Raw genomic sequence first — 114886 nt, forward strand, 5'->3', positions numbered from 1 at the left:
GCTAGGATTACAGTTGAGCCACTGCCCAACTCAAATGTAACCTACACACACATATACATGTATATTTAAAAACAGGTATTTCTTGAAGGAAAGTGCATACAGTATGGAACGTATCTCTCATTTGGTCTCATTTTAAATGATTCTGGGAAATACTGGTATAATTCTAGAATGGCAATAACTATGACCTTTGTGGACTGGATTCTTGTAAATAGTAGGGATTGACTTACTAATGAATAAAGTGTTTTTTTCAACTTTTTTTTTTTACCTTTGAGTAAGAGTCTTGATTTTATCTCATAACCCTTTTTTGATTACATAATCATGTATACTCGTTGTGGAATATTTGGGAAATACAAGAACACAAAAGAAGACCACGTTCGCTCATCACTCCATTCTGGTGTGTGTGTGCCTGTTATTTCACTCTGCACCTGTCCCAGAGCCTCCCCACACCCTTGCAGGGAGCTGAGCCTCCACGTGACCCAGTTGTGCCTCCACTATACTCCATTACTACTAACGTCTTCCACCCACGTCTCAGCCGCCCCCCGACAACCATCTCCAGTCATTCCCTTCTGCTAGGACGCTCCCTGCAGATACCCATGCTGGGGCCTCCAGTTGGCTGATTGCCCCATCTACCCTCTTTCCAGCATCAACCCCACCCCTCTCGCCCTCCTTACCAGGCTTAGGCATCATTCAGCTCACTCTTCTTCAGCACTGCCCTCAACACCTGGGCCTTTTCCTCAGTCCTACACGGGTGACAGAATCCCAACTCCATCCATCCATCCAACATGTCCAGCTACTCCGAGTTTGTACTGGAACTCCTAGATGTGGCTGCTGTGAAAACAGTGTCTGGCCACACACTCCAGTAGGCTCTCAGTGCTTTTGGCGCTGCTGGGAGGTTTCCCTAGCTGTGTCACCCTTTTACTCTCTCAGACTGGTTCACACCTTTGTCTCCTCAGACCTCTAATGCTGCCCGTGCTTCTTGGATGGTCTTGTTCTTTTCACTAAGGGGAGTGATCAGAAGACATTTCCACCTGCCACTGCCGAGCCTGTCGTCTTTCCTCTGTCTGGACCTTCCTTGCTGCTTTTTCTCTGTGAGTGAGCCTGCCCCACTCTCAAAAGCCAAGTGCTCCTCTTAGGTAGGGGCCACCCGTGTCACTTACTCAAAGGCATCCCTCCTGCAGCACCCTTTTTTTCCGGCTTTCTCAATATTCCTCTCCCTCCCAGACCTTTCCCCCTGGCGCATAAAATGTGCTACAGCTTTTCTCTTAAAAACAAGACAAAAACAAAAAAGGGGTTTTCTGAGCACCCCAAATGCCTATTTTCCATGGGGTGCTCAGAAACAGACCCTGAGAGGAGGATTCAGGTGCAGGTGATTTGTTCAGGACAGGGAAGGGGGCAAGGTCCTGTACCTGTTTTCTGAGTGGGCCTGGCCAGAGGCCCATGGAGCTAAAATTACATCCGTCTGGGCTGGGTGCCTGTGGCTCAAGCAGGTAAGGCACCAGCCACATACACCTGAGCTGGCGGGTTTGAATCAGCCAGGGCCTGCCAAACAACAAAGATGGCTGCAACCAAAAAACAGTCAGGCGTTGTGGCGGGCGCCTGTAGTCCCAGCTACTTGGAAGGCAGAGGCAGGAGAATCGCTTCAGCCCAGGAGTTAGAGGTTGCTGTGAGCTGTGATGGCACAGCACTGTACCCAGGGCGATAGCTTGAGGCTCTGTCTCAAAAAAATATATAAAAATAAAAACAAAGGGTGGTGCCTGTGGCTCAAGGAGTAGGGCGCCGGCCCCATATACTGGAGGTGGCGGGTTCAAACCCAGACCTGGCCAAAAACTGCAAAAAAGAAAAAATGAATAACAATAATAATTATAATAAATAAAAGGAAGTTTCTTAAAAAAAAATAAAATAAAATAAAATAAAATGACATCCATCTGGCTCAACTAGAGGCAAAGGAGCTGGGAATTCCTGCTTCCTCACCCCTCTGCCCTTGATCACAACTGCCCAGTGGGGCACCGCCAGGCCCTTCTGTGGCCTGTGGGCAGCACCCCACATATCCTCCCGCACACAAATGTAAGATTAGCTTTCCAAAGCAAAAACTTCCACAGGGGGTGGGGGGATGGAAAGAGGAGGAGGAGGGGAGGTTTGGCGGCAGCCCTGTGTCCCTCTGGACCCCACAGCACATCTCATCTTCTCACTCACACCTATCCCCAGGCCCCTCCCAACATTTGCTGGGTCTCAGGCAAGAGTAAAACTGGAGCCCTGGAAACCATTCATACAAATGTAAATATCCGATAAACGGGTAAATAGATATGGTAATACGTCCTACTCTTCTACTACCTCTTTGGAATATGTGACCAGCCAGAAGAGGAGAATTTATAATTTTTGTGGTGCGCAGAGTGTTTGCCCCTGGTCACAACCTGTTCCTTCTTCTTCCCACCCCTAGCTCCTTCTAGATTACCTGGAGTCCTAAGGAATGCATAAGAACATGGGAAATGTCACGCTTAGTCTCATCAGAGTGTCCTTAAGCCCACAAATTTGTGGAAGGATTCTCTTATGTTCTCCACATAAAAATTTAGAGATATTTCCTGCAATATCCCACCTGTTTCCTTAATAACCCCCTATGGATCTATTATTTGTGAATTTATTTAAGCAGAAACACTCTCTCAATTATTATTTTATTTTTATTTTTTAAAATTTTTTCTTCTTGATTATTTTATTTTTGTGGTTTGTTTTTTTTCTTTGGCCGGGGCTGGGTTTGAACCCGCCACCTCCGGCATATGGGACCTGCGCCCTACTCCTTGAGCCACAGGAGCCACCCATCTTGATTATTTTAAAACTTCAAAAATGAGGCTGGGTGTGGTGGCTCATGTCTGTAATCCTAGCATTCTGGGAGGCCCAGGTGGGTAGACTGCTTAAGCTTAGGACTTGGAGGCTAGCCTGAGCAACAGGAAGACCCCATCTCTACTCAAAATAGAAAAATTAAGATCAGGCTCGGTGACTCATGCCTGTAATCCTAGCACTGTGGGAGGCCGAGGTGGATGGATTGCCTGAACTCATGAGTTTGAGATCAGAGTGAGCCAGACCAAGACCCCATCCCTAAAAATAGCTGAGCATTGTGGTGGGTGCCTGTAGTCACAGCTACTTGGGAGGCTGAGGCAAGAGGATTGCTTGAACCCAAGAGTTTGAGGTTGCTGTAAGCTGTGATGCCACAGCACTCTACCAAGGGTGACAAAGGGAGACTCTGTCTCAAAAAAAGAAAATAATAATAATAATTAAAAAACAGAAAAATTAGCCAGGCATTGTGGCTGGTGGCTGTAGTCCCAGTTACTCAGGAGGCTGAGACAAGAGGATCACTTGATCCCAGGAGTTTGAGGTTGCTGTAACCTAGGTTGATGACACAGCACTGTAGCCCGGGCAACAGATTGAGGCACTGTCTCAAAACAAACAAAACATCAAAGGGCGGCACCTGTGGCTCAGTGATCAGGGTGCCGGCCCCATATACCGAGGGTGGCGGGTTCAAACCCAGACCCGGCCAAACTGCAACAAAAAAATAGCCGGGCGTTGTGGTGGGCGCCTGTAATCCCAGCTGCTCGGGAGGCTGAGGCAGGAGAATGGCCTAAGCCCAGGAGTTGGAGGTTGCTGTGAGCTGTGTGACGCCATGGCACTCTACCGAGGGCCATAAAGTGAAACTCTGTCTCTACAAAAAAAAAAAAACATCAAAAATGACATTAAAAAAACTGGCAATGAGCCACAAACTGGCAAACAGTATTTATCTGAAGCATTATGTAACTAACAAAGGATATGTATACATATATATATATAAAAGGAAATACAAAGACTATATATAAAATCTCCCACAAATCCATAAAAATTAAGCAATCCAGCTAAATGAACGAAATATATGAACAAGGAATTAAAAGGAAAGGAAATATGAATGAGCAATAAACATATAAAAACATAATCTCCTTGGTAATCAGAGAATTGAAAGAACAAAGCTACAATGAGATATCATTTCATACTCATCATATTAACAACATTTAAAAATCTGTTAGCACTGGGCAGCACCTGCGGCTCAAAGGAGTAGGGTGCCAGCCCCATATGCTGGAGGTGGCGGGTTCAAACCCAGCCCCAGCCAAAAACAAAATCTGTTAGTACTAAGTATGGGTGACGATATGGAAACAAGAAATTCTATTACACTGTTTGGAGAGATGTAAACTGAGACAATCTCTTTAAAGAACAATTTACAATATCTATCAATGTTGGACCCTTGCACGCAGTATGATCTAGCAATTGCAAATCCATTTTGGATCTATGTCTCAAAAGAAACTCTTGAACATGTGCAGGAGATGTGCAGGAGAGTTTTTAGAGTGGGTTGGGTGGGGGGAGCAATCTTTTTTTTCTGCAAAAAGCTTTATTTCCAGGCCAACTATAGTGGCTCACGCCTGTAATCCTAGCACTTTGGGAGCTGAGGGTGTGGATTGCTTGAGCTCAGGAGTTTGAGACCAGCCTAAGCAAGAGCGAGACCTTTGTCTCTATTGAAAATAGAAAAACTGGGGCGGCGCCTGTGGCTCAGTGAGTAGGGCGCCGGCCCCATATGCCGAGGGTGGCGGGTTCAAACCCAGCCCCGGCCAAACTGCAACAAAAAAATAGCCGGGCGTTGTGGCGGGCGCCTGTAGTCCCAGCTGCTCGGGAGGCTGAGGCAAGAGAATCGCGTAAGCCCAGGAGTTAGAGGTTGCTGTGAGCCGTGTGACGCCATGGCACTCTACCCGAGGGCGGTACAGTGAGACTCTGTCTCTACAAAAAAAAAGAAAAAAAAAAAAAAGAAAATAGAAAAACTGGCTCAGCGCCTATGGCTCAAGTGGCTAAGGCGCCAGCCACATACACCTGAGCTGTCAGGTTCAAATCCAGCCCGGGCCCGCCAAACAACAATGATGGCTGCAACCAAAAAATAGCTGGGCATTGTGGCGGGTGCCTGTAGTCCCAGCTACTTGGGATGCAGAGGCAGGAGAATCCCTTGAGCCCAGGAGTTGGAGGTTGCTGTGAGCTGTGATGCCACAGCACCCTACCCAGGGCAACAGCTTGAGTCTCTGTCTCAAAAAAAAAGAAAATAGAAAAACTAGCCAGCCATTGTGGCTGGCACCTCTCGTGCCAGCTACTTGGGTGGCTGAGGCAAGAGGATCACTTGCACCCAAGAGATTGAGGTTGCTGTGAGCTATGACACCACAGCGTTCTACTGAGAGTAACAAAATGAGACTGTGTCTCAAAAAAATGAAAAAAATAAAAAAGCTTTATTTCCATTTGGTCCAAGGCTTGGGAGAGGACTCCAGGGTGATTAAAAAGCTGCCTAATGGTTGTAGGGAGAGGCTGAGGCAGAAGTCTTGATAGTTTGAGCCAGGCTCCTTAGAGGTGGCTGGGCTTGGCAGGCTCCTGGCTGTGCTTGAGAGTGAGCCTTTTGAAGAGATACTTGCCCAGCCAGCCTGTGGAGGTTGCAGGTGGTTGTCCCATCTTGAATTTCACTTTTGATTCTCAGGAAGCCACAGGGATGGGGGTGTCTGTGTAGGCAGACCCCAGGGCATGAAGATCCAAAAGAGCCTGGTTCAGGTTCTTTTCTGGGCCATGGCAGTGTCCCTCGCATCCAGGGTTGGACCCCATTCATCTTGAATGGTTTCTGTATATTCTGGAAGACAGTATAGCTGCCACACTGGTTCTCCTCAACCAATTTGTGGAAGAAGTGGTCCTTGCTTTTCAGAGCCACATCATCATGTGGCAACAGCAGCTCAGGAGGCCCGCAGATGTAAACTGAGCAGGTGGTCGATGGCTGCCTCCACCTTGGTGCAATAATTCTGACCAATCTGGGAACTCATGGTTGGTCAGCAATAAGGAGCTAACTACAAAAAATGGTGTTAGCTGGTTCCAGAAATATAAGATGTCTATGAAGATGGTCCTGGAGATTGCAAGTGGAGAGAGGTCAGAGAGCTGTCGGGGGCTGGAAGAAAGCAAGTTCCTGGGTCTGTTCCATTCAAATTCTTGGGGTTGAAGGAAGACACAGATCTATGGGACCACCAATGCCCTGAAACAACCTAAACAACTAAATACCTGTATTCAGCAAAGGGAGCTTAGATAAATGGTAGGATAGTCATATAAAGTAAGACTACCAAATAGTGAAACAAAAGCAACTAGAATTAGTAAGTTGATGCATATGAAATTGCCACTCTTCTAGACCTGAAAATAACCAGATTATCAGCAATTTCATATGGTTCAAATACATGTATCAGAAACATAAGGCTGAGCAAACAAAATAGTACATATAATATGACATGATTTAATTTATACAGTGTTAACAACCCATGTGAGTCCTATATCTTGCTTATGAATTCATATGCGTATTGTACAAATATAAAGATCCATGACAGTGATAAACAGGGAGCTTAGTGTAGTGGTGGCCTGGAATGGAGTTGGGGTTTGGGGACAGAGGGACGAAAAGAGGAGGAAGTACTGGGGCTTCAGATGCATCAGTCATATCTTACTCTTTTTTTTCTTTTTTGAGATAGAGCCTCAAGTTGTCGGCCTGGGTAGAGTGCTGTGGCATCACAGCTCACAGCAACCTCCAACTCCTGAGCTCAAGTGATTCTCCTGCCTCCACCTCCCAAGTAGCTGGGACTACAGGCGCCCGCCACAACGCCTGGCTATTTTTTGTTGCAGCCGTCATTGTTTGGTGGACCTGGGCTGGATTCAAACCTGCTAGCTCAGGTGTATGTGGCTGGCACCTTAGCCGCTTGAGCCACAGGCGCCGAGCCCATATCTTATTTCCTCAGCCGAGTGCTGAATGTGTGAGTATTCTCTTTCTTCTTCTTCTTCTTTTTTTTTTAATTAAGTCAAATACACATAGTTCATGAATACATTTATGCATATGTGGGGTACAATGTATTGATTTTTTTTTACACACAATCTGACGTGGTTAGAGCAAACCAGTCAACATAGCTTTCACCTCATTTACTTGATTATTGTGCTAAGACATTTATGTTCTACACTTGACTGATTTGACCTGTACCCTTGTTATATGCTCCATACCCTCCCTCTATCAAACCTCCCCCTTCTCCTCCACTCCATTTCTCTCCTTCGTATTGGGCTATAGTTGTGTTCTATCTTTCATAAGAAAGTGTGAGTAAATGTGAGTAGGTTTCACAGCAGTACTGAGTACATTGAAGACTTTTTCCTCCATTCTTGAGATGCTTTACTCAGGAGAATATGTTGCAGATCCCTCCATGTAAACATAAAACAGGTAAAGGCTCCATATATATACATATTTTTTTTTGTAGAGACAGAGTCTCACTTTATGGCCCTCGGTAGAGTGCCGTGGCCTCACACAGCTCACAGCAATCTCCAACTCCTGGGCTTAAGCGATTCTCTTGCCTCAGCCTCCCAAGTAGCTGGGACTACAGGCGCCCGCCACAACGCCTGGCTATTTTTTGGTTGCAGTTTGGCCGGGGCTGGGTTTGAACCCGCCACCCTCGATATATGGGGCCAGTGCCCTACCGACTGAGCCACAGGCGCCGCCGGCTCCATATTTTTTTAAGGCTGCATAGTGTTCCATGGTATACAAACATCACAATTCATTATTCCATTCATGGGTCAATGTGTCGTGCGTGGTGCCGTTCCGCAGAGATTAAGACCTGACCCCAAGTCATGGGGGTGCTTCCTTTGTCCGAGGCAGCAGGGATCGTCTTTCCTTCCGTGTTGCTGCCAGTTTTAGTCCATTTAAGCAGGACATCATTTGTTTCTCCAAGTTCTGGGTGTGTGTCCGAGGGGCCATGTTGGAGTTTCAAGTTTTTATCTGGAACCCAAAGTTTAGTATTTCCTGTAGAAATATAAGCATAGCCTCTTAATTGTCTTAAGTGCTGTCTTCCTTTTAATATTATAAAGGCCATTTTTTTTGTATGTAGGTTTCCATCCTTTTGGATGCTTTATTAGGTAAAAAGCACCATTCAACAAAGGCTGTCTCTTGCAGAATCAGTCCTTAAACTGACAACTGCTCGAACAGAGAATCGATCCCAAGGAAGTGGGCCCATGCTGCTCTCGCGAAGCTCATCCTGATTGCTGCACCAAAGTGTTGTGCAAACGTTGCGTGGTGCAGTGCCGCAGAGATTAAGACCTGCAATGAAATTGTATGGTGAATAAGGAAGGCTGTAGCTCTCCCATGGCATGCAGCCTCTCTTTCTTCTTAAATCTTTTTTTTTTTTTTTTGTAGTTTTTGGCTGGAGCTGGGTTTGAACCCACCACCTCCAGCATATGGGGCTGGCACCCTACTCCTTTGAGCCACAGGCACTGCCCCTTAAATCTTTTTTTTCTGAGGGCAGGTGTGGTGGCTCAGTCCCGTAGTCTTAGCACTCTGGGAGACAGAAGCAGGTGGATTGCCTGAGCTCAGGAGTTCAAGACCAGCCTAAGCAAGAGCAAAACTTCTGTCTCTACTAAAAATAAAAATTAGCTGGGTGTTGTGGCAGGTGCCTGCAGTCCCAGATGCTCAGGAGGCTAAGGCAAGAGGATCATTGAGTCCTGGAGTTTGAGGTTGCTGTGAGCTATGACACGACGGCACTCTACCCAGGGCCACAGAGTGAGAAAAAAAAGGAAGACTCTATCTCAAAAAAAAAAAGAAATATTTTTTCTGTGTTGATGCCAGTTAATGTAATTTGGCCGCCAGATTGGATGATTTCTTGGCTTGTTGCATTGTTGACTACCTGGCTTGGTAGGGTATAGAGGGTGGTTTTGCCCTCTTATTTGAGACAGGGTATGTTTATCCAACCCAGTACCTATATATATTTTTGGTGGTGGTTATTTCTATAGTAGAAATATAAATAGTACTGCCAAGGGGAAATGACAATTCCTGAGCCATTCTTTTTTTTCGAGATAGTCTAAGTCACTGTGAGGTTGAATGCCATGGTGTCATAGCTCACAGCAACCTCAAAATCTTGGGCTCAAGCGATCCTCTTGCCTAAGCCTCCTGAGTAGTTGGGACTACAGGCACGCATCATGACCCCTGGCTAGTTCTTCTATTTTTAGTAGAGACAGGGGTCTCTCTTTGCTCATGCTGGTCTCCAACTCCTGAGCTCAATCTGCCTGCCTTGGCGTCCAGAGTGCTGGGATTACAAGTGTGAGCCACTGCGCCAGCCCCTGAGCCGTTCTTGTTACAATAATCGTTCCAGACATCCGGGAGCAGGAAGTAAGCCTGGAAACAGGAAACTCCCTTGTGGTGCTTCTGAGGGGGTGAGTCAAGCAGACTCAGCTATCTCATCTGTGACAGTCCCCTAACTACTACCGACTTTCTCAGCTCACCTCAGAAGCTCAGTGCTCTGTCAGAGTAGGCCGCTATTTCACCATTTGAAAAACCTTCAAGAAGATGCTTAAAAAACTCCAAAACGATCCTTCCACGAGGGCTAGGGGAATATCTGAGTAAGAATCCTCACCCCCAACCCATGCCTTCCTGAGTCCACAGTGTGGCCAAACTGGGAGGAACGGGAGCCGGTTGTGGCTTGGGGCTTCTTGCTTCTGCCAAGTCGGAACCTGAGTCCTGTTGCTGCTGCTGAATACGAGGACCCCACGAGAGTGACAGAGAGGTGTTACTGTTCCCATTTTACAAATCAGAAAATCAAGACTCAGAGCAGCTAAGTAATAAACAAGGTCGCACTGCTAGAAAGTGGGAGGAACGAGATGCAAACTCTCTCTCCGTCCAGCTGCCTGCCCTTCCTATCTGCACTGTATTACTGTTTTGAAAAAAAAAATTTCCTGAGGGATAGAGGCCGGCCTATGCAGCTTAATTCATACCGCAGCCCAGTCCTGGAGACATGAAGGATGAGCCAGCGACAGTTTCAGGCCTGTAAGAAATGGGCATGGCTAGGCTGAAGATTGTGAACAAAGATAAAACTAGACGGTTCCATTACTGACAACAAAGGTGAGTCATTCTGCCAGTAAAGGAGTACAGTTGTACTATCCAGAAGCTAGGCCAATGTCCACACTGCCTGGGCCCCTGGCACTGATTCCCTGAATCCAGGGTCCCTGCGTGTGACTCACTCAGCCAAGTTCCCCCTTTATTGTTCTTTGTATACAGTAGGAGGTGAAGTTTCTGGAAAGGATAATGAAACTAAATCAGGGTTAGAAGAGAGCAGTGTGGGGCACTGAGCAGACTCAGATCTCTCAGTTACTTCCCTTCCCATGGCCACTTCTGCAGACACCTCGCCCCCCAAGCAGAGGTGGTGCAGTGTTTTCTAGTCCTTTCCAGAAGGCGAGTCCTCTGCCTACTCACCAGCTGCAATGCCCTGAAGCAATACCGAAACTGGCCCCTCTAGGGCACCACCTTCCTGTCTTGGGGCCGCAGAATTGAGACACCTGAACTTGGTACTCTTCTGCTCTCTTAACTATCCACACCTTTGTTTCATGCGTATTCATGTATCTCTCTCTCTCTCTCTCACTACATGGTAAATATGTTCCTGGAATTCTCATCTTCTTTATTTAGAAATACAATATAAGCAGGTGGTTAAACAATTCAAACAGTACAAAAGATTGCACAGGAAAAAGTGAATTTCACCTTATCCCCTAAACCTCCAGTTCCTTCTGTGGAGGTAAATATTACTTCCAATATTTTGAATACACTTTCAGAGATATTTTATTCCTATATAAGTGCAATGTCTTCCCCCCACTTCACGTGCTGCCAATGCTACCAGACTGTTCTGCACAGGGGTTATCTAACTGAATGTATCTTGGAGACTGTTCCATAGCATAGCATACAGACCTCCTTGATCTGTAAGTTTTCACCACTGCTAGAAGACCATTGTATCCATGAATCATCCATGAATCACCCATCCCCTACTGATGGGCACTGAGGTCTTGCAAACTTCGTAAGGGTAGAAACAATATCACACCCAGCTTTTGTTTCCTACACTATAACCCAAGACAGTGATTTGCAGAAAGGGATGAGCCAGACTATTTAAAAATTAAAACACAAACACAAAGCACAAACACAATTCTTGAACTGGGGGTGGCGCTTAGTCATTCTGAGTTCTGACATCTGCTGCTTTGTAGCACTAAAGATGTGCTAGTTCCTGTTAAGCTTCCTACTGGTCACACCACCAACCAACGCATACTAAGCTCCGCTGTGTATCAGGTATGCAGGGATGTAAGACATTTTTCTCTCTTCTAGGAAATGAGAGGAGCTGTCCTTCTTTGGCAAAGGTGACATAACAAAATAACCAAGAAAAAATGGATTAAAAGAAAAAGTTTAGGGCGGCGCCTGTGGCTCAAGGTAGTAGGGCACTGGCCCCATATACCAGAGGTGCCAGGTTCAAACCCGGCCCTGGCCAAAAACTGCGGGAAAAAAAAGAAAAAGAAAAAAGAAAAAGTTTAGGGCAATTGGCTTTCCACCTGCAAGAAAGTAAAGTTAGAGGCCTTCATCGGGCCATGCACACAAACACAAAATTCCAAATGGTTTAAAGATATAAATGTTAAAAGTAGAAAGGTATTAAGAGAAAATACAGAAAATAAAGAACCAGCAAAACTATCCCTAAGCAAGACCTATAACCCAGAAATCATAAAGGAAAAAGTTGATAAATCTGACTACACAAAAATGTAAAACTTCTGTATAATCTAAGACACAAAAAAATGCATCAGAAGACATATGGTGAAGTTTTAAAATATAAACAAGTTTTGGAGAAGGATGGTGGTGGTGGTTGTACAACTAAAAATATTAATGTGATTGGTGACACTGAACTATACACTTAAAAATTGTGAAAATGGTAGATTTTACTGTATGGATATTTTATCACAATAAAGAAGACACGCAATGAATCAGGAGAGAATATTTGCTACATAAGTATCTAAAGATGAAGGCCCCTAATAAATTGTAAAACTAAACATACTTTTAGGAATGAACCAACAAGGAACCAACAAGGAATTTCCATGACTCAGAAAAAAAATATGACAACAAAGTCCAACTAAAAAATGAATTAAGGATATGAACAAGTGTTTCCCTGAAGAGAGAAAAATGGACAATGAAGTTATGAAATGATGTTCAATCTCCTTAGTAATTGCACAAAAGATATTACCGCTAAGATTTGTAATGTTAAAGAAGAAAAAATTGGCAAGGCTGTGGGAAGTGGGCACTTTTATGTACCGTTGTTGGAAATACAAATTGGTGCAGCCTTACAGAAGAGCAATTTCACAGGATTTTTCCGAAAATTTAATTGCACAACTCTATGATAGCACATCATTCTTCCAGAAATTCTTTTGTCAGAAATAGTGAGGTGGATAAAAACACATGCTCTCTACGCACAGTGTATAATAGTCTCAAACTGGAGACTACACACATCCCTTTATACAGGGGAATGGCTAAATAAATTTTATAAGCTATTCCTAAAACTAGGAATGAATTAAAAGAATGGACTGGGACTATATATGTTTCAGTTAGGGTCCAGTTAGGGATGGAACCACACCAGGAATTTGAAAATTTATTGGCTTTATTAACTTGTAAAAGAAGGCTTAAAGGTCCAAGGGCATGCTAAGGAATACAGGAGCAGCGAACGTGGCCAAGCAGCTGCTCTAACACCTCCAGGGCTGAGGCGGGGTTCGCAGGGAAGGAACAGGCTGGAAAGACACCACCCACCCACCCCCGGCTGAGAATCAGAACACGTCGGCAGTCAGCAAGTGGGGGCTGGTGAGCAGGAAGCTGCCCACTGCGCGGGGCGAAGCGGGGAGGCGGTGCTGCCACGATTCCCTGACCGGGAACAACACGCAGCTTTCGGGTCTTCCAAAAGCTGCCGGCCGCCCAGCGGTAGGAGTGGGAAGTAAAGCAGCAGGCCCAGGAAGAGAAACCCGTCTCTGCCAGTCCCGCACTGTCCCTCCAACGCCCCCTACTGACGAATCCTGAGACCGCGCCAGTGGCAAAGATCTTTCTGTAGGATGTCATCAAGGCCCACAAAGATGAGAGAGGATTGCAGCTCAGAGGCACTGCCATGGTTGCTGTTGGCGCTATGTGATTACACCTGATATGTGTGTACATACATTATAACAATATTTGTTCACATTTATTATGTATTCACTCTACATGCCAGGAGCTGTTGTATTTGGCATGTGTTAACCATTTGATTATTACAATAACCCTCAAATGCAGGAATTATTATTATCTCTGCTTTTTGAATGAGGAATCAGAAGCACTGAGATGTAGATCTGCCCCAGGTCACACAGGCTAGTAAGTGGCTTATAGGCCTAGAAAAAAGCCTGAAAAAAATCAAAAGGCTAACAGTGGTGACCTCAAGGAAGCATTGAAGAGGCCATGGGAGAGGTTTTTCACTTTTTAATCAGTTCTTCAAATAAATAAATAAATAGAGTAACACAACTACTGCTTTTTAATATTATTTCTGTATGTATGGGTTTTTTTTTTTTTTTTACATTTTTCAAAGAAGAAATTAAAATAATTTATGAACGACAACTCACAGGGCCAGGCAGTAAGAAACAAGTCTCTGAGAAATGAGAGACTTTCGGGTGTGTCCAGCAGTGACTAAAGGGCACTCCCCACAGGCAGTGGTGTGGCCAGAGCAAAGGTTGGAGGGCTGCTGATTTCGGTGGCCAGGTGTTTCTGAAGACTAGTTACTTTACTGAGCTCCGGCCTGCCCCCCACTCCAACGGCTTCAGGAAGGAGGTGGCCCATAGCTGCCTGGGGAATAGCAGGCAAGGGCATTAGCTGGTATGGAGCACCCGCTGCCTGTGAGATAATTCATGTAAGCACTGGATGTATTGCTTTTCTCAATCCTGGAAGCAGGCTTATTAAGTATTCATTTTCCACATGAAGAGGCAGAGGCTCAGTGAAGCAAAAGAAGGTAGCAGATTCCTCAGCAAGTGAGAAGTAGAGCTAGAATTCAAATCCAGATCTGTCTGATCCTAAACTCCCAAGCTGGCCACACCATGCTGCTTTCCAGATAGTGAAAGCCTGGTGTTGCCTTTCCCCAACTGGCTGCTTCTGGAAGGCTGCCCCTGCTGGCTGATAGCAACTTTAGTTGCTGTGGGCTGTGTGTGGGCTGCTGGTCAAGACATCCATAAAGGGACGGCCCAGCTCAAGGTGCTGACATTGGCTTCTGCTGATCATCATTCCTCTTCTTTCCAGGAACAGTGCCAGGCCATGTGGCCTGGGTGTCAGCAGCCCGAACACCCAGGTCTTGGGAATTTCCAGAGGTCTGGTGGAAGAGAAGTGGTTCCCACCACTCCCGTGCTCTGTCTGGATACCAGTGGGCTGACTGGTGCAGATGGCAGTTGGGACTTACCAGCCCCCACACCCCCCGTGGTTATTATTAGTCCATTATTGCTGCCTGCAGGCTGAGTATGTGTGGACGGAGGCAGTATTTAGCCAAGTGCTGTGCTGTGACGGAATGCATCATTCTGCGAGCTAATGCATCGTGCTGTGGTGTGGGAACCACAGCAAGTATTGGGTACTCACAGCAACCTCAAACTCTTGGGCTTAAACTCTTGTCTCAGCCTCCCGAGAAGTTCGGACTACAGATGCCCACCACAACACCTGGCTATTTTTAGAGATGGGGTCTTGTTCTTGCTCAGACTGGTCTTAAACCTGTGAGCTCAAGCAATCCACCCACCTCGGCCTCCCAGAGCATCCAGTTTCTTGTATGTGCTCTAATTTCATGAACCGAAAAACAGATATACTGAAGAAAGGAGCGATAGTTTTCCATCCTTAACCATAGGTGCTATTTTTTTTTTTTAGCTTAGATTTTCATGTATAAAGTCATTAAATTATTGTATTACCACAACTAAAATGCAACATAGTATACAATTAAATCCACTGATAATCCCATTAGTAAGAAAACAAACCCTTTTTTTTGTATTACCCACCAGGAGTTATTCTCTGGTAATCAGTGGACTCTGATTTTTTTTTTTTTGTATAAACCTTGTATGTATCAGAATTTATACTGAACAGTGACTTTTTGCAAAAGAAGATGTATTTTTTGGAGTTGTTTGTAAGTCTTTGTCTACAAGATAAAAAGAAACACAAATGCTGTCTAATTGTTTTCAGAGGAGGGAAAGTTTTAAAGGAGGCCAGTTTTAAAGGAGGGAAAGATTTGGTTTTCTTAGTCTATTTTTTAAAATAAAAAAATTTTTTTTCTAAAGAAAAAACCTAAACAAAACAGAACCAGAAGAAACAGAGGGAATCCTATTCTTTGCTTAATGACTGTCTAGACCTATCAGGAGGCGGAGAATGAATAACAAGTCCTGTCCTTCACTTCCTCATTCTTTGGAAAGAAAGAAACCAATTCTCAAACCATTAAGTGCATTTACCAGGAACTTTATTTCCCCACAGCCTCCTCTATAGCCACCAAGAGATTGTGAAGAGGTGGTAAAAGCAAAAGCTCTGCCACCACCATGACCTCTGCCACCATGGAAACCAAGACCTCCTCTGCCAGGGCCACAGTTTAGATGAAGTGAGATTCCAAATGATATGGCATTTAATATATTTTTTTCTTTTTGAGACAGAGTCTCACTTTATCATCGTCTGTAGAGTGCTGTAGTGTCATAGATCACAGAAACCTCAGACTTTTGGGCTCAAGCGACCCTCTTGCTTCAGCCTCCTGAGTAGCTGGGACTACAAGTGCCCACCACAATGCCCAGCTAATTTCTCTATTTTTAGTAGAGATGGGGGGCTCAGACTGATATGGAACTCCTGAGCTCAGGTGATCCACCCGCCTTGGCCTCCCAGAGTGCTGGGATTGCAGGCACGAGCCAATGTACCCAGCTGGCATTTAATCTTCTTTCTTCAGCCTAGGTTGGTCTTCGTTCTCTATTATCATCACAAGAAATATTGTCCAAGTAGGGTTTAGTTTCATCATACCAGCAATTAGGTCCAATTAGTAGGCTTTGTATATCCCAATAACAGCCAAGATGAGAGGCTAATTAAGGACACAACTCCCTTCACCATAGCATCAAAGAAAATGAAATACCTAAGAATAAACCTAACAAAAGAGATGAAGAATCTCTATATAGAAAATTATGAAACCCTAAGAAAAGGAATAGCACAGGATATTAACAAATGAGGAACATACCATGCTTACGGCTGGGAAGAAGCCACATTGTTAAAAAGTCTATACTTCCCAAAGCAATCTACAGATTCAATGCCGTCCCCATTAAAATATCAACATACTTTCAGACTTGGAAAGTAATAATTCTTCATTTGGTATGGAAACAGAAAAAACCCCGTATAGCTAAGCTAAGGCGGTTCTTAATAATAGAAACAAAGCCATGGGCATCAGCATACCAGATTTTAAGCTGTACTACAAGGCCATAGTGGTCAAAACAGCATGGTACTGGCATAAAAATAGAGACACAGACATTTGGAATCAAATAGAAAACCAGGAAACGAAACTAACATCTTACAGACACCTAATCTTTGATAAACCAAAGAAGAACATACACTGGGGGAAAGAATCCCTATTCAATAAATGGTGCTGGGAGAACTGGACATCCACATGTAACTGGATCTGCTCTTTCTCCACTCACCAAAATTGATTCAAGATGGATAAAAGACCTAAAGTTAAGGCAAGAAATGATAAAAATCCTCAAAGAAAGCATAGGAAAAACACTTGACAATATCAGCCTGGGGAAAGACTTCATGAAGAAGACTGCCATGGCAATTGCAACAACAACAAAAATAAACAAATGGGATGTAATTAAACTGAAAAGCTGTAATTAAACAGAAAAGCTTCTGTATAGGTAAGGAGACAACAACCAAAGCAAAGAGACACCCTACACACCGGGAAAGGATATTTGCATATTTTCAATCAGACAAAAGCTTGATAACTAGGATCTATAGAGGACTCAAATTAATCCACATGAAAAAAAGCCAACAATTCCATGTATCAATGGGCAAGAGAGATGAATAGAACCTTCTCTAAAGAAGACAGACGAATGGCAAGCAAACATATGACAAAATGCTCATCGTCCCTAATTATTAGACAATTATAAATCAAAACCACCCTGAGATATCATCTAACCCCAGTGTGAATGGCCCACATCACAAAAATCTCAAAACTGTAGATGCTGGTGTAGATGTGGAGAGAAGGGAACACTTTTACGTTGCTGGTGGGACTGCAAACTAGTACAACCTTTTTGGAAGGACGTATGGTGAACCCTCAAAGAACTCAAGCTAGACCTCCCCTTTGATCCTGCAATTCCATTACTGGGCATTTACCCAGAAAGAAAAAAATCCTTTTACTATAAAGACATTTGCACTAGACTAAATTGACTAGGCAGCTCAATTTACAATCGCCAAAATGTGGAAATAGCCTCAATGCCCACCAATCCAGGAATGGATTAACAAGCTGTGGTATATGTATACCATGGACTATTCAGCCATTAAAAAAGACGGAGACTTTACATCCTTTGTATTAACCTGGATGGAAATGGAGCACATTATTCTTAGTAAAGCATCACAAGAATGACAAAGCAGGGCAGCGCCTGTGGCTCAAGGAGTAGGGCGCCAGTCCCATATGCCAGAGGTGGCAGGTTCAAACCTAGCCCCTGCCAAAAACCAAAAAAACAAAAAAACGAAGAATGGTGAAGCATGAATTCTATGTACTCAATTTTGATATGAGGACAATTAATGACCTAGTACACAGTGGAGGGTGGGGGAAGGGGAGAGGAGAGAGAGGGAAGAAGGGAGGGAGTGGGGGTCTTGGTGTGTGACACATCTTTTGGGGACAAGACACAATAATAAGAGGGACTTTTCCTAACAAATGCAATCAGTGTAAGTTGGTTTCTTGTACCTCAATGAATCCCCAACAATAAAAAAAAAAAATTAGTTAATGCGAAGCACCACATGAACAGAATAAAGGATACAAAAATCACATGCTCACCTCAATAGATGCAAAGAAAGCACTTAACAAAATTCAACATCCTTTCATGATAAAAACTTTTAACAAATTAGGAATAGAAGGAAAGTACCTCCACAAAATAAAAGCCATATATGAAACTCTTTTCACTGTTGTATATTATGTTAACTGTGGGCTTTTCATATATGGTCTTCATTATGTTTCAAAATATATTACAAACCTATAGTCATCAAAATAGTATACTAGCCTAAAGACAAACACGTAGACCTTTGGAACAAAATAGAAAGCCCAGGAATAAATTGAAGCATATATAATGTTTTAGTCCATTTAAACTGCTAAAACAGAACTCCATAGACTGGGTAGATAACAGAGATTTACTTTCCCAGTCTGGAAGCTGGAGAGTCTAAGATCAAGGCTCCAGCAGATTTGGTGTCTATAGATGGGCATCTTCTCAATGGGTCCTCATATGGTAGAAGGGTGATGGAGCTGTCTGGGGTCTCTTTCATAAGGCACTAATCCTATTCATGGTGGGGGGGGCGGATCCATCGTCATAACCTAATCACCACCCAAATGTCCCACCTCCAAATACCATCACACTGGGGATTAGATTTCACCATACAAACAGCACAAACCTTCAGTCTCTTGCATATACTACCTAAAACAATGCATAGATTTAATGCAATCTCTATTAAAACCTCAAAGGCATTTCTTTAACAGAAAAGACTGTTCTAAAATTTATGAGTAACTACTAAAGACTATAAATAGCTCAATCAGTCTTGAGGAAGAATAAAAGTGGAGGCATCATACTTCCTGATTTCTAAATATGGCACATGCTCATGTTCATAGCAACACTTCCACAGTAGCTGCAATGTGCAAACAACCTCAAATGTCCATAAATAGAGAAAGGGATAAAGACAACATGGCATATACCTATAATAGAATATTATTCAGCCCTATGAAAGAAGGAAATTCTGTAATATGTGATGACATGGATGCATCTTAAAGACATTATGCTAAGTGAAATAAGCCAGTCCCAGAAAGAACAAATACTATGTGATTCCACTTATTATTATTATTATTTTGAGACAGAGTCTCACTTTTGTCGCCCTTGGTAGAGTGCCGTGGCATCACAGCTCATACCCTGTTTTCCCAAAAATAAGACATCCTCCAAAAATAAGACCTACTAACAGGAAAGATAAGACGTCCCCTGAAAATAAGACCTAGCGCATCTTTGTGAGCACACCTTAAAATAAGACACTGTCTTGTTTTCGGGGAAACAGGGTAGCAACCTCAAACTTTTGGGCTTAAGCGATTCTCTTGCCTCAGCCTCCCAAGTAGCTAGGACTACAGGTGTCCACCATAATGCCTGGCTATTTTTTGGTTGTAGTTGTCATTGTTGTTTGGCAGGCCTGGGCTGGGTTTGAACCTGCCAGCTCCATGTGTGTGGCTGGTACCCTAGCCACTGAGCTACAGGCGCCGAGCCCATGATTCCACTTATATGTGGTTTCTAAAATAGTCAAACTTACAGAATGAAAGAGCAGAATGGTGGTTGTTAGGGGCTGGGAGTAGGAAGAAAAAGAGAACTACCAATCAACAAGCATAAAGTTTCAGTTAAGCAAGAGAAGTTAGTCCTAGAGGTCTGCGGTACAAGTCAACAATATTGTATCGACACAGTGGGGATAGGGGAAAAGGAAACTTCCTCGTAAGGTTCGCTGAATGATCAACTCACAATAAGGCAGATCAATAAGAGAAAGAGACTACAAATTTATTTATGGTATGTACAGGGAGAATAGCAGAGTGATTACCCAGTATCCCCAATGGGACCCAGAAGCTTATACATTCTCCTTTTAGAGGTGAGAGGGAGATGAGGAATAGAGGTGATTCTGTTGAGGAACAATAAATAGTTACTAAGGAGGGCGACTAGATAGTTGGAAGAATGAATGGATGGATGGCAGGGGACAGATTGACTTGTAAATGGTTCTCTTTAGAGATTAAATTAATGTGACAGTGGCTCGGCACCCATAGCACAGTGGTTATAGCGCCAGCCACATACACCAAGGGTGGCAGGTTCGAACCCGACCCTGGCCAACTAAACAGAAATGACAACTATAACAAAAAATAGCCGGGCGTTGTGGCGGGCACCTGTAGTCCCAGCTGTTTGGGAGGCTGAGGCAAGAGAATCACTTAAGCCCTAGAATTGGAGGTTGCTATGAGCTTTGATGCCGTGGCACTCTACCGAGGGCCACATAGTGAGACACTATCTCAAAAAAAAAGTTAATGTGACAGTTACCCTCTCATCATCCGCAGTCCCCACCTCCTCATTGTAGACTCAGGGGACCACCAGGGTAACCTGCCCCTGATCTGGGTTTGGAGTGAGGAGCAGGTCCCAGTGGGCCAGCTGCCTAGGTGCCAATCACCAGGTTTCTGCTTGGCCACCCCTTTCCTGGTCCTTGGACAGAGAGAGCAGGCTTTGCTCTTTTTGTTGTTTTTGTTATTTGTTCTTTTGACTCTAGGCCTGTTGTCGGTTGTAGGGTGCAGGCCTCTTTACTTTTCAGTCTGGCGTATGTGGGAATAAAAGGACAACCCAGGGCACAAAAATAGGATGTTGTTCCTGTCTCCAGGTCCCTAGCTTGCCTGCCTTCCACTCTCCACCTCTGCAATTGTTTTTTTTTTTAAAGCCAGAAATTAAATCCTCTGCTTTAATTCAAGCTTTAAAAAAATTAGGTGTTAACCTAGTGAGCTAGGTGTTCCGATTTTTCATAACTTCTAAGATGTTAACAAGATTGATTGCCACTGAGTTGGAGGGCATCTGACAGCTCTGCTCCCATTTGAAAGCCTCATCAACCCTGGGCATTGGGGGTCCACAATCTTTTGGCTTCTCCAGTGACATTGTAAGAGTTGTCTTAGGCCACACATTAAATACGCAAATACTAACTTAAGATGATGGGCCAAAAGTTCATGCACAATTTTTATGTTATCCACCACCGCAGAGCAAAAGTTCTCATATAATCTGCATGGGGCCCGTGGGCTAGACAGCTCTGCTGGTGGGTGCACAAGGCTATCAAAGCTTGCTCATAAAAACCGTCATGCGCAGCTTTGATAGGCTTTCTCCTAAAAAATGTTAGTGAACTTGGGCTGAAGAAAGCACAGACATCAGAGGGGACTCCAAACTATTTTCAGTCTGCCCTTCACCACACAACAAAGTCTGTTTTTAGCAACGTTCATTGACACACTGCAAACTGAAATATAAAAGATTAAGTTTCTAGTCCCATAAAGCCAAGTGGTCAGTCTGTCTAGTATACACTCACGTGAAACACCTGACTTTTCATGTCATGTAGTTTTCTGTGATAAGACTGCTACCCCCAGAAGAACCAGACCTTTCACCCAGCTGTTACATAGTTAAGCTCACAGTCTTCCATTTGCCTAATAACCTTTCCACGTGGGTTTCCTGAAACTCACCATTTTGCCATTCCCTCTGCAAGGGCTAGTTTCCCTTGACAATCTCATGAAGGTTAATGACTGCATCTGCGCTTACAAGTTTACACGTTGTCACTATGTCAAAAGGAGGTGCATGTTTTCCATTTTGCCTAATATATATGACCCTCCAGTATGCATTTTAACATAATTAAAAAAAAAGAAAAGAAAGTCACACAGCAGCTAGGTAGAAACCAAACTGAGCCCACTCCCAACTACTGACAACCTTCTGCAGATCCTTAGTCTCTGCTCCCTTTTAACTCTAAAAGGCACTAATGGAGAGCCCTTAGTTTTACCTTCCTCCATATATAAGTTGCACATTCCAACAGTGCATTTAATATTACACCACTATATAAATGCTTCATGACTCATTATTCTTTCCTGTTCTTATCTAAGTCAATGTAAAAGTATCTCCCTTTTGCTTCCTGACATTTGATCCCCAATATCCAAAAGTTGTCCTGACAGATTTGTCTATGTCTGACCCCACAGACCACCAAAGAAAACAAGTAGTGCTACACAGTAGTTTAAGTGACATCTTAATTCTTTCTTTCTTTTTTTTTTTTTTTTGTGGTTTTTGGCCGAGGCTGGGTTTGAACCCGCCACCTCTGGCATATGGGACCGGCACCCTACTCCTTTAGCCACAGACGCCACCCAAACATCTTAATTATTTCTTTGCCCAGATTCTAGATTGTTATTTTGGTTCAAAGTCTCAGAAACAGCTATAGAACTGTCGCAAATTACAGTTAACCCTGAGATACACAAAGATCTTAAGGATTCTATTTGTAAGCAAGCATTGGTCATGAAACCCAATACCAGTTTCCAGCCTTCAGGATTTCCCAATTTTCTCTGAGATATATTTCAGACTAGAAAGAAAACTTATTCATGAGTCTATCTTTGAGCATTAAGATTCTGATGCACAGGGACCTATGAATTTCATGACAACTGCTTTCTGGAATTTAGCCCACTTTTAACATATATGGAAACTTTGTTCCTTTTGAGCCATATGGAATAGTGGTGTTCTCCCACTTACTGTAAAATTCAAAGTGCAACACAAATGGTCTTTTAAATAGATACTTTAATTGTCAATAGGTATCATTCTCACGTTTGTCTCTAAGCCTTGGTTCTATTTTTACTATGCACTTTGAGGGTAGTCAGCAGGAACCTATGTCCTCATACCCTTAGACAACCCATTAAGTGGACTCCTAATATGCAGGTAAGGCAGAGATACCAAAGAACCTATACTCAGATCATAAGGAAATAGCATTTAATGAACCTCCCCTCCATGTGGCTTCAAGCCACCAGGACACAAGCCCCTCCAACACCCTTAATCTTCTCTTCAGCTCTTCAGCTGAAGAATTTGGCCTTCACAATGACGGGCTGCTTTGGGAGTTTCCCTTACCCAGAACGTTGTAGTAGCCCGATCATACCACATCAATGATGGGAGCAGCTCCAGTCTTGTTTTTTGGCAGCATTTACCTGGGTCTGCTCACTGACCAATGTCCACAATTTATCAAGGTTGACAGTTGGGCAATAGCTCTGGTTCCTCTTTAAGTGGTAATGCCTCATACCAACTCTCCCAAAGTAACCTGGGTGATATTTGTTGAAGTTGACCATGTGATGATGCATGCCACCAGCATTACCTCAGCCTCCTGGGGGCTTCCTGTGCTTGCCGATACGACCATGGCCGTGGCTCACGTGGTCCCAAAGCTTCTGGGTCTTCCTCAGTCCGGATGGCATGTCGGCGGCCAAAACGAAAGAAGAGTTGTGCAATTGTTGAATTATTCTCAGGATGTGTAAGTGTACTTAGAGGGGAGAAGGAAAGTGAATCTATGCCACTGTGTCTCAGAACTAGACATGTCCTTTTCATTTTAATATAAGGAAAAATCAAACTGAATCACATCATGAAGGTTAGAGCTTTTTCAGTTTCCTTCACTTCTTTATGCTAGAATAAAACCAACAACCATATATGTGTGTGTGTATAAATATATAAAATGAATGAATATCCTAATTATCATTTTAGCCGGCCCAGGCCAGGTTTGAATCCGCTACCCTTGGTGTATGAGGCTTGCGCCCTAACCACTGGGCTATGGGAACCAAGCCCTGATTATAATTTTAGAGACTCTAACTGGAAAAAAAGATTGAGCAAATCGTCATGCAATTATCAGGGTTTGGACTGAAAGTGTTCTTAGAGATTGTCTAGTCTACTTTCCACACTTTGGAATGTGGAAACTGGGCTGCCGGCTGCATGAACAGCCTCACCCTAGTTCAGCTGCCTGACTTTCCAGACTGTGTTCTCTCCATTCTATACCAGGGCCTGTCATGCAGCCATGGGAGAAGTGAGCCGCATTTCCTGTTCAGATCCCAACCATTTCATGTTGGTTTGCTAGGAGACTCTTCTGCCGGCAGAAATTACAGAAGTTGTAAGTTGTGTTGATAGGAGCCCTAGCAAAATGTCCTTCATTTGACTTTGTTTCTGGAACTGTTTATTTGATAAGAATGATGGCTTGTGAAAATAAAAAGCCACAGGGTGCCCAGCAAGAGAATTTATAGAATTGATCTTTAACTGTTATTAGCAAATTATAGGATCAGGTGTTTTCCTGTTAATTTTTATAATTTTTGCAAGGCTGCTCCTTTCAGAACACATCCCCAAAAAGAAGGAGCTGTAATTGCCCTTTGGTAAGATTTGTGAAAATTAAGGAAGGACTCAGTCTGATTCTAGAGTTGCCTAGGCTGTTGGAGTGTGTCTGGTGGCCACTGGGACATTAAGGTGATTCTTTTTCTTTTCTTTCTTTCTTTTTTATTTTTGCTTTCAATTTCAGCTGGCTTTCACTCTTTTTAGTTTGAAGATTTTTTCTTATTTTCTTTCTTTCTTTCTTTTTTTCTGTTCTTCCTTTAGGAATTCTCTTGCCCTTTGCCTCCCAAGTAGCTGGGATTACAGGCGCCCGCCACAACGTCCGGCTTTTTTTTTGGTAGAGACGGGGTTTCACTCTGGCTCACTCCTGCTCATACTGGTCTCGAATCTCCAAGCTCAGGAAATCCACCGTCTTGGCCTCCCACAGTGCTGGGACTACAGGCGTGAGCCACCATGCCCAGCCTCTTTTCTTTTCCTTTCCTTTCTTTTCTTTTTTTGAGACAGAGTCTCAATCTGTGCCCTGGGTAGAGTGCCATGATGTCACAGCTCACAGCAACCTCAAACTCTTGGGCTCCAGTTACTCTCTTGCTTTAGCCTCCCAGTTAGGACTACAGGTGCCCACCACAATGCCTAGCTAGTTTTCTCTATTTTTTTTTTTTTTGTAGAGACAGAGTCTCACTTTATGGCCCTCGGTAGAGTGCTGTGGCATCACAGCTCACAGCAACCTCCAACTCTTGGGCTTAGGTGATTCTCCTGCCTCAGCCTCCCGAGTAGCTGGGACTACAGGCGCCCGCCACAACGCCCAGCTATTTTTTTGTTGCAGTTTGGCTGGGGCTGGGTTTGAACCCGCCACCCTCGGCATATGGGGCCGGCACCCTGCTCACTGAGCCATAGGCGCCGCCGAGTTTTCTCTATTTTTATTAGAGACAGGGTCTTGCTCTTGCTCAGGCTGCTCTCGAATTCTTGAGCTCAAGCAATCCATCCTCCTCGGCCTCCCAGAATGCCAGGATTACAGGTTTGAGCCACCGAGCCCAGCCTCCGTGATAACTTTTCTTTTACCTGAATGCATACAAATCACAAGTCACTTTTGGAATCCACGGAGAGCCCATTGAGTCCCTGTACGTTGCACGGCTGGAAGCTCCTTTCTCCTGGCTATGTCCTATCTTCAGCACCATCTCTGCCCCAATCCTATTGCTGAATTTCCCTGAAGAATCCCCATTAACACAGTCTGTTACTGACATGACAGCCTCGACTTCTGAGGCTAAACATTCCACTTCTTTAGTCATAGTGATTAAATCTCTCTTTCTCTATGATCTCAATAATGAATGGCTGGTGCCTGTGGCTCAAGGAGTAGGGCACTGGTCCCATATATCGGAGGTGGCGGGTTCAAACCTGCCCTGGCCCAAAACTGCAACAACAACAATAAAAAAAAAAAGAAAGAAAGAAAAAGAAAAATATCCAGAACAAAATGGGAGGAAATGCAGGGTAAGAGGAACTGCACGACAGGGCTGAGCCAGTGCAGGGGTCACTTTGCACCGCCTTGGGGAGGGTTGTGAGAAGGCCTGGCAGAGGGAACCCTGTGAGGGACTCTCCGAGCCTGAGTGAGACTCTCAGTAACAATATCAAAGCGGCTAGAATGCAGAGGACACACCATTATGTAATTTCTCCTGTAATTTCTGCCCATATCCGGTCACTACCCTGTTGCCACCATTCTGCAACTTCCCTTTCACTTACCGACACCTCTTGGAGGTGGCTCGTGCATCAGGCATTTCTTCCATCAGCTAGCCTGCCTTCTGGCATTTTTCTGAAAAGAAGCTCTTAATGCTAAAATGGGCCTGCTGATGAGTTTTCCCTCAGCACTTTTTGTGTCGTGTTGAAGAGCCTTTGGCTTTGGTGTCCCAGCGGCCACTATGCAGACATGGTGGCTGTGTGGTTCCAGCTGAGTCACTTCGCTTCTAAGCTTTCGTTTCTGTCGGGGCTTCCTCTTCACACAATTTGTCTACTCCAATATCACAAAGATAGTCTATTAGGGCTGTTCCTAAAAGTTTTCTTGCCTTCACTCTCCTATTTAGGTTTATGATGCATCTGAATTTAAATTTTGTGGAGGTAGGAAATGGAGGTTCACTTTATTTTTATATGGCTATCCAATGGGTGTGTCATTATTTAGTAAAAAGACCATCCTTTCTTCATTTCACTGCATTGTCATCTTTATCCATTTAAATTGATAGACTTTAATTTAGGAAACATTTTTTTTTTTTTTTTTTGTAGAGACAGGGTCTCACTTTATGGCCCTTGGTAGAGTGCCATGGCATCACACAGCTCACAGCAACCTCCAACTCCTGGGCTTAAGCGATTCTCTTGCCTCAGCCTCCTGTGTAGCTGGGACTACAGGCGCCCGCCACAACGCCCGGCTATTTTTTTTTTTTTTTTTTTGGTTGCAGTTTGGCCGGGGCCGGGTTTGAACCCGCCACCCTCGGTATATGGGGCCGGCGCCTTACTGACTGAGCCACAGGCACTGCCCCTAGGAAACATTTTTAAGTGTACAGAAGAATTGAGCAGAAAGTACACAGAGTACCTATATTCCTCCTCCCCAGTCTCCCCTCCACCTATTTCTTGTGTGTTTTTTTTTGCAGTTTTTGGCAGGGGCTGGGTTTGAACCTGCCACCGCCAGCATAAAGGGCCGGCGCCCTACTCCTTTGAGCCACGGGCATTGCCATTTTCTTATTTTTTATTTTTATTTTTGAGACAGAGTCACATTCTGTTGCCCAGGCTAGAGAGCCATGGCATAGCTCACAGCACCCTCAAACTCTTGGGTTCAAGCCATTCTCCTGCCTCAGCTTCCTGAGTAGCTAGGACTCCAGGTGCCTGCTATCACACCCAGCTAATTTTTCTATTTTTAGTAGAGTAGCTGGGACTCCAGATACCTGCTATGAAACTGAGCTAATTTTCTGTTTTTAGAGAGAGAGATTGCTCTTGTTCAGGGTGGCTTTGAGCTCCCGAGCTCAGGTGATCCTCCTTCCCTGGCCTCCCAAGGTGCTAGGATGACAGGCATGAGCCACTGCACCCAGCCATATGTTTCCCTGTTATTAACATCCTGCATTAGTGTAGATAAAGCGTTTGTACAAAAGGATGAACCAGTATTGATACTGTAGGGGAAGGCAAATATATTTTCCTTTTATGACAAAAGACAGAGTAACAAGTGAAAAGTATGCACATTTATTTCATATAGTTTTATGTAACATGGAAGCCTTCATTAGGAAGTGAAGACCCCAAGAAACAAAGTTTGGCATAGATTTGATAGAGAATAGACAGGCCTGGAGGCACAGAGCAGGGTTGGAAGTTCTTATGGGGCGAGATGAGGACAGTGACTCAAATTAGAAGTTCAAAAGGAGACTAAGTGAGAGCATTGAGGGGTGCGAAGCTGGGGTTTTACTAGTCTGAAAGTTGTCAATTAGAAGCAAAAAGAAAATTGGCAAAAGAAGCAAAAAGCAAGCGCGGGGTCACGAGGACCCGTTTTACAGAAGTGAACCTTGCAATTTTAGTGGATTGGCAGATAGGTAACATAAAGGTCACATAAAGCAGATCTGGCAATGAGCGAATAAGTAAAACGATTTGTCACAGCACTTAGCTTGTTAACCCTCATGGTGACAAGTACTTGGCTCATTAGTTCTTATCTTGTTCCGTTCTGGCCTGATCGGGACCCATCTATGAGTGATGGTACTTGGCATCATTTCATTTACCTCCTTTTCCCCTTTGGTGTGAGGCCGTCGTGAGACCGCAGTGTCCATCTTATGGGGGTGATGGGGCAGCTGGCACCACGAGGCTGCTGGCACCCATCTCAAAGTAAGTGTGGTACTTGGGGGAGGCTTAGCAAGGCCTGTTTGTCTAGATTTCTCTCTCCCGTGAGGGGTTTATGCTGTGCTTTGGGTGAAGATCAGAAAATCCTTCCTGCACATGCTATTTTTGAAAATTCCTTTAGCTTGGGCGGCGCCTGTGGCTCAGTCGGTGAGGCGCCGGCCCCATATACCGAGGGTGGCGGGTTCAAACCCGGCCCCGGCCAAACTGCAACCAAAAAATAGCCGGGCGTTGTGGCGGGCGCCTGTAGTCCCAGCTACTCGGGAGGCTGAGGCAAGAGAATCGCTTAAGCCCAAGAGCTGGAGGTTGCTGGGAGCTGTGTGAGGCCACGGCACTCTGCTGAGGGCCATAAAGTGAGACTCTGTCTCTACAAAAAAAAAAAAAAGAAAATTCCTTTAGCTTAAAATATGCCAATGTGCCCTATTTTGATGGTAGTGGATCAAGAACCCTCTCAATGAATTATTACTAATCAAAGTCTCAGAGTTTCCATTAGGAAATTATTTTGGTGTTGCACATTCTATTGGGTTTTCCAAATGCATGTTATGTAGCCACCATTATGCTACCATATAGAACAATTTCACTGCTGTAAAAATCCCCTGTGCTCTGCCTACTCATCTTTTCTGTACTGAGTCCCTGTTAACCACTGATCTTTTTACTGTCTCAACAGTTTTTTCAGAATGTCAGATAGTTGGAATTATGCAGCCTGTAGCCTTTTCAGGCCACCCTTTCTCATTTAGTGATATGCATTTAAGGTTCCTCCATGTCTTTTTTTTTTTTTTTGTAGAGACAGAGTCTCACTTTATGGCCCTCGGTAGAGTGCCGTAGCCTCACACAGCTCACAGCAACCTCCAACTCCTGGGCTTAAGCGATTTTCTTGCCTCAGCCTCCCGAGCAGCTGGGACTACAGGCGCCGGCCACAACGCCCGGCTATCCTCCATGTCTTTTTATGGCTTGATAGCTCATTTCTTTTTATGGCTGAATAATATTCCATGGTATGGATGCGCTACAGTTTATCCATCCATTTATTTATTTTTCTTCCTTTTTTTAATTTTTTTATTGTTGGGGATTCATTGAGGGTACAATAAGCCAGGTTACACTGATTGCATTTGTTAGGTAAAATCCCTCTTGCAATCATGTCTTGCCCCCAGAAGGTGTGGCACACACCAAGGCCCCACCCCCCTCCCTCCTTCCCTCTCTCTGCTTTTCCTCCCTCCCCCACATGCCCTTAATTGTCATTAATTGTCCTCATATCAAAATTGAGTACATAGGATTCATGCTTCTCCATTCTTGTGATGCTTTACTAAGAATAACGTCTTCCACTTCCATCCAGGTTAATATGAAGGATGTAAAGTCTCCATTTTTTTTAATAGCTGATTAGTATTACATTACCACAGCTTGTTAATCCATTCCTGGGTTGGTGGGCATTTAGGCTGTTTCCACATTTTGGCGATTGTAAATTGAGCTGCAATAAACAGTCTAGTACAAGTGTCCTTATGATAAAAGGATTTTTTCCTTTTGGGTAGATGCCGAGTAATGGGATTGCAGGATCAAATGGGAGGTCTAGCTTGAGTGCTTTGAGGTTTCTCCATACTTCCTTCCAGAAAGGTTGTACTAGTTTGCAGTCCCACCAGCAGTGTGAAAGTTTTCCCTTCTTTCCACACACCAGCATCTGCAGTTTTGAGATTTTGTGATGTGGGCCATTCTCACTGGGGTTAGAAGGTATCTCAGGGTGGTTTTGATTTGCACTTCTCTAATAGATAGGGATGATGAACATTTTTTCATATGTTTGTTAGCCATTCGTCTGTCTCCTTTAGAGAAGGTTCTATTCATGTCTCTTGCCCATTGATATATGGGATTGTTGGCTTTTTTCATGTGGATTAATTTGAGTTCTCTATAGATCCTAGTTATCAAGCTTTTGTCTGATTGAAAATATGCAAATATCCTTTCCCATTGTGTAGGTTGTCTCTTTGCTTTGGTTATTGTCTCCTTGGCTGTACAGAAGCTTTTCAGTTTAATGAAGTCCCATTTGTTTATTTTTGTTGTTGTTATAATTGCCATGGCAGTCTTCTTCGTGAAGTCTTTCCCCAGGCCAATATCTTCCAGTGTTTTTCCTATGCTTTCTTTGAGGATTTTTATTGTTTCATGCCTTAAATTTAAGTCCTTTATCCATCTTGAATCAATTTTTGTGAGTGGGGAAAGGTGTGGGTCCAGTTTCAGTCTTTTACATGTGGATATCCAGTTCTCCCAACACCATTTATTGAATAGGGAGTCTTTCCCCCAAGGCATGTTCTTGTTTGGTTTATCGAAGATTAGGTGGTTGTAAGATGTTAGTTTCATTTCTTGGTTTTGTATTCGATTCCAAGTGTCTATGTCTCCATTTTTGTGCCAGTACCATGCTGTCTTGACCACTATGGCTTTGTAGTATAGACTAAAATCTGGTATGCTGATGCCCCCAGCTTTATTTTTATTACTAAGAACTGCCTTACCTATACGGGTTTTTTTTCTGGTTCCATACAAAACGCAGAATCATTTTTTCCAAATCTTGAAAGTACGATGTTGGTATTTTGATAGGAATGGCATTGAATAGGTAGATTGCTTTGGGAAGTATAGACATTTTAACAATGTTGATTCTACCCATCCATGAGCATGGTGTGTTCTTCCATTTGTTAAAATCTTCTGCTATTTCCTTTCTGAGGATTTCATAATTTTCTTTATAGAGATCCTTCACCTCTTTCGTTAGGTATATTCCTAGGTATTTCATTTCCTTTGAAACTATGGTGAAGAGAGCTTTGTCCTTAATTAGCTTCTCATCTTGACTGTTATTGGCGTATACAAAGGCTACTGACTTGTGGACATTGATTTTATATCCTGAAACATTACTGTATTTTTTGATGACTTCTAGGAGTCTTGTGGTGGAGTCATGTTGTCAGCAAAGAGGGAGAGTTTGACCTCCTCTGCTCCCATTTGGATTCCCTTTATTTCCTTGTCTTGCCTAATTGTATTGGTTAGAACTTCCAGCACTATGTTGAATAGTAAAGGTGACAGAGGACAACCTTGTCTGGTTCCAGTTTTAAGAGGAAAAGCTTTCAGTTTTACTCCATTTAGTAAAATATTAGCTGTGGGTTTGTCATAGATAGCTTCAATCAGTTTTAGAAATGTGCTGCCTATGCCTATATTCTGCAGTGTTCTAGTTAGAAAAGGATGCTGGATTTTATCAAATGCTTTTTCTGCATCTATTGAGAGGATCATATGATCTTTATTTTTGCCTCTGTTAATATGGTAGATAATGTTTATGGACTTGCGTATGTTAAACCAGCCTTGCATCCCTGGGATGAAGCCTACTTGATCATGATGAATGACTTTTTTGATGATAAGCTGTAATCTATTGGCTAGGATTTTGTTGAGAATTTTTGCATCTATATTCATGAGTGAGATTGGTCTGAAATTCTCCTTTTTGGTTGTATCTTTTCCTGGTTTTGGTATTAGGGTGATGTTTGCTTCATAGAATGTGTTGGGGAAGATTCCTTCTTCCTCGATTTTTTGGAATAATTTCTGCAATACAGCTCTTCCTTGAAGGTTTGATAGACCAAAAAAAAAAATAATAAAAAAATAAAAAACAACCAAAAACAAAGCAGTATATATCTTGTTGAATATTGTCTGGGCAACAGGTGGTCTTCTAGGGTCTGAGATGTTAATCACAATGCTGATACGACTGGAGGCCTCCGCTGATTTCTCAAACTCCACAGGGTAGCCACCCTAAGTCTCTCTTCAGCCCTCTTAAAAGGCACTTTAAGCTTCTAAATTTGCTAAGCAGAAGCTTTCCCAGGAAAGTGTTTGTCGCTGGAATCACTGCTGAAGTGGCTATCCACTTACCCAGTTTGCCAAAACCAGTCTTACTCTGCCCCTGAGGGTTGGGGCTGTAAGGCGGCTCAGACCCTGCCTTTAGGCTGCTCAGTCACTAGGTTACTAGGTCCCACCCGATCCTTGCTCTGCAGCCCCTAGGGCGAACCTTGTTGGGGCAGTTCTCTCACAATGGCTCCCTGGAACCCTCAGCCAAACACTATTAGCTCCTTCCGTCTGGCTCAGCGGCTCAGTCTGGGGCCCAGACGACGCCCAAAGTTCTCCGCACTCCCCCTCAAGCTCTCCCCAAGGCAGTTCAACTGAGTGCCAAGTCCAAAAACACCGAAACAGATCACAGGTAAGGCCTTTCCGGTTTGCAGTCTCACTGCTGCTGCACTTACAGTTCTCGCAGGATTAGACCCATCGAACACACGAGATTACTTGCCAGTTTTCCACTGTTTTTGTCCTCCTCTTGGGGTCCAGAAGTCTCTCGCTGACTCCCTGTATCCTCAAAGGGATGATTAAAGGAAGATCCCACCAGCCAGAGATGCCTGGAGTCTTATCTCCCCAGGCTCACGGTGCCCAGATGCAAGGAAGCTGTTACTTGGCCACCATCTTGCTCTCCACCTCTATCCATTCATTTATTGAAGGACACGTTGGTTGCTTCCAGATTTTTTTTTTTTTTTTTTTTGGCAATGGGGTCTCACTACATAGCCAGTGCTAGAGCGCAGTGACTTCATCATGGTTCACTATGTAACCTGAAACTCCTGGGCTCAAGTCATCCTCCTGCCTCAGCATCTCAAATAGCTGGGACTACAGGTGTGTGCCAACACAGCCGGCTAATTTTTCTTATTTTCTTGTAGAGACAAGGATCTCCCTATGTTGCTCAGGCTGGTCTTGAACTTTTGGCCTTAAGTGATCCTCCCAGCTTGGCCTCCTAGCGTGCTGGGATTACAGGCATGAGCCATTACACTTGGCCTTGCTTCAAGCTTTTGGCAGTTATGAATTATGAATAGAGCTGCTAAAAATATTCATGTGCAGGTGTTTGTGTGAACATACATTTTCAACTAATTTGGATAAATACTTAGAAATGCGATTTCTGGATTGTGCAGTTAGAATATGTATTTCGCTTTGGCTGCCAGACTGTTTTCCGGAGTGGCTGTGCCATTTTTTTTTTATTCCACCTGCAGTGATGAGAGTTCCTGATGCCCCACATCCTCACAAACATCTGGTATTGTCAGTGTTCTGGATTTTAGCAATCCTGGAAGATGTGGTATGATATCTCATTGTTGTTTTAATTTGGGGTTCTCTAGTGACATGTGATGGTGAATATCTTTTCATATGTTTATTTTCCATCTATATATCTTTTTGGTGAAGCGTATGTTCAAATCTCTTGCCTGCTTTACACTTGAGGTTTTTATTTTATCTTTTCCAGGAATACCAACGGTGACTTTTGAAGAGCGCTACTGGGTGAATTTCTGGTCCCATACAGGATGTTATGTCAGGTGAGGGATGACTCATTTCCTCAGAACCAGTTTAGTCCGGAGGTGGTGGCTCATGCCTGTAATGCTAGCACTCTGGTAGGCCGAGGCTGGTGGATAGCTTAAGCCCACGAGTTCCAGCAAAAGTGAGAACTTGCCTCTACTAAAAATAGTAAAACTGAGGCCAGAGATTCACTTGAGCCTCATAGTTGGAGGTTGCTGTGAGCTATGCAATCACAGAACCACAGCACTCTACCCAAGGCGACAGCTTGAGACTGTCTCAAGAAAACAAACAAACGAAAAAAACAGAAAAAAAACCCAGTATGTGTTAGTGTTGTAAACCACAAAAACTTAATTTCGTAACCTTGCTTATACATCTACTAAGATGTGTGTTATACTCACTAACAGCTTTGAAGGAAAAAAAAATCATCGCCCTTTCTTTTCAATGAATGTGTTTTAATTGTTACTACCACAGATATTCTTGAAATCCTCTTTTTATGGAGGAAAAGATGAATTTCCTTTGCAAAAAGTGAGGACTGAATTGTCTTAAAGTGGAGAAAAAACTTATTTCAGGGAATAATCTTCCTATCTTTTGGGTTTGTTTTTTTTTAAGAAAGAGTTGCCAGTGCTTTGTGTAGCTACAGTAGCTCCACAGTCCCAGCTGAGTCGCTTCACTTTCTGAGCTTTTCTCTCCAGTCTTCTTCTTCATATGACACATACCCTTCTACTCTTTTTTTGTAGAGACAGAGTCTCACTTTATGGCCCTCAGTAGAGTGCCGTGGCCTCACACAGCTCACAGCAACCTCCAACTCCTGGGCTTAAGCAATTCTCCTGCCCCAGCCTCCCAAGTAGCTGGGACTACAGGCACCCACCACAACGCCCGGCTATTTTTTGGTTGCAGTTTGGCCGGGGCCGGGTTCGAACCCGCCACCCTCGGTATATGGGGCTGGCGCCTCACCGACTGAGCCACAGGCGCTGCCCACACTTCTACTCTTTAAACAAAAATGTTTTAGGCTGGATGAGGTGCTAATCCCAGCACTCTGGGAGGCCAAGGTGGGAGGATCAAGAGTGAAACCCCAGGCGGTGCCTGTGGCTCAAGGAGTAGGGCGCCGGTCCCATATGCCGGAGGTGGCGAGTTCAAACCCAGCCCCGGCCAAAAACCACAAAAAAAAAAAAAAAAAAGAGTGAAACCCCATCTCTACTAAAAATAGAAAAACTAGCCAGGCTTTGTGGCAGGCGCCTGTAGTCCCAGCTACTCGGCAGACTGAGGCAGGAGGATCCCTTGAGCCCAAGACTTTGAGGTTGCTTTGAGCTAGGCTAATACAGCACTCAAGCTGGGGCAACAGAGTAAGAAAGAAACAAAAAATTTTTTTACCATTAAGGATCAAATGAGATACAGTAAAGAAAATGCTTGAAAATTGTACAGCGCTTAATGAGTGCACAGTTATTATCTTACTAGAAGTGATTCCTGAGTGGTGACGATGGTTGCACAACAAAGTACACTGAACCATGCCCTTAAAAATTGCTGTAATGGCAGATTTTATGGTACATATATTTTACTACAATGAAAAAACAAATTAAAAAAGCAACTCGTCACTTATCTTTAGGGTTTGAGGTGCCCCGTTTCTTGGGTATGGGCACATAGTAAAGCAAAAACATCGAGGACCCTTGTCTCTTCCATGCTCAGACCTTCAAGAAAATTCTGGCAAAGCCAGGTCAGTGACACGAATATGGGAATCAAAGCCTGACCATGATCTCTTTCTTCCTTTCTAGACCAGTGGTATGATTTCTTGTCTGCAGTAGTTTCTTTTGAGAAAGCAGAGGAGAGGGTGTTGGCAATCTGCAAAAATCCCCAGCGTACACATCTTGAGGTTAGTGGCTGGAAACCCCTCTCTCTGTACATATGCCCATGATTGTCTAATCATTTTAGTACTGAAACAAAAAACAAATACTCGGTACCAAATACTTAGTAACTTGAAATAACAGCTCTGAAAGCTTTATGTAAGACAACTCTTTTTTTTTTTGAGACAGCAACCTCAAACTCCTGGGCTCAAGTGATCTTCTTGTTTCAGCCTCTCATGTGATAGACAATTCTTTGGGCCTCTCCTGACAAGGCTCAGCAGAAGAAACAGGTAGATTTGCATGTGATCGTGCAATCTCTTTCTCTTTCTTTCCCCATGGTCTGGAGGAAGAGTTTTAGGCGGTTCCGAGGCCAGCTGCCAGACAGTCAAAGACTGGAGAGGAGGGGCCCAAGCACATCTCATGGGCTAGTTATATACAACTTGACAAGAAAGCGAAGAACAAAAGCACAAGCACATTCAGGATGTTTCTCTTTCACTGGCAGTACTTATCTTTGAATGGTGTCCGGTAATTCAAATCCAGATGAATGGGAAGGGGTGAGTTTAGGTGTAGCCTTTCTTGGGTTTCTTAGTTTGCTTTTAGCCTCTGAGTAGACATTCCAGCAGCCACAGTAGTCTCTGGAACAGGCTTTCAGGTGGGAGCGGAGGCTCGAGAGGGTGGAAACTGCCTGGAGAATGAGTCATCCCAGGCTGTCCTCACCCTGCCAGCTACGGCAACACCTCTGCTCTTCCAGCCTCCCTGGGTAAAGACCATGTACATTAATAATTTTGATGTAAATAATTGGACAGATGTATCTCAAGTCGAGATATGAGAAACTGGTTAGAGCAAATGAAGTAATAATGACCATTGTAGGTCACAATAGGAATTTAACCAACCTGAGGTTCATGATTCGTTTATTAATAATTCATATTCCTTTTGTAAAAGATTTAAGACTGGGAAAATGTAATGTCAGTGCCTTACATTACAAATGGCAAGCCCTGAGACAGCCCTACCCCCCATCCTCAGCACTGCCTTCTCTCCAGCAACTGACCATTTCTGCCACCTGGGGTTGACAGTGAGATGTGCACCAGGGCCAGGAGGGGAGAGTCAGGAGACAGTCCTGAGTTCATGCCTGGGCCTGCCTTTTGTCAGCGAACTTGTGAACTTATTTCCTGCATCTGTACACAGGCTTACCTTACAAAGGCCCAGGCACTACTATAAGTGCTTCACCTGTTTCATCCACCACAATTTTGCTCAGATAGGAGTTTTGAAGCTGGAACTTGAGGACTGGTATTTTTTGTAACTCCATAGTTAATTCCAAGACCAGTAAGGTAGAGATTCAGGGTTGTGTGTAAACGTTCACAAAGTTATTAACCATGCACGATCTTAGAGACAAACTGACCTCATTTTGTCCCTCTTAGCTGAGTGAGCTCGGTCAAGCCTTTTACCTGTTTTACCTCAGTGTCTTCATTCATAAAAGCGGAGCATCCACTTCTGAGAATTGTTTAGAAGTTGAAATGAGCCGGTTTTGGCGATTGTGTCTGGGATACACAACTGATTTGATAAGTGTTAGTTTGTGTCTTTAATTAGATCACCTCCTTTTTGCTAGGTAACTGAGAATCCAAGGACCTTCGGATGGTTGTGCATAGGTCACTCTGTCTTAGTTTAAATTTGTTGCTCTTTCCACATGGTTCATTTCAAATCCTTACTGTTGGTGAAAGGGAGTCAGTGTGTTATAGTAGGAAAATCCCTGTCTTTGGCCCAACAGCACTGAATGAATCCATGTGACTGAGCCTTAATTTCCTCATCTATAACATGGGAGTACAATACCCTCTGCATTCATGTGAGAAATGAGATAGTTCATGAAAAGGATGCAACATGTAGCTATTATATTATATTGTTGGTGCTTTGGTTATAAAATGTACAAGATGTGAAAACAAAAGGGCAGAAAATCCTTAAAAAATTTAAACAGGAAGCAGAGGCAGAGACTGGGGAGGGGATGACAGGTGGAGAAAAGCAGGAGATACCTGTGTGGGGGACAGCCTAGGGGACAGCCTAGGGGCAGCCTCAGTGTCACCACCACTCCAGGCTCAGCGCGCAGACACTGGGTGCTAATAAACCCAGGAGCAGGGCCAGGGATGGGGGCTCAAGTGTCCTTGACCCTACTCAGGGTTGGGCCAGAACCCTGCCTCCCTTTTGTGAACAATCTCCCACAATTCAGCTGCAGGCTGACCACAAAGAGCCCCTGAGATATGAAGGGGGGCTGGGGCTGTCCATGCCTTCAGTGCTGAGATTGGACTGAAACAGAGGAAAAAATTCCCCTCCCCAGACTCCTTTCAGGGAAGAACAGGATATCACCTGCCACAGACAGGGGTGTGTGTGTTGGGGGTGGGGGTGGGAGTTGGGGATAGAGTGGGGTGGGGGGCTGTTATTAGAATAAAGTATAGTAAGTGTAAATGCTTCTCAGTACGCATGTCCAGCTCCCCAGGTTTTAGATGGCACATTAGCAGATTGCCTGCAATATCCCTCTTCGGAATAGTTGGAAATTGGGTGTTGGTTCCTTTAAATATCAAACATTTCTCGTTAGAGCGAGTGAGTCACCCAGGGCTGTTTCCTGGTTTAGGAAAAAAATTTACTCTTTAGTTCTTTCTGTTGGGAATTTTTCTTTCTCTCTTGCTGAAGACCAGATTCTGTCCAGGTGCACAGGTTTACTTCTTTCTTGTGATTTTTTAAAAGTTCTGCTGAATTCTCAGGTTAATTCAACAGGAAGTTAATCTGCCAAGGCAGGCAGGGGCTGGTGGAGTGAGCTGGGAGTGACCTGAAAGTAAAAGAAAGCTCCTTCCTGGAGTAATTTCCTTCTCCCCTCCCCCCTTGTTTCTGGAAGTGTTCTTGGTGTGGGCTGCTTTTGAGCATGGAATGAGGCAATTTAGGGGACAACAGTGGCTGTGATGGTGCCGAGAAAAGGGAGCAGGTGAGTATCTGGTGCCAAGGTGGCTTCTTCAACAGGAAACTGAAAGGACACCACGCTATTTCTTCGTGTCTTTACTAGCTCACTTGGGGCCCCTGGACCTGCTCAGTGGGGACATCTGGGCCCCTGCCTGGCCCACCTCTCCTGTAGGCTTCCTCTCCCAGCCACAGCCACTGGTCACAGTTCCTTTGCTAACTTTCTGTCCTCAGACAGCTGTCTCCCTCCTTTGCACCAGTTTGGAAATTCCAGAAAACCTTTTCATGTTTGCTTTCCTTTTCTCTTGGCCCTGGGCTGATAAGTGAAACATCTGTTGGCTCAGATGCCCCTGAGACCCACAGTCTTCTCCCCTTTCATATTTCAGGAGCTTCCTTCCTCCTGAGTCCCCACCTCCATCCTCACTTGCTCCCCAAAGACAGCTCTCATGCTTTTGGTAAGGATGCCTGAGTTTATCTGTACCTTCACAAAAATCTCTTTTTGCTTTGTGTTTATATGCAATTTTTTAACTATGTGACCTTGGATAAGTAAGTAATTCTTCTGGGCCTCTGTTTCCTCAACATTTAATGGGATTAATAATAATACCATGTGAGGTGATTGTGAAGCTTGAAGGAGATGATCCCTCTAAACCACTTAGGACAGTGACTGGCCAACTAAGTACCAGTACGCTTTAGCGCTTATTATCGCATATTAATACCCTTTGCATTTTGTTCATTCTGTTTCTCACTCTATTTATTTACTTGTAATTGCAACAGGGTGTCACTCTGTCACTAAGGCTGGGGTGCAGTGGCAGGATCATAGTTCACTACAGACTTGAACTGGACTCAAGTAATCCTCCCTCTGGAGCCTCCCAAAGTGCTGGGATTACAGGAATGAGCCACCGCGCCAGCCTTATGTCTTTTTTTTTTTTTTTAAGTAAGCATTCTGCTCTTCAAGTTCTCTGTACTTGGACACACCCTAATTTCTAACTTCTATATGGTGTTACCTACATAAGCCTCCACAGATCCTACCCAAGGGCAACAGAAAAACTCAGCTGCTTCGTGGACACTGGGAGTTGCTGGCTGTGGGGTACGTGCCTGCTTGATCAGACCCTGCCAGGCCCACTTGCCTCCATGAGGATTCCCTTGCCCTTGCTGCCCGCCAATCTGTAGCTGACCTTACTTGCAAACCTTTGCCAATCCAGTAGGGATCAAGTGGGTATCCCATGGCTTTACTTTGCATTGTGCAGGGAGTGAGCACCCTCCTTACACTTTAGCGCTTTCAGTACCCCATTAGGGAGCTCCGTGTACTTGCCCGTTGCCCTTCTAAGGAGTGTTTCTTCCTTGTCAATTTGCAGGCTATCTTTATATGCTCTAGACATTGCTGCTCCTGTGGCAGGTCCTGGGGACATTGACATGAAAGATGCAGTCCCTGACCCCAGGAGGCTCTCAGTCTAGGACAGGAGATAGTCACAAAACAGAGGACAAAAGCTGGAGGGGTGCTGTGGGTGCAGGGTGTACTTTCTGGTACTGGATTTAGCCACTCACAGGATTTCATTCTGTTGCCATGTGATTGGTGACACTTACCTGGGGTGAATCAAGTGTCAGCTAAGGGCATGGAGATTGTGAGGTCACCTCTTCCTAGCCCTCTAGGGTGAACAGGCACTTTCAGGTACTTCATTCAGTCTTCTCAGCTATAAGACGGGTCCTTGCTCTCTGCAAACAATATTCCATAAGCCTGATCCTCCTTGTGGGGACTGGTGGGAAGGCGGGGGCAATGAAAGCCTTGTGAAGCTTATAGACTAGAGGCAGATTCAAAGAAGAGAGCGTTCTTATTTATCTTCCAGTCTGACTGCCTCATTTTGGAATGTAGAAATGAGGCCCCAAGTATAAAATGGCCCATCAGCCGTCACGCAGGCAGAAGCAAAGCTCAGGTGGCCAGGCTCTTCACCCACACCCTGCCCCCTGTGCTACCCACCTCCGAGTCCCAGCCACAGAGACTAATTAATATTCATACTCTGGTCTACTTCCTCCCTAAGCTGTTTGTAGCAGGAACAGGAAGTACAGGGGCTGCCTCCGCCCCACCCTGGTCCTCCTTAGGCTTCCGATCCTGTTTTGGATGTGCAGACTGGAGGTGAAGAGGTCTCTGGTGCTGCTACTGTGAGTGCTTCTTTGGTAAGGATTTGGCTCTTCAGTGAGGCCAGCTGGGCCTTTTGGGAGGAAGGCCTTTGATTCTAGAATTTTCTAGAATTTTCTCTGCTGCTGAGGGTGGGATCTGGTTGCCTGGGGACCGTGGAGGTGATCCTTATTGCATCATAGATGGGGAGACCGTGAGCGTTACCCAAGGGAGGTAGCAGTCCTCTTAGCACCTTGCCTGTGGGAGGCCCTGCTATGGCCAAATCTGAAGGCCTTTCCAGTTTAGACTAATGCAGTCCTGGAGAAATGCTCCAAAGGCTTCATCCTTATCCTGGCCAAAGTTGTCAACGAGTAAGAAGCCAAAATGTAAATCTCAACTGACTTTGTTGCTACAGCTATTCCCCCCATCAACACGCATACACACTAACACACACATTGACTGACACACACACAGGCGTGGGCACCAGCTCCTTGCACAGTCCTAGTAATCTAATTTTGTTTTTTGAGAATTTGAAAGTCATAGAATAGTCCAAAAAGTAATAAGACACAAAAATAGACAAAATCAGAGACTGCTACCCTTGGGATTAAGCATTTATAGGTGAAGTTATACATTGCATTCTTTTTGAAAATTATGGGATTATATGTTTTGTTGAGGTTTGAACACCTTTACAGGGTTGAACACTCTGGTTGCAGGGCCTTGCTGTGGACAGTGTTTGTGTGCAATGGGGACATCTGTCAGGTTTCGGGGGAGCCCACAGCCTTGAGCAGCCAGCCTGGACAGCAGGGTGTGGGAATTCTGTCAGGCTGTCAGAGTGTGGGCCTGATAGTGAGTGACTTTCAGATACTCTTGAGCTTTGGATGAGATGCAGATTTTGTCTTTAGAAGGTTAATGCAAGTTTTGCTTTCCCTTTCCCCTTTGGGGTAGTTACCTGTATCACTGAAGAAGGCAGATGCTGCTGAAGCAGTGCTAGAATAACTATTTGTGATTAGATGGGATTTATGTTCAGTGGAATTGTGGCATCTGAGATAGTAGTAGTGTTTTCCAACCTTTTTTATCTCACTGCACTTGAACCTGTAACTTCTGTGGCACACTTACATTATGTTGATTAAAAAAAAGAGTAAACAAAATAATATACTTAATGTTCTTTGAACGTCTTTCAAAAATAATTTAACTAGTGATCTTTAAAAACTTTCCAGGCATGGGTGGCGCCTGTGGCTCAGTCGGTAAGGTGCCGGCCCCATATACCGAGGGTGACGGGTTCAAACCCAGCCCCGGCCAAACTGCAACCGAAAAATAGCCGGGTGTTGTGGCGGGCACCTGTAGTCCCAGCTACTCGGGAGGCTGAGGCAAGAGTATCGCTTAAGCCCAGGAGTTGGAGGTTGCTGTGAGCTGTGTGAGGCCACGGCACTCTACCGAGGGCAATAAAGTGAGACTCTGTCTCTACAAAAAAAAAAAAAAAAAACTTTCCAGGCATATCAGTTGAAAATAACTGCAGTAGTAGAATGAGGTTCCAGGATGAGCTGTGGAATTTTAAATCCTGACTTCAGGCCTTCCTTTGTCCGTTAATACTATAGAAATATGTTGTCTGCTCTGGCCCTGGCTCTAGGATAGTGGATTTCTTGAGAACTCTTGTTTTTGTGGTTTTGCTGGCTTTTTTCCCCTCTCTTTAAAAAATCTTAATCTCTAAACATATTATGATTTTATGTCTTTCTTCATTAAATTCCTTCACTGCCTTCCACCTGCAAGTAGAATAAAATCTAAATCTTGACAGGGTCTGTTACTGTAGCCTGTGAGATACTTCAAATAGGGCCCTATGTTCTACCTTAGTAGCTTATTTCTAAGTAGTGATTTTTCATAGTGATTAAATGAGGATGATCATAGCAATTTCTTCAGAGGCCTAGACTAAAATGAGGTAATAAAAAATACTTTTATGTTTATATGACTAGGTTATAAACATTTATATTTCATGATACAAACATTTATTTATTTTTATCTAGCTACTTTGGGGGCATAAATATGTTAAATAAAATATTAAATATATGATACAAATATATTTTTATGAAGTTATTCCTTAATATATATTATATCAAATATATGCCTTATATGGCAAAATATTCAAAAATTTTAATATACATTTATATACATGAATAAAATTGGAGAAAAGCCACAAAATGTGACCAAAGAATTATTTCTATATGGCAAATTTTCAAGTCATTTTTATTTTCTTTTTATACTTTTCTGCACTTTTTCTATGGAACAAGTGTTCCTATACTGTAATAAGAACTTGAAAAAAGTTTATTTTTTTGACCCAGTAATACTACTCTTAGGAAATCATTCTACGTAAGAAAATAATCAGAGGTGAACTTGCAGGTTTGCATTTTAAGTTCATCCTAAATGAAATCAGGGACTGGTTATGTAAAATTACGGTTGTATGATTAAATGCTTCTCAGATATTAAAGCCCATATTGTAGAAGAAAAAATAAAGACATCAAGATATACTTACAGTTCAAAATGTATTTATCAGTGAAAAAAGTCCATTAGTACTATGGAAATTTGTTGTCTGCAAATATGAGGGAAAATATATTTGCATAAAATTTTAATCCAATTCTGTGCAGTTTATTCTCAAGTCATTGCAGTATTTGTTCAACCAGTTTCACACACAGTTTACAGTAACAGTAAACATTGGGAAGCACACATATATTCCCATTCTGAAAAAAGATAGGTTATATATGCAGGAAAAAATGCAGCGAATATTAAGGTATGCCAAGTAATCTTTTGACAGCTCAGATGTGACATAAAATAATGTCCATAGGCTTATAAAATAATTGAGATAAGTATCGGGAAATCCTGACAGTCACAAGTACATGTCCTGTGCTACTGAATAAGGATAGTTCTCTAAAAACTCCCATACAAGACAGCTCGTATTTTGCCACCAGGAAATGTATCAAATTGCCAATACCAAAATATGCTTTCATGAAAATTTAGTGTAGAAGTTGTACCAAAGAAAACAGCATTAGGCTCTTGAATACTGCAAAGTATCTGTTTAAAATTTCTTAGGTGTGTTCATGAAAAAAGAACTTTCCAACATGGCTTTATTTTTTTTTTATTTATTTATTTTTTTTTTGTAGAGACAGAGTCTCACTGTACCGCCCTCTGGTAGAGTGCCGTGGCGTCACACGGCTCACAGCAACCTCTAACTCTTGGGCTTACGTGATTCTCTTGCCTCAGCCTCCCGAGCAGCTGAGACTACAGGCGCCCGCCACAACGCCCGGCTATTTTTTTGTTGCAGTTTGGCCGGGGCTGGGTTTGAACCTGCCACCCTCGGCATATGGGGCCGGCGCCCTACTCACTGAGCCACAGGCGCCGCCCCCAACATGGCTTTATTAACAGAAAAAGTGATAACTACTTAAATCTTTTTCGTGCTATCATTTTAAAATGTAGCTACAAAAGAGACAAAATCTAAATATAAGTTGAAAAAAATAACAGCTTATGAAAAAAAGTTGACTGGTGTATCCTTTAGGCATGTAGATTTTAAACTGATAACATGTAGTTCTAAATAATGTATCTTTTTTTTTTTGCCGGGGCTGGGTTTGAACCTGCCACCTCCGGCATATGGGGCGAGCGCCCTACTCCCTTGGGCCACAGGCACCACCTAAATAATGTATCTTAAGCTCTGGACCCCACTGTAGTAGGAAATCTCTCTCTTTCTTTCTCTGTCTCAGATAAGAAGTCACCTTAGAAAATGAAAAGGAGGCCGGTGCAGTGGCTCGCACTGGTAATCCCAGCACTCTGGGAGGCCAAGGCAGGTGGATTGACGGAGCTCACAGGTTTAAGACCAGCCTGAGTAAGAGCGAGACCCCATCTCTAAAAATAGCTGGTTGTTGTGGTGGGCGCCTATAGTCCCAGCTACTTGGGAGGCTGAGGCAAGAGAATCGCTTGAGCTCAAGAGTTTTAAGTTGCTATGAGCTGTGAAGCCACAGCACTCTACCGAGAGCGATGAAGTGAGACTCTGTCTTAAAAAAAAAAAAAAAAAGAAAAGAGAAAGGTGATATGTATGAATTCAAAACAAAATAGTACTGTAGAATGGCAAAATACAAAAATAGCAGCATGTGAAATTTAAGACTAGTTTGTTAAAAGAAATGTTTAGCACTGAACTGCAAAAACAGTATGTGCTCAAACTGGTCTATAAATCAATACCTGAAACTGAGGCTTCTTTAGAGAGCTGCTTATATTTATGATCTCCCATGATTAAATGTACACTTTTTGTACATTGTAATTGTAAAAAATTAGCAGAGTCTGCTAATTACTCTGCCCCTCTTTTTGTACAAAATGTAATTGCTTTTAAAAAATATATATTACACAGGTAGTAGAATGCCAGCCTTCTTGTATTTCTAACAAAAATACTATCTTATTTAACACATTAAACTATGCTACTGAAAACTAATTTTATCCCAATGTTTACTACCAATCATGTAGGACTTTGAAGCACATTAATCTCACAACATTCCTAAACAAGATGAAAAAACATCTAGGCTAGAATATAGATTATTAGTGACAAAAAGTAGAGGCACAGCAATTTCATGACTAAGGGCAATTATGTCTTTACACTTAAACTTGAGGTCTTTCATTGATCCAAATATAAAAATAAGGCTGGACATGGTGGCTCATGACTGTAATCTTAGCACTTTGGGAGGCTGAGGTGGGTATTGTTTGAGCTTTGGAGACCAGCCTGAGCAAGAGCAAGACCCCATGTCTACTAAAAATAGAAAAACTTTCCGGGCATTGTGGCAGGCACTTGTAGCCCTACCTATTTGGGAGACTGAGGCAGGAAAATCGCTTGAGCCCAAGCATTTGAGGTTTGAGTGCTATGACATCATAACACTCCACCCAGGATGACAGAGTGAGACTGTCTCAAAACAAAAACAAATATAAGAATTATTTAGAAAAGTTTGATAAGAAAATCAGATCGCCCTAAAATTTCCTACCAAATTTTCACTGATAAAAGCACTGACAAGAGGCCAGGCGAAGTGGCTGTCCCCTAAAATCCTAGCATGCTGGGAGACTGAGGCGGGTGGATTGCTTGAGCTCAGGAGTTCAAGACCAGCAAGAACGAGACCCTGTCTCTACTAAAAACTTAGAAAAACTAGCTGGGCGTAGTGGCACATGCCTGTAGTCCCAGCTAGGTAAGAGACTGAGGATTGCTCAAGCCCAAGAGTTTGAGGCAGACTGTGAGCTACAATGATACCACGGCACTCAACCCAGTGAGACAGAGTGAGACTCTGCCAAAAAAAACAAAACAAAACAACTCACTGACCCCTCTAAGTCAGGATTAAAGTTTTTCAAATCAATGTTGAAGACACAGTTGTTTGAATTCTAATTTTCCCCTTTTCTCTATGCCCATGCAACCCACAGCCCTTGCTGATAACATCCTCTATATAAGCATACAATATCTGGTAGAAGAGACAGGAGAGTATTATCATGTGTGGACCTTTGGATGGCGGAATTACAAGTGATTTTTATTTTCCTTTTTATCTTTTCTGTATTTTCTAAACTGAATACGCTATGGATTGTTATTCTCAGGAGAAAATAATTGTGGGGAAGAAAAAGCAGGTCCTGCTTTCATTTGATTCCTCGGTTGATTTTATTCTGTAAGATGAGATTGTAACAGAGGTCGCAACTGGTTTAAAATTCTAAAAACAGTTGGCCTGGTGGTACTAAACAAGGCAGAACCAGCATTTGAATGAAAATGGGTCCTTAAACAGAGATTTTATTTTAGGTGTCGGTACATTTAGAGTAAGTAAAGTACCACATGCACATGGTAAAAATTCAGATTGGAGGGAGCTGTACAAAAGGAGGTGAGGTATAAATCCCAATGTCACGGCCACTCCTAGGGCTCCCCACACACAGACCAGCTCCGCTGTTCCTCTCTCCCGAAGTGGTGTCTGTGAAAACACAAATACACACAGTAATCCATACGTTATGTAGGTCACACATACTCAACCACATTGCTCTTTTCATTCTAATAGCAGGATAGAGTTCTAGGAAATATGATTAATGGCTTACCTAACTCTACTGATCAATAATCATTTCTACTGTTTTGTAATTTCAAGCAATGCTTCCATACATAGAGGGTGCCAAAAAAGGTATACACATTTTAAGCCAGGAAAAACTGTATTAAATTGTAATACTCAGTAGATACCAATGACATTTGTTATCTTGTATATTGTATCTCCTGTAATATCAGAAGTCAAATGTGACTTGAATATGACAACTGTAATGCAGTTTTTTTCCTTCTTTTTTTGGGGGGACAGTCTCAAGCTGTTGCCCTGGGTAGAGTGCCGTGGCACCATAGTTCACAGCAACCTCCAATTCTTGGGCTCAACGTATCCTCTTGCCTCAGTTTTTCTCTTTTTAGTAGAGACAGGGTCTTGCTTTTGCTCGGGCTGGTCCAGACCTGGTGAGCTCAAGCTATCCACCCGCCTCGGCCTCCCAGAGTGCTAGGATTACTGGCGTGAGCCACCATGCCCGGCCTCCTTTCTTTTCTTTTTTTTTTGTTTTTTGAGACAGTCTCACTATGTCACCCTCAGTAGAGTGCTGTGACATCACAACTCATAGCAGCCTCAAACTCTTGGGCTTAAGCAATTCTCTTGCCTCAGCCTCCTAGTGGCTTGGGACTACAGGCACCCGCCACAACATCTGGCTGTTTTTGGTTGTTGTTGTTATTGTTGTTTAGCAGGCCCTGGTGGGGTTCAAATCCACCAGCCCCAGTGCATGTGGCTGGCCCCCTAACGACTGAACTACAGGTGCCAGGCCTGTTTTTTTCCTTTCTTAAAACATGTATACATTTTTTTGTACCCTTTGTATTTAGTCTTCCTTATATTTAATCTCTTAGATTTTTTTTTTTTTTTTTTGTAGAGACAGAGTCTCACTTTATGGCCCTCGGTAGAGTGCCGTGGCGTCACACAGCTCACAGCAACCTCCAACTCCTGGGCTTAGGCGATTCTCCTGCCTCAGCCTCCTGAGTAGCTGGGACTACAGGCGCCCGCCACAACGCCCGGCTGTTTTTTTTTTGTTGCAGTTTGGCCGGGGCCGGGTTTGAACCCGCCACCCTCGGTATATGGGGCCGGCGCCCTACTCACTGAGCCACAGGCGCCGCCTATCTCTTAGATTTTTTTAGTTTCTGAGAGACGTGCAAAATTTCTATTTTTTAGGAAAACGAGTTCTTAGTTTTATGTCTTTTTTAACGTTTAGATTTTAATGCTTTGTTTCCTTTTAAGAGTACAAGTGTACCAGTGTATGCCGCAGCCTGGCTTTCTTGTGTGCAGAGCGGTGGCAGCAGGGAACTGTGTTGCCTTCCTTGGCCCTCCCCCAGCTCTCATTTCCTGCCAAGAACACCCACGCTACCGTTTTAACAGTAATTTCATTTTCGCAGATAATAGCTGCAGACATTCACTTAATACATTATATAAAAAGGTGAACCCTTTTGCTCCCTCCTTTACCCTCCAAGCCTTGGTTTTCTTCACCATTCCCCAGGGGGAACAACATTATGAGTTTGATGTGTCTCCTTCCAGAATCTCCCTTCCTTTTATTTCTTCCTTTTATTTTTTATTTTTTTTGTAGTTTGTGGCCGGGGCTGGGTTTGAACCCGCCACCTCTGGCGTATGGGGCTGGCGCCTACTCCTCTGAGCCACAGGCGCCGCCTATTTCTTACTTTTACATATATGGCTGTAGTCTCTGAAAATCTATTGTATTGCTTTGGTATTTAAAAAAAATGGCTGGTATGATTTTTTGTTGTAGTGCAACTTGCTTCATTTCTATTTTGGAAGATGGAGTGCCTTATTCTCGACTGCTGCTTACTATCCCGGAGTAAGACTGCGGCTTCCGTTGTCTCCCATTCCTTTACTGAAGGACACTGTCTGTCTGTTCAGGATCCTGCATGGTGCTGCCGTGAAACTCCATGGATGTGCCCTGTTGAGCACATATGTGTTGTTTCAAGGAATGGGCTTACTACTTTGTTCTCCTGTATGTCTAGCAGTTTTTATTCGTTGTCCTTTGAACATGGGTTGTTAGGTGCTGGCCACGTATTCAAGATATCTTTCTTAAATACGAATATTTTTATGATAGTTGACTGCTTTTACAGTAAGAGATTTAGGCTCATGCCGTGTGTACCCTTCTGAGTCATTGTCTCTCTCACTTCCCTGACTTACAAATTGCCTAAACAATGATGTAACCTCTAGATCACAGTGGGGGAAAGAGGTTTTCCTCATTATTCTAACAATTTATTCTAAGAGAATAATCTGGGATGTGTGCAAGATGAATGAAAAAGCCCCTCAATGCAGTATTAGTTTTAATAGTAAAGAAATGGAAGATTGCTTACAATAAACTTTGATATATCCACATGCTAAAAATAAAAAACATTAAAAATATACCAGAGAAGAATATTTTAATAGTAGGTGGTAAATTTTCATCATTAAAATTAAGGGAAAAACAGCAACAACAGATGCATACACCCGCCTTTGGCCCTTTATTTCAGTTTTTACATCAGTGCATGTGTGTTGGGGTGTATAATGATGGGACCACCTCATGATTCATGTATTTTAAATTTTTACAAACAAAATCACAGCTATAGAGGGCGGGCTCCACGGCTCAGGCCTATGATCCTAGCACTCTAGGAGGCCTAGAGGGGTGGATTGCCTGAGCAGGAGTGAGACCCCATCTCTAAAAATAGCCGGGCGTTGTGATGCCTGTAGTCCCAGATACTGGGAGGCTGAGGCAAGAGGATTGAACTCAAGAGTTTGAGGTTGCTGTGAGCTACAGGACAGGGGATGCTGCCACTCTACAGAGGGGAACAAAATGAGACTCTGTCTCAAAAAACAAACAAAACAGCAAAGCAAAACCCAGATGTATAGTAATCAGGAGGGGAAAGGTGTTTTTCAAAGGAGAGCTAAAAGTTTTCAAAGTCTTTTGGACCACTTATAAAAAAATATGAAAATTTAGTCGACTGTCCAACTCCACAGTATTTTTATTTGAGCCTATAAAAGATGTAGAAATAGATGTAGAAAGTGCACGGGGCGGTTCGCTCCATCACGGCCGCTACGGGTTGGGGCCGCGAGTGTTGGAGAATGCCAGAGACTGAGAGCGCGGGAACCCCGGAACCCCTCTGCTCTGCCGCAGAGGAAACAGGGCTGAATAGCTTAAGGTTATTCGAGGGTGAGGAAGTGTCCAGGGAAGGTTTTCACGCGGCAGCCGTCCAGGGCCACCTCACCAGGAAGGGAGCTCCTGCTAAGGCTTCGCTGATCCCAGTGCAATTTCCACCTTTCAGCTGAGCAGACGGGAAAGCTGCGAGGGAGAAGCGCCCAGGGTCCTGCGACCATGGGGCCAGCGCCGCACGAGCGGAGCTTTTTCCTTTTTGCAGGTTAACTTTTGTTTGGCCTTCTGTGGTTGCTGGGCTTTATTCTAAATGCACACGAGATGTTATCTCCGTAGTCAGAACGACTTTAGGAGATGTTTACGGAGGAGGAAACGCACGCCCTGGGGAAGTGAGCTGCCCATCCCAGGCGCAGGTGTCACAGTCGGTCTGATCCAAGGTTCAGCCCCTGCTCTTCGACAACGACCGCTGCCTCCCCGGCAGTAGGAGCCTGTCTGGATCTAGTTCTTAGGAAGGGTCAGGCGTCAACGCAGCTCCCGGGCTCCTTGCACCGCAGAGCAGGAAGGGTGGGGGAGAAACTGTTCAGGGTGGTTGAGCTTTGGGGCTCAAGAGAAACCCGGACCGTGGACCCCTGGTATGAAAACTGGAGTTTCCTTTAAAAACATGTTTACAAGTGAAAAGGCCACAAACCCTGATTTAGACACCGACTCTGAAGTTAAAAGGGCTGTCAGGGTTGACTGGTTCAGTTTCCAGGCTGAGGTTCCTGAGCAGGTGATGATACCGGAATTGCGTCTTCAGTAGGTCCTTGGTCTGGGTGATTTGACAAATGAATCCAGGACCACAGATCAGTAGTAAGACAGGATTTATTTACCGAAAAGAAAAGAATACAGAAACACCAAAGCTCCTGGCAGAGAGAAACAAACCAAGTCGGGGGTGGGGGGGTGGAGGGGGTGGGCTCTCTCCGGCTCTCTGTCTCTCTCGAGGCTCTTGGTCCAGGGTATATACAGTCGCGAGGGGTCCTCTGTAGTTACATTTAGCTGGGAACTCAGTAGTTACAATTAGCTGGGACTTGGTAGGAAATGAATGGCTACAATCCCTTGCATTCAGAGGCCTAGGGAATGTGCACAAAATTGACCAGGCCTAGGAAATGGGGAGGGGGGTCCCTGAAGAGGGAGACTGAAAGTGCTGGTGTCTCCCCAGCAGTTGGTCTGGAGCCTCCTACAGGCCCCCCTGCCTACCCTCAGATGCTGGTACCTGTCCGCCCCTCAGCTCTACCAAGCTGGCTGGGGAGCCACCTGTCCCGTATCAGTGAGGGGACGATGTTGCTCCAGGCCTTCCTACTGTCATTATTTCAGGCAGATCCCGTTGCTCCCGCCCTCCCCTGCCTAACCGCTGCCTCCTCCTAATAGGTCCTTGTAGGTCCCCTGCTTCCAAGTCTTCCAATCTGTCCTCGGAGCTATAGTTGTTAATCCCAAATTAGATGATGTCATTCCCATTTTTCCAATCCCTTCTAAATTCCCCAGCTCCTCCAGGACAAAGCCTACCCCTGCCCTCCAGGTGAGGCCTCTGTGGTTTAGTTCCTGACCACAGCTCCATCCCTTTGTCTCATCACTCTTCATCCCAGAACCTTTCTGGTTACTTTATTGAAGTCCTTTGAGCCTGCCTGACCTGACTAGAAAGTTCTACCCTCAACTTCTGCATAAATTCTTTCTTGCCAGAATTGTGCTTCCTGGCTTCCTCCCCAAAGGTCTCTTCCTTAGAGTAAGCCCTTTCCCCAGCCTGAGTTGGCTGCTGCACCCTGGTCACAACTCTGGGACAACTGGCTTGTTTACCTACCTTCCTAAATGGTATGCGGGAACATGTCCTGTGCGGTTTTTGTTTCCCCTTCCCTATATCCACAGCACAATGTCTGGCATAAAGTAGATGCCGTGGCATTTGATGAAGGGACAAACCGGCATGTGGTACTTTTCTTGCTCATCTGAATGTAACTTTGTATTTTAACCAGGTCACTACATTGTCCTACCTTTTCATGGCTATGGAATTCAGTGAATGCCTCTATCGCATTGCGGAAGAAATAGGCAGTGATGAGCTGGCCTCCCTCAAATTCCTAAGTCTGGATTACATCCCACAAAAGAAGCAGGAACCCATCGAGGATGCCCTGATATTATTCCAGACACTTCGGGAAAAGAGAATGTTGGAGGAAGGCAATCTGTCCTTCCTGAAGGAGCTGCTGTTCAGAATTGACAGGCTGGATCTGCTGGTTAAATACCTGGACACCAGCAAGGAGAAGATGGTGAGAGAACTAACACAGGGCACAGCTCAAATTTCTGCCTACAGGTGGGTAGAAAATCCGCAGCAGCGTGGGGGCTGAATAGAAAACCTTTGTGGGCAGGGCTGATTGGAGCTAGTTTGGGGAGAATCCAGGGAGAGTATGGAAAAAGCATTCCCCCCAACTGAGAGGAACTGAGAGACTAAAACGAAAAGTCCAGCTTGGGGAGTGAAGTGAGTTTATCAGAAGTTACTCCGTAGGGCACTTGCTCATCGGTGGCACAGGCATCTCTATCGCAGGAGCCTTTTGTTAGCAAATCCACATCCGCCCACCCTGTGCTGTGGCTTTCAATCTCTTCCTACCCCAATGCCTAATGCAAAGTTTTTACATTATATCTTTGCTTGTTTGCAGGTGAAGTAAATCTGGCTGGCACAGTACTGTCATGATCAGCTGTCATGCAAGCCATGTTAGGGGTTGCAGGGATTTTAGTAGGACAGCCAGCTGCTGTGAAGCAGCCAGGGCTGATTTTGTGCCCCTGTCTCAAGGCAAGAAAGTGCTGAGGCTCCTCGGAAGAGCTGGACACTTTCCCTGGGCGGCATTGTTATCATGATGCCTGCCTAGTCTACTTTGTAACAATTTTGCTCAGTGCTCCAGGCTGGCACAGTGTTTCTGTTATGTGGGGAGGAACTTGCATTCTCCCCTCAGGGCCTTGTATGTGAGAGGTCATTTGGGAGGCTCTGAGATGTCCCACCTTGGCCAGATTAAGAAATTGAGAGGTCCATATATAATTCAGGATACAAATATGCTAAAACCCTAAGACACAAATTTATTTTTTCAAAGTGAAACTTAAGGTATGATGAAATTAAAATAGAATTTTCCTCCATGTTTTAACTTCTCTCTCGCTCTCTCCTGCATCTGGCTGCCTCTGCCTTGCTGGCGCCCCCACCATATGCTCACTTTGCCTATTCATGAGAAAAGCATCGCTGCTTCGCACCTGCTTGGGGACGCCTGTGGAAATGTTCACTGGGGTAAAAGGCTTTTCTTCTGCACTTAAAGACTCACATGACAGCGTTCTCTGAGGAGGTGTGTGCTACCAGGCCTGGCCCTGCAGACACTGCTCAGCTCCTGTGAGCGAGGCTGTGCTGTGATTCTGAGGCTCCACAGGACGACAGCTGTGCCTTACACAGTCCTGCCACAGGCTGTGAAACGCAGCTTCTCTCACCCTCAGGAGAGTGGGTGACCACAGGTGTGATAGATAACAAGACACATTCAGTTACAACTTCATGATTTTGTGACAAGACATTAAAAAGAAAAACACTTTCACTCTTTCAACATCTCGTTATTGGACACTCCTTAAAGGATGTTTCAGCTTTCCTTTCAGAAAACGTCTACTTAAGCCTTAGTTCTGCCCCTTAAATTGTCAACTGGGGCAGGTGAGAGAGAAAGACTTATGGCCAGCGCTGACAGGCACTGTCCTCTGATAGCCCAACCTATTAATGTTGCTTTTATTTTCAGAAACCTGTGGTTCTGGCGTGTTCCTTGTCATATGTCTCCCTACTTGAGGCTTGACCATTTTTATTTTAAATGACAGGGGATATGTTGGTTGTATTAGTTTCCGGGGCTGCTGTAATGAAGTGCTATAATACAAACTGGGTGGCTTTAAAAAGTAGAGAATTTGGCCGGGCGCAGTGGCTCATGCCTGTAATCCCAGCACTCTGGGAGGTCAAGGCAGGTGGATTGCCCTGAGCTCACAGGTTTGAGACCAGCCTGAGCAAGAGTGAGACCCTGTCTCTAAAAATAGCTGGGTGTTGTGGCGGGCACCTGCAGTCCTAGCTATTCAGGAGGCTGAGGCAAGAGAATCGCTTGTGCCCAAGAGTTGAAGGTTGCTGTGAGCTATGATTCTACAGAGGGCAACAATGTGAGACTCTGTCTAAATAGTAATAATAATAACAATAATGATAAAAAGTAGAAAAATTTATTTTTCATAATTCTGGAGATTCAAAGTTGGAAATCAAGATGTCAGTACATTGGTTCCTTTTTGGAGGCTCTGAGAAAGAATCTGTTTCAAGGCTGGGTGTGGTGACCCATGCCAGTAATTCTGGCATTCTGGGAGACCCATGTGGTTGGATTGCTTGAGCTCAGCAGTTCAAGACCAGCCTGAGCAAGAGTGAGACTCCATCTCTACTCAAAATAGAAAAATCAGATGGGTGTGGTGGTGTATACCTGTAGTCCCAGCTACTTGGAAGGCTGAGGCAAGAGGATAGCTTGAGCTCAGGAGTTTGAGTTTGCTGTGAGCTATGATGCCATGGCACTCTACCCAGGGCACAGAGTGAGACTCTGTCTCAAGAAAAAAAAAGTTTCAGATTTTAGAGCATTTCAGATCTCAAATTTTCAGAATAGGGATGCTCAGCTTGTATTTAAGAAAAAAGATTGATTACAAAAAAAAAAAAAGGTAAAAAGGAAGAATCCGTTCCCTGCCTTTCTTCTAGTTTCCGGAGGTTGTGGTAGTCCTTATTGTTCCTTGTCCTGCAGACACAACCCTCCAATCCGCGTCCAGTTCTCTTGTCTGTGTCTGTTTGTTCTCCTTAATCCAATTACAGCCTCATCTTAAGGACATTTTATCTGCAAAGATCCTATGTCCACAGAAGGTCAGAATTTCATGTTCTTGGGAGACATGAAATTTTGGCAAGAGGGGAAGACACTATTCAACCCAGTACACTGGATAGCTTTGGTTTACTAGAATTGTGAAGTCTTTACAAGAGATTTATTCATTAAGGCTCTAGTAAATCCTAAGAAACCACAGCCCCAAAGTAGAAAAGCTTGGGATTTCACCTTGTGTCTACTGTCTTGGCCCTCAGAAGGTTCTGATTCTGCCCTGTGAGCTAGGCTGAGGCAAATTGCCAATGCCAGACAGTCTGTACCTTTCAGGCAGAGGGCTGAGAGTTGCCTAACAAGGGAAGGGCCTGTCTGTTAAAATCACATTGGCTTGGGGTCAAAAGGGTTAGCATAATCATGACCTATTACTTGCTAGTCATCATTGACTATTAACCAAAAGGTAAAAAATACCCTAGTGCAGTCACTTAAAATGATAAGAATGCACCAGCATTTCATTTTCAAATTATAATTGCTACCTATAAAATAAGTATCTTATAAACTATCCAGGTTTATTACTAGATAATGATGCCACCAGAAAACCTATAAATTTCAATAATGAAAAACAAGACAAAGTGCCCTGTAATAAAGTTAAAACCGTTAGAGTTGGGCAGCGCCTGTGGCTCAAGGAGTAGGGCGCCGGTCCCATATGCCGGAGGTGGTGGGTTCAAACCTAGCCCCGGCCAAAAAAAAAAAAAGGCACTTTGAAAACCGTTAGAGTAGCTTTCGATTGGATCCGATCTTGGCCAGACTAAAAGTTTTAGAGAAATACTTCTATGGTAGAGATTCCATAAAAAGAAGGATGAGACAGATAATACTGATAATTTCTATTTATATACTATTTTTATTTTCAGAATTGAAATTTTCTGATTTTATCTTGAAGTCAACATGTTTTATGTTACATTCACTTTTTCTTACACCATAATATTGAAAGGTTTGCTGCTGATTTATGAAATATTCCTTTGTTCACCTAACCTATTCAATAAGCATATTCAAAGAGTTTAATTAACTATGCCAGGTGTAGATTAGAAAATAATAGTGTCTACGTGTTATTGAGCACTGGGTTAAGTACTTCATGTGGACGCATTCCTTCAGTGCTTCACACCAGCCTATGATGTTAGATGTACATTTGTCTTCTATCTACACACATGAGGAAAAAATGTGTAACATGTCTGAAGTCACCCAGCTCAAAGATTGTGGAATCAAGGTTCTGATACCAATGGGCTGGGCGCCCCGTACTTAAACACTGTACCTCACAGCCCTCTGGGTTTATGAAAATAATTTTTAATTTTTTGAGATGGTGTCTCACTTTGTCACCCTTGGTAGGGTGTCGTGGCATCATAGCTCACAGCAACCTCAAACTCTTGGGCTCGAGTGATTCTTTTGCCTCAGCCTCTTGAGTAGCTGGGACTACAGGCGCTGGCCACAATGGCCACTATGTTTAGAAATGGGGTCTTGCGGGCGGTGCCTGTGGCTCAGTGAGCAGGGCGCTGGCCCCATATACCGAGGGTGGTGGTTCAAACCCAGCCCCGGCCAAACTGCAACAAAAAAAATAGCCGGGTGTTGTGGCGGGCGCCTGTAGTCCCAGCTACTCGGGAGGCTGAGGCAGGAGAATTGCCTAAGCCTAGGAGTTGGAGGTTGCTGTGAGCTGTGTGACGCCACAGCACTCTACCGAGGGCAATAAAGTGAAACTCTGTCTCTACAAAAAAAAGAAAAGAAAAAAAAAAAAAAGAAATGGGGTCTTGCTCTTGCTCAGGCTGGTCTTGAACTCCTGAGCTCAGGCAATCCACCCACCTCAGCCTCCCACAGTGCTGGGATTACAGGCATGAGCCACCTTGCCTGGCCTGGGTTTATGAAAATAAAAAGGGGCTCATGCCTATAATCCAAGCACTTTGAGAGGCACAGGTGGGAATTTGAGACCAGCCTGGGCAATGTGGGGAGACCCCATCTCTTAAAAAGACAAATTAGCCAGGCATCGGGGCCCACATTTGTATTCTTAGCTACTAGGGAGACTGAGACAAGAGGATCACTTGAGCCCAGGAGTTTGAGGCTGAGGTGAGCTATGATCCCCACCACTTCATTCCAGTCTGGACACCAATAGAGAAAGACACCTGTCCCCCCACCAAACAAAATTAAAAGTTAAAAAAAAGTAAATAAAAAGGGCAGAGACCCAAGCTATCAGGGAACTCGGGCACTTTCATAAACAGAGAATTATAATACGCATGCTATCCTTCCAGTGATACTCAAGCACAGTAGAGTGAATGTGGCCCTGGGGACACTGAGGCAGGGCCTAGGCTGTGCGTGGGTGAGCGGGTATCTGCAGAAAGGGTGTGGGGATTCAGCATAAAGGGGTGAGAGGGCAGGGCCTCTGGGTGTGTCTGGGCCTCTGGCCCTTTAGTGCTGGTGGTTGCAAGGGCTGTGGTGAACCTGTGTTTGTGGTCTTTCTATTCCTGAGCCTAATGTCTGGCCTTCCTGAAGGTAATGACTGACTAGTTTTCCTTAGGGATGTGATGATCCAATCTGCATTTTGAAAAGCATAATTTCCAAAAGGCAAAGCTTTTTTTTTTTTTTTGTAGAGACAGAGTCTCACTGTACCGCCCTCCGGTAGAGTGCCGTGGCCTCACACGGCTCACAGCAACCTCTAACTCCTGGGCTTACACGATTCTCTTGCCTCAGCCTCCCGAGCAGCTGGGACTACAGGCGCCCGCCACAACGCCCGGCTATTTTTTGGTTGCAGTTTGGCTGGGGCTGGATTTGAACCCGCCACCCTCGGCATATGGGGCCAGCGCCCTACTCACTGAGCCACAGGCACCGCCCAGCTTTTTGTTTTTTAAATTGCAACAAGGTCTTGATTTAATAGTGAAAGACAAAGGAAAAACAAGATTCATTTAACTGAAATAACTGAAAGAAAAAGTTGATAAACCTTTTAAATTGTTAGGGTGGGCATGACAAATTGATAATAGTTTGGCGTGAGTCAGCAGACTTCTGTGTCACTCTACCAGCCTCTTTCCAAGGGCTCAACTCACAAATCATGTCATTAACTGGTTTTATTTTGAAGGGGGGTGGGGACCACTGGAGTCAAGTCCACTGTGACTCCATTTATCAAATGGGAAATTATTTAAGAAAACATTTCTGAAGTGTCTTTATTCCCCATCACAGGGTCATGCTTTTTAATATAGCAGAAGATATAGACAAACTGGAATTGAGATCTTTTAAGTTTTTTTTGAAAAAGGAGATTCCCAAATGTAAACTGGAAGATGACATGGTAAGACCTGGCGTCTTGTCAAGATTTAGTCCTAAGAATTCATCAGCAAGGGGGGATAGCTGAGACCAAAGAGAGGGCTTATTCTGGCAAGAGCAACCTGGATTCTCACTTTTTAACCAGAAAGAAGAAAATCGTAGGCGCGATTCCTTTATACTGTGAAGTGCTGCTCACATTAATTCCTGGGAGCGAGGCAGGCCAGCAGCCAGGAGGAGGAGGCTGGTTGCACAGGCACAGCCCAGGCGGGACCCGCAGAGCCTAGAAGGGTCGGGGTGGGCGTAACACGTTTTCCCCACTTCTGCAGCCCGGAAGCAACCTAGAGCCTGGGACTGTGTGTGTCTGTGTCTTGGAGTGTTGTGTGTGTACTGTACGCGTGTCCCCATTTATGTGTCTCTCCCTGTGTGTGGGGGGCGCGGTCTAATACCATGGGTCTGTATTTATGCCTCTGCATTTGTGTGTGTCCCTGTGTGTGTGTCAAATGTGTCTCTGTGTGTCTCTCCATGCCTGTGCGTGTTATGTGTGCCTGTATGCACATCTTCACGTTTGTAAGAGTTTGTCTGTGTGTGTTCTGTGTGTGGTGTGTGTCTGTGTGTGGTGTGGTGGTATGTGTCTGTGTGTGGTGTGTGTCTGTGTGTGGTGTGTGTCTGTGTGTCTCTGTGTGGTGTGTGGTGTATGTCTGTGTGTGTCTGTGTGTGGTGTGTGGTGTGTGTCTCTGTGTCTCTGTGTGGTGTGTGGTGTGTGTCTGTGTGCGTCTGTGTGTGGTGTGTGTCTGTGTGCGTCTGTGTGTGGTGTGTGTCTCTGGTGTGTGTCTGTGTGCGTCTGTGTGTGGTGTGTGTCTATGTGTGTCTCTGTGTGGTGTGTGTCTGTGTGTGGTGTGTATCTGTGTGTGTTTCTGTGTGGTGTGTGTCTGTGTGTGTCTGTGTGTGGTGTGTGTCTGTGTGTGGTGTGTGGTGTGTGTCTCTGTGTGGTGTGTGTCTCTGTGTGGTGTGTGTCTGTGTGCGTCTGTGTGGTGTGTGGTGTGTGTCTGTGTGTCTCTGTGTGGTGTGTGGTGTGTGTCTCTGTGGTGTGTGGTGTGGGTCTGTGTGTGGTGTGTGGTGTGTGTCGCTGTGTGGTGTGTGTCTGTGTGCGTCTGTGTGTGGTGTGTGTCTATGTGTGTCTCTGTGTGGTGTGTGTCTGTGTGTGGTGTGTGGTGTGTATCTGTGTTTCTGTGTGGTGTGTGTCTGTGTGTGTCTGTGTGTGGTGTGTGGTGTGTGTCTGTGTGTGGTGTGTGGTGTGTGTCTCTGTGTGGTGTGTGTCTGTGTGCGTCTGTGTGTGGTGTGTGTCTGTGTGGTGTGTGGTGTGTGTCTCTGTGTGGTGTGTGTCTGTGTGCGTCTGTGTGTGGTGTGTGTCTCTGTGTGGTGTGTGTCTGTGTGTCTCTGTGTGGTGTGTGGTGTGTGTCTCTGTGTGGTGTGTGTCTGTGTGCGTCTGTGTGTGGTGTGTGTCTGTGTGTGGTGTGTGGTGTGTGTCTATGTGTGTCTCTGTGTAGTGTGTGTCTGTGTGCATCTGTGTGTGGTGTGTGTCTGTGTGTGTTTCTGTGTGGTGTGTGTCTGTGTGCGTCTGTGTGTGGTGTGTGTCTATGTGTGTCTCTGTGTGGTGTGTGTCTTTCTGTGAGTGCTGTGTGTATGTGTCTTTTTGTCTGTGTGACTGTATGTTGTGTGTGTCTGTGTGTGGTGTGTGGTGTGTGTCTGTGTGTGTCTGTGAATGCAGGTCTGGAGGGGAGCAGGTGCCAGATGCAGTGGTGAAGAGGTCCCCAGGCTGTCACCATGGTGACTGGGTGCTGTGTCTCAGCCAGGCATCTTCACTGCCGGCCTCCATTGGCAGTTTGAGCCCAGGGCTTGGGGACAGACACTGGCTTCTCCTCTGTCCTCTCACCTCTGTTGTTCTGGGCCAGGAAAAAGAACCACCTGCCAGTAGTCTGCCTGCTACGTGAACTCTCAGGGAGTTGGCTTGGGAAGTGAGGGCCGGCCCTTGATTTAGAGAAAGTAGAAGTAAAAAAAAAAAAAAAAAAGGATCTAATCTAAAAACTAATGTGGCTCAATCCACTCTTCCAACTTCCTCTTCCTCCTAGACCTTGCTTGATATTTTTGTAGAAATGGAGAAGAGGGTCATCCTGGGGGAAGGAAACTTGGACACTCTGAAAAGAATCTGTAGCCAAATCAACAAGAGCCTGCTGAAGAAAATCACTGATTATGAGGAATTAAGCAGAGGTACGAACACCCTGCCAGCGGCGAGTCAGCCATGTGTATTCCGATTTTGAAAAATCCTCCCGTGTCACAACTGCTTCTAATCAAATATCTTGTGGGGGTTGTTCTCTTTCAATTCAGAGAGAAGACTGAGCTTTGAAAGAAGTACAGATGAATTTTCAAACGGTACTGTTTGGAGAAATGTTTTTAAGACCCGCTTCATTGGCTTGGCACCTGTGGTTCAAGTGGCTAAGGTGCTAGCCACATACACCTGAGCTGGTGGGTTCGAATCCAGCCTGGGCCCACCAAACAACAATGATGGCTGCAACCAAAAAATACCTGGGTGTTGTGGCAGGCGCCTGTAGTCACAGCTACTTGGGAGGCGGAGGCAGGAGACTCTCTTGAGCCCAGGAGTTAGAGGTTGCTGTGAGCTGTGATGCCACAGTACTCTACCCAGGGCAACAGCTGGAGGCTCTGTTTAAAAAAAAAAAGACCCATTTCATTAATTTACTACTCCTGTCCTCATTTCTCCCCACAACCTCCCAGCTGCATCCAGATCTTGCTGGACCTGCTCTCCTAATATCAGCAGGACCGTTTGCAGTGGGGACTCAGGGTTACCTTCTCTACACTTTGAAAGATGTAGAAGGAGTTGTCAAAAGGCATGGACTCTGCAGCCCCAGGCTGCAAAGTTTGAAATTGGTGCAGAACTAGTAAGAAATAATCAATTTTTTTCTGTGTGGGATTTTTGTCCTTTCTCCTGTGCTGCCTGTATTGTGCACTGAGGAGCTGGATTCAAATTATTTTTCAAAACTTCCTTGAAGTTACTTCCTCTTTCAACGGTTTCAACACTCAGGCACTCCTTTCAATTTCCCTTCCTCTTTTTCTACCTAAGTAAGCTAGGCTGAACTGGGAGAAGGAACTCCCAAGGATCTCCTTCAAAATTGTGATTAATCAAATATTCTGTCTTATTATAAAAAGTACATGTACTCACTGAGGATGATTTTAAATTCAATGTTCCTTTTTTTTTTTTTTTTTACCCTGGCTCTTTGTGGGTCACGTTCCTTTAATGATTAAATCTGAGTGATGTCCATGAAGCCAGTCTTTCCCTGTTCCCATGCCTGCTTGAGCCCAAGACTTTAAGGAGTAAAGTGTTTTTTTTTTTTTTTTTTAAATTTCAGCTTGATATGAGAGTACAAATATTTCAGTTCCATAGTTTTCATTTCTAAGGTAACGTTCCAGTTGTAGTTGAGCCGTCAGCCAGGGGGTGCTGAACACCCTCACATTGTGCACATTAGTTGAGATCTCAACAATCCCCCTTCCTTCTCCCAAGGAGTAAAGTATTTTTCAATCAGTAATTCATCCTGACCTAGGGGCTTTATTAATAAATATCTCACAAATACTACGAAATTCAACCTGGCCATGTGGAGGAGTACAGAATGAAAAGCACTACTTGGTATGTTTTTCCTTTTGGCAATGAGACAATTCGATCTCATGTTTGAGAAGGGTGTCAATTGCCTTGCCTGCAGAATTGCTGTGGACCGAAAGGGATGATGTCCAGGCAGTCTATAAATTTTCATTTTAAAAGGGACCTCACGTTTTCCTAGATGCTAAGTATTTCTTTAGCAAGATACCTTTCCCGCTGTGTCTCATTCCAGATGTGTGTCTCCATTGTTTATAGAGGAAGAGTCGCTCAGAATGCTGGCAATCTCGGACTGTCCAAGAGAACAAGACAGTGCGTCACAGGTACGTGAAACCTCCGAATCCGCTTTCCCTTTACGTTGCAGATTCTAGTTATTGTACTTGTTAGCTTCTTTTTGTTTGTTTCCCAAGCTGCCAGAGAAACCATTAAGGGGCAGAAACTTCTTGAAAGTTTCGAGAACTGTAGAAAAAACTTACAAAAAGATTAAGTTTAAAAAGTGACAGTTTCTAAAATGTGGCCTTTGCAGTTTCCTATACATTAATTTTTTTATTATTATTTTAAAACCAAAGCAAAAGGCTGGGCACAGTGGCTCACGCCTGTAATCCCAGCACTCTGGGAGGCCAAGGTGGGTGGATGGCCTGAGCCATAGGTTGGAGACTGGCCTGAGCCAAAGTTTGGAGACCAGCCTGAGCCAGAGCGAGACCCTGTTTCTAAAAATAGCAGGACAATGTGGCTGGTGCCTGTAGTCCCAGCTACTTGGGAGGCTGAGGCAAGAGAATTTCATGAGCCCAAGAGTTTGAAGTTGCTGGGAGCTATGATGCCGTGATAAACTGAGGGTGATAAACTGAGATGCTGTCTCAAAAAATAAATAACAAACAAACAAACAAATAACTAAAGCAAAGGTGTTGGGATAGTACCAGTTATTCTAGGTGCTGGGAGCAGAGGGGTCGATGCCTCCTCCCAAATCTAGTGGCTGTATCAGACTCAGTAGGGGAGGAGTTTAGCAGGATTGGAAAAGCAAAGCCTTTCTTGTAGCTTGACATTTCAAAAATCTTTCCCTTTGGGAATGTAAGCAGTATACTCTCATAATCTAGTTGTCTCTGTGTTACCATCTCCATGAGCTACCAGAAAAATTTCCTTTCTGGACAAAATGCCTTCTATTTATACAACCTTCAATAGTCTGCTAAATATATATTAGCTCATTCATTTCCCTCCCCTCTCCCCTGTCCCTATGGCAGAAAGCAGAGGCAACCCTGAATGTGTGAATTAGGCTTGAGAGCAGCTGTTCCCTGCTGTTGACTTCTGGGAAAATTACCAGACCTCTCTCAGTCCGAAAATCAAGAACTAACCAAAGTAATGTGGCTCTTTGTAAGCAGTGCATGTTGCCCCCTTTGAATACCTAGAGATACCAAGTTTCAATATCTTGGTGAATTTTAGTATTTCAACTTAGTAAATAACACACTTAATATACTTGGCAAGTACTTAGCATACATAATTAAACAGTAAATCCTTACTATACTTAGTAAGTACTTAACAAAATACACAATATTCTAGTACTATGATCCTAGATTACTTGCTGAAAGTGTTAAGGTTATGAAGTAGCAGAGCCAGGAATTTGGCTTCCTAGCCTGGCGCTTTTCTCTCTCCCTCAAGGGGCTGTCAGACTTCCACTTAAATGCTGGGTGTCCCAGCACTGAAACAGCCCTAGGAAATAAGCAGGACACAGGGCCACCTGGGGACTGGAGCCATCAGCTACTGCAGTCTGGACATTGTAACCTACAGCGGAGCGAAGACCTGCCCAGCAGCCACTGTGTCTGAGAGCTGGATTATAACATTAGATTTAAAAATCTTGCAACTATGTCATGCATGAAGGGCAGGCCCTGAGCTATTGGCCGAGATGCACAGATGAGTTGAGTGGATAGTCAGGAGACTCACAAGGCCCTGGAGAGCCAACCCAAAGACATTCACCCATTCAGGAACAAGCTCTCACAGGTTAGTGCGTCCTAGTGCCTGGCACGGATGTTATCTGCCTCCAGGAGTCTTCTTTATGGTAAGGGAAGCAGAAACGAGAACAAATGATAATAACACAGTATTATGATAATGTTAATATATGTGCAAAGTGCTCAGGGGTCCCAAATATTGGGACAGTGACTTTACAGATAACTATAGGGTGTAGGTCTGAGGGATCCCGTGTGAGTGGAACGGGGGGCAACACTCCTTCAGGGAATGACCCCATGGTGGGGTGGGGCAGGGCCGGCCTTCTTGCTTCCTTCTCTGGCTTAGGCCTAACCTTTCACTGGGGATCTGTTTGTCCACATCTCAAGTATGTGAACCATAGAGTCAGCTCCTGGGTCGGCTTTCTGTTTTTCAGACATATGACAAAGTTTATCCAATGAAAAGCAAACCTCGCGGATACTGTTTGATCTTCAACAATTATGATTTTAGCACAGCACGAAGAACAGTGGCAAAACTTCAGAGAATGAGAGATCGAAATGGAACACACCTGGATGCAGGTACAGTAGAATCCAGAAGAGAGAAGTGAAATACTTTTTATACCTTATGTATTTATCTACTTATTTATTTACTTTATTTTAAATTTTTATTTATTTATTTTCTTGAGACAGAGTCTCCCTTTGTCATACTCGGCAGAGTGCTGTGGCATCACAGCTCACAGCAACCTCAAACTCTTGGGCTTAAGTGATTCTCTTGCCTCAGTCTCCCTAGCAGCTGGGACTATAGGCACCTGCCCCAATGCCTATTTTTAGAGATGAGGTCTCGCTCTGGCTTAGGTTGGTCTTGAACTCGTGAGCTCAGGCAATCCACTCTCCTCAGCCTCCCAGAGTGCTAGGATTACAGGTGTGAGCCACTGCGCTCAGCCATTAATTTTAATTTTTATTTTTTTTGAGTCAGAGTCTAACTCTGTTGCCCGGGCTAGCATGCCATGGAGTCAGCCTAACTCACAGCAATCTGAAACTCCTGGGTTCAAGCAATCCTCCTGCCTCCACTCGAGTAGCTAAGACTACAGGCACCCACCATAATGCTCTCCTAATTTTTCTATTTATTTTTTTTTTAGTAGAGACAAGGTCTTACTCTTGCTCAGGCTGGTCTTGAACTCCCAAGCTCGAGTGATCCTTCTGCCTCTGCCTCCCAAGTAGTTGGGACTACAGGTGCCCGCCACAATGCCTGGCTTTTTTTTGGTTGAGCCGTCATTGTTGTTTGGCAGGCCTGGGCTGGATTGGAACCCGCCAGCTCAGGTGTATGTGTCTGGTGCCTTAGCTGCTTGAGCTACAGGCGCCAAACTGCAAGGTTTGCTTTTAATGTAGAAAAATTAATAGTGCTTCTGTGGAATGCATGAGGGGAAAAAATTGACTTGGCCTCAAGACTCTTATAGAGGCTACATTTTTTTTTTTTTTTTTTGTAGAGACAGAGTCTCACTGTACCGCCCTCGGGTAGAGTGCTGTGGCGTCACACGGCTCACAGCAACCTCTAACTCTTGGGCTTCCGCGATTCTCTTACCTCAGCCTCCCGAGCAGCTGGGACTACAGGCGCCCGCCACAACACCCGGCTATTTTTTTGTTGCAGTTTGGCCGGGGCCGGGTTTGAACCCGCCACCCTTGGCATATGGAGCCGGCGCCCTACCCACTGAGCCACAGGCGCCGCCCCAGAGGCTACATTTATAGAAGTTGGGCAATTGCAACAGAAATTGTGGATTCTTTTTTTTTTTTTTAAATTAAATCATAGCTGTGTACATTAATGCAATTATGGGGTATAATGTGCTGGTTTTATATACCATTTGAAATATTTTCATCAAACTGGTTAACATAGCCTTCACTACATTTTCTTAGTTATTATGTTAAGACATTTATACTCTACACTTAGTAAATTTAACATGTACCCTTGTAAAATGCACCATAGGTGTGGTCCCACCAATTACCCTCCCTTCACCCATCCCCCCTTCTCTCCCCTCCCTCTCCTCTTTCTCCTTCTTCTTGGGCTATAGTTGGGTTATAGCTTTCATATGAGAGCTATAAATTGGTTTCATAGTAGGGCTGAGTACACTGGATACTTTTTCTTCCATTCTTGAGATACTTTTCTAAGAAGAATATGTTCCAGCTCCATCCATGTAAACATGAAAGAGGTAAAGTCTCCGTCTTTTTTTAAGGCTGCATAATATTCCATGATGTACATATATCACAATTTATTGATCCATTCATGTGTTGATGGGTACTGGGGCTTCTTCCATGACTTAGCAATTATGAATTGGGCTGCAATAAACATTCTGGTGCAAATATCTTTGTTATAAAATGATTTTTGGCCTTTTGGATATATACCTAGTAGAGGAACTGAAGGATCAAATGGCAGGTCTATTTTTAGATCTGTAAGTGTTCTCCAAACTTCTTTCCAAAAGGAACATATTAGTCTGCATTCCCATCAGCAGTACAGAAGTGTTCCCTTTTCTTCACATCCACACCAACATCTCTGGTTTTGGGATTTTGTGATGTGGGCTAATCGTACTGGGGTTAGATGGTATCTCAAAGTGGTTTTGATTTGCATTTCTCTGATGATTAAGGATGATGAACATTTTTTCATGTGTCTGTAGACCTTGCACCTATCTTCTTCAGAGAAGTTTCTCTTCAAGTCCCTTGACCACCCTGAGATGGGATCACTTGTTCTTTTCTTGCTAATACGTTTGAGTTCTCTGTGGATTCTAGTTATTAAGCCTTTGTTGGAGACATAATCTGCAAATATCTTCTCCCATTCTGAGTGCTGTCTGCTTGCTTTACTTATGGTGTTTTTGGCCGTGCGGAAGGTTTTTTGTTTGATCAGATCCCAGTAAAGTATTTTTGGTGTTGCTTCAATTGCTTGGGGGGTCCTCCTCATAAAATATTCTCCCAGGCTGATTTCTTCAAGTGTTTTCCCTGCACTCTCTTCTAGTATTTTTATAGTTTCATGTCTTAAGTTTAAATCTTTTATCCAGTGAGAGTCTATCTTAGGTAATGGTGAAAGGTGTGGGTCCAGTTTCGGTCTTCTACAGGTTGCCAGCCAGTTCACCCAGCACCATTGTTAAACAGGGAATCTTTTCCCCACTAGATGTTTTTAATTGGCTTGTCAAAACTCAAATAACCAGCAGTGTAGAAGTGTGCCCTTTTCTCCACATCCATGCCAACATCTCTGGTTTTGGGATTTTGTTATGTGGGCTACTCTTACTGCGGTTAGGTGATATCCCAAAGTAGTTTTGATTTGCATTTCTCTGATGATTAAGGATGTTGAGCTTTTTTTCATGTGTTTGTAGATCATGCGTCTGTCTTCTTTAGAGAAGTTTCTCTAAAGAAACTTAGGGGTCACGTGTTCTTTTCTTGCTAATATGTTTGAGTTCTCTGTGGATTCTGGTTATTAGACCTTTATTGGAGGTATAACCTGCAAGTATTTTCTCCCATTCTGAGGGCTGTCTGCTTGCTTTACTTACTATGTTCTTGGCTGCGCAGAAGCTTTTTAGTTTGATCAGGTCCCAGTAGTATATTTTTGATACTGCTTCAATTGCCTGGGGAGTCCTCCTCATAAAATACTCACCCAGGCCGTTTCCTTCAAGAGTTTTCCCTACACTTTCTTCAAGTATTTTTATAGTTTCATGTCTTAAGTTTAAATATTTTATCTAGTGAGAGTCTATCTCAGTTAACAGTGAAAGGTGTGGGTCCAGTTTCAGTCTTCTACAGGTTGCCAGCCAGTTCACCCAGCACCATTTGTTAAACAGGGAATCTTTTCCCCACTGGATGTTTTTAATTGGCTTGTCAAAGCTCAAATATTGGTAAGTAGCTGGTTTCATCTCTTGGTTCTCTATTCTGTTCCATACATCTACCTCTCTGTTTTTGTGCCAGTACCATGTTGTTTTGATCACTATGGATTTATAGTACAGTCTCAGGTCTGGTAGCATGATTCCTCCTGCTTTGTTTTTATTGCTGAGTAATGTCTTGGCTATTCGAGGTTATTTCTGATTCCATATGAAACGAAGTATTATTTTTTCGGGGCGGCGCCTGTGGCTCAGTGAGTAGGGCGCCGGCCTCATATGCCGAGGGTGGCGGGTTCAAACCCAGCCCTGGCCGAACTGCAACAACAACAAAAAAAAATAGCCGGGCGTTGTGGCGGGCGCCTGTAGTCCCAGCTGCTCGGGAGGCTGAGGCAAGAGAATCGCGTAAGCCCAAGAGTTAGAGGTTGCTGTGAGCCGTGTGATGCCGCGGCTCTCTACCGGAGGGCGGTACAGTGAGATTCTGTCTCTACAAAAAAAAAACAAAACAAAAAAAAGACGAAGTATTATTTTTTCAAGAACTTTAAAATATGACAATGGAGCTTTAATAGGAATTGCATTAAAATTATATATTGCTTTGAGTAGTATAGACATTTTAACAATGTTGATTCTTCCCAGCCATGAGCATGGTATGTTTTTCCATTTGTTAATATCTTTAGCTAATTTCTTTTCTTAAAGTTTCATAGTTCTCCTTATAGAGATCTTTCACGTCCTTTGTTAGATAAACTCCCAAATATTTCATCTTCTTTGGCACTACTGTAAAAGGAATAGAGTCCTTGACTGTTTTTTCGGCTTGGCTATTGTTGATATATTTAAAGGCTATAAGATTTATGGGTGTTGATTTTGTAGCCTGAGACATTACTGTATTCCTTTATCACTTCTAAAAGTTTTGTAGTAGAATCCCTAGTGTATATTTCCAGATATACAATCATATCATCTGTGAAGAGTGAAAGTTTGATTTCTTCTGACCCTATGTGGATACCCTTGATCACCTTTTCTTCCCTAATTGCAATGGCTAAAACTTCCATTACAATGTTAAAGAGCAATGGAGACAATGGGCAACCTTGCCTGATTCCTGATCTAAGTGGAAATGACTTCAATTTAACTCCATTCAATATGATATTGGCTGTGGGTTTGCTGTAGATGGCCTCTATTAGTTTAAGAAATGTCCCTTCTATACCAATTTTCTTAAGTGCTCTGATCATGAAGGATGCTGGATATTATCAAAAGCTTTTTCTGCATCAATTGAAAGAATCATATGGTCCTTATTTTTTAGTTTGTTTATGTGCTGAATTACATTTATAGATTTACCTATATTGAACCAGCCTTGAGACCCTGGGATAAATCCCACTTGGTCATGGTGTATAATTTTTTTGATGTGTTGTTGGATTCTGTTTGTTAGGATCTTATTGAGTATTTTAGCATCAATATTCATTAGTGATATTGGTCTATAATTTTCTTTTCTTGTTGGGTCTTTCCCTGGTTTGGGGATCAAGGGGATGTTTGCTTCATAGAATGTGTTGGGTAGTATTCCTTCTTTTTCTATATTTTGGAAGAGGTTTAGTAATATAGGTACTAGTTCTTCTTTAAAGGTTTGGTAGAATTCTGATGTAAAGCCATCTGGTCCTGGGCTTTTCTTTTAGGGAGATTTTGTATAGTTGATGCTATTTCAGAACTTGACATAGGCCTGTTCAACATTTCCACTTCATTCTGGCTAAGTCTTGGTAGGTGGCGTACTTCCAGGTATTGGTCGATTTCTTTCAGATTTTCATATTTCTGAGAGTAGAGTTTCTTGTCGTATTCGTTAAGGATTTTTTGAATTTCTAAGGGGTCTGTTGTTATTTCATCGTTACCATTTCTGATTGATGAAATGAGAGACTTACTCTTTTTTTCCTGGTTAGGTTGGCCAAAGATTTATCTATTTTATTGATCTTTTCAAAAAACCAACTTTTGGATTTATTGATCTGTTGTATAATTCTTTTGTTTTCAATTTCATTTAGTTCTGCTCTGATTTTGGTTATTTCTTTTCTTCTGCTGGGTTTGGAGTTGGAGTGTTCTTCCTTCTCCAGTTGCTTGAGATGTCCCATTAAGTTATTAACTTCCTCTCTTTTCGTTTTCTTGAGGAAGGCTTGCAGTGCTATAAATTTCCCTCTTAGGACTGCCTTTGCAGTATCCCAGAGGTTCTGGTAATTTGTGTCTTGATTGTTGTTTTGTTCCAAAAATTTGGTGATTTCCTTCTTAATCTCGTCTATAAAACCCATCTATCCTTCAGCATAAGGTTGTTTAGCTTCCACATTTTTGTATGGGTATGCAGGTTCCTGTTGTTATTGAGTTCATCTTTTATTCCATGATGGTCTGAGAAGATGCAAGGAATAATTTCTATTTTTAAAAATTTGCTGAGGTTAGATTTGTGGCCTAGGATGTGGTCGATTTCGGAGTATGTTCCATGGGCTGATGAGAAGAATGTGTATTCAGTTTTGTTGGGATGAAATGTTCTGTAGATGTCTGTTAAGTCCAGATGTTGAATGGTTGAGTTTAAATCTAAAATTTCTTTGCTTAGCTTCTTTTTGGAGGATCTATCCAGCACTGCTAAAGGGATGTTAAAATCTCCAACTACTATGGAACTGGAGGAAATCGAGTTGCTTATGTCTGTTAGAGTTTCTCTTATAAATTGAGGTGCGTTCTGGTTGGGTGCATGAATGTTAATAATTGAGATCTCATCATATTGAGCATTACCTTTAACAAATATGAAGTGTCCATCCTTATCCTTCCTTATCTTGGTTGCTTTAAAGCCTATTGCATCTGCGAACAGGATTGCAACGCCTGATTTTTTCTGCTTTCCATTTGCCTGGAATATAGATGACCATCCCTTCACCTTGAGTCTATATTTGTCTTTTAATGTAAGATGCAATTCTTGTATATAGCAGATATCTGGCTTTAGTTTTGTATCCAGTCAGCCAACCTGTGCCTCTTTAGAGGACAGTTTAAACCATTCACATTAACTGAGAATATTGATAAGCCTTTCGAGAGTCCAGTGGACATTTTTAATCCTTTTGCGACTGTGAAAGTTGGAATTTGATCAAAATTTTCTTGGTGGGTTTACTTTTGTGGTGGAAGATTATGCTGGTCTTTATGGAGGATAGGTCTGAGAATATCCTGGAGAGCTGGTTTAGTTATGGCAAATTTCTTCAACATGTGAATGTCATTGAAGTATTTAATTTCTCCGTCATAGATGAAACTCAGTTTAGCTGGGTACAGGATCCTGGGTTGAAAGTTATTTTGTTTTTGGAGATTCAAAGTCGATGACCATCCTCTTCTAGCTTGAAAGGTTTCAGCAGAGAGATCTGCAGTTATTCTAATATTCTTCCCTTTGTAGGTAATGGTTTTCTTTCGTCTGGCAGCTTTCAGAATTTTCTCCTTCTAGGCATTTAGAATTTTCTCTTTCATATTAACTTTAGTGAAATTGATTATGATGTGTCTGGGGGATGTCTTATTTGGGTTGAGTCATGCTGGAGTTCTGAAACTGTCTGCTATCTGAATTTCGGAATCTCTTGGCATGTCTGGAAAGTTCTCCTTCATAATCTCATGGAGAAGAGACTCTGTGCCTTGTGAAGCCACTTCATCGCTTTTGGGGATCCCTATAAGACGAATATTGGTATTCTTCGAATTATCCCAGAGCTCTCTGAGAGAGTGATCTGTTTTTGCCCTCCATTTCTCTTCCTCTTTGAAAGTTTGGGAGCATTCAAAAGCTTTGTCTTCAATGTCAGAAATCCTTTCTCTGTTGTTCCATTCTGTTACTGAGGGATTCTACTGTGTTTCTCAGATCTGTGAGGGCTGCAACTTCTTGTCTCAATATGTCAAAATCTTTGGTCATTTGGTCTTTGAATTCTTGAGATATCTTTTGGGTTACTGCTTGGAATTCTAATTCGATTTTATTTGCTATCCAGATTCTGAATTCGATTTCTGACATCTCAGCTATTTGTTTGTGCATGGGATCTTGTTCTGTGCCTGCCCCCTTGATTCTTGGGGGAGTTGATCTACTCTGATTATTCCTTTTGCCACAGTTTTTCCGTTGATTTCACCTCATGATTGTTTTTCACGGTTGCCTCTGGCCGTCCTCAGAGTTGGGGAGGTGTCTCTCCAAGATTAGACCCCAGCGGGATCACTCTATTGTTGCTGGATCTTTGTAGGGAATGACCCTGTGTATTCCCTCTGGGGCTGCCCCAGCTAGAGAGTTCTGGTTGTGGAAGCAGCTCCGGTGTGTGACACACCTGCATCCAGCAACAGGGCTGGAGGTGGTGCGCATGGTTCTGGGAGTGCCTGGCACCCAGTGACTTTGGCACAGAGAATCCAAGGCTCCAGCAGTCACTGGCCAGGAGAAGGGCTCTGTGCAGAGGCAGGGAGGGCTCCAGACAGCATGCAGCTACCAGTATCCCTGGCCAGACGAGCGGGCCAGTGTGGAAGCAGGGAGGGTACAGGAGGGAGGTCGCGGGGTTGCGCGGTTCCTGCAGATCCTGGTCAGGGCATGCAGAGGCCCAGCAGGAGCAGGTTGCAGCACAGCTCTTATGGAGGTCCAGGCGGCGCCAAGCCCAGGAGTTTGAGGTTGCTATGAGCTGTGACGCCACAGCACTCTACCCAGGGCAACAGCCCGAGGCTCCAGTGTGCCAAAACCGGTCTCACTGTGCCCCTAAGGGTTAAGGCTGTAAGGCAGCTTGGTCCCCACCTTTAGGCTGCTCAGTCACTAGGTTATTAACTCCCACCCGATCCTTACTCTGGGACCCTGAGGACGGAGCTTGCCGGGGCAGTTCTCTCAGAATGGCTCCCTGCGGCCTCGCTCAGTGGCTCAGTTTGGGGCCCTAGACAATGCCCAAAGTTCTCCACACTCCTGCTCAAGCTCTCCCCAAGGCAGTTCAACTGAGTGCCAAGTTCAAAAACACCAAAACAGTTCACAGGTAAGGCCTTTCCAGTTTGCAGTCTCACTGCTGCTTATACTTACGGTTGCCGGCGGGATTAGGTCAATTGAACACACGCAACCACTTGCCAGTTTTCCACTGTTTTTGTCCTCCTCTTGGGGTCCAGAAGTCCCTTGATGACTCCCTGTACCCTCAAAAGGATGATTATAGGCAGATCCCACCAGCCAGAGATGCCTCGAGTCTTATCTCCCCAGACTCACCGTGCCCAGTTGCAGGGAAGCTGTTACTCGGCCGCCATCTTGCTCCACCTCTGACTCAAATTCTTATCTATCAGTGATAAGACCACTGTTCTCTCCAGCTCAAGGCTGTGCTCTGGGAATTATCATGGTATAACTGACTTTTAAAATTTCTCTTTTCAGAGGCTTTGAGCAAGACCTTTAGTGAGCTTCATTTTGAGGTGGTACATTATGAAGACACCACAGCAAAAGAAATCCGTGAGGTTCTGAAATCCTACCAAAGCATGAACCACAGTGACAAGGACTGCTTCATCTGCTGTATTCTCTCCCATGGAGACAAAGGCATCATCTATGGCACTGATGGAGAGGAGGCCCCCATCTATGAGCTGACCTCCTTTTTCACTGGTTCGCGGTGCCCTTCCCTTGCTGGAAAACCCAAAGTCTTTTTTATTCAGGCTTGTCAAGGGGATAATTACCAAAAAGGCATATTTGTTGAGACTGACTCAGAGCAGCAGGAGGCCTATTTAGAAATGGATGCAGCATTCCAAAATAAATATATCCCAGATGAGGCTGACTTCCTGCTGGGAATGGCTACTGTAAACAACTATGTTTCCTACCGGAGTCCTGCAGAGGGGACCTGGTATATCCAGTCACTTTGCCAGAGCCTGAGAGAAAGATGTCCTCGGTAAGTCTTGCCTACCCATCCCTCCTTCGTGTCGTACTAGCTGGCCCCTTCCCTGTCACCACTACTATATATCCATATTCATAGCCCAGTGGAAAGGGATTCATGGCTGAGGCTATCTTAACCGACTAGAGAAGTGTCCAGGGAGCTGTGGGTCACATAGCTAAACTTCCTAGGTCAGCTGAAACGTGGGAGAATGGGAAGTGTTAACATTTCTAGTTTGTAGGTAGAAAAATTGATACATGTTTTTGCTTTATTCAAGCACCTCAAAGAACGATGTATCACACAGCTGTAAAGGACGATAAAGTCATGTAGTCCAGCTCTGTGCTTAGGCAGAGACATGACTGGGCCACCAACTCAACTAGTTTCAGAAATCTTCTAAGAAGGTGGCAATCCATTTTGATGTTTAACATCCTGCAACTCTGTCAAAAGTTTTCTTTTTTCTTTTTAAAGACAGGGTCTTGCTCTCTTACCCAGGCTAGAGTGCAGTGGCATCATTGTAGCTCACTGCAACCTCACACTCCTGGGCTCAAGCCATCCTCCTGCCTCAGCCTTCCAAAGTGCAAGGATGACAGACCTGGACCACCTTTTGTGGTCAACAGTTCTGTAATAGCTAACCAACCTCAAACCCTCTTTTGTGAACCAGGGAGGGGAAGGAGAAATAACTTGAGTGGGAATGATGGGGAATGAGAAAGAAAGACACGAGAGACAAAGATGGGATCAGGAAGGCTGGAACAGCCAAGACTGCAGCCAGCGCTGAACTGTGGAAACAACTTGATTAATGCAGTATCTAATCAAGGCAAATCTTAACACTTGGAGTAAAGATGAACTTTGAGGAAAAGCTGTGTGCTTGCCGATAATAAGGAACGCATGCATGGGCTGTGGTGACTTCTGGTAGAGGAGAAAATAATGTTTGTTGCTAAAGGAGGAGAAGCAGCTGGGGGTTATTTCCTGAACATCTCCCCAGGCTGTGGGGCCCTGCCCCCTCCCAGCCTGAATTCCACACCCTCCTGGTATACTGTGAGAGATAGGTGGCAAAGAGTAGGAATCTTTTTATATTTTGACTAATTTGGCCTGCTTTGAAGCCAAAAATTGTGGGAAAATACACTTCCCTCATTTATTATATCATATGCTTCCTTTAATTTTATGGTTTCATATGTCACAGTTCACCCAAATGCACATGTAGCTGACAGATGAATCACAAGGAATCTTCTGCAGGTTCATTCTAGCCCTGTATCTCATTATGTTCTGAGTGTATGAAGAGTGAGAATTTCTCATGGTATGTACAGGGTGTCCATAAAGTTCATGTCCAGTTTATTATGTTCAACTATTTTAAATTGTACATGAACTCTACGTCCACCCTGTAGAAGAGGGAACCATCACATCAATGGGATGTTTCATTTTGTAACTAGAACCATGAATCCTGCCAGGTTTGGGGTGCTGGCTGCTAGCTAGGTGGTTGACGAGGTGGCCCAACAGAAATGGTAGGAGTCCTTGGTGAGAAGAAAGTGGAGGGAGCTTCAGGAGGCATTCAACCTTCACTTACTGAAAGCTTACTGCATCAGAGATAAATCCACAGGCCAGGTGAGGTGGCTCATGCCTGTACTAGCACTCTGGGAGGCCAGTGGACTGCTTGAGCTCAGGAGTTCGAGACCAGCCTAAGAGTGAGACCCCATCTCTACTGAAAATAGAGAAATTAGCTGGGCATTGTGGTGCGTGCCTGTAGTCCCAGCTACTTGGGAAGCTGAGGCAAAGGGATCGCTTGAGCCTAAGAGTTTAAGGTTGCTGTGAGCTAGGAAGCCATGGCACTCTAGCCTGGAGCAACAGAGCGAGACCATCTCAAAAATAAATAAATAAATAAATAAAAAGATAAATCCACAGAAACAATGTCAATATGTGGGGGCCAAGTGACATAGGACATAGAACAGTGGGATATACACCCCTGTTGAGAGGGAAACCGAACTTAGTACTGCCAGTGAGCTTACTGATGGTCCACAGGATCCCACACAAACCAAAGGCAACTTACGAAGTGCTGGGAAAATGAAAATATCAGAAACCTGGGGTAGGTCTTGGTTTAGTGACTTATCGTTCCAAATGACTGATGTTTTGGGAGAAAGAGTGACAGAAATGACAGAACTGTCACTGAGCAGAGCAGAGGAGTCAGCTCCTCAGTTGTTTTTCCTCACGATGGTCACAGTGTTACATGATGTTTTTCAGAGGTGATGATATTCTCACCATCCTGACAGAAGTGAACTACGAAGTGAGCAGCAAGGATGACAGAAAACGCCTGGGGAAACAGATGCCGCAGCCCACCTTCACGCTCCGGAAAAAGCTGATCTTCCCCCTTCTCTGACCTGTGCTGTTTGGATGAGTAACACTACCTCTGTGGAGTAAAAAAAGTGCAATTTTTTTATAGAATAAAAGTTAATATATTAACTTAAACTAATTTCCACACTACATAAAAATTTTCTAAATTAACAATTGGAAATATTAATTATAATCTTTTAAAAAATGAAAAATTTTAAATAATCTTCCCCAAAACTCTTTTTCTTTTTCATTTTTTTAAATTGTTTTTTATTAAATCATCATAAGGAATCTTCTGTATCTCTTTATATTCTGAGTGTATGAAGCGTGAGAATGTCTCATGGTATGTAAGATCAAAAATACATCTTTTGTTTATTCTACTTCCCCCTAGACACCCTTGTCTAGGTACTACAAAATAAAGCTGATTTTGTGCTTTGTTGCTGGCTGCATCCATCAGCTCGGTCAGACCTTCCCATCCCATCTTTTCGTCTCTGTGTCTTTTTTTGTGCTGTATTTTTCTCAGTCCCCACCAATTCCACTCTGGTTCACTCCCCTTCCCCATGCTGGTTCGTGACAGCTCTAAAACTCCCGAGCTCAGGAGATCCACCTGCCTTGGCCTCCCAGAGTGTGAGGATTACAGGCACGAGCCACCACACTGGGCCCCCAACATAATCTTATTTTACTGTCCCTTGGTTATTTTTCGTGTCTGTGTTTGGTTAGTTTCTGTTTTTCGCCAATGGCACCCCACAGGTGGAAGACATTTGCATTGCAGGCAGGTTTCACTTGAGCCTTCCAATACAGACTCACATAGCTGTATTTGTAAAATTTGTTGTCAACATTTAAAAATTGGGAGACATCAAATAAAAAAAAACAGAATAACTTCTTTTAATAAATCAGGATATTTAACAACATTGACTCTGGTGGGGCCAAGGAGCATCCCCTTTAGACAGGGCACAGCCTCTGACACTCAGCAAGCCCCACCTGCCTTCCTCCCCAGCACTGTCCCAGCCCCGCCCCCAACCCAGCTGCTCCCTGCAGGATTGTTTCTCAAGCTCAGCCCACTTCACTTATTCATGTTGCCTTCCTCATGGGCACTTGAATTCTGGTGATGCTATGGAGAAGGTGGCCAGAATCATCAGAAATTCTTCCTAAATCAAGGGAAGGGTTATGTGTTTAACAGAAAAGGATTTCTGAATCAAATCAATAAATTATCATTTTGGCTAGCTAAATTCCTCGGGGAACAAATAGTACACCCCTCAAATATAGTCAATGTTCATTAGGAAGAAGGCCATCAAATCAGTCTCTTTCTAATGACATAAGAAAAGATGGTGGGGCGGGGGGAATGACACAAAGCGGACAGAGAGCTCAGCTTCAGGTACAGAGAACATTACTTTGCAATGAAGAGTCATAACAAGCTGTGCAACTGAGATGAGAACTCGAACATTCCAACCACTCAGAAGAAAACAAATTGTGAAAAGACAGAAGTATAGTCAGAGCAACCTAGGAACATGATACATTTCTCAGGAAGGCCTCGCAGGGGTTCCTTAGGCCCAAGGATGATATGCCTATCATCATCAGCTACAGAGAGTAACTTTTTGTTTATGAGTCTTCTTTTTTGTTGCTACTATCTTCTAAGAAGTCAGAATACTCATAAGTGGTACTATAGGCCACGTTCCCTGGGAGTAGTGCTTCACACATTTCTTCCTCTTTGGCAGTTAGCTTTTGCCTATAATAGGAAAGAAGAATATGTATCACCACAGACTCAAAAGGTAGAAAGGGTTTAGGGTGTTTGGGTGGTGGGGAAGAAATGTGGTTTTATTCCTTTATCAGGGGTAGTCTCACTCATCACTTGCAGTGCTTTTGAATTTAGTGAGACATGGTATTTGGGTGACCAAATTCCCATCTGAGGAACTTTCTACTAAAGTTTCGTGCAATGAACAACTTTCCTTTATTAAAATATAGACCACAATTTATTTTAGTGATTTAAGAAGCATCTTCAGGTAAGGGTATAATTTCTGATCTGCAGCTGGTTTCTTTTTTTTGAGACAGCATCTCACTTTGTCACCACTGGTAGAGTGCCCTGGTGTCACAGCTCACAGTAACCTCAAACTCTTGAGTTCAAGTCATTCTCTTGCCTCAGCCTCCCAAGTAGCTAGGACTACAGGCACCTGCCACAATGCCTGGCTATTTTTAGAGATGGGGTTTCATTCTAGCTCAGGTTGGTCTCGAACTCATGAGCTCAGGCAATCCGCCCACCTCGGCATCCCAGAGTGCTGGGTTTACAGACATAAGCCACCATGCCTGGCCTTGCACTTGGTTTCCACAGGAACCAGAAGCTGCACCTAAGTGTAAATCTCCAAACTCAGAGGATTTAAAAATGACCTTCAGTCATAGAACTGAATAAACTCAGAAACTGGCAGATAAATTTCCTGTGTCATTTGCATATAAACAGAGAAACAGGTAAGGGACAGAAGTCTAGACACATCCCAGCTCTACCTTAAATGAACTATCTGGCCTCCGAAAACTGTGCCCAGGCTCGGAGCGATATACCCTCCTCTGGGAAGCGCCCGTGCCCTGACATCACAGAGAGCACCTGCCATCCTCCACCCTCTTCCTCACTCACACGCCTCCCACTCTTCATGAGAACTTAGCCACATCTTTCTGAGCAGCAGCATCCACACCGTAGATGGTTGTTTTCTTCTGTCAGCGTCTGTATGGTGGACTTATACTTCTCCTCAGCTTCAGCAAGCTTGGTCTGGAACATTTTCTCCAGATTTCCCACCGAAGCTTTCTGAAAGATGTAACTTTTGGGCCCTCTGCTCAAACTCAGACATCCAGGGCAGAGCTACCCTCATGCCCACTCCAGCCAGGACTCACCTCTCTCTGGAGTTCCAGATGGACATGGTAGAGGTTTGTGTTGAGTGACTCTAGGATGAGAGCTTGGGCTTGCAACTCTTGCTCTATGACCTGTGCAAGAAATTGTTTCAAGACACCATCCCCATGTCTGCCTATTTAACCTCTTCTCCAGGGCGCCCTGGCTGGAGTGCAAAGCAGTGACTTTACCTGCTTCCTCCTGCCCACTGGAAGCCAGTTGGTCCCCATGCCCTGTTAGTTCTGCCCCCTCTCTGCCTCACCCCCTGGAACCTTCTCTTGAGCCTCACCATCACTATGGCAGAGCCAGCCCCCACCAGAGCCCATGTGTGTTGTTATGGCTCTCAGCTATTCATTCACTGTTCAAGTCTTTATTAAATACCTGCTACTGATTCCCACTAAAAGACACCCTGGAAAAGGCAAAATTATAGAGATATTAAAATGATTAACAGCTGCCAGGCGCTGGGACAGGAAGTGAGGGAAGGATGGAAGACGGAGGGCATTTTTAGAGCAGTAAAACTATTCTGCACGATACTGCAGTGGTGGGTTCATGGCATGAGGTATTAGGCAAAACACACAGAATGGACAGCACAAAGAGTGAACCCCAAGCAGACTGCTCACCTGCAGTTAATAAGGAGGCATCAGTATTGGCTCCTCACCTGGCTATGCAAGATGTCACAATAGGGGAAACTCTATGCGTGTGTGTTTGTGTGTGTGGGGGGGGATATGGGAACTTGCACTTTCTATTCAATTTCTCTATAAAAACTAAACATGCTTTAAAAAATAGACTATCAATTTTTAAAAAAACCCTCTACTAAAGGATGAAGAGGAGCTTGTGCAAAGGTCCTCAGAGACAAAGTGTTCAGTCTGTTTGAGGTCCCGCAGGACACCAACATGGCTAGAATAGAGATCGTGCGCAGGAGAGGGGGGGAGGTGAGGACACGGCTGGAATAGAGACAGCGGGCAGGAGAGGGGGCCGAGGTGAGGACACGGCTGGAATAGAGACAGCGGGCAGGAGAGGGGGCCGAGGTGAGGACACGGCTGGAATAGAGACAGCGGGCAGGAGAGGGGGCCGAGGTGAGGACACGGCTGGAATAGAGACAGCGGGCAGGAGAGGGGGCCGAGGTGAGGACACGGCTGGAATAAGGACAGTGGGCAGGAGAGGGGGGCAAGGTGAGGACACGGTTGGAATAAGGACAGCGGGCAGGAGAGGGGGGCAAGGAGAGGACACGGCTGGAATAGAGACAGCGGGCAGGAGAGGGGGGCGAGGTGAGGACACAGCTGGAATAGAGATAGCGGGCAGGAGAGGGGGGCAAGGTGAGGACACGGCTGGAATAGAGACAGAGGGCAGAGAGGGGGCAAGGAGAGGACACGGCTGGAATAGAGACAGCGGGCAGGAGAGGGGGGCAAGGAGAGGACACGGCTGGAATAGAGATAGTGGGCAGGAGAGGGGGGCAAGGTGAGGACACGGCTGGAATAGAGACAGAGGGCAGAGAGGGGGCAAGGTGGGGACACGGCTGGAATAGAGATAGCGGGCAGGAGAGGGGGGCAAGGTGAGGACACGGCTGGAATAGAGATAGTGGGCAGGAGAGGGGGGCAAGGTGGGGACACGGCTGGAATAGAGACAGCACACAGGAGAGTGGGGCAAGGTGAGGACACGGCTGGAATAGAGACAGAGGGCAGAGAGGGGGCCAAGGTGAGAAGACCCTGAGAGGCCAGGCCACCTGGGAACAATGGCGTGCAATCAGGGGTACCTGTACTAATTTCAGTGCTCTGTGGAGAATAGACTAGAGGTACAGGAGGTGGAGTGAGGGAGCTCAGGAGGGGCTGCAACAGTAGAGCAGGTGAGGAGTAATGGACCAGGGTGAGGTGGCAACAGCATGGGGGAGAAGAGGACAGTCTGGAATATGCTGTATAGGACTGCCTGACACTGATGGGTCAGATTGGAAGAGTGATAGGAAGGAAGAAATCAGGGATGACTGTAGGTCCATGTTTGAACAGCTGAGGTAATTGACAAATGCAGGGCTCAAATCTCTGGTGGAGAATCAAGAGTGTGGAGTTTGCATGTAAATTATGAGATGTCTGTAAGTCACCTGTATGGAAATGTCAAGTGGGCAGCTGATGTGCACAAGCATGGGGCTCAGAGGGGAGGTGACACTGGAGCATCAACCTGACGGTTGGCACAGAGATAACTTCTCTGTCTATGTGGACAAACAAATGCACCTCGGGAGAAACGGGAGATAAAGAAGAGATGTGGGGGCTGGGCATGGTAGCTCACGCCTGTAATCCTAGCTGTCTGGGAGGTGGGGATTGCTTGAGCTCAGGAGTTTGAGACCAGCCTAAGCTAGAGTGAGACCCATCTCTACTAAAGACAGAAAAACTAGCCAGGCATTGTGGCAGGGGCCTGTAGTCCCTGCTACTCAGGAGGCTGAGGCAGGAGGATTCTTAAACCCAAGAGTTTGAGGTTGCTGTGAGCTGTGACACTGTGACGCTCTACCCAGGACATGGAGTGAGACTTTGTCTCAAAAAAAAAAAAAGAACAAGAAGAAGAAGAAGTGGAGTCCAGGACTTGGGATTAGGTGGATGGGAGGACCCCTCAAAGGATATTGAGAAGGTGTGGCCAAGGAGGTAACCCCTGAAGCCTATAAAATCCAAGAGAGGTGGGTGTTTTAAGGAAAAAGTGATCAGCCACCCCCGATACTGCCAATGTCAACTGAGGGGAGGCATTCCTTGGATTCAGCAACTTGGGAGTTACTAGTGATTTTAACAAGAGCAGCTTCCGTAGATAGAGTGGGAGCAGAAGCCAGATTGAGGATAAAGGGGAGGTGACCCTTCTAACAGGTCCCCCCTCTTGTCATTTTCCCTCTTCAGACTCTGTCCTCTGTATTGCTGCCAGAGTCCTTCTCCCAAGTGACACTCTCCTCCTTGAAAACCTCCACTGACTACAGATTTTTTTTGTACTGACTACAGAATTTTTTTCCTTTTTGAAACAGCATCTCACTCTGTCACCCTAAGTAGAGTGGCACGGCGTCACCCCTCACAGCAACCTCAAACTCTTGGGCTCAAGTCATCCTCTTGCCTCAGCCTCCTGAGTAGCTGGGATTACAGGTACCTGCCACAATGCCAGCCTAGTTTTTCTATCTTTGATAGAGATGGGGGCAGGGGAGGTGGGTTTGTCTCATTCTTGATGAGGCTGGTCTCCAACTCCTGAGTTTAAGCACTCCTTCCATCTCAGCCTCTCAGAGTGCTGGGATTACAGGTGTTAGCCACCACCGATCACCCAGACCTGACTATAGAATTAACTCCAGACTTCTGATGATGATGAATGGGGCTATTGAAGTCCCTGCAGGTGCAGTGTTAAACAAAAAACAAACAAAAAGACCTCTTTGCCCTTCTCTATGGGTAAACTGCATGCTGGGTTCATTTCCTGCTCCTTTCTGGAAGGCTATGGAAGGGTGGAATGCCAGTAGGCAAAGTTGCTTGGAGTAGTGACCCTGGTTGGTGAGCTGCAGCTACACTGTGAGGGCAGTGAGGGGAACACAGCCCCTGGTGGGCAGCAACGGCTGTGGACTTCCCTGGGGGCAGGGACTCTTGTAACTGGGCATGACCTGGAAGATGGACGTGTGGATCTGTTATGACAGTGGTCCCCAACCTTTCTGGTACCAGGGACCAGTTTTATGGAAGACAATTTTTTCCACAGACTGGGGATGGGAGCGGAGGTCTGAGAGGAGGTGGAGCTCAGGTGGTGAGTCAAGCAATGGGAGCAGCTGTAAATACAGATGAAGTTCTGCTCACCTCCTGATGTGCGACCTTAGACTGGTACCCGACTGCTGCCCCATGTTTGGGGATCACAGTGTTACAAAGATATTTGGCAAGAGCCTTCTAAGCCGGGATAGCTCCTGCACCCACACATGTGACTCTCATTTCTCCTCCCCAAGCTGTTCCATGTTGGGCGCCATTAGACTAGCCCTGGACCACTGAGAACTGCTGTGATGCTCCCACCAGAGAGAAATCCCCTGATTCTCTCTCCCCCGCCCCCCACAGGCTGTGCTTCCTGCCTCATAGCCTTCTGGGTGAATCTAGCACAGAGGGGACCTGCGGCATCTCGGGAATGTGAGACTCTAATTGTAACTAAGAGCATCTTAGCTGCAGCCCCTAAGCCACCTTCCCTAATCTGCCCTGCTGTTCTTTCCATACAACAGGTCCTTTCATTATGTCACCACCTTTGCTGACACCCTTCTCTCAGGTGGGAACATCATCTTTGTCCTGCCCACATTCTGAGATTCAGAAACACTCCTCACCTGTCAAAACCAGCTGAAAGGCCATGTGTGAACCTTTCTGAGCCTATGGCTCACTCCACCAGCTACGGTAGTATTTCTTTCCTCTGACAGAATTAAACTGTGCTTCTATTTTATCATAAACATCTCTGTTTCCCCCTTCCTTTACGACTTTTGTAGTACCTCATAATCAGCACCTAGTCAGTGCCAGATGCATCTGTGAGGTGCATAAGAAGCTAAAATAAAGTGCACTAGACGAGTCTGTTTCCAGGTGTCAGCCCCACTTAACTCCGCAGAGCCCTAGAGCTCTTCCCGGGCCATGAGCACCTTCCCAAACCTTGTAAACTGGGGCGGTGCCATCACGTACTGCATTCGCATTGTGCAGGCGAGTCCAGGTCATCCTGCATTCTTTCATTCATTTATTCGTTCAAAAAATCAACTACCATTTACTGAATGCCTGTCATATGCCAGGCACTGTTCTAGGAACTGGGGAGTAATAGTAAAGAAAATGGAAAAACATCCTTGCCTTCCTTGAGTTTATCAGTGTAGAAGATAATAAATCTGTGTAAAGAAATAAAAGAGGGAAAAAGCAGCATCATGGCAGGGGGCTGAGCCCTTAAACAGAGTGACTCTTGAGAAGGTGGCATTTGAGTAAGGGCCAGAAGGAGGAAAGGAAGTTAGTCATGTGGATATCTGGGAAGGAGCTTTCCAGGAAGAGAGAATAATAAGAACATAGACAAGAATGCAGACCAATCTGCCCCTAGGAAGAAGCATCTTGGCCTGTTATTAGAAAGAGCAAGAAGGCCCAGGCCTCTGGGACAGAGTCATGGAGGGAAGAAAGAGAAGACCAGGTTGGGGGAAAGAATCATCAGCAAGGAGCAGGTGGAACAGTCCCTGGAGCCAACACAGGGCTGGGAATAGCTCAGTAGTCCCTCCAGCCACTGTAGAAAAAAACCCAATACTGAGGGCATTGCCTGGATACTCGGAAGGGTATGACCTCAGTAGTGGGAAAGATTAGCTCTACTCTAAAGACTACTTTAAATCTGCCTAACAAAGCTTAAAAGCAAAGCTTGAAAGGCTCAATCTGTTTCCAAGTAACTCCCTCCTAGGGCAAAGCTCAGGAATATTAAAGGAATATAAAAATATCAAGCACCCAACAAAGTACACTTTGCAATGGTTGGGATCCAAAAAAAAATTACTACACATGCAAACAAGAAAATATGAACAGCTATGAGGAGAAACATCAATGACTATAAACAGATCCAGACAGAATTAATAAATGAGCTCATTGAAACAATGACTGTGATATTCTGGGTCTAGCTGGCTCCTAAGTCCCTGTCTTTAGCTCGTAGGACATCAGGCTGTTTGCCCGTCAGACAGAAGTCCTGCCTGGGCTCTAAGATATCAATACTTTATCAATATAAAATACAATATCAAAGCTTCGTAATGACTAATCTTTCTCCAAACATGTCATTTTGGATACAAATTAAATTCCAGAGAAGGAAGAACCACGAGTCATTTTGTGGGTCTGACGGCTCTTCTCTTCAGCTGTCTCCCACTAAGTGCCACCTTTTGTCCTGGAGGCACGGAGCTCCTTGAGGAAGCTGTCGTCTGGGACCTAAACTGAGAGTTTGAAGGAGAGCTTGCAGACAGAGTTCCACAGTGGGCAGTTTTATACTTTTCAGGGCTCCAAGGGAAGAACCTGGTGTTTTACAACAGAAATGAAAGGCACTCAAAGTTGAAGACCACACAGTACATTGCTGATGCATTTGTTCAAATCTGGATCTAAAAAGACACCCCTGGCTTTGTGTTGCGGGTGGTTTCAAAAACGCTTTTTGACTTATTGAATTCAGTAAATTCAGCTTTAGGTCTTCTGTTCTCTGTTGGTTTTAGGGATATTATCGGTGATATCGGTAAAATAGAATTTATACTGAGAGTCGATCATTGTATGCGTGTACTCATGAGATACCAAGTGCCCAGGGAAGGGTGACACAGCTCACCGTCTTGGTCTTCTTCAGCTCCTCTATCTGCAAGGTGTCACTGTCATGTTGTTTCAAGAGCTCCTAAAAACAATTTTATTTGGAAAAAGTCAGCATTGCGATTCTGACACTTCTTTCAGTGAGTTAAGAAGGCCAGAATAAGATTGAGGAATATAATATTCACCAAAGCTTAGACATTGGTACAATAAAGCACACATTATAAACTAAGGACATAACATGCTGAAGTTAATGACAAATCTTACGTATGTGCAACTTTATTGCATTGAGAAACACTGAAAGAAATTATGTTTTCATCGAAAGCTTTTAAAAGTCAGTGTACCTTTCTAATACTGTACCTTTCAATGCTTCACAGATTAATCTTTTTTTTTAAGACAGAGTCCCACGCTGTGCCCTTGGCAGAGTGCCGTGGCGTCATACCTCACAACAACCTCAAACTCTTGGGCTCAAGTGATTACCCTGGCCTCAGCCTTCTGAGTAGCTGGGACTACAGGTGCCTGCCACAATGCCCAGTTAGTTTTTCTATTTTTAGTAGAGATGAGGTCTTGCTCTTGCTCAGGCTGGTTTCGAAGTCCTGAGCTCAAGCAATTCACTCTCCTTGGCCACCCAAAGTGCTGGGATTACAAGTGTGAGCCGCTGTTTCAGGCCCACAGATTAATCTTTATATTCAATACATTCCCAGCAGGCTGTCCTGACGAACTAACTCTAAATTGACAAGCTAGCTCTAAAATTTATACAAAAATCAAGGGATGTAGAATAGCAAAATAATCTTGACAAACAACAGCAAAGGTCAATAATTTTTACTACTTGATTTCAAGCTTTGGTAATTAAGACAAGATGTTGACTTAAGTACAGACAAGAACAGAATGGAGACTCTGACCCCACCTCCCCAAATACAACAAAGACACCAAGGCAACTTAATGGGGAAAGGAAAGTTTTTTCAAGAAATATTGCTGGAACAACTGGATATCCATATGGAAAAGAAAAAAGATCTATGACCTCTACTTCACTCTATACACAAAAGTTATTCAAAATGCTTCATAGAATCATAAAAGCTAAAATTACAAATTTTCTAAAATAATTAAAATATCTTTTATGACTCGAAATAAGCAAAGATTTTATGGAGAGGATAAAAAAACTATAACCATAAAAAGAAAAAAATTGATAATTTGCCTTTCATCAAAATTAAAAACTACCCATGGAAAGGCATCATTAATAAAATGAAAAGGCAAACTACAGGCTGGGAGACAATATTTGTAAAATGCATGTCTGACCAAAAAATTGTACCCACAATATGAAAAGTACTCCTACATGTCAAAAATAAAAAGACAAGCAATTCTAATTTTTTCAGGTGACAAAAGACTTGAACAGACTCTTTACAAAAGAAGATACCTGAATGCTCCAATGGGCATATGAAAAATGGCCTAACACAAAGAGAAACTAAAACCATAATAAAGTATCATTTCATCCCCACTGGGAAGGCAAAAGTTGAAAGATTGATAGTACTAATTGTGATGGAGGATGTGCAGCAACTATCTCAGAATTATCATGTAATTTAAGAGGCAAGAGTAAAATGGTGCAACTACTTTGGAAAGTAGTTTGGGAATTTCTTATGTAGTTCTATAGCTGCCTGAGAGTCCAGTGATACTATCGGTACGGTAGCTATAGCCAAGGATAAGAAAGACATTCAGAGATGAGCTTTGGTTAAGTTCTACACAGTTAGCATTCTGTTATTTTAGTTACAATTTTTATTCCAATAACCCAGTGATCAGATTGTCTTACAGGGGTGTTCAACCTTTTTTCTTTTCGGCCATGCATTATAAGAAGAGTTGTCTCGGGCTACACATTAAATACACAAACACTATTGAAAGCTGATGAGCAAAAAAAAAAAAAAACAGTTTGTGCATGCTTTTTGCCATATCCAACACCAACATAAGCAAAATAGTCCTCAAATAATCACTATACATCCCACAGGCTGCAGGTTGGACACCTGATAGACTGTGGTAAGACTCAGTCAACTGACATGTATTTCCAGGAAAGATGGGAGAGGAGGAACATTCCCATAAAGACAGAAAGATCACCCAATTACAGGGGCACATCTGGGAACTCAGGTGTACTACCCGGAATACACACTCAAACATAGATGTGCTTTGGGCTGAGGTACCTCCTTCTCTCGAATGAAGTTCTCAAAGAGAACATTGTAGGATTCATTAATTTTCTTCTTTTCTTCTTCTGACTCCAACTCAAACCTTTTCGTCATTTTATTTTCTATGGGGGTGAGAGGAAAGCACATGCATATGTAAGTCTGGGAAAAGCCTATGCAGAGAGAAACCCAGAATATCTGAAGCCAAAAGCTCAAAGTCAAACTCAAGGTCCTTTTAGCCTGGTGTTCAGTCCAGTCTCTGAGATGCCTGATTGTGAGGTGGCCGTGATGGTGGCCCTCAGGCACATCAGTGACAGGGATTTACCACCAAAGCCTCTGGTTTCTTTTGTGTGTGGTGCCTTTTGCATCTGTTGCTTATTATTTTGTCCATCCACTCTGCTGACATAACCACTATATTTTCTTGGATATCCTTGTCTTAAAGCTTTTGACCAATGTGACTTTGCCATTAAGAAAATTCATTCTGCCCTGGGGGAGGTAGGCTTACACTGTTTGAAGAAGCCTGGCCGCAGAGCCCAACTGCAAACAAGGAGAAGGTCAGGAGATGGGGAGTCAGCTCACAGCAACCTCCAACTCCTGGGCTCAAGTGATCCTCTTGCCTCAGCCTCCAGAGTAGCTGGGACTATAGGTGCCCACCATAATGTGTGGCTAGTTTTTCTATTCTTAGTAGAGATGGGGTCTCACTTGCTCAGGCTAGTCTTGAAATCCTGAGCTTAGGCAATCCACTTGCTTCCCCTTGGCCTCCCAGAGCACTAGGATTATAGGCATGAGCCTCAGAGTATCTGCATTTAAATGAGTGACCTGTTGAAATCAACTAACTAAAAGATAAACAGGGTTGGAGTAGGTTGTGGAATTAGTCTGTAGAGGCCCCACTCCTGCCTCAGTTAGTCCTCCAGGCCTGGAATAGCCCCACCTAGCCCTCTCGTGCTTTGTATTCACTAACGAAGGCGCTTAGTGACACTAGGTACGATCCAGGCTCTGTGTTAAGTGCTGGGAATATTAAAAATATTTATCAAACATGTTCCTCTCTGGGAGACATAGGGAGATAGAGCCTCTTGGTACATCAGATTATGTTGTTTTTCCCTCCATGCACAAATGAATATTTCACGCGTAAAATAAGAACTGTTTTGAACTTTGGGGTCACCTGTATCTGCACTCCCTGTCGTAATTCCAACATTTGTTCCAGCCTATCATGAGCAAACATGAAGCCAGTGAGTTTCAGAAAGTGCAGGTTTAGATCTTGTTAAATCATGTGTTTGAACTTCAAAAAAAGACCCCGCCCTTTTTGTCACTTTGCTTTCTTGAAAACGGGTATCTTCCCTTTGTGAGTCTAGCATGTGGTTCATCCCCCTCAGAAAATGGTTTCCTCAAGTCAAGACCAAGCTTCATGGTAGTTTTTGATACACCTGTCATCAAAAAGCTAGAAGTTTCTGTACTCACTTTGCTGTAACAGGATCTTTTCCCGCTCCAACTTCTCATCTTTCTCCCATTCTGCCTTCCGCTTTGACCATTTATCTTCCATTTCATCATAAATACTGTCCTGTAGAGGCACAAAGGCACCATGAAGAAAATTGTCCTGCGCAAAGGAGACCTGGAGAGGCTATAAACTCACCCTGGGGAGGGCTCTGCCCCCAGCGTCATGCCCTGTGCAGCTTTCCCCACGAAGGGGCCCCTCCTGGGTGACTGGTGGGAAGTAAAGTCCAATCTGGCCCACTGGAGAGCTTGGGGATCTTCATGGTCAAGGAAAAACAATGCACCACGTTTCTCCCACAGAACTGGGATTCCTTTGACGATAGGTAGGGCTCACCACCTATCAGCTCCCCAACAATCATGAATCCCTCTTCAATAGCACAGGAAGAAAGGAAAGAAATGCCTGGAAGTTAATTTGAACACATGGAAAACAAGGGGATGCTTTTTCGTGTCCATTTTTTCTCAACAAATCTAATTTCCTTTTGTGGGTGAGGTTAAATAAGCCTAACCCAATGCCAGTCTTGTTGTTTGGCTCATGAGCATGGACCCCCAGGATGGGGAAGGCTCAGGATCTGGATGCTGCTAGCAGGGTTTAAGGACACTGACCCCCTTCCTTCTCAGCTTGGCAGCAGGATTCACACCCAGCCAATTCGACTTACTACCCACACTTCTTAGGCTCTGATCTGTGATGTTTTTCCTGATCGCATCAAGGAATATCTTGAAAAATGACTTTGGGATATAAGGCCCAAACTGAACTGTGAGTGGTAATAGAATTTTAGAGCTGGTGCTGGTCATAACTGGTGACTAACTGTCCCCATTGGCCTGGCACTGAGGGGTTTCCTGAGATGTTCTGAGATGGCTGGAGCACTCCATCCTCTGCTTGGAGGGGTGCAAAGGGATTCAGTTTTTATAAATGGTAATTTGGCCAAATCTATTAAAACCCCTTAAAATAATTTATTCCTTTTGGCCCAGCACTTTACTTTTAGAGTCAAAGATGTTTGAAGTTATATTATTATATCATGTAATTGGAAACAACTTAAATGACCAGTAGCAGGAAACAGTGAAATGTCCAATAGCAATTTCATTAGGGTAATATTAGGGTAATAATCCAGTAATTAAAAAGGAGGGAAAGCTTCTAAGATACCTGAAGAAAGAGGGTACAAAAATGTATACAGATTTTACATAACGTGATCTCAACTTCCTTGGTCCTAAACCAACACAGTTTTAACAACGTACACATATTAACGGTGGTTGTCTTTGGGCTGTGATATTTATTTTTGTTGTTGCTGTTGTTGGTTTTGTATTTCCATTTAAATTAATTAATTTATTTATTCATTTATTTAGACAGAGTCTCATTCTGTTGCCCAGTCTAGAGTGCAGAGGCATCAGTTTAGCTCACAGCAACCTCAAACTCCTGGGTTCAAGTGATCCTCCTGCCATCCTCCTGCCTCAGCCTCCTGCGTAGTTGAGACTACAGGTGCCCGCCATATGCCTGGCTAATTTTTCTGGTTTTAGGAGAGGCAGGGTCTTACTCTTGCTCAGGCTGGTCTCAAACTCCTGACCTCAAGGGATCCTCCTGCCCCGGTCCCTCAGAGCGCTAGATTATAGGCATGAGCCATGGCGCCTGGTCACACATATTTTTTGATGGGCCTCTTTAGGTCTGAGTAACTGACTTGTCGTGCATAGAAGTCATGCATAGATGCCATCAGGTTCACACTTCTCCCTGGGTGCAGTTAGTGCCACTTAGGTCCAATGATGCTGGGAGTTTCAGGACATTGTTTTCTGGGCAAGAGTTCTAGATTCATCCCAGTGAATGGGCCTTGCTTCTCTCTCATAATCCAACAAGGAGCTCTGTATCTCACCTGGTACATATAAAACATGTTCTTCAAATACTTGTATTCCTTTTCCATCTCCTCTGGACAAAAGGAAAACAGAAGGTCATCATTATTTGCGTGTTTTCAATTCAAATGTGAGCTTTCCCCCGCACACCTTCCCCACCTTGAGTTTATCTCTTAGTGAAACCTTTGTGTGATCCAGAAATGGCAAGGAAGCTTAATAGAAATGCAAACGCACAGACCCCACCCTAAACCTACTGAATTGGGGTATAGGAGAGGAGCCCAGTATTTGCTGGATTTTGATACTCATCAGGTCTGAGAACCAACCCCCACAGGTAAACCAACACCTGTGGGAAGAAAAGGAACAAAGCCTAGTATGTTTCTGCTTCTCTTTAAAAAAATAACATTTCATAGTTTATGAGAACAACACATGTTCTCTTTAGAACACCGGAAAACTAGCAAAGTATAAATAAGATGCCATCTTTAAAAATATTTCAGTGAAAAATCCAGGAAGAAGGTTATAGAATTTCTCTTTTTCTCTGTGGAGATCGGTCTATCCACCCAGAATTCTGAAAATTACACACCTTGCCTTTCCCAAGGGCAGCAGAAACAAATGAGATATTTGGCCAGTACAACCCTTATGCATTATAAGATGATAAAATCTAAGTTGTCAGCGAGCATTTAATGAAACACTTCATTTCAAGGTGAGGAAACTTGCTGAATTGAAATAGTATTATATTTGTAGAACTTTAAGATATACTTTAAAAAGTGGTCTCACATTCTCATACCCTCATCTTTGCCCTTAATTCTAAGATGGGTTAAAGATTCAAGAAGATTAAAGGAGTTACTCAGATCTTTCAGGAGCAGGAAGGACATTGGTAAACATGTTTTTTCCTCTTTTCAGTTTCATTTTTAGTCATTTTCTTCCCCTTTCACAGCCCATCCCCGGCCACAGAGCCCACACAGTGCCCTTGCTCCTTCACCCACAGTCATTCTCCCAGGTCCCCGCAGTACCGAGCTTCTTCTGGGCAGCCAACTTCTCCTCCTTCAAGGCGGTTCTGTAGTTGGTCTCCAACTCACTGATCTCTGTGTCGTGAGCTTCTTTGAGCTTCCTGTGGACCCCAGGAGAAGGCTACATCATCAGTGAAAAGGTAGTCTGGCCTGAGTTGTCACGCTGATCTGATCCCACCCTTTGGCCCTCACTTGCTGAAGCATCCTCCTAGCACCTCTCCAGTGGGGAGACAGGTGGAGCCTGTGCGGCCACAGACTCTTCCCTACTAGTAAACATAGTCTTTACTGATGGCTCACTTGGGAAGCAGGGCTACATTGGCACTCAGAATAATTTTAGAACCTAAGGTCTCTTCAGCCTCTGTCCCAGGAGGTGGATGTTGGCAGTGTTTAAGATGAGTGTTAAATTCAAAGTTTATATGAGCTATCAAGCCCTAAAATGATATGAGGGAACCTTAGACACACATTACCAAGTGAAAGAAGTGGCCTGAAAAGGCTACATACTGCGTGATTCTGACATATGACATTCCGAAAAAGGGAAAACTGTGCAGACAGTGAGAAGATCGGTGTTTGCCAGGGTTTAGGGGAAAGAACAGGCAGAGCACAGGAGATTTTAGGGCCATGAAACTATACTGTGTGACCTTATCATGGTGGATACACATCGTCATACATTTGTCTAAACCTATGGAATGTACAACACCAAGAGTGAACTCTAATAGAAATGATGGACTTTGGGTGTCAACGTGGGTTCATTGATTGTAACAAATGTACCACTCTGATGGGGTTGTTGATAATGAGGAAGGCTGTGTGTGTGTGTGCAGGGTCGGGGGTGGTAGATATAAAGAAATCTCTGTACTTTCTCTTCATTTTTTTCTATAAATCTATAAATACTCTAAAAATATAGTCTATAAGTAAATGAATGAATGCATGAATGAATAAATAAGGGTCTATGAATCGCCTAGGAGTGCTGTCTCTCTGCCAGGAGTTCTTTTTTTAAATGGCAGATTGTTAATTTATAATTGTATATATTTATGGAGTAAAGAGTGATGTTAGGATTTATGAATACAATGTGGAATAATTAAATCAAGCTACTTACTATAACTATCACCCCCAATATTAACTTTTTTGTGGGGAGAACATTTGAAATTTACTCTCAGCAATTTTGAAATGTACAACATTATTATCTATAGTTACCATGTTGTGCAACAGACCTTAAAAAAACCATGTCTCCTGATTTTATGCCCTTGCCCATTCCCCAGAGGTGGCTCCCCTCTTGAGCCACCATTCTACCCTCTGCTTCTGTGAGTTCTCGTTTCAGAGTCCACCCGTGAGAGCTTGTGGTATTTGTCTCTCTGTGCCCGGCTTATTTCACTTAGCACAGTGTTCTTCAGTTTCATTCATGTTGTTGCAAAAGACAGAATTTTCTTCTTTTTAAAGGCTGAATAGTCTTCTATTCTGTATTTATACCACATCTTCTTAATTCACTCCTTCGTTGATAGATACTTGGGTCATTTCTATAACTTGGTTATTGTGAATAGTGCTGCAGTGAACAGGGGAATGCAAATATCTCTTTGACAAACTGACTTTAAATCTTTTAGATGGGGCAGCACCTGTAGCTCAGTGGGTAGAGCACCGACCACATACACCGAGGCTGGCAGGTTTGAACCCAGCCCTAGCCAGCTAAAGCAACAATGACAACAACAACAACAACAAAATAGCTGGGTATTGTGGTGGGCACCTGTAGTCCCAGCTACTTGGGAGGCTGAGGCAAGAGAATCATTTAAGCCTAAGAGTTTTAGGTTGCTGTGAGCTGTGATGCCACAGTACTCTACCCAGGGTGACAGCTTGAGACTCTGTCCCCCTTCCCCCCAAAAAGAAAAGAAAAATCTTTTAGATGAATACTCTGAAGTGGGAATGAGGGATCAGAGAGTATTTCTACTTTTAGTTTCTTGAGGAAACACTATACAGTTTTCCATAATGGTTGTATGAAGTTACAAGGCCACCAACAGTGTGTAAGTGTTCCCTTTCCTCCACATCCTCACTAATGCCTTTTTTTTGGAGACAGAGTCTCAAGCTGGGGAGAATGCTATGGCGTCATCATGGCTCATAGCAACCTCAAACTCGTGAGCTCAAGTGATCCTCTTGCCTCAGTTTTTTGTATTTTTTTAGTAGAGACAGAGTCTCCCTCTTGCTCAGTTTGGTCTCTAACCTGTGACCTCGAACAATCCACCCACCTAGGCCTCCCAGAGTGCTAGGATAACAGATGTGAGCCACCACATGCTGCCCTCACTAATACTTGAAATCTCTCATTTTCTTAATAGTAGCATTCTGGGCAGGTGTGAAGGTATAGTTCATTATTATTATTAGGTTTTTTTTTTTAGACAGAGTCTCACTGTGTCACCCTCAGTAGAGTGCCATGGCATCCTAACTCACAGCAACCTCAAACTCTGGGCGCAAGCAATTCTCTTGCCTCAGCCTCCTGAGTGGCTGGAACTACAGGTGCCCACCACAATGCCTGGCTATTTTTAGAGACAGGTCTCGCTTCAGCTCAGAGTGGTCAAACCTGTGAGCTGAGGCAATCCACCTGCCTCAGCCTCTCAGAGTGCTAGGATTACATGTGTGAGCCAACACGCCCAACCTCATCCATAAGAATTTTTAAATTGTCTCTATTTCTGTGAGACATGACATTGGAATTTTGCAGTTTTTTTTTTTTTTTGGCCGGGCCATGTTTTAACCCCAGTATATGGGGCCGGCACCCTACTCTTTTGAGCCACAGGCACCACTCAGGACATTAGAATTTTGATATAGATCGAAAGGAATCAGTAGATCGCTTTGGCTAGTATGACCATTTTAACAATATTCATTCTTCTAATCCACAAACATGGGTTAGCTTCCCATTTATTCGCATCATCTTCAGTTTCTCTTATCAATGTCTTACAGTTTTCAGTGTACAGGTCTTTCACATTTTTACATTATTGTAAATAAGATTGTTCTCTTGATTTATTTTTTGAACAGTTCACTGTTGAGGTATAGAACTGTTTCTGTATATTGATTTTGCATCTTAGAACTTTACAGAATTTGTTTATTAGTTCTAACAGATTTTTAGTGGAGTCTTTGGGTTTTCCATATACAAGATCATGTTGTCAGCAAATAGTGACAATTTTACTTCGTCTTAATTGGATGTCTTTTATTTCTTTTTTCTTTTTGAGACAGAGTCTCAAGCTGTTGCCCTGGCTAGAGTGCGCTGGTGTCACAGCTCACAGCTTAAGCCTCCAACTCTTGGGCTTAAGCGAGTCTCTTGCCTCAGCCTCCCAAGTAGCTGGGACTACAGGTGCCCGCCCACAACGTCCAGCTATTTTTTGGTTGTAGTTGTCATTGTTGCTTAGCAGGCCCAGGCTGGGTTTGAACCCGCCACCCTAGGTGTATGTGGCCAGCACCCCGCCGACTGAGCTATGGGCACCGCCATTTCTTTCTTTCTTCTTCCTGATTGCTCTGGCAAGGATCTTAGTACCATGTGAGTTGATGTGACAAAAGTGGGCATCCTTGTCTTGTTTTTGATCTTGGAGGAAAAGTTTTCAGCTTTTTCCTTGTCCAGTACAATGTTAGCTGTGGATTTGTCATATATGACCTTTATTCTGTTGAGATATATACCTTCCATACCTAATTTGTTGAGAATTTTTATTATGAAGGGATGTTGAACTTTTTTGGCAAATGCTTTTTCTGTGTCTATGAAAACCACATGAAATGATCATATGGTTTTTGTCCTTTTTTCTGTTAATGTGGTGGGTCATATTTATCGATTTGCACATATTGAATCATCCTTGCATCCCTGGGATAAATCCTGCTTCATCATAGTGAATGATTTTTTTTTTTTTTTGTGAATGATCTTTTTAAGGTGCTGTTTAATTTGATTTGCTAGTATCTAAGTTTTTTTTTAAAAGTAAAGCCTGTTAATATTTATTTTAAGAACAGAACATTAAGACAGATGTTTTTGGAATACCAACATACAATAAAAACCCCACAAAATCCAAGAACCCTCCCCCATCCACAAAGCCTAACGAGCAGCTATCCAGCTGTAGTCCACTTTCCTAAATTTTCTCAGTTCCTTTTCTTCAACTTTTGACAACTGACGTACAACATCTTCTCCCAAATCTGTGTCATTTGTAACCTGAACCTTTTTAGTAAAAGCATTTTCTTCATCTGAATCATCACTTTCTTTTTCTTCTTTCATATCTACGTCATCAGGCGTTTCTTCAGCACTCTTGGTCTCTTTGGATAGTAGCAATGAATTTACAAACATCGTACACAGGAAAGAAGCAGATGGCAGTGCAGGAGCTGGAGTGTGAAGAAGCTCATTAACTGCGGGAATGTTTTCTGTTAAGGGTAGTTGTACCAGTTCATTGTCTAAAGTTTCATTTAACTTTTCATCCTGCTGCTGCCTGTTCTTTCCCAATATGAAATAAAATGGGGTCGTCAGAAGACTTTCTTCCGCTAGCAGCTGTTTGCTTGTTGGTGTGTTTTTCGTCTGGAGACTTTGTACTGAATGTTAATAAACTCTGATTTTGTTAGGAAGTAAAACTGGGATCTGTTCAGCCATTGGTAAGCTTCTGAGGTGAATGATTCAGGGACGTCTCGTGGAACAAACACTCCCCCTGGACTTCCTCTCTAGAGATATTCTTTTGAATATACAATGGCCTCGGCTCACTAGGTTTAAAAACAAACAAATCGGAGCCCTCTGAGGACTGAGAGACGGCAGCAATATTCTCTGAATCAGGATCAGGTCCCATAACTCTAATGTTTAATTTTGCACTCCACTCCAATGCACAACTGAGCAGGTTCCAATAGCAAAGAATGCCATTTTCAGTAGCACCAACTAGATACTTTGAACATGTCAATCTCCCAAAGCAAAGGTGCCTTATTTTCCCAGCTCGTTGGCAAAACGTACATTGAAGTTCCCATGTTCCAGAATCCCATAGTGACTATTTCCTCAATACTAACTGCTAATAAAGAGCCATCTTCCGAGAAACTACAGTTAGTTGCTTGATACTTGTGGTAACTACCCACAAAGTCACAGGTCCAGCCAACAGCTTTTTTGTATATATCAGAATCATCTGTTAATATCCACACTTTGAAGTGGCCATCTTTACTAGCTGTAACCAAGGTGGGTTGTTCAGATTTTTCTGCATTACAGAAACAAAGAGCTGTGATGTGGTCTTCATGTGGCATGTTAATCTTTGTGTTAAGAACAAACCCTCGTGTTTTCTTATTAAATAGCCACAGTTTCATTTGCAATTCAAGCTCAGTTTCCTTTTCCTGCCCTTGTTCCACCGTTGCAAGCCAGTTACCAAAGCAGCCAACTGCAGCCTTTGTTAGTTCACTTTGAATCAGACCATAATCATTGATGAATTCTTGCTGCATAATATCTAAATTGTATAACTGCTTATCACTCTGGAGAGAATAAAACCGTAGGTGGCCAGGTTTTCCATTCAAAACCAAAGCTTTAGTTCTTGGATCAATCATCAAACCAGTGAAGATACTCCTATCTTTCACCAGGTCTTGAATTACTGCAGATGCCTCAAGGTTTCGGTGAATCACTACTATCTTTTATCTGAGTGAGAAGTACAGAACAAATCTCCTGCAGGTGAGACTGCGAGATGTTCAATAGTAGCTCCTAAACGGGGAGAAACTCCTTATTCTTCTCCACTGTATCACGCCACTCCACCAGTACCGACTCACCACCACCCCTCAGCAGACTGGTCCCTGTCACTGAAAAAGCCAAATCCACAACCAAATCTTGGTGCCAGTGTAAACATGTCTATGTGTACTTCTTATCATCGTTAAAATTCCTCCGAAGGCGGATTCTGCCGTCCTGGTGACCAGATGCAATGCAGTCTTCCTTTGGGTGACACGCTACGCATGTGAAATTGTTCTTAGAACGTTTCTTATTTCTTGATGATGACAAAGTAAACCTTGATGTTGTTTTCTTTTTGAAAAAATAAACAGACAAGTAAAAGTCCCGCACTGCAGCAACATATTATCCCTCATTTCCAAAGGCAATGCACTTGGGTGACTGGTTTATATAATCCAAAACAAAGGACAGCTCCTGGCTTGACGATTTTGGCAATTTCACTGAAACCAGCTGAAATACATCTGGTTTTTCTTTATTTATCATAACAAAGACAGAATCCTCAGTTTGAGTAACAGTAAAGAGGGCATGAAGTTTACATCCAACTATGAAAGTCTTTATCAAAATGCCATCTACATAGTCCCACAGTTTGTTCCATCAAAGGAACAAGAATACAGCTGTAGGTGGTTGTTGGGGTTGAGCTGGATTCCCGTCACTAGATTTCTGTGTCCATGCAGGATGTGGACACATTCTTCTGTGGCTGTGCTATAAACTTTAACAAAGTCTCCGGAAACACAGAAAACATACTTAGAATCTGCAGGAAACACAGGTCCCCTGAAGTTTAACTCGCTGCCTCCACAACGAACCACGCAGAGACTCTCCTTCTCCACCATCTTCCCGCAGACGGAGACCATATCTAAGATATTTTTACAATTCCCTTTTGATTTCTTTATTGACCCATTGCTTTTTCAGTAGCATGTTGTTTATTTTCATGTATTTGTGAATTTTCCAAAATTCATTGTGTTATTGATTTCTAGTTTCATACCACTGTTGTCAGAAAAGATATTTGATGTAATTTCAGTGTTCTTAAGTTTCTTGAGGCTTGTACTGTGCCCTAACATGTGATCTCTCCTGAAGAACGTTCTGTGTGCACTTCAGAAGAAGGTGCATTTTGTGGCCATTGGGTAGAACGCTCTGCATGCGTCTATTAGCACATTTGGTCCAAAGAGTTGTTCAATCTAATGTTTTCTTATTAATTTTCTGTCTAGATGATCTGTCCATTGTTGAAAGCAGAATTTGGAAGTCCCCTTCGATTAGTGCATGGCTCTCTAGCTCCCCCTTCACATTCTTAAATATTTGTTTTACATATTTAAGTGCTCTGACAGGGTATTTACATATATATTTATGATTGTTATATTCTCTGGAGGAATTGACTCCTTTATCCTTATGTAATGTCCTTCTGTCTTTTTTTATAGTTTTGACTTAAAGTTCTATTTTTTTCTGATATAAGTAGAGTTATCCCTGTTCTCTTTTGGTTTTCATTTTGCTGTCCCTTCACCGCCCTTACAGGCGAGGGTTTCTCTTGCAGGCAGCATATAGGTGGGTTTATTTTTATCCCTTCAGCCTTCTGTCTTTTCATTAGATAATTTAATGCATTTACATTCAATAATTATTTACAGGAAAGGACTACCTGCCGTTCTGTTAATTGTCTAATTGTTGTGCAGATACTTTGTTTTTCTCTTCCTCTCTTGCTACCTTCCTTTGTGGTTTGATGGTTGCTGCAGGGTTATGTTTTGAAGGTTGCTATTTCTGTCTTGTGCTTTTGATAAACATGTTTGCTTTGTGGTTACCCCTAGGCTTACCCAGAACATCTTAGACAGCCTATTACAAGCTGATGACAACGTAAATCTGACTGCATACAAGCATACATTTTCACGCTCTCATTTTATTGTTTGATGTCAGAGTTTATATCATTTTGGAATGTGTATCTTTTACAATTTCTTTTAGCTATAGTTGTTACTATTATTATTTTTTTGTCTGAGACAAAGTTTCACTCTGTTGCCCCATGGCAGTGGTTCTCAACCTTCCTAATGCCGCGACCCTTTAATACAGTTCCTCATGTTGTGGTGACCCCCAACCACTGCCCTATGGCATCATCATAGCTCACAGCAACCTCAAACTCCTCAGCTCAGGTGATCCTCCTGCCTCAGCCTCTTGAGTGGCTGGGACTACAGGCACCTGCCACAACATCTGGCTAGTTTTTTTCTATTTTATTATATTTTACATTTTATTTTTGAGACATAGTCTCACTTTGTGGCCCTTGGTAAAGTGCTATGGCATCACAGCTCACAGCAACTTCAAACTCTTGGGCTTAAGCGATTCTTTTGTCTCAGCCTCCCAAGTAGCTGGGACTACAAGCACCTGCCACAGTGCCCGGCTATTTTTGTTGTTGTTGTTGTTGCGGTTGTCATTGTTGTTTCAGCTGGCCTGGGGCTGGGTTCGAACATACCAGCCTCGCTGTATGTGGCACCCTACCTACTGAGCTATGGGCACTGCCTTTTTTTCTATTTTTAGTAGAGACGGGGTCTCACTCTTGCTCAGACTGGCCTCAAATTCCCGAGATCAAGCAATCTACCTCCCTCAGCCTCCCATAGTGCTAGAATCAGGCATGAGCCACTGTGCCCAGCCTTTAGCTATAGTTATGACTAAAAGTTTTGTCTTATAAGTTTTGTACTAGGGATAAAATTCTCTTACGCACTATCATTGCAGTCCTAGAGTACTCTGAACATGGCTATGTTTTAATCATACCATTGAGTTTGGTATATGGTGAAAGCACCGTACCAGTGCTTTCATATGTTTTATATTATTTATTAGCATTTTTTTGTTTCAGTTTAAAGAACTCCCTGAAGCAATTCTTTATTTCCCTCCCATTTCAGAAAAATAAGTTTGCTGGATAAAATATTCTTGATTGGCATTTTTTCCCTTTGCACTATAAATATATATCTCCTGGTCTACAGGGTTTCTGTCGAGAAATCATAATCATACTGGCATTCCCTTGTATATGATATGTTTTTTTATATCTTGCAGCTCTCAGAATGTTTTCTTTGCCTTGGATTTTTTTTTTTTTTTTTGAGACAGCGTCTCACTTTGTCACCCTCGGTAGAGTGCTGTGGCATCACAACTCACAGCAACCTCAAACTCCTAGGTTCAAACAATTCTCTTGCCTCCGCCTCCCAAGTGGCTGGGACTACAGGTGCCTGCCACAATGCCCACCTATTTTTTTTTGTGTGTGTGTAGTTGTCATTGTTGTTTTTAGCAAGCCCAGGCTGGGTTTGAACCACCAGCCCCAGTGTATGTCGCCGGCGCCCTAACCACTGAGCTACAGGTGCAGAGCCTATCTTGGATTTTTGATAGTTTGATTAATACATATCATGGTATACTCCTTCTTGAGCCTAATTTGATTGAATTTGGTTGGCAGGATAAATATGGAAACTCTGTAATGCCCTGTCAATTTTGCTGTAAACCTAAAACTTCTCTAAAAAATAAAACTTATAGATAAATAAATAAATGGTTATGAGTTGTAGGAGTACTGTCTCTGCACCAGAATTTCTGGTTCCAGAAGGTTGTGTGTGTGTGTGTGTGTGTGTGTATACACACATTTTTCTTTTTTTGAGACCAAATCTCACTTTGTCGCCCTTGGTAGAGTGCCATAACGTCATAACTCACAGCAACCTCAAACTCTTGGCTCTTGCCATTCTCTTACCTCAATCTCCCAGGTAGCTAGGACTATAGACACCCACAACCATGCCCAGCCAGTTTTTCTATTTTTAGTGGAAATGGGGTCTCACTCTTGCTTAGGCTGGTCTCAAACTTCTGAGGTCTCACTCTTGCTCAGGCTGGTCTTGAACTTCTGTGCTCAAGCAGTTCACCCACCTCAGCTTCTCAGAGTGCGAGGATTGCAGGCGTGAGCACTGCACCCAGCTTTATTGTATATATTTAAGGTATACAACAAGCCATTGTAAGAGATATATACGTGTGTGTGTGTAAATGGTTATTACAGTGAAACCAATTAACATAGCCATCATCTTAGTTATCCATTCCCCCTCTGCCATGGCAAGAACAGCTATAAATTCATTTAGCAAAAATCCTGAATACAATACACTCTTATTAACTATAGTGCTTATATTGTATATTAGATATTTTTACTTATTCACCCTATACATTTGCAACTTTGTATCCTTTAACTTACATCTCCTCATTTCTTTCCCCCACCCTTACCTCTGGTAGCCACTGTTCTATTTTCCATCTCTATATATTTGGACACCTTTTAATGTCCCCTTGATTTGACTTTGGTCCTGTTCTTCCCCATTTTCTTCCTATTTTTTCCCCAGGCCCCAACCTGAGGGAGTCGAAGTGAGAGGAAGTAAAGGGGAAGTGGAGGAGGCAGAGGAGAACAAGGAGGAAGTGGAGGAGACGAGGCTGAGAACAACAGTTATTTATAACAGAAATCTCACAGGTACCAAAAAATGGCTCTTTTCAGCAACCAACAAAAAAGATAATTGAAATAACTGGGTGATGAAGTGCAAAAGCAGGAATACTTCCTCTGTGCTTCATTTTAAGGGCCTCAAATAAATTCATCCTACTTTTTAGAGACACACGCCTCACTCCTCTCCCCCACCCCTCACCACCCAACTCCATTTGGCACTGTCTGAAATTCCAGTGAACTGAAACCCTGCAAAGGTGGTAGGAGCCTTAGAGCCCTCAGCACATAAGGCCTCAGGCCACAGATCATACCTGTTCTTGTTTTCAAAGTTCTGTTTCATCTCAATACAGCGGAGATCCATTTCATTAGAAAGCTAAAAACAAAACCAACATCAACATCAACACCACTGGGTTAGGAACCCCTGCCCCACTCTGCTCTGTACCTTTTGAGAAGCCTTCCAATTCATGGAAGACACCCCCCTTCCCATTCCTCTCCCATTGTGTTCTTCAGTGCCAGAGAGCACACTGTTACTGAGGGAGTGGAATAATTTTTGCCTTGTTCTGTGTTGCTTTGTACTTAGTTCATAATGTGGGTGCATCTTTCTTACTAACTGGTTTTGTGGGTGGGTCTGGTCTCCTCTGCTAGACTGTGATCCCTTTGTAAGATCATAGTTTTGGAATTCTTGGATATATAATTAAGTTGAGCAGAGCAATCATTAATTAACAAAAAGCTTGGCTTGGAAGAGCCAGAAAGAGCTAAGATTCATACCCCAACTTCAAGGAATATAAAATCCTCTGCTAATCCCTACTTGTTGACAGCACGGCTGGGTTCTAACACACCGGGTTTGCTCATCTTCAGGGGAAACTCTGTTCTACATGTCAGTTCCTCCTGCCAGTGTCTCAGGAGAAATAATCCTCCCTATCAGATAAGGCAAGGGTTTGGGGCTTATCCTTGTTCCTCTCTGATAACGGGGCACAACCCAGTGGGCACACCTGCCATATGGAGGCTGGCACAGCGGCACAACCCTCTTCCACAGGGCCACATAACAGATTGGGTGTTCTCAAGTGGGAGAATTTTCAGGATCACAATCTAAGTCCCCTCCATGGACACAGACTCTAAAAATTGTTTTGAGCAAGGCCTGTGCTCCTGAGTAAAAATGTGCATTTTGCTCCATAACCCATCACTGTAGAGCTGAATTGTTTTACTTTCCTGAGCCTCAATTTTCTTTCTATAGAAGGAGATCATAAACCTGGCAGGATTTTCAAATAAATAATGACTCAGTAGCAGGGGAGAGGCCTCTGACTGAGGCATAAGCTAGGTCTGGGTCACTGTAGGATTTAGAGTCATCTGGGACACGTCAGAGGGTGAGAGGCTGCCTACATGGGAGTAAAACCTTGCAAAAGGGTTGTAAATCACACTAGGGAGGCTGTTTCTGAGCACTGGCTGTCACTCTAGCCCAGGTCACCAGGTATGCCTGGTGGTGGGAAGGAGGTCATTGTGATGAAACAGATGGTAAAATCTAAAGAGGTGGCAGTAATATCCACACGAATGACTAAGAGTGTGAAATGACAGTGGATTCTGACATGCGTCATTGACAGCTTAAACAGTCACGGTCACTTCTAGGAAGAGCAACACTGTCCCTCTAGTGAGAGCCTGGCAACCTCTGAAGCTTAACGCACCATAAGGGCCAGACAGGAAATGACCAATGCCCCCTAGAGGGGAGAGGCACCTAGAGACCTGGAAAGGAATGAGTTAAGCTTTGAGAAGGGCCTTGAGTTCTTGCAATTATGGCTTAACAATGAGTCAGAGAAATACTACTGGGTGACACAGTTCTGTCTTCAGAGTCCTGTCACCTGGACAACATGCCTGAAAATGCTTGGCATCTTGCTTGACACATAGGTGATCTGAAAATATTAGTCTTACCCTATCCATGAAGTTGATAGCTAAGACAAGGCTCACTCACCAATTTTTGGGCAGACTGGTGGTCTCTGTTCATTTGTTCTATTATTGCCATCAGCTCTGAGATCTGCTCTTCCAGGTCAGAAATGATATCAGTCCTATAGTACAAATAATTTTGTATCATCCATAGAGCTTACCTTTCCATGACAGGCCCCTGGGCATGGCTGGCTCTGGTCTGAGGCAAGCCGGCCATATCCTGCACTTGCTCCAGGATTTGGGGATGAGGCAGAGGGAAGAGAGTGCTCTTGGATGGTTGGGCCTCAGCTCTGGCTCTTTTAGGTAAGAAAGCCAGATGTGAGCAGGGTGGTTTCATGTCCTATTGTGTAGAAGGGAAACAGGAATATGCCAGAATTTTCTTTTTAAAATAAGGGTTTGACTTTGATTTGGGGGTGATAGTTAAAACAGTGGAGGGAGTTCAGAGTGGTGGGATAGAAAAGTGGGATATAGGATTGATGGCAACAGTGAATCATAGACAAATAATGGGCCAGATATGGGACTAAGAAGGAATTTGAGAGTGGTTTTCAGAGCAGATGATATTCTTCTGTGTTTCTGGGTCTAAGAAGGCCTCCATATCATCTGTTGATCATTCAGCTCTGTCTGGTGGAGCTGGAGTAGACAGGGTGGCAGGCAGCGCGATGTGCCTTGGAGCTGAGAGGAGGTTTTCAATTCAAGAGGCCTTAAGCCCTTTGACCAATCATCCTCCATGTTGAATGAGCACAGGAAGAATGTGGGGTGAAAAAACAAGAAAACACTAGGAGTAAAAGGTGCCAGAGGATGGGAAAGACAAAAAGGCAGGAGAAAGTTGAATAATGGGGGCACCCTTGTCTTTCGAACATGATCTTCAGTGTAAATAACATTCACAGCTTTACCAGGAAATACAAGAAGCATGGGCTATTATGTTTTATTAGGGCACATGGTGACAACTTTCTGATGGGTACATGGCCCATTCTTCTCTTGCAAGTGCTCATGGATGAGCAGGGAAAAGAAAACAGAGGTTGAATGCCTCCAGTGATGGGAAGGCAGGACCTGGGGTCTGACTTCTCTGGGCCAGGTCAGAGCAGGGCAACTCAGCAGCACAGCCCTTCAGCCTCACTCGCAATCTGAATCCTTTGCCAGAGGCAGCCACTTCTAGTAGTTTGGCTTCTTTCCAGTAGTGGACTCTGTGTGTGTATGCACAAGTGTGTTTTCTGTTGTTGTTGGGTTTTAGACTTGTGTCCTGGAAAAATAATTCTCATAGCAAAATAAGCCTTTAGGAAGAGACACTTGTAGAACCATTCAGTAGTACAGGTAAGAGGTAAGATGCCTGAACTTGGGTAGAATAGTGGGGGAGAAGATACAAATGAGAGATTAAGAGGGGAAGTAAAGGTGTGGAGACATACTGGATAGGGCATAGGAGGACGGGGTGGGGCCTGACAGAGAGGATGGCTGTATGCTCTAGGGGATGGAGCAGGCTGGGGCCTTCCACACTGCATCCACCAGGGGCATGAACTGAGTGGTACTTTTTCTTTTAATTTCAGATTAGCATGAGGGTATAAATGATTAGGTTGCAATGTTTGCGTTTGTTAAGTAAGATCCCTATTGTAGTTGTGCCCCTCACCCAGGAGGGGTGCCATACACTCTTACATTGTGCCCTTTAGGTGAGAGCAAACCGATCCCCCGCCCTCTTCCTCCCTCCCCCCACCTTGAATTAAATTGAGTTTTTCTCTTGTGTGGGCATGTATTGCTTCGTCTACTGGCTTCATATTAGTATTAAATACATCGGATACTTGCTTTTCCATTCTTGTGATACTTTACTAAAGAGAATGTTCTCCAATTCCATCTTTACAAAAGATGTAAAGTCTCCATCTTTTTAATGGCTAAATAGTATTCCATGGTGTACATATATCACAGTTTTATTAAACCATTCATGGGTTGATGGGCACTCAGATTGATTCCACATCTTAGCAATTGTAAGTTGAGCTGTGATGAACAATCTAGTGCAAATGTCCTTATGATAAAATGAATTTTTTTTCTTTCTGGGTAGATACCTAGTAATCAAATGGAAAGTCTATTGTGAGTTCTTTGAGGATTCTCCATATTTCTTCCCAAAGAAGCTATATTAGTTTACAGTCTCACCAACAGTGTAAAAGTGTTCCCCTTTCTCCACAGCCTCACCAGCATCAGCAGCTTTGGGACTTCCTGATGTGGGCCATTCTCACTGGGGTCAGGTGATAGCTCAGGGTGACTGTGATTTGCATTTCTCCGATGATTAGGAATAATGGGCGTTTCCCCCATGTTTGTTAAGCCATTCATCCCTCTTATTCAGAAAAGGCTCATCTGGGGTCTGTTCATGTCTCTTCCCAGTGATAGCTGGGACTGTTTGCTCTTTTTTTTTGTTGACTAATTTGAGGTCTCTATAGATTCTAGTTATCAACCCTTTTTCAGATTCGTAACATGCAAATATCTTTTCCCATTCTCGAGATTGTCTATTTGCTTTAATTGTTGTGTCTTTAGCTGTGCAGACACTTCTTAGTTTAATTAAATCCCATTACTTATTTTGTTGTTGTTGCCATTCCCAACGGAGTCTTCATAAAATCTTTCCTCAGGCTGATGTCATCAAGAGTTTCCCCCACACTTTCTTCTAGGATTTTTATTGTTTTGTGTGTAAGATTTAAATCTTTTATCTATTGTGAGTCAATTTTTGTAACAGTGAGGGGTGCGGGTCCAGTTTCAGTTTTTTACTTACGTCCGTTCTCCCAGCACTGTTTATTGAATAGGGATTCTTTTCCCACTGTACGCCCGAGTGGTATCTTTGGACATGGTGAAAACAGATGCCTGTGGAGGCCTCCAGAAACCCTGGCTTCACTCTTAATTCAAACGCCCCAATTTTTTTGACTATTTCATCTGCTCCTCACTCCCAGGGACAGTTGGTCTTCTCTCGTCTTACCCGCAGGACCGTCCTCCCCAGGTCAGCTGCCTGCCCAGACCGCGGCCGGCCCCTGGGACCCGCTCCCGGAGGGACCGGAGCGCAGGCGGCGGCGGGGAGGGGACCTGTCCCCAAGGCCGCGTCCAACCGGGCGCGGGAAGCACAGAGGAGCTGGACGTCGGCCGAAAGGAATTACCTGGCAATCTGGATTTTGTCCATCATCTCTGATTCCAACCGCTTTTTCCCGTCGAACATCTCGTCTCCCAGGGTGACGGAGATCTGCTCCCGATTGCGACAGAGCTGATAGCCGGGCGACACGTCGATCACCTCCTGGGCCTGGGGAGGTGGGGGCGAGCCGCAGACTTGGAGCGGGGTCCCGCCCAGTCGGCCCCTAGCGCTGCCGCCCCGCTCGCGTCTCAGAATCCGGGCGCGGGTCCCCTCCGAGCCCCTCTGTTACGTCTGGCCTCTTCTCCGAGACTCGCCCCCAGCACTCGAGGCCCGAGGAGCCCACCCCCGCGTCCCCCCGCGCCCCCGGTCGGTCTGCGAACCGCTCCTGGTCTGGAGCCACACAGGCCCGAGGTTAAACCCTGCTCTGCCAACATCCAGACACCAGTCAACTGCTCTGTGCCTCAGTTTCCCCGTCAGAAAAGGGGATGATAATTCTTCAAAGGGGTTTGGTGAGGAAAAGCCACAATAGCATATGAGAAACGAGAGCACAGTTTGCAAAAAACGACCTTGCAAACATATAGCCAGTTTCTTCTCCTATAGGGGAGAGACCAAGAGGGGCGTCCCGGCAGGGCCACTGCTGGCTGGGACAGGGGTGAGGCTGTAGCTTGGAGAGCTGCCACCCGTCGCTGTCACCTCTCCTCGGGGGGGCACCCCCACCCCCCGCCCGCAGCCAGCCCGGCTCCCCCAGAGCTCAGCGTCCTTTCCACCTGAGGGACGATCATGTTTTTGTTTATTTTTTGACCTGGTCATTAAAAGACTCTAAGATCCTTGTTGAAGAAGAAAAGGAGATGGAGAAGGAAAAAGAGACGGAAGAAAGAAGAAAGAAGGGAAACTAGATAGAAAATAGTAAAAAAGTACCAATAAAATCCCAGCAGAGGGAGCTTTTTCTAAAACGTCCTACCCTGTGCCTGGCTAGTAAAGGCTCCCGGACACAGAGAGATCAGGTAGGTGTCAAGATTCTCCTGGACCTGGATCAGGAGAAAGAGACTCCTGCCCCTGCTCCCCTCTGGAGCCCTGGCGGCCCCTCCCCCAGTATTGGGGGCTTTCCAAGTGTGGCCGGGTGTTTCCTGCAGCTAGGTGTCAGCTGTACCCTGGCCTGGACTAGTTGTCACTGCCTGATTTCCCTGGGATATTTTCTTTTTCCTGCCCAAGGCCCTAGAGAGTGACAAATGCCTCCCCTGGGGTCTGGCCAAGCTGAGTTCAAGTCTTGGCTCTTCCCTTACCAGCCACATACAATGTGCAACAGTAACCCACCTCCTCCTAGGACCATTGCCAAGACCATTGTGTGTGTAAAAGGCCCCTATATGCACGTGGTGGGTGCTCAGTAATCTTAGTCCCACTGCCCTCTTCCCATTTGTACTCACATAAGATGATCTATTGCTCTCTTGCCTTCCTATATCGAATTTCACTCTGCAAGAGAAAGACATGCTCAGAAAGCAGCCAGAGAACAAAGAGAAGTTCAGAACTTGGGAGAGTCACCCTGATGCTGCCACCATCTGACTTCTGCTCACTGGGCTCTGGTCTCTTGACTACTTAGGGGATACCCAGGGAGCTATGACCTCCCTGAAGCAGGGCCTGGGAAGGCCCAGGGAGGCAGAAATGTTCTCTTGTGATGTGGGGGCAACTTCTGTCTTGGAGGAGTATAAACCAGCCAGAGGGACTCCTACATACTCTCCCTGGGTCAAGGCTCTGTGAGTGAGGTGACACCCACCAACACCACACACCATACACACCCACATACACACATGCACACTCAATTCAGAGGACTGCATGTGGCTCTCTTTATTGGGGAAGAAAACATTCTTCATAAACAAATATTCCAAACAGTGACTCAAAATATGTGCTCCTTTAAGACTCAAAATATTTGCTTAATTTGTTTTTCATTCAAGTCTTTATATATGCTATGTATAAGCTGGAGACCATATGTTTGCACTCATAGTAGCCTTTCCCTCCATCTTCAAAGCCAGCAATTGCACCACTCCGACGTCTCCCTCTCTGACCCTGACACTGACTCCCCCTTTCATGTACAAGGTAAGACCTTTGTGATTACATCAGCCCCAGATAATCCAGGATAATCTCTTTAATTCAAGGTCAGCTGAATAGCAACCTTGATTCCATCTGCAACCCTAATTCCTCTTTTGTAGGTAACGTACCATCTTCATAATTTCCAGGGCTTAGGGCGAGAACGTTTTGGGTGCCGTCTCACCCCACATCCATCACCTCATTACCTTCTCTCAGCCCTTCTTCTTCCTCTTCTTGCTCTCTCCATTCTTGCCATCCTGACTTCTGCCTTCCTTGGCAGACTCAGCAAGTCCTTACTCAGAGGCCTTTGTACTTGCTGTCCCAGGCACCCTCATGGACGCCTCTTCCCCATCCCCTCCATAAAATCACAGCCCCACTCTCTCAGCCCCCTTCCTTGGTGCCTGCATTGTTTTTCTACGTGGCACTTGTAACCTCACATGTGATAATATGTTCACAGTCATCTCCTGCCTCCCCTGGGCCCACTCCCAATGTTGGCTCCAGGACAACGAAGACTTTGTTGTGTTTTTGGCTGTTTTTCTTCGCACCTGAAACAGTGCCTAACAAATGATCCATGCTCAATAAATATATTCCAAAAAGAGAAATACAAAGACCTAAAACTGAGGTGTATTTATAAGCTTGCAAAATGTGAGTAAAAAAAGTTTTTTGTTTTTTTTTTATTGTTGGGGATTCATTGAGGGTACAATAAGCCAGGTTACACTGATTGCATTTGGTAGGTAAAGTCCCTCTTGCAACTCATGTCTTGCCCCCAGAAGGTATGGCATGCACCAAGACCCTGCCCCCCTCATTAAATCAAGATGCAATCTATAGAAAATCTTAGACACAGGAAGGGTGAGCCACCATCATCATGAATGCCAGTCACAGGTGTCAGGCACTGGGCCCCAGAATCTACGTGTGGGGTCTGAAGTTTGGGGGAAATCACAGCAGAGTCTGGCAATTCTCTAATATCCCTACCAGCAATTCAAGTCAGGTAGGACTGTGAAGGCTGCGGAGGAGATTATTTTACACCTGCCTCAAACCATTCCTGCCTTGGAATAGAAATACTTACTTTGGGGGAACACAAGGTTTCGTTGATGGCAGGTAACTGTATTTTTCTAAAGCTGGTAGAAGGGGAGTTGGCCTGAAAGGGGAAAAAAAAAATAAAATAAGAAAATTGGAAATTCAGAAACCTGTTTTAACACTCCCAGATTAAGAATGTCCCCACAGTGACTCAAAATTGGAATATATGATCTGGCACGTGAAGTCTTTAAAACCTAAGGCAAAAGGCTTTGGAATTTGTTCACTGTTCCATGAAGTCCCCAGGCTGGCAGCATAGTTTGTCTTCCAGTTCCCAAAGTTCTTTGTCCCATACAGAGAGGGCAGCTGCACTTCCTCTATGGCACTGACACTGAGTCTTTCTCATTTAAAATGACACTAAGTGGATGAAGGACTAGCAAGATGAGTGTGCAGCCAACAAGCCAGAGAAGCTAGGCTTTCTGGCCCACTTGAGATTTTGCAGCCAAGATTACTGTTTCAGAAATCTTACAAAAGAAAGCAAGCTATAAGTAGAAACCATGCCCTCTACATTTACCCCACCCCAGATAATTCTTACTTGGACCTCCTTGCAAGGGTCTTGTTTGGTGGTCGAGGGGTCTTGATTAGCTTCCGTGGTCCCGAGTTCCAGGGGTCCCAACAGGTGCAATAAATAAGAGGGTTGAGGTTCATGGCCCAAGGTCAAAAGCAGTTTTGGCAGCTAAATCGGGGGCTACTGGTGAAATAGGAAAACAACAGAGAGAGTTAAATCATTTAGAATCAAGTAAAAGTATTTAGAGACAAATTGGGAAGGACCCAAGGAATTCTCAAAGAGCAATGGTAAATTCAAGCTATTGATCTGATTCAGGGTCTTGACTATAGAATAACAACTTACCCCTTGCTACCCAGTAGACTTGACTTGAAAGCAATTTAAAATTTGCCATAATTGAGTGCTTACTGTGAACTAGGTACACACCAAATACTCAATTATTGTCTCAGTTTTGTGGATGAGGATATTTAGAGCTAAGTAGTAAGTTGCAGAGTTGGAAACAAACACATCTCCCTGACTCTCAAGCCCCGGTCCTTCCAGTAGGCCACACTAGCTGTCACAGAAGGGAAGAGAAATCCCCACAGCAGGTCCTGCATAGAACTTTCTAGAAAATGGGCACAGTTACTCAAACAACAGTGCAAGTGAATCTCCCAGTTTCTCATTCCTGGTCACCTGCCTGAATTACAGAGAAGCAAGTCGGCTTCCATGGTTCCATAAAAACAAGATCCCTATTGTAAGGGTCGGTATGAAAGACAACTGTCCGATAAACATGGAGGCTTGACCACACTTGTCTTCTTTTTTTAGCAGAGCTCACTAAAATAAGAGTACAGGGTTAAAAGAGATTTAATTTCATAGCAGCAAGAAAATGGGAGAGGACACAGCACAGCATGTTTGATGTAAGTGGAGCCCTCCCCACAGTACACTATGGACTGTTGCCTGTAAAGAGGGTATGAAGGAGGGAATTTGCTTATCAAAGGTCCCCAGAGACTCAGGACTTGGCACTGGTAGATTTTCTAGTGATACTGATAGGCAGTTGACAGATTGGTTGGAGTGAGAGACAGGGTGACTAGTGTCCTCTTCCCTCCTTCCTCCCCCAAACATGTCTGTCCTGATCCCAGGAAACGGAATATATTACCTCGCATAGCGAAAGGGGTTTTGCAACTGTGATTACGTTAAAGATCTTGATGTGAAGAGATTATTCCTGGATTACAGAGTCAAAGAAGATGAGCTGATGGAAGAGGAGGTAAGAGTGACTGAGGAAGGGAATCATGAGCCCAGGGATTCAGGCGGTGTCTAGAAGGTGGAAAAGCAAGGAAATGGAGTCTCCCCATGGGCCTCCAGGAGGAATGCAGCCCTGCCAACACCTTGTTCAGTGAGACCCATAGGGGACTTGGACCTTCCAAACAGTAAGATAATAAATTGGTGACTACCCCTGTGACTTAGCTCTAAGTTTTAATATCCTTGCCTTTTCCGTCTTTGAGCCGCTGAATTTGTGGTAATTTGTTACAGGGCAATGGGAGTAAGACATTTGATGGTGGTGGTGTGGGAATTGGCAATAGATCCTAGAAACCTAAGGACATAAAAAATGTGCAATTACTTCCAGTTAAAAATACCGCATGAGAAAGCAAACATAACCACAGTACAGTGCATACTCGGGTACCAGTGTGAACACTTCCTATTGATTAAACCAGAAAGTGGATTGTGACTACGCCGGAAGACTTGGAGGAGAGAAATGGGGGAGAAGGCGCACGAGCTAAACCCTTGTCTGTAATATCAGGAGGTCAATAGAGAAGGTGTAAGACCAAAAAATTAACAGATAGACCAGGGGCAAATTGTTCAGAAGTATGAGGTTAAATTCCCAAAGAAACAGTGAAAAGAGGTGAAAATAATTGCCCCGAGGGAGCACGGTTAGCAGACCTGGTAAGGAGGATGGGGCAGAAATTATGACTTTTCCTTAATGAATTTTTGATACTGCTTGTTTTAAAAACGATGCTAATGGGCCAGGTGCAGTGGCCCGTAATCCTAACGCTCTGGGAGGCCCAGGTGGGTGGATTGCTTGAGCTCACGAGCTTGAGACCAGTCTGAGCAAAAGCGAGACCCTGCCTCTACTAAAACTAGAACAACTGAGGCAAGAGGATTGCTTGAGCTCAAGTTGGAGGTTGTTGTGAGCTATGATGACATGGCAGTCTACTCAGGGTGACAGCTTGAGACTCTATCACAAACAAAACAAACACACACAACCATTTTAAAAAAATGATGCTAATGGACATTTCATGAAAACTAAAAACAAATGCTATGTTATGAGAACATATAGCTCAACAGAAACACTAAAACGATAGCAAATTTAACTCAGATATATAAGTCAATGACTGGTTTTCAATATCATTCTGGGATAAAATTGCTTAAGAATCAGCTGAAAAAAGAAGTCAGTCTTTTTCTCTAACATGGGGTCTAATGACCTTGAGAGCTAAAGGGGACCTCAAAGATTGAATCTACTTCACAGGTGAGGCTACTGAGACTGGGAATGGAGTGACTACATCCATTTGTAAATGCTGGGTTAACAACGCAAATCCTTACAGGCTCATGCCATGAGTCCTCCTGTGTTAGATGCCAGCTGGAGGCTGAAGACTTGGACCTCACCCTCAGGGAGCCTGCGGTCAGAAGAGGCATCAGCAGAGAGCGCTGAGTGGGCTGTGGAGCAGAGGCAGGAGACCTGGCCTTGGAAGAAAGGCAGGGGGTGCAGGTGGGGGTGGATGGAGGGGTCAGCTGGGCCAGAGGCCTGGAGCCAGGGGGCCTGGTGGAGTGGAGGGGAGGGCTGGACAGGAGATCAGGAGACCAGATAAATAGCAGAAGGCTAAAGAGTGGGTGGCAGGGATGCCATTGATGACTGCCCATGCTCTACTATGCCTGGGGGCCCCGTCAGGACAACTCCTGTGCCAGGGTGAGTCAAGGAGACAAGTCAGGGGAGCAGATGGGATTGAGTGGCCCAGGTGGGAAGATGATGCTACAGGAAGGTAATCATCTGAAAGGAAGCTGTGGTGGTGTCTACTTCCCGTGAGGACAGGGGCCCACCCTGAAGAGGGGAGATTTAGCAGGAGTCCCCGAGGCAGGAATCGAGAGGTAGGCATGCTCCTGGCAACTGCCTTCTCTCTCCCATATCTTGTCTGTCCAATGGACTAGTGGTTCCTGAAGGCCAGGCCGCCACCACGGCCTCTCCGTGCTCCCACTGAGCCTGCTAAAGTGGATTATCCATGGGGAGTGTTTGATGGCTATTTGTTACCTGACCAGTAAACCAAGTGGTTGTAACCACAGGGACCAGCGCAACAAGAAGATGAGATGCCTGGGCAAAACTGCCAAAATGCTGTGACTGTCATGACCACGTTACAGATATTAACAAATACTTGAGTTCAAAACCCAGAATGCACGGGTAAATTGTAGGGGTGGTGGGATCACTGTGTGGAGATTTCAGGGGGTCACTGACGAATGGTTGCCCCCCCACCCCAGTTATGAACAATGACTTGGTGTATATTCTTTTGTTCTTGAAAAGTAAAGGCCTCTCCCTCCGAATGCCCATTGTGTGTGTGTGTGTAGGGGGGGGATGTGATACCCAAAGTACTGTGTTTAACAACCAGTAAGATAAAGCTATTGATTTGTCTTTCTTTTCTTGAGAGAGAGTCTCATTCTGTTACCTGAGGCTAGAGCGCCATGGCCTCGTGGTAGCTCCCAGCAACCTCAAACTCTCGGGCCCCGGTGATCCTCTTGCCTCAGCTTCCCAAGTAGTTGGGACTACAGGCACCTGCCACAACACCTGGCTAATTTTTTCTGTTTTTAGTAGAGATAGGGTCTTGCTTTTGCTCAGGCTGGTCTCAAACTCCTGAGCTCAGGAGATCCACCGCCTGGGCCTCCCAAAGTGCAAGGATTACAGGCATGAGCCACCACCCCGACCCCCATGCAAGGCTATTGAATAATCAATCAGGGTTGGAACAGGATCCTGGAGGACCCCACTCCCACCCCCATGCTAAGAATGAACCCCTTGGTTGCTGAATCATGAAGAAGAGTGGGAGTTCAGTAGGGGAGTTGGAAAAACCAAGGTGCAAGGAGAACATTCAGAGCATTTGGGCAATGGTCATTCACTAACCAGCAAAGCAGTATTTCAATATCTCAGCAACGGCATAGTAGCTAAACACCAGCCCTTGATTTCTAGTCCCCTCCTCAGATGGAACCACTATTAACAGTTTTTTCAGGTATCCTTCCAGAAATGTGGAAAAAAAAAATATATGGGCTGTCCATAAAGTTCATTGCACACAAACTTTATGGACACCCTGTATATACACATATTAAATTTTTTACATAAATGAGGGCATGTTTTGCACACTGTGTTGTACCTTGCTTTTTTATGTAATAGGATATCTAGGAGACACGTCCACATCAGCACGGATAGATCTTCTGCATATGCAGTAACTCATGTTATATTGCGTAACTCTAAGAATATAAGGGTGTGTGTGTGTGTAAGGATTATTTCTCCCTCTTCTTTTCTTTTCCTGTACTTCTCCCTGATGATGCTATGTGAGACTCACCTAACTGTAGTCACCAGAAAGCCAGCGGAGCCTTCAGAGAGGTCACAGGTTAGTATTAACAATCAGCAGGAAAAAATTATGTAAAACATCTTTTCTAAAGAGCTTACCTTGAACTGCACAAAGATTTGATTTTTTTTCATGTGGTTCTTTCCCAAGTTAAAGAAACCATGATATTGTAGAGAAACAGTTGCTCATCAACACAAAATCAGAGGTCATTTTGGATCCAATCTGGATATTCGTAGAAAATCCATGGCCTATGTAGTGCAGAGAGATAGACTCCCAGTGGGGTGAACGGGCATGAACATGAATTTCCCTCTAAAAATCCAGTTCAAATTCCTGGTATTGCAATGAAAGTCAAAGTAGAGGAAAGTCGCCCCACTGTTGAGACTCTTTTGACGTGGGCCGGAGTCCTTAGGAGATGGCTGGCAAAGTTTGTTTCTTTTATTGCTATGGAAACAGAATGGCAGCACTTCATTGGCTCAGAGCTCTAAAAGGGAGAAGGCTGGAGAAACGCCAGTTAAATTCTCCAAGACCCCAATCAGTGACCCTCGACAGCAAAGGAATTCATACTCCCAACTCTGCGTTTCCACTGTTAATATCAACCATGACAAAGTAAACTTAAGATATGTTTTCAGAGGTAATAGAATTAGTGGCATTCCTAGGCTTAATTGGTCTTTGGTAATAGTTGCCAGGCAGGATCTGAGATGGAGTGTAAATTCCTCTTGTTATTTGCTCATAGAAACCTAAAACTCAAAAGTAGGCACATTCTTTCTCGAATGTAAAGTTTTTTGTGATTTTTTTTTTTTGAGACACAGTTTCACTTTTCACCCTCGGTAGAGTGCTGTGGCATCATAGCTCAGAGCAACCTCAAACTCTTGAGTTCAAGTGATCCTCCCAAGTAGCTGGGACTAT

At 44.1% G+C, this 114886-nt stretch overlaps 2 protein-coding genes and 2 pseudogenes across 9 annotated transcripts; 1 reads left to right on the forward strand and 3 right to left on the reverse strand.

The window, feature by feature from the left end:
* Window positions 1–22592: 22592 nt before the first annotated feature.
* Window positions 22593–23078, reverse strand: LOC128589851 (60S ribosomal protein L27a-like; annotated as a pseudogene).
* CASP8 (caspase 8) lies at window positions 23069–75759 on the forward strand. Of its 7 annotated transcripts, XM_053596625.1 has the most exons (11): window positions 23069–23134; window positions 33104–33173; window positions 34923–35020; window positions 51219–51550; window positions 57294–57399; window positions 59504–59642; window positions 59760–59804; window positions 61297–61361; window positions 63410–63551; window positions 72174–72675; window positions 74890–75759. In XM_053596625.1, exons 2-11 carry the CDS (start codon window positions 33167–33169, stop codon window positions 75023–75025), a joined length of 1572 nt encoding a protein of 523 aa, XP_053452600.1. In that variant the 5' UTR covers window positions 23069–23134; window positions 33104–33166; the 3' UTR covers window positions 75026–75759. The 7 variants fall into 7 exon arrangements, with proteins under 7 accessions (XP_053452600.1, XP_053452602.1, XP_053452605.1 ...); XM_053596629.1 differs by lacking the exons at window positions 23069–23134; window positions 33104–33173; window positions 34923–35020 and adding exons at window positions 38674–39018; window positions 39968–40088; XM_053596626.1 differs by lacking the exons at window positions 23069–23134; window positions 33104–33173; window positions 34923–35020 and adding exons at window positions 38675–39018; window positions 39968–40103 and having other exon boundaries at window positions 74890–75758.
* Window positions 75760–75822: 63 nt separating this feature from the next.
* On the reverse strand, window positions 75823–114365 carry FLACC1 (flagellum associated containing coiled-coil domains 1). The gene is made up of 15 exons (XM_053596649.1): window positions 114082–114365; window positions 109428–109583; window positions 108885–108956; window positions 107161–107206; window positions 105765–105904; window positions 102668–102761; window positions 101016–101077; window positions 90602–90699; window positions 89615–89667; window positions 87723–87822; window positions 86286–86389; window positions 84125–84187; window positions 77854–77943; window positions 77658–77767; window positions 75823–76702 (listed from the first exon to the last, which is right to left on the reverse strand). The coding sequence occupies exons 2-15, from the start codon at window positions 109538–109540 to the stop codon at window positions 76576–76578; spliced, it is 1272 nt and encodes a 423-aa protein (XP_053452624.1). The 5' UTR covers window positions 109541–109583; window positions 114082–114365; the 3' UTR covers window positions 75823–76575.
* On the reverse strand, window positions 94524–97114 carry LOC128589836 (WD repeat-containing protein 75-like; annotated as a pseudogene). Its single transcript, XR_008381136.1, has one exon. The product of XR_008381136.1 is annotated as a WD repeat-containing protein 75-like (transcript).
* Window positions 114366–114886: the final 521 nt, after the last annotated feature.

The sequence above is a fragment of the Nycticebus coucang genome, chromosome 7 (genome assembly GCF_027406575.1).
Source record: "Nycticebus coucang isolate mNycCou1 chromosome 7, mNycCou1.pri, whole genome shotgun sequence".
Classification (NCBI taxonomy): Eukaryota; Metazoa; Chordata; class Mammalia; order Primates; family Lorisidae; genus Nycticebus; species Nycticebus coucang.

Bases quoted from the DNA above. Each gene is read 5' to 3' on its own strand.
- CASP8 (XM_053596625.1), top strand. The intron at 59,643-59,759 runs GTACGAACACCC...CTTTCAATTCAG, and splicing joins TTATGAGGAATTAAGCAGAG to AGAGAAGACTGAGCTTTGAA. The intron at 61,362-63,409 runs GTACGTGAAACC...TCTGTTTTTCAG, and splicing joins AACAAGACAGTGCGTCACAG to ACATATGACAAAGTTTATCC.
- FLACC1 (XM_053596649.1), bottom strand. From the start codon at position 109,540: ATGAACCTCAACCCTCTTATTTATTGCACCTGTTGGGACCCCTGGAAC. The intron at 89,668-90,601 runs GTACTGCGGGGA...CCTTTTGTCCAG, and splicing joins GGCTGCCCAGAAGAAGCTCG to AGGAGATGGAAAAGGAATAC. The intron at 87,823-89,614 runs GTGAGATACAGA...GTGCCTCTACAG, and splicing joins ACATGTTTTATATGTACCAG to GACAGTATTTATGATGAAAT.